At 35.8% G+C, this 125,971-nt stretch overlaps 1 protein-coding gene and 1 long non-coding RNA gene across 4 annotated transcripts; both read left to right on the top strand.

Moving 5' to 3' along the window:
- Positions 1 to 5,171: 5,171 nt before the first annotated feature.
- LOC120423262 (uncharacterized) lies at positions 5,172 to 94,014 on the top strand. Of its 3 annotated transcripts, none has more exons than XM_052707804.1 (9): positions 5,172 to 5,406; positions 10,302 to 10,722; positions 32,302 to 32,468; positions 57,632 to 57,866; positions 63,573 to 63,784; positions 82,487 to 82,664; positions 82,727 to 83,049; positions 88,688 to 88,973; positions 93,596 to 94,014. In XM_052707804.1, the coding sequence occupies exons 2-9, from the start codon at positions 10,366 to 10,368 to the stop codon at positions 93,845 to 93,847; spliced, it is 2,010 nt and encodes a 669-aa protein (XP_052563764.1). In that variant the 5' UTR covers positions 5,172 to 5,406; positions 10,302 to 10,365; the 3' UTR covers positions 93,848 to 94,014. The 3 variants fall into 3 exon arrangements, with proteins under 3 accessions (XP_052563764.1, XP_052563763.1, XP_052563762.1); XM_052707803.1 differs by having other exon boundaries at positions 5,173 to 5,406; positions 10,278 to 10,722; XM_052707802.1 differs by having other exon boundaries at positions 5,173 to 5,406; positions 10,244 to 10,722.
- LOC120423254 (uncharacterized) lies at positions 41,846 to 43,731 on the top strand. Its single transcript, XR_005606212.2, has 2 exons — positions 41,846 to 42,014; positions 42,484 to 43,731. It is a non-coding gene; the product is annotated as an uncharacterized LOC120423254 (long non-coding RNA).
- Positions 94,015 to 125,971: the final 31,957 nt, after the last annotated feature.

Here is a 125,971-nt window from a genome sequence, read left to right as displayed (position 1 = left end):
GGGCTGATTCCCCGGAGAACAGCTTTCTTATCTTGTTTCTTTCTGCCAAGTTGTGCCGATTCTCTCGTTGTGTTCCATTTCGGAAGCTGCTCGTACAACCTTTTTCGAAAAGTTATTGCTTCATGTAACTGCCATTAACTGTTGCGTTCTGTTTCCCTTTTATGTTCTGCTGAACTCTCCTCATTCCCTGTTCAGCTGATGGCAAGTTTTCGCGAACCATGATGTTATGACAGAACGTGACAGTTTCGACACGAGTGAACAAAGCTTCCTCACATGAGACGATCATACACGTGAAGTGGACGACGACGACGACGACGAGTGATGATCGTAAACTTGAGCTACCTTAATGCCTTCGAGAGGGGGACTACTTTATCGCGAGGTTCTCGACATCAATAACATCGCAGGTAATAATTGAATGTTGGAAGACGATAATAGGATATAGGACTGGGATTGAAGTGCGGTTCTGAGTTCTTGGGATCAGATTTCTTGGACTCGAGAAGTGATCGTATACCTTTATGTTTTGTTATGATGTTGATGGGCCCCGGAGGCCAGAAGAGGAGCGCGTGCCGGTCACATCAACAACAACGGATGAACCCCCTGCTGGCGAATTGGCGGTGACGTCCGTTGGAGTTGGAGCGCAGGGGTTCGTCACCTGGTGGGTTTTGGCGTTGATGTTTCTTGTTTAGCTAATCGAGTTTTATTAAAACCTTCAAAATTCCTTATAGAATTTCTTTTCAATTTGACAACGAAATTTATGGCAAAACGTTTAATTATTAAGAATTTGTTTCGCCAAACTTATAAATATTTTTTAATGTAACTTTTTTATTTCTTTGTAGGTTATGATCAAAACTCTTCCGAAATAAAAGGGTTTCACTTTTAACCCCTTCCCGCCAAGAGAAAAATCGTGATTTTTTACGTTTTTCTATATTACTCGTATCTGGATCGACAAAATTGGATGCAATTTTGATGGTTGTAAGTTAAGAATCTATGACATTTCCCCGAAACCCATATTACCGAAGGGACATTTACCCGATTAGTCATATCCCTGAATAGTCATTTCCCTGAATGCCATTTCGCGCGCGCTCCTGGGCACCGGGCATTTCCGCTTGACCGGGTACGGGGAAATAGCATTTTATAAAAAAAAAAATGATGGCAATTTTTATCACATCAAACCACATATAATATTTCTTGAAAGGTTCGTATTGGCCTTGAATGATCAACTTTCTTTTTGGATTCACTCAGAACAGACCTAGCATTTTAGGGGGGAAAGAGTGTTGAAAGGTTTGGTACTATTCATTCATATACAATGAATATTGTTACAGACTTTTTGTTATATATTCTCAAACCAAATACTTTTTACTTATAGACATGATAATAATAATGCAATAGAAGTTTTGTTATTTTTTATGATTCAGAAAACATACCGTGCGATTTTCGTAGTACAGAACCCCGTTCACACTGATCATTTTATTCACATTGCTAGTTTTGGATTTTGCGAAAAGTATAATCAACAAAAACTTTGTACCAGCCTGAACCTATTTGTTCGATTTTTGGGTTCATGAACACACAACAACTCGATTATCCGAAGGCCTCGGAAAAATTTCACTTCGGATAATCGAACTTCGGATAATCGAAACTTCGGATAATCGAGGCTTCGGATAATCGAGTCTGGACTGTAATTGGGTCCTAAAATTAAGCTGATATTCGTGTTCACAATGATAAAGCTTATTTTTAAAGTACAATGACCCTTTGAACGACCGCAAAGAATTTAACATGGATTTTCAATTCATTTTTTAAAAATTCACTTCCCGGCCCTTCTTGGCAGAAAAGCTCCTACTTGACAGCTCGTTCCAAGGGGACCATAGTTGATCCATCGAAAAAATGTTGTCTTGTTAATAACTTTTTTTTTTGCATAAATAAAAAAACGTCATCAGAAATGGTTTTTAATCGTGTTTCCTACCGTTGTTCAAAAAAAATGACAAAGGGCTTTACTACCCAATTTACAACATTTAATCAACAGAATACCCGAAAAAGCTGTTTGTTCGGTAAATTGAGAGAGAAAATAACTGTTAGTCATGGAAAAAGGCTTTAGCGAAAATAAAGATTAGGGAATAGGGACCATTCATAAACCACGTGGACACTTAAGGGGAGGGGGGGGGGGTATGGCGATTGTCCATGCTCCATTCAAAAAAGATTTTTTTTGTATGGACAATTGTCCACGGGGGGGGGGGGGGGGGGGTTGGAGATTACCAGTGTCAACGTGGTTTATGAATGGTCCCATATGAAAATTCGGGAAAATTTAAATTTAAATAAACGGCAATTAGCGTAAGTGTCACATCGGGGAAATGGCATTCGGGGATAAAGCCGATTAGGATTAGGAAATGATATTCGGGGAAATGGCATTCGGGGATGTGGCTGATTAGGGGAAGTGATATTCGGGGATGTGGCCAATTAGGGGAAATGATTTTCGGGGAAATGGCATTTGGGGAAATGAGCTAGACCCGTAAGTTAACATTCTACATAAACTAATGGAAGTTGAACCAAGTTGAAAAAATGAATGGTTGCGGAGAAAGTTTATTTTGAAGACAAATAGTGGTGCTCTGAAGTAACCATGGCCGAGCTCCCGTGGTGTAGTGGTACGGGTTTCGCTTTGTAAGCGGAAGGTCGATGGCTTGAAACCCATCTGGCGAGGCAAAAGGGGTAGGTGGCGGTCGAGAGGGGATATCGGCTGCTGCGGGAATTGACTTTGTCAAGTCCCAAGCCTCTCCAAAACCCATCCCATCCAATCTCTCGGACGATCTGTTGGCGACTGAGTCTGAGCGTTGAAGAACTCTGTAACAATACGCAGAGAAGAGCTTCAAATGCTACTTTCGACTCGGTCACATGCTCTCAGGCAAAATTCGAGCTGAAGATTGGGCTATATGATCGGTAACGCTCTCTAGATGGGTCAAAAATAAACGAGAATTCCCCTCAATCTCGCTCATCTCCACGTCCTCGGATCGGTCTCTCGTGCTCGTGTGGCATGGCATTTGGGGGATTGGTCTGGGGAATGAGAGGGGGCAACTGCTCGAATAATTTGTCAAATACTGTCTCGCTCAAACAATAGCGCTACGGAAGACGATCGTTCGGCAGGCTGTGTATAGCAGCAAAACAGAAAACCTGAGAACAGATCATACTACAATAGATACGCAAGTGTCGCAGTGGTCCGTGTCTGTTCACAGTAAAAAAAAAAAAAAAAAACCATGGTTGTTAGAGGGTTAAATTTGATTTTAAAAATCTGTTATTATTTTTTGGAAAAATAGTGATTTTTAGAAAAAAATCGAAATTTTATACAAAAATATGTTTGACCTTTTGCATTCAAATGTTGAGACAATTGCTTGTTATTTCAATTTTTATTTTTTTTTTGGCCCTCCTCCCCGCCTTGATAACCACCAAAGTCGAGAGACATAAACTTCAAAATATATTTGCAACAGCCTAATTTGTTTATGCAAAATTGAATTTGCAATCGAAAAGTAATCTACAGATTTTTGATAAAGGGCTCCGTTTTCAAGATATAGCCAGCGAAAGTTTGATTTTAGCTAAATATTTGCAGTTTTCGATTCGTGAAATTTTCCGATCTTTACGAAAACAAAATTTTGAATCAAAACTATCATTCAAAAGGGCCAAACATTCAATATTACGACATTTTGAAATGTTAGTCTGGATTATATTTTTTGAAAATATTTAATTTTCCTGTTCAATCCTATCAATAATTTTCTCCTCTCGTTATAGACAAGAGGAGAAAATTATAGTATTTTTGTTTTGAGCTTTGCATGGGAAAACTAATAATGCAAAATTTGACGTAAGCTTATTTAAAAAAAATAAATTTAAACATATCGAAAAAAAAATCAAAATTCTATAAAAACACTCATAAGTGTTCGTGTATAATCGACAATGTTTTGAAAATAAGCTCAATATTAAGCTGTAACTTATGATGGTTCGGAATGAATACATTTTTTAATTGGTAAAACAAAAAAAATGAACAACATGTTATGCATGAAAATCTAAATTGCCATGAAAGTTCTTGCCTATATTTTGGTCAAGGAATTGTTTAATTAAATGGATGTGATTTTTGAGGTGAAAATGTTTACATTCAAAAATTGATAATTTGATGTTAAACCTTATTGGTAATCGACTTACTTACTTTACTTTTACTGCTCGTACAACCTCCGGGTCATGAGCTGTCTCCAGATGCGCTGCCACTGGACTCGATCCTGGGCTGCTACTCTCCAATTCCGCTGCGGAACTCCCACACTTTCCAGATCTTCCTCCACTTGGTTCAACCACCGTGCTCGTTGCGCCCCCCTCCGCCGCGTTTTGGTAATCGAATATTTTGTGATATTTAGAAATGTTGCACAATTTGAAGTTTCATTCAACTTATTTTTTTTTTTGTAAAAAAATCCTCTTTATTCCTTTTCAACCTTAAAAAAGACTTTTATTTTCTTTATTGAAAATTACATTGCAATTGAACAACATGCTTTTTTGAACTTTCAGCTTTAAACTTTAGTTTCGCTGTCTGTATTTTTTGAGGAAGATGTTTTAATTTATTGAAAAAAAAAAAAAAAAATAGTATAATTAATAACAACATATTAAGAAATGTATTCGTTTACATTTCCATTTTTGTCTAATAGGCTACCTTGAGGCATTTGAAAAAAAATATTTGGGAATAGAATATTGAACATTATGATTTCAAAAATAGTTTCAAATAAAAAAATAGATTAAAAGAGCCCAAATATACTTCTAAAATTTCTCTTGAAACGCATTTAAGCCGACAATTTGCCATGTAAAAGATATGTAATTGATTAAAAGAAAGTTCAATAAAGCAAATTTTATTAAAAAGGAGGAATATGTATTTAGAATGGAGGTGAGTAAGCAGAGGCCATCAGAATTGAAGTATCTTTATAAAAATTTGGAATTAGTGGTACACATGACCATTAGTTAAAAAACAACAAAACATAAATCCCAAACCATAAGAACCCCTGCCCCCAGCAAAAAGGAAGAAGATCCCAACCTAACCATATCACAGACCGAGAGGGAACTTGACTCTCGATCGCGGCCTCGCGTTGGGGGGGAGCGCAGGAACGAACTTGAAGGCTCCTCCGATCATCATCGTCATCGCTCAGTGATGATTGTCATTAGCACTGCTGCTGGACGGTGGTCAGTGGCCACTTCAACCTGATCTTCTCGAATGATGATGCGCCGGCCCGGTCGCGGAGAGGGAGCGATGATGTTTTAGTCCGTTTCGGTCGGCGCTGGCGAGTGGAAGCAAAACAATATTCTCGGCGGGATCGCGTTCTTTGGAGGAAAGTTGGAATCTCCGTTCGGGTCGGGTGCAGCATAAGCGGATTATCAGCCCTGTGGATTGTGGTCAGTGATTACAAGGAGTTCGAGTGTGTGTGTGGGGGGTATTTACATAAGCGTAATCAAATTTAATTTCGGTGGATCAAGTGATAGAAGTTGGCCTGGATTTGAATTAGAACAGAGAGCTTAGAATAGAGAATAGAGTTGATTTTTTTTAATGTGAGTGAGTGGATAACAAGAAGACTGAGAAATAGGAAGGTTCGTTAACTCATGTGTTAAGTGGACTTTGCGGCGATCACCTGCTGGGCAGACAGTGGATTGAGTGGTTTGAATTCATGGATTCAACAAGTTACGAGGAATTTGATGTGAGAATCTTTCTTTGGGGTGACGTTAAGTTAGTTGGATTTTTTGTTATAATGTGCAGATGAATTTTTAATAGAATGAAGACATAAAATTTCGAAATTAGAACAGCTGAAATAAAATAAATATATAAATAAATAAAAATATACATTTGATTATGATTATATGTAGCAGTAGGGTGCCCAGTATATGGGACTTTTATTCGAGCTGAATATTGTTCCTTGAGCTAATTTAGGACTCTGGACCAAATATGAGCAAAATCGGTCATCATTTACTCATTGATACTCGATGGTGATGTTTGTATGGGGAAAATCGAAAAAAATGTATGAAAAACTCAATTTTCTTACGGTTTTGTCTGCAATGTACGCTACTTCCAACCAAATATTCCCAAAAGTGAGATTCATAATGGAAATTTAATGCTCTACAACTTTGTAGAAAATACCAAAGCTGTGAAACTCGATCCTAAAAAGTTATTAGTGAATTAAAAAAGTCATTTTTGTTTGAAAAACATTTTTTTCACCAACTTTAAACTCGGGTATCAATGAGTTAAAAACCGTTCTCCGATTGTGGAGCATTTTTTCTAGGCACCCAAATGTTGTAGTCATGCTGAACCTGATAGAGCAATGTTCAAAGCACGAGTTGCAGTTTTCTATATTTGTGGAAAAGTTGATGAAACTGTTACAAAATCGATTTTTTTAATACTCTCGAATTGTTACAGTGTTTTTGCCTTCCTCACCTTACTGAGGAAAGGCTATAAAATCACTCGAAAAAAGAAATTCTTAATTTGACCTCCTAGACCCACCTTCATGTATACATATCGACACAGGATCAAATTTTGAGCAAATGTCTGTGTGTGTGGTGGGATGTTGATCAACAAAATTTGCACTGAGTTATCTCGACACTGGCTGACCCGATTTGGACCGTTTTGATCTCATTTGATCCGTCTTGGGGTCCCATAAGTCGCTATTGAAAATGATAAAGTTTAGTTAAGTCGACGGTAACATTTCAAAAGGCATCATGTACATTTTGACACTTTCTGGGTTATTGCATATTCTGAAAGCACTCCTAATAAGCTACCTCTCCACCAAAAATGAGCAAAAGTTACTTCAGTAAAGTCGGTTTAATCATGATTTTAAATAAAGTAACATAAACAAAATCTCTGCAATCAGCAGTCCCTGTTTATACAGCCCTGTCAACCTGTCAAACAAAAGACTACATGAACCTCGTGACAAAAAAAAAGCATCATGAAAAAAGCGCCATGTACATTCTGCGAAGAAAAACGAATCATAACAAAGCGTCCCCCTCAATGACAGCAGGGTGATATAGACGTTGGTGATTTCAAAAGAAGTTATGTTTGTTTTTCTCAAATAAAATTACGGAAATGATGTTTTATTGAATTTGGATGATCAAGTATCAATAAAAGCAACGTTTTTTATCGTTTGTTATCATTAGAACATCTTATTTTGCTTTTATATTAAAATGGGAATTGAAAATGGATGCTCAACATTCAAATGCGTTTTTCTCAAAAAGGATGGTGAGTACATGATGCTTTTTGAAATGTTGGCATCGAAGTACTTCAAAAGTTATGCAAGAAAAAACGATTTTAACATAAGTCCAGAAGATTGTAAAAAGGATTTTTGTAAGAAACCTCGTCATGTTATTAGAGCGTCCAATTTCCCGGGGTTACAAAATTCCCGGGAAACGGGAAATTTTTTACAAATTTCCCGGGAAATCCCGGGAATTCCCGGGAAATTTGAAATTTAACGAAAATTATTCTAATCCTGTTTCTGATTAATCTTTTGCAATGAAATTGTATAGAAAAGCAACTTTAATGGTCAAAATGAGTGTGCAACTTTGAGAAAACACAAGAAATTTCTTATTTTTAAATTTTCAAATCGTCTCAAATGAAAGAAAATATTGTTATTATTTTTGTTGAGAAGAATTTTTTTAAACCAAAGTGTTTTGACAGTGAAAATCTATGCTCCACAACTGTAAAATTGCTTTTAAATTTGTCTTAGTGACCACAAAGTTAAAATTAAAAAACCAAAAAATTCAACTTTTGATTAAATAAATAATCATTGAATTTACCTTAAAAATCTAATTTCTAGCGCTTTTTAACTTGAAACACTATTTTTTAACTTGAAAATTTGATACGAAGTTGTTTTTTAATGGTTTTTCATGTTTTTTTATATGATTTTAGTTATATGGTATTCAGCCTAATAAATCAATTAGATTAAAATAACTTTGAGTATTTAAAAGCGGTTGAAATTCAATAATATTTTTTCATATATAACCCTCTTACGCCCTTGGTAGATCACGTGCTTCATACATTTATAACTTCAATATGTAATTTCTCGAATACTTAGTTCAAGGTAAAAAAAAAGTCAAAGAAATCTCTATGTTGATCTTGGCCGGAAGATGTAAATATCTTATTTTCAAATGATATTACAAAAATAACATTAAAAAAGGTTGTCATAAATAATATAATTTAAATTCATTCCATAACAGCATGAGTTTTGTTGTCCAACATATAAGCGAATTAATATTCCTAGTGGTGAATGCTTCAGAAATAAATATTATCTGAATTAAATCTTGGCATGAAATTAAAAGACAAACTGATTAGTTCAATATGAACAGCAGATGGAAATAAATAAAATCAAATCAGGTTCTCCAATTATTATTTTTTGTAAAATTTCAAAACATTGTTGCCAAAAATGTAGGGAAATGTATACTTCTGCTTGTATTTCGGGAATTCCCGGGAAATTTACAAATTTCCCGGGAAACGGGAAATATTTTTTTTCGGGAAATCCCGGGAATTCCCGGGAATTTTTTTCCCGGGACGGGAAATTGGATGCTCTACATGTTATACATTTTTAGAAAGGTATTCGAAAGACCTTTTCGACGAATTCAATAGATTGCAGATCTGACAACTCTATCAAAAGTTATAAGCACTTAAGTGTTATTTATGAACTTTTTAGAGGCCGGATCTCAGATATTACCTAGCATTACACTCAAAATGTGAAGAAGGCACCAACCACCTAATGGTGGATTTAGTAACGTTTTTTTTTTTACAGAAAGCTGGTTCAAACTGAAGAGTGGATTTTTTTAATTCCCGGCCATATTTTTCAGTAGCGTCAGAAATAAAATGTTTTCTTATTTGAGAATAGTAGTGTTGACTGAACATATTTTTAGAGCGATTCCACGAACAGGACGTTGTTTAGACCTCACCGTTCTGCCTGAAATTTTCTGGGGTTGTTTGGACTTATAAAACTAGCATCTGGGCCAAATATGATCCTTCAAAAATCTTAAAATGTCTTAAGGGCCAATTTCGATAAAAAACCAAAAATTCAACAAGGCTCCTGAAGAGCAAAAAATGCAGCAAATTGATGGGTGAAGCATCTCCATTGACCAAATCTATCAGCATTTATTTTAAAAAATTGAAACTCAAATGAAAAAAAAAAACCGATACCTACTTTAATATAAATCGTTGTTTTAGCTACTTTAAAAAAAGTTTCATCGTAGAAATTCATGTAGGTCAGCTTTGTGAGTAAAGCCATACAAAATTATACAGTTCTTGTGCGAACAAAATATTTCAAATCTGTGGAAGTCAAATCAAGCACATTCAGAGAGCAATGCGGCTTAGCTCAGATCGATGATGAGTAGGATGGATTCTAGCCAACATGAGCTTTACCTTCTGAATCGGCTCGAAAAATCAGGTGGAAAAAAATATTTTTCTCAGAAAACTTCAAAATTTCAATGGAAATTCAAGTGCAATCAGCGTAAAGCATGTTTGGGTTTATACAAAAGTCCTTTGAATTTCAGAAAATTTTCGATATGCAGTACCGCATAAAGTTTTCTTTTGCTATTATTTTTGTTTTCGTCAAATCTGTTGAAATCTAAAATTTATTTTCACAAAACCGCAATTTTGCATGCAAATAATTGGATAGTTTCCTGATCATGTTTGTATTTTTTTTCAATTAAGGTAAAGCCATCAATCATTATTAAAGAAAAATGATCACCACTCTAAAATGCTCTGTACTAAGATCAATTATACGAATTGTAGCATCAAGATGAATCAGCATATGGCGCCTTGAATGTATTGAAGTATTTTGTGATCTCAAAAGTTAAATAATTTTGTGAAGCAATCATTCACACTCAAAAACTGGCTCAATCGCAGTCATTAAACGATCGTTTTCATTCTTGCTTAAATCTCAGCTTAGACATGGTTTTGTTTAGCAATGCCTCTGAAAAAAAGCCATTCCGTGATTGACAAAAAAGTAAACTTTACTTTCGTACCACAAAACCACTGCAACTGTCCACCCACTGTGGTCCAGTATCGTCCAGAAAACGTGGAATGAATTTCGTCCATTGCACCATTGCACCACCGTTTTGTCCCAGTTTTTTGCAGCCACTCCAAGTCTTTCGTCCTTCTAGGATAAAAGAATCTATTTTAGACCTATTTTCGTCAAAATTGAAGGTTGTTGTCACTGACCCTTTTAATTAAAAAAATGGGATTGCATTTTTTTTCATGGATCAAGAATAGGACACAGTTAGTGACTTCGCTAAACTCTCGGCAGCTCCTCTCTTCTACGATAACAAAGTTAAAAATCAACAAACGAAGAAATAAAGAACGAGTGCTTGTGCGCCATCGAGAATTCAAATGAGATGCAAATTCAACCAGTGATAATGCGATTATTAGTGATTTTAAGTGTGGCCACCGTCATTGTCGGGACGACGGTGCACGCCGGGACAGTGGCCAGTCCCACGGTGGTGTCGTACGCCGGGGATGTTGCTGGTGGGGGTGTCGTGGAAGTGGCCAACAGTGGCGGTGCAGTGCTAGTGCTGAAACGGCCAGCGACGGGAGCCAGGAACGGCACGAACCAAGTGCTGCTGCCGAGGCCAAGGTCCATCCAGAGCGGCGTTGGAATGTTGACGAGAGCGGATTCCAGCGAGAAGAACGTGTACCGGACGAAGGTGTCAAAGCTGAAGATCATCCTGCTGGCGGATATGCTTAACGATATTGTGAGTATTGACTTGGTGGAGAATGGTGGCTTACGGTTAAGCAACAATTAATCTTGAGTTTTTTTTAATGGTATTATGTGAGTTTCCAGCAGTTTTTGTTTTTTCTTAATGTTCTTTGTCAAAATGGTCATGTTTGTAACATAACTACCTGCGACATTTTTACGTTTTTCTTAGAGCAATCTAGGTTATTTCTGAATTGTTTTCAAATAAAAGGCTTTTTTCATTTTTCTTGAGTTCAGACAATTATTTTTAGAATCTTTTGTTCACGTCACGTTGTTTTTTGTTTTCCTTAATTTTAGATACATTCATATGCATTAATCTTAAGTTTAAAAAAATGCATAGCCAAGGCAAAGTTAAAAGTTATTTCATTATTTGAAAATTTGAAGAAAATTGATTGTTAAAATTGTTCAACTTCCATGGATTGATTTTTCTAGTAGGCATCATCTAATCATCAAATATATACAATATCTCAATTGTTAATCAAAATCAGAAAAGTGTCAAATATTTTCCAATTGACCAATCAATCGAGAAGGACATTTGTATCACAAATTGCTACATATTTGCCTGACCGGATGCTTTTGCCACCACACTTGGCACACACCTGCTGGCAGCCAAAATGCACTTTGTTTATTATTCCAATCCCAATCAATCCGTCGTCAAACAGAGCTCGGGATTCCCAGGTGCGGCAATCGGTTCGATAAATAAAACAATATCTCACTATTCGCATAAACGTACACATCCTGTGTCAGTTGACAAAAGTGCTGTCCCCCTTCGACAAATTGAATTAACAAAGCGTAAAATGTTTGCACTAAATAACGCAAAATCCGTTCCACTGCGCTAAAACGCGGGAAAAGTTTAGCTTCCAATGCATTCGTGCGAGCGCAGCGCCGGAAAAAGTGATATTGTGTCCAATCAAAAATGCTCGCCAAATCGCCAAATATCGCCCCTGGAAAGTCGAAAAAAAAAAATGCTTTGCTTGATGGGGAAGGTAGCAAAAAATAACTCCCAAGTGAGATTAGAAAAATGGTATTATGTCCTCTGTTGAACCTTCCCGCTGTTTAGAAAACTGCTTTTTCAGACATCGAGATATGATTTTAAGCGATTTTTCATTAACATTTCTGATTACATTTAAAATATAAACGAATTACTACTAGTCCAATAATGGGAAACAAATCCTAATCGTTATGCAAAATGTGCTGGCTCCAAACAAATTCGAATGGAGAATAGAAAATTTATAGAATTTTTAACCAGGTCCACTGGGGAGGGATAAACGTGCCAAAAAGGGGCCTTTCGACGTCCTGCCATTCGCATTTCGATACGTTTCGTGTGGGCCTTGAGGGACTGTGGACCTTTGTTCAGGTAGGATACATTTTTCAAATTATCAAAAACGAATCCAGTGTGTGTGTGTGATTGGAGCTGAAATTTGGTGTTCAATTATCTCTTGATGAAAAAAAATTATTTGTCCTCCTAGATTTCAGCCATAATTTTTTAACATTTTTAATGTGGTTGAAACTTTTTGGGTGCATTTCGTATGCCAAAGAAGCCAGTTTGAATCATCTCTATCCTTTAAAGGTTTTTTTTTCGAATTGGTTTCTCGGCAAAGTTGTAGCTATACCTGCTGATGTTTGAACATTCGTGCTAAAACTCAATCCACCTCAACGAATCATCTTAGCGGTTAACTTTACGCAGCTGGCCTGGCCGTTTAGAAAAGAAGGATGTTGGAAGTCATCGCCCAGGCATTCTTCAGGATGCTTCCTAATGGATGGCTGGATTTAGATTATAAAAGAAAAAAGGTCTGAAAATAACTTTATATTCATTATTTTATCCCCTTTCAAATAATAGGGTTGATCTTGATTTTTTTGGCTGATCAGAACACCTTAAGAAGCAAGTCAAACATCGATTTTTTTTTGTTGAACAATTGCTGTACAAGCCTTTTTATACGTCAATTATTGAACAAGTGTTATAAAATGTGGTCAATTGTTCACATTTTGATCAAAAAACTATTGACAAACCACATGTACCGTAAAACGGGGTGACTTTGATAGCCGGGGTGACTTTGATAGGTTTGCTACTTTTCCGCAAAATGAAGAGTACAATCAAAATACTTACGGAATTGTTTAGAATCATACTGACCGTGGTAGAGAAGTGTTCAAAGTACCTCAAAAAGAACATTTTATAAAATTTTGAAAAGTTTAAAAAGTTAGTTAACTATAGTTAAGAAAATGTTGATGAAAGTCATTATTTTAAACTTCTCAAAGTGTCATGATTTTCTCAATGAACATGGTTTTGAATCGGGAAACGAAATTCATTTTCGGATTCTTTGGACAATTTTCCACTAGGAGAACGGTAAATAAGTTTGTAATTAATAAATAATATGTGTTTTTGAAACAAAATTTAAAAAAATCTCAAAATTTATAGGCAATTTCAGTTGAACAAATTTCATGTAAAATGTGAAAACTTGTGATTCGTGCTTCGAATTCAGTATAAAATACAATATAAATCAATAATTTTATAAACAAAACCAGTTTTAACAAATTTCACGCCATATTCCGTCTTTTTAACAATTTTACCTAAAATTTATATGTATTTTGTTAAAAAGTTTATAAACTTAGTTAACTACATATAAATATATATTTTTTTTTCTTAAAAACTATATCAGCTACATTAGTGATGGTACATTAACGTACAAATAAAGTTTTAACATCTTAAATGTGATTTTAACAAGAAAAACTATGACTATCAAAGTCACCCCGGAAATTAAACTAAGAATTTTTAACGTAACTATTTTTCTTAACACTATTGAAAAAACTTTTTTTACAAAATAGTGCATAGACTTTGTGTGGCCTACCCCAGTACATGTTTTAAAAATAATAATCTTGAGAAAAACCTTACCAGTTGGAAAATATTGCAAAAACAAATTGAAATCCTATCAAAGTCATCCCGTTTTACGGTATGCTAAATCTAGCAACGAATTACGAATAGTTTATTTTGGAGTTTATTCTGACTTAAATGAAACTTGTTTGTAGAACTTTCTAAAAAAAGGATTTTTTGTCTCCTAAAATTAAATAAATAAATGAAAACAGTGTTTTTTAGGAAATCATTTTTAGTGACAAAATGTGATTCTGAAAATCGCCAATTTTATTTCCTTGCATCAATTTATCTAGGTGAAGTCTTCATCAATATCTAAGACTTTGTCGGAGACACCAAATCAATAAAAAAAAAATTACATACAACTTTTGTTTGGAGGGCTGCCAAATTTGTATGGAAAACAAACTGATGACGCAAAATGGCTTCTTCGGGCACATGGAATGCACCCAACTAGTTTTAGCCTGGATGAAAAAAATAAAACTTGAAAAGCATGTTAATTTTGGGGAGAATTGCTCAACAACAATTTGATGTTTTTTGTTGTTTTTGCCTTTTATAATATTGAACTTGAAACCATAATTCTTTTTTCCTGACATTCATAATTTAAAAAAATATAACTGTTTTACTTGGAACATAATATTCGAATAATTGTTAACATTTTTTATAAAAAAATACAAGACATAGCCAGAAAACTACAATTATTATTTTGTTCAATCGCACTTCCATTCCATGACACGATAACGCCAATTATGGCACTTGTTGGAGAGCACGTGCAGATCTCTGTTATGGTATCATAAAAAAAAGGAAATCCCATATCATCACATACATCTGATACAGTTAAATTAGGGGTCAATGACAACACCTGACGCGTGCTGCGGATCTCTCTCTTCGTTCGTCGTTGAACAGTCGTTGCGTTGCCGTTTCTGGTTCCGTTGACTTGCGCGCTCGCCATCATTCTTGCTCGCGCGACAAGCGACCAAAACGGTCAACGATTAGCAGCAGCAGCAGTCAGATGAAATGAGAAACAAGAGAAGAAATCAGAATCGGAGGAATACCAGGTGGACAAACTTGTCCCGCAACACACAGCGACCGTGGTGAGTCCAAGATGGATCGGTTGGACTGCGCGGTTTGTTCTAGTTTCCTTCGGGGTGGTGCGCGGGGAGGATCAGTTTTGGAGAGCACGTACAAGGTTGATAGTCGAGCAGGTCCGAACGAGTGGAGGGTAGAATTACCGTAAACCACAAAAGTTGAACTCGAACAAACTCGATGGAACGCAATCTTGCCACAGCGGTGGGCTTCAAGGGGTTACGTAACATAACTTATGCTTTTTCTAAATTAATTTTGAATCAATGTGCCTCCCAAACAGCAATGCTTTAGGAGAGATGCAGGTCGCTATTATTTTCAGCTTGATGCAATTTAAAAAAAACAACGCCCGCTTTTGAAAAAAACGTAGTGAACTTACCCGTAGGCGTGCCTTCCGATCAAAGATGATATAACATGAGCTTCTTTTTGCAATTTGATTTCAATAATTTCAAAAATCTGGTTTGTTTCAATTACATTTTCCTTTCAAACATCACATAAATTGAAGGCTGGTGATTTGTTTGTTAATATTTAAAAAGGACACACTCCCGTTAAAATAAAAACAAACCGAAAGTACGTAACCCCTTACAAACAGACCAACCGCGTACAGTGGGACAAACCTGAAAAATAGATACGACTGCCGAGCACGCGGCCAGATCCGTACCTTAGGACAAAGTTTTATTTCGTTTTAAAACTAAGTTATCGCTGCTGGTGACGGGTTTAATTTTCACTTCTGGTTTTGGCTCTATTCCAACACACTTGGAGTTGTATCCGGAGTTGAACTTCTGCTTTCCGGTCGATGCAAGGTGTATGTGGTGAAACTTGCAATTTAAAAGTTGACAAGTGATGAGCAAATTGAAAGCAACGTGAATGGATTGAACGTGGTCGAAAAAATACACAATAAAAATACAAGATTTCATTGAATGTCTAAGAATGCTCGACAGTGTTGGCTCATGTGGGTTCGGTTGATTAAGCATGCAAGGTGGTTTGGCGATCCAAATAGCGTGCCGAAAATTTCAAAGTAGCGCACATAAATAAAGATTTCCGTTAGCCGATACACGTTGGAATGTTCTAAATGGACTGATTCTCAATGACCAAAAAATGTTGCAAACTGATCAGGCATGACATGAAAGGAAGCTTAATGGTGGGATCGATTTTTTATCCAGCTTGTTATTGGATTCGTACTAAATTTGGGTCAACAGCGTAAATCTTGTGCGTGTTTGCATGGAATGGTCATTCATAATAGGTTTTCATAAAAATTCTTTATTTTTTCGTAAACCGTTTAGCAGAAACATACCCTTTCTCGGTTTATTTCTATTATCAGCTTTTCTAAACGTTGGTCATGAATTACAGCTTCTATAAAGTGTGTTGACTATTTCAAAGTTACAAACAACTCAAATAAATGTGAGCAAGCAACTCTCTGTTGTTGATGTATCTGAAAATGTTGTTTGAATAGCGAAAACTGAAAAAGGGATAAGAATAGTTCGAAAAGCTTAGTGTGACGAAAATAGGTATATTTTCTCTGCCTTTGTATTTTGTCAATCTGTACCTGAGCAGTTCTCTCAGATTTCGGTCACCCGATTTTTTTTTGTTATTTTTAATCCGACTGAAACTTTTTTGGTGCCTTCGGTATGCCCAAAGAAGCCATTTCGCATCATTAGTTTTTCCTTATAATTTTCCATACAAATTTGGCAGCTAGCCATACAAAAATGATGTATGAAAATTTAAAAATCTGTATCTTTTGAAGGAATTTTTTGATCGATTTGGTGTCTTCGGCAAAGGTGTAGGTATTGACATGGGTTACACTGAAAAAAAATGATACACGGTAAAACAAAAAAATTGTGATTTCTTATTCAAGTTTTTGTCACTAAAACTTGATTTGCAAAAAAAACACTATTTTATTTTTTTTTAATTTTTGATATGTTTTAGAGTACATCAAATGCCAACTTTTCAGAAATTTCCAGATTGTGCAAAAAATCTTTGGGGACCATTCATAAACCACGTGGACACTTTTTTTGGGAATCTCGTACCCCCCCCTTCGTGGACAATTCTCCATACGAAAAAAATCTTTTTTGTATGGAGCGTGGACAATCACCATAACCCCCCCCCCCCAAAAGTGTCCACGTGGTTTATGGATGGTCCCTTGAGCGAGTTATGAATTTTTGAATGAATTCTAATTTTTCAAAAAATCGAATATTGGTCGCAAAAATTTTTCAACTTCATTTTTCGATGTAAAATCGAATTTGCAATCAAAAAGTACTTATGTGAATTTTGATAAAGTGCACCGTTTTCAAGTTAAATCCATGTTTAGGTAACTTTTTGAAAATAGTCGTATTTTTTCATTTTTTTTAAATAAGTGCCCATGTTTGCCCACTTTAAAAAAAATATTTTTGAAAGTCTGAGAAAATTCTCTATATTTCGCTTTATTGAACATTGTTGACCCATAGTTGCTGAGACATTGCCATGCAAAGGTTAAAAAAACAGGAAAATTTATGTTTTCTAAGTCTCACCCAAACAACCCACCATTTTCGAATGTCGATATCTCAGCAACTATAGGTCCGATTTACAATGTTAAAACATGAAACATTCGTGAAATTTTGTGATATTTTCGAAAAAAAAATTTAAAAATTTAAAATCAAGACTACCATTTCAAACGTGCCAAACATTCAATATTTCGCCCTTTGAAAATGTTAGTCTCGGTTTAAAAATTTTGAAAATATTTTTTTTGAAAAAAGTCGGAAAATTTCACAAATGTTTCATATTTAATCATTGTAAATCGGACCTATAGTTGCTGAGATATCGACATTCGAAAATGGTGGGTTGTTTGGGTGAAACTTAGAAAACATAAATTTTCCTGTTTTTTAATCTTTGCATGGCAATATCTCAGCAACAAAAGGTCGTATCAACAAAGTTCAAATGTGCCAAATATAGAGAATTTTCTCAGCTTTTCAAAAACATTTCTTTTAAAAGTGGGCAAACATGTGCACTTATTTTAAAAAATGAAAAACTGCGAATATTTTCAAAAAAGCCACCTAAAAATGGATTTAACTTGAAAACGGTGCACTTTATCAAAATTTCAAAGAAGAACTTTTTGATTGCAAATTTAATTTTACATCAAAAATAAAAGTTGAAAAATTTTTGCGATCAATTTATCGATTTTTTGAAAAAAATCAGTATAGATTCAAAAAATCATTACTCGCTCAAAATTTTTTGCACAACCTGGAAATTTCTGAAAAGTTGGCATTTGATGTCCTCTTAACCATATCAAAAAATAAAAAAAAATTAAAAATAGTGTTTTTTTGCAAATCAAGTTTTAGTGACAAAAAGTTAAATAAAAATCACCAAATTTTTTTTACCGTGTATCATTTTGTTTTCAGTGTAGTCCATATCCATACCTACAAATTTGCCAAAGACACCAAATCGATCAAAAAATTCCTTCAAAAAATACAGATTTTTTAATGTTCATACATCATTTTTGTATGGACAGCTGCCAAATTTGTATGGAAAATTATATGGACAAACTTATGATGTAAAATGGCTTCTTTGGACATACCGAAGGCACCAAAAAAGTTTCAGTCAGATTAAAAAATACAAAAATTAAAATTTAAGAAAACAGACCGATATCGTAGAGAATTGCTCACCTTAAAAATGGATTTTCCGATCGATTTTGTGTGTTTTTGGCAAAGTTGTAGTTATGATTCTTAATTTGGTTAGGATATTTAAGAAAAAAATACACCAGGAAATATTTTATTTCGTTTTTTAACTAACTTTATTTCCGTTATTTGAAATAAATTCTTAAAAACATATTTTAACATTTTTGATTTTGTTACGATGCATTACTTGGAATCTAATCATGAGCAAAAAAAAATAATAAATTCATATTTTCAACATTTCATCACCATCATTTTGGGCGCCATCTTGTATTTAAAACTTCTAAATCATTTTAGAGTTGTTTAGGTTTCATACTCAAGTTAAACCATCAAAAATAAGATTTTTCGAAACCTTCCGATAGTCGAAACTTGACTTTATTTGTTTTAGAGGACTAAAAAGAGATATTTTGCTCTAGAGTGTATGTTGGTTAAAAATCTTGTATAGGAATTTTGAATGAAATAAATATTTTTTAATTTTAAGATTTTATTAAAAATTGCATAAAGTACACCTTTTCAAGTTTAGGCTTTTTTTGGGTAAAATTTTTGGAAAAAAGTTTTTTTCTTTTTGATAAAGTAAATACAACTGCAAAATATATTTTCAGAAAGCTGAGAAAATGTACTGCAATTTTCGTTCAATGTTTAAAAAGGAACCTTGGTGAAATTTTCTGCGCCTTTTATTAAAAATAATGTTGACTTCAAATCAAGCCCTACTTTTTAAAATGTTCATTATGAGTGTATTAGCGATTTCTAAGAGAATTATGCTTTAGATTAATTCTCTGTTGTAGGACTGTGAGCATGAGCATGAGCATGAGCATGGTTGACTGCCAATGAGCTGCTACTCCGTTATTGACAGATCAGCTGAAGTTAAACAATGAATCAAAAATGATCAGTGGGAGCCAACCTTCCGTTCACTGTTTAACCTCTGAAGATCCCTACTTTATTAGTCAATACCGGCGCCCTCCCAAGAAGCCTGCAGTTCAACGAAAGGGAGGAATGTTAGTCCGATAGTTGAAGTTGCAGACTCATCAAGCACACAGTTTTTCGCTATATACTTGTTGATACCGCTTGAGACCGTTGAATCCACAGCATCTCCTTCAAGCATCACATGATTATTATTTTTTTGGGTTAGTAGGATAAGGTATTGGCTTTTCGATGCCTCCCGAGCTACGATGCTATGGGGAGGACTTTCATAACAGACCCGTCGGCGAGCCTTCCGAGCAACGATGCTATGGGAAGGTCTTTTTGGTTAACACACAAAGTCACTCACACACAATTATTTCACTCCACTATTAATTAATCCAAAATGTCAGTGCGTCTTTCGATCATTATATAGAAATGGCTTTTTCACCATAAAAAATAAAACCTTATTCAAAAAATTATACACAATTTACCCGGCGCCGTGCCTTCCGATCAACGATGATATAGGAAGGGCTTTGAAAATCACAAAAAAAATAATTAAGATCACCAAAAAAAAATCACAGAAAACACCAATTACTTAACGAAAATTACGCTCAAGACACAATAATTCAGTAAGTCATGCTATTATTCGATTACCACAATCACTCACCCCATACGAACAGCGACACAAAAGCACACACAAAAATTAACCTGCATAATCACGACTTCGCGTCCCTACTTCCAGCACACTAATCAATTCTCTGTTGTAGGACTGTTCTTTAAAAATCGATTTTTAAGTGTATTTTTTTCACTTAAAGTTGATGTCCCATCAAGCGTATTTTTCAGTTTTTTATATGTAAAGGAACTAAAAAAAGTTTAGGATAGTGCAAAATCTGGAACCAAAGCAATATTTTTTCAAAAAATATTTGATTTTTGAAAAAAAATCTGCAATAGTGTTATGGTCAATTCCAAATTTAATTTTTAGATGCTAATTCAAATTTCAACCAAAAATGACCTCACATTTATTTTTTGGTAAGGTGCACCGTTTTAATGTTTGAAACATTTTAAGGTGATTATTTTTTCTAAAATTGTACAGTTTAGTGCTATTTATAAATAATCCATGATGAAAAAGCAACTCTGAAACATTTTTTTTCGAAACGTTGAGGAAATTTCCTACAGCTTTTTTTGGTTTATTTTGTTGATAGATTGTTGAGGTTCAGCCTGAAAAATAATTGGGGAAAAAAGGAGTTTGTCTCAGTGTTATCTAATTTTCTCTCATTTTTCTACTAGCGATATCTCGAAATTAATTGGTTCGTTGGCCATTCATTACTTTTGTCAAATTTTCTGTTAATTAAAATTGAATTGAATAAAATCATAAGTATTACTTAAAATGGTTTAACTTAAAAATGGATACAATAAAAAAAAAGTCAACTTTATCTAGATTTCTAAAATGTTTCTCTTTTCAAATATTAGCATACTTCGTCAACATGAACTCATTGATACCTAAGGATTGTATTAAAAAGTATGTCAATTGGTAAACGTTGACCAATTCTGCTGAATTTGACGCGTTGTGAAGACATTCATTTATTTAAATCCTGATAAACACATATCTTTACATTATCTTACTGTTAAATATGCCCTCAGTTAAAATGTCGCTCTCTCCGTCTGTTTTGTTGGCTTTTTGGCTTCTGCCCAATTCAATTCCCAAAAAGTGCACACTTTTCAAAAAAGCACATAATTAGCGCCTGGACCAGCTCGCGTTCCTTTCCTTTCGGAGGCCCTCCTCATGCCATATGTGTGGTGTTCTTTCCTCTTGTTTTTGTTTGATGATTGATGAACTCGATAAACGGCCAACGTACCGTAACAACCTCCAGGAGGTCCCCCCTCCGAAACTTGTCGATTTTTTTGTTTTTGGGCTGGCGATGTTATTTTTGCAGGTTCTCTCGCATGCGGTTGATGACGATCATCGGGGGCCTGATGATGGGCGCTCAAAGGTAGGCACTCGAGTTGCGAAAACAGGTTGCCCGCGCGGAATCGTAAAAATCTGACCCTCCCGGGTCTACTCTCCCTCGTGGGTAATAACACTTGCCAACTGGTTTTTTGTTGAAATCTTTTTTGAGGAAGTGGAAGATTCCTTTCGCGGGGATGCTGCCGGGCCGGGCAACTGCCTCTGATCTGATCATTAGTAGTGTATTTAGTCATGTTTAGATGGGCTTTTACGATTTCGGGTTTTGTGTTTGCGGCGATACTGTTAGTTTTGAAGGTTAAATTGGGCGAAACTGCTGTTTTTGGTTGGGTTTAATTGAGTCCCAGTTTTGTGTATGTTCTTGGCCCGTTTTTTGGGACCACCGCTGTGATGTAACATAACTGTGGTTTAATGTTTCAGATTAGGCAATTAAGTTAAGAAGTTTACTAAGTTAGATCTGCGAATCGGATCATCAATTTTAGTAGGCTTTTATAATTAGAACTACGATTTGGATTCAGTGGAAAAATCAATACCAAATGTGCAACAATCAATAACGACGCCTTCCTTGTCAAAATGTAGATCGTACATTTACCGGTAGGAACGTTTGCAACGTTTTAATTCTGATGAAAACTTGTTCAACCTTTTAAATGGAGCAAGCATGAATGTTTCGTAAGCTGCTGTCCATGATTCCATGTGTCCACTTGGTCAACGTCCAATCTGTCCACGGTGCGATCCACTGCAATTGATGAAGGGTGTGTTGTTCCATCGGGCACAACCGTCGTCGTCACTCATTCCGCAGAACATCCAACATCCATTCCGGGGAAGGACAGATGGCCGGCACCCGAATGCCGCGCGCGCGAGAATTGTAAATTATTTATTCATGAGTTTGTTTTAGCTGTTTGGCATAATGAATCTGACGTTCTGATTCCGGCGGCGGCGGTCCGGATGGTTTTAAATCTCCCTTTGCTTCGGGAGAGGTGACCACGGAATGAAACGGGGTTGGTGTTTGCTCCTTGTGCCCGGGGTTTTGTAATCAATTAGCCACGCCAAATCGTGCGGAAAGTGGGGATCCGACAGTCCTCATGTATCGAGAGGATGATTTAAAGCTGTCGTGTTGTGTCATAATAATATGGGGGTTCGCATCAAACCACGCCGGCCGGCCAGCCGGCCTTATGCTAATCGGAATTTACATCCCAATTGACGGGTCTAATGCGGCCGATGTGACGCGTTATTGATTTATATCGAGTGAGAATATTAGGTGTGGATGTAGAACCAACCACCAACGGCAAACTCATCAGCATTAGAGAGTCTGCTGGACTGCTGGGTTGTGTTTCAGGAATTGATTAGGAGAGATTTGATCGGCCAATTGGCACGCAATCATAACCTCATTTACATCTGTAACGAACCATCAGTCAATGCGTGATTGAGTGCAAACTTGGGCGCCTTTGACAAACTGATCGACTTTAATTGGAATTGGACATGTGTTAATTTTAGAACATAATTCGCAATTCATGCATATCGTTTGCATTGATTTATTATTTGTTTATTGTTGTGTTGTAGTATAATAATGTTCCGATTATCACAATTTTTTTAAATATTTTTGCAAAAATATTCAATAATTCTACGCTTAAGTAATCAAGATTTTAATGGCATTTCGCTAAAATTATTCATTTAGAATTTTATCGGAAATTTCTCTATTAGATCATAGTCCAGGGCACGAACGAGCTTCTACAATAAGATTAACATTGATCGCATGTTGCAATCAGATCATCATATTAGACTGTTTTACTTTTTGACCTTCTTACTAAAGAGGATTACAGTGAAAGTGATTTTCCTTGTTAAAATGAGTTCGCCTGAATAATAATAAGTTTGTTGATCCTACGGGATTGCAATTGCCTTATAGATGAGTTTTTATGCAAAACGTAAAATTGCAATTTTTAAATTGGGTGTAATCCACAAACCATATTTACAGCAGCTCTGAACCCTGTCTTGAGGCCACAACTCACTGATTGATGGATCCCTGGACACACATGCCTCAAACCTCCACCAATCCAACTCACAAAACATCGAGGTACATCGCAATTGTCGAGGACGTTCCGGTGACGCCGTTTGGCAGATTGTCGTCCCCGCTTCCCCAAACCAGTTGACCGGTTGTCCACGTCCGGTTATTGTTTGCTGACCGTTAAACAAAACATGTGGCCATCGTTTACCGCCCCGGTGGTGGCATCCTCCGGATTGGTCCGACGCACCGTATGGAAATTGTGTGTGTGGCGTCCCGTTTGTGGACATATTTTGGCCAACGACAAACCTAAATAGAACTGTGAACACGGAACGCAGCGATTGGAGAAAAAAAAAGGTTTTTCCAAAACGCCTCGCTTACTGAGGACCGACCGTAAGCCGGACTCCAAGCGGACCAGGACCCGAGGTACGGAATCGTCTGGCGAGGGAATTTCAACGGATAAGCAAACAACAAACAAACACAAAATCCCGAGTTGATTGCAGTCAAGCGATGCGACGATGACCACCGGACGGCGCTCTGCCGTGCTGTCCTCGCGAAGAGTTACCAGGGCTGGGCAGGGTGGCTGCTCGATTTTTCAAAATGTTTTTTGAGGGTGCTATGTTCAAGCAAAACAATGTTAATGCATTAACACTACGAAAAAATCGTGTAATTTTCTGTCTTTTCGATGCACATAACTGGAGCGTCAAATAAGACATAAAATTACATCTGATTTTGAAATTACATGAACCAAATCGTCAACCTAGATGGTCGTGTAAAATTACAACAACCCAATTCATTGGAAATTATTCCTATTGGAATCTTATTGGAATTTCGTTTTATTTGATTTTTGGATTAATTGGGAAGAGAAAAATCACAACATTCATGTCTAAATATATGATTTTTATTTGCACATTATAGTTTTAAAAGAACATATTTTGTAGCACTAGTTTTTTGGCCGCGTCGGGACCGGATAATTAACCTAGCACTTTCACTTGCAATCCCTTGATTGACCAACCTGCCTTAATCGATGCGTGGGTCCTTTTACGCATTTGAGACTTTTTTTTAAACCGGGCCACGAAGCACTCTGTCTTGCCATCAGGATCGAGGACCGCGTCCCGGATGGCTTCGTCGGTTGGTGTACCAAAAGTGGTCTTCATCGCGAAATGCCGCCACTGGACCAACTGATTATCGCAAACCTCCACGACACTATCAACCGTGGTCGTCCGTTTCCAGCAGCTTGGCAAACTCCGTCTCCTGCGAGTTTTTTGTGTGGCCATCTTCAATCACGGACCGAATCCAGGAAGAAAATTGTTTCCGTCCGGAAGAGGTAATGTTTCTGGCTGAAAGGAAGCATTCAGATTTTAAATTGCTGCCCAGATTTTAACAAAAAATCTTTACACCTACCTTGATTATTGATTCACTAAGCTATTTCAGCTGAATAAGTTTCGAAAGCTGAGAAATTCTCAATAATTTCTACCGGGACAACTAATCCGCGACAATTTTTCGAGTGATTCATCATGGCTGACGTTTGCTGCACTGTGAAGTGAAAAGCATCAAATCATAGTATAATTGGGTTAATTTTGACGTAGGATTAAATCATCGCACATAATATTACACGAAAAAAGACGCTCTAATCATGTGCATCATATTTAATTTAATGTTCAGTTTAAAATGATGTAATGTTAAATTGTATAAGATTATTTTTTTTGGATTAGGTTGTAAAGGTGGATTTGGCCATTCTGCGTCAAACCAAACATAATATTACATTTGATTTAAAGTTACATGACTAGTTTCTACGTTAGGTTTTGGATTCTGTTGGATGTAATATTCATATTTTTTTAGTGTGTGGGCCAAAGACAAAGTGTAAGCAAACTCTTTCTTGGGGTTCCTTGGGTTTCGCTATTGAAAGACGCAACTTTTGGTACCGTCATCAGGAGGTGACATTGGTTCGGGGGGCGAGATTGGGTCATACAAATTTCTGCTAATTTGTATGACCTAATTTCACCCCCCAGACCCAATGTCATCCCTGATGAAGATACATTAAAAAGTATATGTAATCGCTAAAATATTATATTCATCGGAGGTTTAGTAAAAACAATGTTGTTTTTTTCTCATTTTTTAAAATTCCCCGTAATGCGCGTGATATTTTCAGAAAAAAAGGCTTTTTGGTCCAGACACCGTTGAAAACGCCATTTCAAGTTTTCATGCGAGTTTTTTAAATGATAGGCTTGATTTTGATACTTGAAACCTTTTTTCTTGAAAGGCTAATTTATCACCTTTCATTTGCGTCCAAGTAAAATTGATTAAAATGGAGCGGAGTGATGATTTTTGAAAACGTTACTTAATCCACCCTTCGGTGGTTGGTGCCTTCCTCACATTTAAAGGGTGCTATCCAAAATAGACACAAAAAGGCAGTGTTTTTCAGTGTTATATCAATTTGCCTCATTATTCATGCCACTAGATTGGGTAGCCAGATCTTCATATTGCAGGGCGATCCGGACAACGTTTTCATCAAAATATCTTAGATCCGGCCTCCAAAAAGTGCATAAATTACACTTAAGTGCTTTTAACTTTTGATAGGACTGTCAGATCTTCAATGTCTTGGACGCGTTGAATAGGTCTTTTGATTACCTATCCAATGATAGGTCGCATGAGAGATCCGAACAACGTTTTCATCAAAATATATGAGATCCGGCCTAGGAAAAGTACATAAGTAACACTAAACGTATTTTCCATCGAAAAAAAAACACTAAAATAGTTTTAAAAATTCTCCCATTTTCCGTTACTCGACTGTAAAAAACAGAGTAAATCAATGTTCTACAAAGTTGTAGAACAGACAATTGCAAAAAATTTAATACATAGACATAAGGGGTTTGCTGATAAACATCACGAGTTATCGCGATTTTACGAAAAAAAGTTTTGAAAAAGTTACTTTTTGCGTTTCTCTTTGTTTCGTCGTCCGTGTCTGTCACGGTTGACCATGAACGGCCATGATCAACGACGGCCAACATTTAGACAAAAAAACACAAAATTTTAAAATGATTTTTTTTGTTTAAATGAAAAAATGACTCTTCTGGGTCAATGTAGATTTGAAATTTTTTACAGTCGAGTAACGGAAATTGGGAGAATTTTAAAAACTTTTTTAGTGTTTTTTCGATGAAAAATACGTTTTTTTCGGAATTCTGAGTACGCCATCAAATCGGGCGTATAATTTTACATAAAAGTCCCTTTGACTCCAAATTTCTATCTCTTCACCGTTTCAGGCTGCAAATTATTGAAAAACACCTCTTTTTTCACATGTTCAAAAATGGATGGGGTCGTACTGCCCCTCCGTCACGAGATATCAACAAACGGACCTCGGATTCGTGATCAGGGACAAAAGTTACCGAATAGGACAAAGTTTCACGCAAATCGAAGAGGGGTCGGGGCAACTGTTGTGTGAGTTGGCTGAGAATTTCCCCTATAAATGGCTTTGACTTGAAAACGGTGTACTTTATCAAAATTTCACATAAGTACTGTTTGATTGCAAATTTGATTTTACATCGAAAAATGAAGTTGAAAAATTTTAGCGACCAATACCTTCAAAAGATACAGATTTTTGAATTTTCATACATCATTTTTCTATGGACAGCTGCCATTTTTGTATGGAACATTATATGGACCAGGGCTGTGGAGTCGGGTCATATTTCAAGCGACTCCGACTCTGACTCTGACTCCGGCTTTCTGAATTATGCCAACTCCGACTCCGACTCTGGCTCCGGCTTTCCACAAATGGAGCACTCGCAGTCGAGCAGTTTTTGACAGTTCGCTACATAAGAAATACATTGTAGAAAAAAGCAAAAACTGCTCTAATGGAAGTGCTCCATTGTTGACTCCGACTCCAACTCTGACTCTGGCCTACCAACTCTAGCGACTCCAACTCCAGCTTTCCAAAATTTGTTGACTCCGGCTCCGACTCCGACTCCGACATCTTATCTGTATTTTAAATATTAAAAAACGCATTTTCAGCACAACAATTTTTCTAAGTAAAATTGAATTTTGTTGTTTGAAAAATTGTAACATTTTATTTTTAACTATCTAAGAACAATTCTACGTTAACAGGTTTACGATGTTATTTAAATCGTTTTTGTTACTAAGAAATTACGAGAGGTGTACTGTTTTTTGACCCATATTCACCCCCACTGACGGAATTTAAATAGTTTTAATGCCATACCAGGGAGATTTTGGATGACGATTTTTTGATTTGGATTAAACTTTGTGAACTTTTTTATGATCAATGAAGACATTTTGAACTTCTCAGAAAAAATAGCTACACTCAAACAATTTACGATATTTCAAATTCGACTTAAACATCGACAAAAAAATTGCTCAAGATAACTATTTTCGAACATGCTCCGCTTCGGATACGTTTTAGATTGTTGGTCAATTAATTTGGCAGTGTTGCCATTTAAAAAAACATAATTTTCGAAAACTGTGGAAAATGTCGAAAAAGGTCGATTTTTTAGTAGCGATACCACAACAACAATCTGTCCGATTTTCGATTGCATACTATCGTTAAGTTGTTCGATCTTTCACATAACAATATTATAAAAAAAAAAACTATTTTCATTTGACAACTTTGATGATTCCAATAGTGAGATGCCACCCTGAAAATCCGACCATGTGCCAATATAAGACCGCTGCTGGTCGGTAACACTGACTGACTGGCCAGCGGCAGCGGCCGAATCGATGACCAAAAAGCGAAAACCCTGTCCACTGTTGATTTATTGTGAATAAAATATAGCGTGGAAAAATAAAATTGGATGAGAATAAAAATGTTAATAAAAGCTCGTGTTCCGGATAGTGCATGGTCCCCGGTGTGTGAATATGTGTGCCTTCGATACGGCATGTCAGTCGGAGTTTAGCCCAGATTCTGGCGGCATGCTCCGGCCAAACGGTGTTCTAATCTATTTTACATGGACATGGCGTGGTTCGGGCTAAAAACTAAATAAAATGCTGCTGCTCGATGAGCGTTGTTCCGGTGACAAATGGAATTGGAGGGTTGATAACATGGATGGGGAGAGAGCTGAAATTCGATGAACCGGTATAGTTCGGTGAACGCCATCAAAAGATGTCGAAGTTTTGGCAGTGTTTTGTCAATTGGATATTTTATGCAGGGATTTTGAATTTCACATAAAATGCAAAAATATGCAGGAATCAATTTAACAGTTTTTGTTTTATTATCTGCTTGAATAAAATAAAATGAAATACATTTTGAGACACATTTCTTAACTGCCTTCACTATACAAACTAAAATTTAATAAGGTTATGTCGATAAGTTATGCGAACTAATAAGACAAAGACGCTTAATGCAAGCTCGTTTGCAACAATCTTTCATAAATAATCATATTGAAATTGAATCACAAATGGAAATCCGTATGGGAAGACGACTTTTTATTTGTCGCTAAATGGACGTTATTTTTTATTGACTTTTAAACAAGCAGGCATCAGTCAATCAATCGATGCTTAATCGGTGCTACCCGCCGGCAGAGGAGACATAATCGCTGTATAGAATTACAACTATTGCAATCAGGAACTGGAGTCTTGTCGAGGGAGAGCGTTTTACAATCTGTGGGTTTAATATAAAAACAGCATTTTGTAACACAATGTAGATAGATTTTATGCACAGTGAAAAACTTTTATTGAAAAATAAAAGGATACGCAACATTTAATTAAAAAATATTTTCCTTGGTGTTCTTCCCCACTGGATTGAACCATCGACCAGGATTTGTTCCATCGTAACACCCCCGAGGGGAAAATTTTCTGCTGACAGCTCGGCAAATCGAAAAAGGGAAAAATGACCTCTCCGCTTGAAACAATTATCCCTTGTGCAGAGAGCGGATTGCATTTTACTATCATCATTATTTATAACAACCGCATTGACTACTGGGGGCTCCTCCTCAGTAATACGGACTGCATTTTCCGGAGCGTCCTCTCCCCCCTGCTCGGGGGCATATTCTACATCGCGATGACAGCGAGAGTGTTTCAATCAGCTTCCTGTCATGCACGTCGGTCGGGGTTCGATGGTCAACCCCGATTTGGGGTCTCGTTGTGGTTGCGGGTGCGCGTGCATCGTTCCTCGTTCAATTCGCAGTAATTCCATGTTTTTACTCATGTTATTCTTTGCAAAACAAAATTTTGTTTTAATAATTAATTTCACTCTCAAATAAATTATTTGATTTTCATAAATTAATTTCGGTTTTTACATTAATCTACAGTCATCCCTCATACACTCAACTCCCGGTGGTTGCTCACTTTTACGTTTTTCACTTTTTTAGTTTGTACCCCGTTGGTTGGTCAAAGTCAAACTAAAAAGTGACGAACTGTCACTTTTTACAATCAAACGTTTGGTATTCTGTGTGAACGCCGTGTAAAAGGGGTGTCAAACTAAAAAGTGACCCCGTTCGTTTGACAACAGTTGGTGTCAAACCATCGGGGTTTGAGTGTATTCGGAACAGTTTACAGATCGGCCAATGTCCAAAAAACATAGCAAATCGATAATTGAACTTAATGATTCGCTTTACCTTCATCTGAAAGCTTTTCTTGCTGTATCGAACAACTGCAAATTTTTACTTTTATATGAAGTTTTTGACGGAAAAATTTGACCCTTGAAATCCACAATCTCGGAACACTTTTTTCTTACGGATGTAAACAAACTTTGGTTCTCTCCATGAGTACATATTTTTTACAAAATAATGACTTCACGCACTGAAACCAACGAAATTCAAGCTAAGATTTGATTTATGAATAGTCCAATATGTTTTTTTTTGTGTGAAAACAGATGTTCTACAATGGAGCACCCGCAGTCGAGCAGTTTTTGACAGTTCGCTCCATAAGAAATATATTGTAGAAAAAAGCAAAAACTGCTCGAATGGAAGTGCTCCATTGTGGGAGGCACAATAACAATAACAATGAAAAAGTCTTGAAATGCAATTTTTTGTTTTAAAGTACTACTTTTACTAGTGAAATAGCAAAAGAATGTCCAAATAAAGGTCCGAAATACAGAAGGGTTGAAAGAAAAGATGGCATGCTGTTGACAAATTATCACAAAAGTGTTCCGAATTTGTTGGTGTTCCGAATATGTGAGATGACTGTAATCATAAGCAAAAAAAGTCTTTTTATTTCTACATTTTTTTAAATATCGATTACTTTCTAAGACTTTAAAAATCCTCTAAAAAAACGAGCAGTTCTTCAAAATATAAAAAGCAAATTTTGACAGAAGTTCTATTATTTCATGTTCGAAACTTTAAACAAATTAAGTTTAAGAAAAAAAAAAGAAATTTTTTATTCGTTTAAACTTATAGAACTGTTTGAAGAGTTATATTTATTATTCTTGTTTGAACAGATAATTGAAAAATAGTTTTATTTTTATTTTTGTTAGTTAGGTTTACACATTTTATGTTATGATTTTTTCCTTCAGCTCTGATCGAGTTCGATAGGGAGTTGAATTTAAAATAAGTAAATTTTTATTTTTTGGTACAGTAATTTTTTTTTCATTCAGTAAAAGGTATAAATAATAACAAAACAAAAACTTAAAATAATATTTGATATGGCCGTTATAATAGCTTAAAAATATACAGCAATTCCCCACGAAAATAGCATGATTCGAAAAAAAAGTTCTACGATCGGGTTCAAATTTTTTCTGGGGGTTTCTTGGCCGAAATAATTAGACCAGTATTTTTTGTTTGGCCATTAGGGTGACCTACGCCGTGTTAGGGTGGTCCGAAAAATGGAAATTTTCGTCATTTTTCGCAAAAACCACTTTTTTCAAAAAATCATCTCTCCGCGCCATTTCATCCTATTTTAGCTGCAAATGAAAGGTGATTAGTTTGGCTATTTGGGAAAAATAGTAAAAAGTTTCAAAAATCTAGCTTAACATTTGAAAAGGTCGTATAAAAACTTAAAATGCTGTTTTGAAGGTTTCGGGAACAAAGGGTCTATGTCTGAAAATATTTTTATCGGATTCCTCGGAAAATTTCACATCACATATTAAAAAATGGTGAAGTTATGTTTTCAATACTCTAAGATACGTTGGAACGGTAACTTCAACTCAATGGTTCTCGGGCATAACTCAACCAATCAAGATGATTCTTCTTTCCAGTTAGGATGTCTAGATGATTCTAGAACCTTGCAGAACTTAATTTGATCAAATCTGTAATTTTTGCGATCAAAAACATCGTTCCAACTTTTTTTCACGTGTAAAAAAATTCGCCAAAAATTCCGCGGAGGCAGTCGTTTTAAAAAGGTGGAACGATGTTTTCGGTCGCAAAAATTACAGATTTGTTCAAATCAAGTTCTGCAAAATTTTAGGACCATCTAGACTTTCTTACAAATCACTGGAAACAAGAATCGTCCCGATTGGTTGAGTAATGCCCGAGAATCAGCGAATTGAAGTTACCGTTCCACCTTTTTTGGGAGGCTTGGGCGTCCGTGTAAGTTGGACATGCGTTGGGCGTTCCAGTGATAATGTAATGTACAGAATAAAAGAATTATTCTTTTCAACAATTTCAAGGATCAAAAATTGATAGTGAAGTGATATTTTCATGATATAAATTGTTAAGAGTTATGGTTAGGTTGAAATGGGTTTAATAACTGTTAAGAAAGCAGAAGAAAGTGATTTTTAATAATCATCAATCACCATTTTCACTTAGAATTTCCAGTCCAGACAACACACCACGAGAAATTGAAATGTAAAATAAATTGTCTGGTCTATTATCGAGCCTCAACCCAGTAACCCTCGGAGCATCAGAGGAAGGAGGGATGTGTTCGGAGGGCACGTAGTCCTACAGAGAATGTTCTATGAAATCAATGTTATTGAACAGCGTATAGAAGAAGCAAAAACAAGCTCTAAATGAACACAAATAATGATCAGCTCTTTGCGACGCGAGTACACGAGGAATACATAATTGATTGCTGATGATTTTTTTTCCTTGTTTTTATTTCCATGTCCACCCGATAATCATCCGGCGTCGATGAACGGTTTCTGCTGTGCGACCCTCTCCATTCATGGACAATGTGGCCGCGCGCTCGCGACATCACGATCCAAAAACGCCTCGCGAACGATTCCAATCTGGTCGTGACAGCCACCGCAGATGGAATTAATCACCTGTCTGGCGAACTCGTCGAGCCTCAACGTTACCACCAAGCACTGTGCCTGCGAGCGATACTCCTGCAAAGATCTGCTGAGCTCATCCTCGTCGTCGTCGTCGTCATCGGCGTCTTCGTCACCTTTCAACTCCGTTAATCAGAGGTAACGTATAAACATAAACATAACCGGAGGTAGATATATGATTTCAAGTTTGCTTGAGAAGTACTGAACTGTATAGCTTGTAAAAGTAAATGTTTATGGTAGTGATTTGTACAAACATTGGGCTGGAATTCATTATGAACTATCCCAGCAATCAAAGGAAACTTCCTCATGTCGATCGATTGTAGCTCCGACTCCTCTTTGATTTGCGTGAAACTTTGTCCTAAGAGGTAACTTTTGTTCCTGATCACGAATCCGAGGTCCGTTCTTTGATATCTCGTGACGGAGGGGCGGTACGACCCCTTTCATTTTTGACATGCGAACGACGAGGTGTTTTTTCAATAATTTGCAGCCTGTAACTGTGATGAAATAGAAATGTGATGTCAAAAGGACATTTATGTAAAATTGAACGCCCGATTTGATGGCGTACTCAGAATTTCGAAAAAGCGTATTTTTCATCGAAAAAAAAACACTGAAAAAGTTTTAAAAACTCTGCCATTTTCCGTTACTCAACTGTAAAAAAAAATTGGAACATGTAATTTTAAGGGAAATTTAATGTACTTTTTGAATCTACATTGACCCAGAAGGATATTTTTTTCATTTGAAACATTTTTTTTTTAATTTTACAATTTCATTTTTATTTTCTAACTTTGCGAGGTTATTTTTTAGAGTGTAACAATGTTCTACAAAGCTGTAGAGCGGACAATTACATATTTTTTTTTATACAAACATAAGGGGTTTGCTTATAAACGTCACGATTTATTGCGATTTCACGAAAATTTTTTTTGAAGGTTTTGACAGACACGGACGACGAAACAAAGAGAAACGCAAAAAGTAACTTTTTCAAACTTTTTTTTTCGTAAAATCGCGATAACTAGTGATGTTTATAAGCAAACCCTTAATGTTTATGTATCATTTTTTTGTAATTGCCTGCTCTACAACTTTGTACAACATTGTTATACTCTAAAAAATTACCCTGCAAAGTTAGAAAAAAACACGAAATTTAAAAATGAAATTTTTTGTTCTAAATGAAAAAATGACCCTTCTGGGTTAGTGTAGATTCGAAAAGAACATTAAATTTCCCTTAAAAAGACATGTTCTAAAAAAATTTACAGTTGAGTAACAGAAAATGGCAGAGTTTTTAAAACTTTTTAGTGTTTTTTCGATGACAAAATACGTTTTTTTCGAAATTCTGAGTACGCTATCAAATCGGGCGTCTAATTTTACATAAAAATCCCTTTGACACCTAATTTCTATCCCATCACCGTTTTAGACTGCAAATTATTGAAAAACACCTCTTTTTTCGCTTGTTCAAAAATGGAAGGGGTTCTACCGCCCTTCCGTCACGAGATATCAAAAAACGGACCTCGGATTCGTGATCAGGGACAAAAGTTACCCCTTAGGACAAAGTTTCACGCAAATTGAAGAGGGGTCGGGGCAACTGCTGTGTGAGTTGGCGGAGAATTACCCAAATCGAATTTGCAATCGAAAAGTACTGAACAATTTTTTTTATTAAGTGCACCTTTTTCAAAATACAGCCTTGAACAGTTTTATTTTGTCCGAAAAATTCCTGATCTGATTTTCAATGTTAAAATATGAAAGATTAGTGAAATATTTCGATCTTTCTGAAAACAATGTTTTAAATATTTTTGAATCAAGAAATTTCAACACTCGAGAATGGCTTTCGGGATGGGCGTATGGTATTTAAGTATTTTTTGTTTTTAGTAATTTTAATATTGCTGTATCTCGAAGCCGTGTGTCAAAGTGTGGTCAAAGACAAAACTTGTAGAAAATGAGATGGGTTTAAAAAAACACTGAAAGAAAAAAACACGCCGCTTCTATGAGATTTTGTGAATTATCAGTTGAAAAGTCCACGATTTTTTTTCCTTCAAATTTTTTGTAAAAATGGATGTTACAAAAATACTCACGAAAAATTAAGGTTTGAGCAACATTCCTAGAAAAATACAAACATCATTTACAAAATCTGTTTTTTGAAAAAATGGTCTATGCATCAAAATTTTCAAAGGCCATTGGAAACAATTTGACCAATATCCCAATCCTTGTGAAGATACAGCGGCTTTAAAAATAAAAATGTTCGAAAATCTGTGATTTTGGTTATTTTTCGGTGATTTTTATCAATTTCTATTTGTGAGATTTGAGTTTTCAGTCTCGTTAATATTTTTACCGGAAAAATCATCCAATTTCACATAAGTTTGCCTTGACAGCATTTCAACTCGAGCTATGAATTTTGCCTTCCTTACTGAGGTAAGGCTATAATCCTGCTCTAAAAATGAACTTTGTATAAAAACGTCTTAGACCCACCTTCATGTATACATATCGACTCAGAATCGAAAACTGAACAAATTTATGTGTGTATGTGTGTGTATGTATGTATGTGACCAAAAACTAGCTCATGTTTCTCGGCCAGGGATGCCAGGTTGCCAGATAAATCTGGCATTGCCAGTTTTTTTGAGTGACAATTTGTAAAATTTAATTTTTTATTTCTTCCTGGCTTTGTTAAATTGATGTATGATGTTTATTTTGTGAAGCTACAATGTATAAAAAGTGAAAATACACAATTTTTGAACACAATGTTGCTCTCTACTTTGAGAAAAGTGGCTTGCCAGGTTTTTTCCAGTTTTTTTGCCAGATTTTTTTCTGTTCAGACCTGGTAACCCTGTTCTCGGCACTGGCTGAACCGATTTGACCCGAACCTGTTGCATTCGACTTGATTTAGGGTCCCATAGATCGAGTTTTATACAGATTGAAGTTTCGATAAGTAGTTCAAAAGTTATGTATAAAAATGTGTTTTCACATATATCCGGTTCTCACTTAAATGTATGTAAACTATGTCCGGATCCACCATCCGACCCATCGTTGGTTAGGTTATCAAAAGACCTTTCCAGCGAGTTCAAAACATTGAAGATCTGGCTACCCTGTCTCGAGGTATGGCCACTTAAGTGATATTTATATACATTTTTATTCCGGATCTAAACAATAGATGATTTTTTTTTACAATTCCATCATATCAGCCATTGTTGGTAATAAGTGAGGAAGGCTCCAATCACATAGGTGGATTAAGTTAGTTTTTATCTTAAAAGTATATTGCTCATAATTGAAAACAGGATATTTTTTCAGTGTGGTCAGTTGGATGGTAGGAACCTAAATAGTAAATCAGCTTACATTAACATAAAATTATCAAATATACTAAAATCAGCAATATTGTAAAACAGTAAGAACAAAAACTTGTAGCGTAATCTAACCGAGTCAAAATAATTAACACTCATCTTCTTCCTAATCCCAGCTGCTGATAATTCCAACATCAACATTCCATCTCTTCGCTACGATTTGCATCCACAGACAGATCACAGAAACTAATATCATGATTCATTACGTCGCTAATAGACCCCAGCTAGCCAGGAAAAGCCAGGGAGCAATTCTCTACGAAATCGGTCTTTTTTCTTCAATTTTAATTTTTGTATTTTTTAATCCGGCTGAAACTTTTTTGGTGCCTTCGGTATGCCCAAAGAAGCCATTTTGCATCATTAGTTTGTCCATATAATTTTCCATACAAATTCGGCAGCTGTCCATACAAAAATGATGTATGAAAATTCAAAAATCTGTATCTTTTGAAGGAATTTTTTGATCGATTTGGTGTCTTCGGCAAAGTTGTAGGTATGGATACGGACTACACTGGAAAAAATAATACACGGTAAAAAAAAATTTGGTGATTTTTTTATTTAACTTTTTATCACTAAAACTTGATTTACAAAAAACACTATTTTTAATTTTTTTTATTTTTTGATATGTTTTAGAAGACATAAAATGCCAACTTTTCAGAAATTTCCAGGTTGTGCAAAAAATCACTGACCGAGTTATGAATTTTTTAATCAATACTGATTTTTTCAAAAAATCGAAATTTTGGTCGTAAAAATTTTTCAACTTCATTTTTCGATGTAAAATCAAATTTGCAATCAAAAAGTACTTTACTAAAATTTTGATAAAGTGCACCGTTTTCAAGTTATAGCCATATTTAAGTGACTTTTTTGAAAATAGTCGCAGTTTTTCATTTTTTTAAATTAGTGCACATGTTTGCCCAGTTTTGAAAAAAATATTTTTGAAAAGCTGAGAAAATTCTCTATATTTAGCTTATTCGGACTATGTTGATACGACCTTTAGTTGCTGAGATATTGCAATGCAAAGGTTTAAAAACAGGAAAATTGATGTTTTCTAAGTTTCACCCAAACAACCCACCATTTTCTATCGTCAATATCTCAGCAACTAATGGTCCGATTTTCAATGTTAATATATGAAACATTTGTGAAATTTTCCGATCTCTTCGAAAAAAATATTTTTGAAATTTTCAAATCAAGACAAACATTTTAAAAGGGCGTAATATTGAATGTTTGGCCTTTGTGAAATGTTAGTCTTGATTTGAAAATTCCAAAAATATTTTTTTCGAAGAGATCGGAAAATTTCACAAATGTTTCATATATTAACATTGAAAATCGGACCATTAGTTGCTGAGATATTGACGATAGAAAATGGTGGGTTGTTTGGGTGAAACTTAGAAAACATCAATTTTCCTGTTTTTAAACCTTTGCATTGCAATATCTCAGCAACTAAAGGTCGTATCAACATAGTCCGAATAAGCAAAATATAGAGAATTTTCTCAGCTTTTCAAAAATATTTTTTTCAAAACTGGGCAAACATGTGCACTAATTTAAAAAAATGAAAAACTGCGACTATTTTCAAAAAAGTCACTTAAATATGGCTATAACTTGAAAACGGTGCACTTTATCAAAATTTTAGTAAAGTACTTTTTGATTGCAAATTTGATTTTACATCGAAAAATGAAGTTGAAAAATTTTTACGACCAAAATTTCGATTTTTTGAAAAAATCAGTATTGATTAAAAAATTCATAACTCGGTCAGTGATTTTTTGCACAACCTGGAAATTTCTGAAAAGTTGGCATTTTATGCCTTCTAAAACATATCAAAAAATAAAAAAAATTAAAAATAGTGTTTTTTTGTAAATCAAGTTTTAGTGATAAAAAGTTAAATAAAAAAATCACCAAATTTTTTTTACCGTGTATTATTTTTTTCCAGTGTAGTCCGTATCCATACCTACAACTTTGCCGAAGACACCAAATCGATCAAAAAATTCCTTCAAAAGATACAGATTTTTGAATTTTCATACATCATTTTTGTATGGACAGCTGCCGAATTTGTATGGAAAATTATATGGACAAACTAATGATGCAAAATGGCTTCTTTGGGCATACCGAAGGCACCAAAAAAGTTTCAGTCGGATTAAAAAATACAAAAAAAATCGAATGACCGAAATCCTAGAGAACTGCTCAGGGTTTAGAACCCGTTAAGCATCGCTCTCCACACCCGGAAGGGCCATTGCACAGGCGGCAGCGGCGGCAACTGCGGCGGGAATCCAATAAACCGTGTCGCATCCGTGCCATTACATAAATTACATCACACCGGCTTTGAATCGGATGTAGGTGCGTGTGCACATCAATGCACCTGCTTTTGTGTTTTATGCTCAATGGCGGGGGATTGAAACCCGCCAACGGAAGTTTGCGTTCGCGGCTTTTGTGGATGGGAAAATTCATCACATAAATCGAATTGCATGCAATTTCTGCACAACAAAACACCGACGACGACGACGACGAGAAGCTCTGCGGTGGAAAAGCTCTTTCCCTCATTTTCCATATAGAGTGCGTGTGTGCGAGTGTGTGTTTCATCGCTTTCCCTCTCTATTGGTTTGCACAAAGAGCCCCGAGGTGGATCATCGTGTGCGTGTGTGTAGTACACTACGTTCATCCACTATGTTATACTCGGGAAGTGCATTTCGGCCTAATGAAAAGAGCGGCTTTCCAGAGAGAGTCGAGCGATGTGCCACGGCTCAATGGAACTGATTTATTATTTATGAATTAATTAAATTGATATTTTTCTAGTGTCCATGCCGAGCCGAGCAGAGAATGAATCGAAAGCAATTTTCAGCCCCGGTATACAGAATGGAGTCCCGGCTTTGGGATAGATTGAAGTGGTGAGGTGTGAACTAAGGTTTTTGATGCAACATTTGACCTTTTTCTATTGCCATTTGGTAATTATGCAATAAATCAATCCTTGACTTCCAAATTATCTAGAAAATATTTTGTTTTTAAAAGACTTTTTAAAATGGCGCTGCCCTAACTGTGACGACCGGAAGTGGGCCTCGTGAACCGGAAAACTGTGCCTCCCCCCCTTCACACTCAGAGTAGCAAAGCAATGAGCTTTTATTCGAATAGTTTGATTCGCATGCGTGTGTGCGTGCGTACGTGTTTGCTCGGGATCAATCTAGTTTCGAAACACGGAAGCTCTTTCAGCAATTACCTCAGAGCTTTCGTCGGCCCAATTGTAGCACTTCAAATAGGCAAGCACTCTGGCACTGTTGACTGGTGTTTGTGGATTTTCCGGAAGGAAGCAAATGCGAACGACTCAATCACACACACTTTCCAAAGTTCAGTAAAGTTCATCAACTGATTGAAAAATACTGTCGAGCTGGCTCGACTGTGGAGAGTGAATAGTTAAAAATGCTGATTTAAAATTCATGAGGCTTTAGAGCTTGAAAAATTCATCCCATTTTGATGGAAACTAAATTTATGATTACTTTTGACAGTCATGCATCATTTAGCTCGGCTCAGCTATGCACTTATCACACCTGTCTCCTGGCGTGATCATCAGACAAAGAGAGTATGTTCAACTGCTCCGCAGAACATGACCAAGTTTATTAGCCGGTACGTTCAACGTTGTACGCGGAAATTGTTCGTACATGTCCTATCCTGTTCTAGAAGACTGGTGACGACGTTGATATGGTGATGATTCTGACGCCGTGACTGGGATTTGATTTGGTTTCGAAGCGTCTATCTACAGTAGATGGCAAAGTTTCTTTCATAAAAGCAGAAAGTATAATTTCTTTCAAAGGAAAAAAAAATGAAACATGTGGGTAATTCTCCGCGAATTCCTGAAATGGATTTTATTTTTTTTTATTTGGCTCAAACTTTGTGGGGGCCTGCCCTATGACCAAATAAGCCATTTTGTGTCATTGGTTAGCCCATACAAGCCTCCATACCATTTTGGCAGCTGATTTTCTGATCAATGGTGTCTACAGCAAAGTTGAAGGTATTGATGAGGACTGTTCAGAAAAAGGTACAAGAAAAAAAAATTGCCGATTTTTGAATCAATTTTTTTTTTCACAAATACTCAATTTATCAAAATAGGTATTTTTTTGTTTTTTTAGGATATTTTTTAAGGGGTTACATACATGTAAAAAATCACAAAATGTCATGTTACAAAAAATGTATTAAGCCCACTAAAAAGATGATTTTAAATCACTCCTGAAAGTTTCATGAAGATATTGTGCATGGTGTCGATTTCTGGAAAAGTCAGGGAAAACCTGGAATTGTCAGGGAATTTTATTTGACCTGGAAAAGTCAGGGAAAGTCAGGGAATTTTATGCTGGGTCAGGGAATTTCGATGATCTTAAAAATATTACTACAAAATTTCATTTCTATTTAAAAAATCGCCTTTGATGATGTATTTGAAAAAAAAAAAATGCTTAAGAAAAGGGTCACGATGAAAAGCGCGTAACTTGTTTGCAATGTTTAGGTTTAAAAATTAAATAATTTGGATTTGATTTGGATTTCCGTTCAACTGAAAAATACAAATTACTAGCGCACACAGGGTAGGACAATATGAGGCAGTTGCTTTACCATCCTCAGAGATTTGTTCTAAAATTGGTTGTTTGCTTAGCATGCTTAGGGACCATAGAGAAAATCATACATTTTGTCAGAAAAATTGAATGATTTAAAAAAATCCAAAGTTAAAAAATTCGAACATTTGAAAATAAAAAAAAATCTAAAATTCTAAAGCATAAAGATTCTAAATTTTTAAAATTTTGAAGTTCTGATATTTTGGAATTGTTGATTTCTTAATTTTTTAAATTCTTATTCTAAAATTCTAACAAAAATTGTAAGGCTAGAAAATTTTCCAAAATTTCACTTTAGTATTCGTTATCTAAATTCTTATTTTTCTCAAAATTAAACTGGACTATGATTTAAAAATGATCCAAAGTAGTCTAAATTTGTGTAATCTAAAATGTAAGCAAAATAGTGATGGTGAAATGGAATTAAAAATTAAAGAATTAAATTCAAGAATTAAAGAAATAAAACAAAAATTTATGGAAAAAACAGGGTATTTACGGACTACACTCAACTTATTTTTAAACATACTGACTCTGAATATTTAATTTCTTTAAAGTTTTGAGTAATGTTTTTTATCCTTATTTATTGTTCTTTTATACTGGATACATTCAATTTTAATCTTGTGAATCTTAATCATATTTCAAACTTTTCCTGAAGATACAGACATTTGGATGTAACAAAAATTATTATTGGGCATGTTCCAGTGGGTGTACTGTGCTTCTTTCCCAAATATGAGCTTGATTGGATGTAACAGAAGCTTCTCCGCCTTTGAATTTTAGATGGGATTCAACCAGAAGAAATATTTTTTTTAAATTTGAACATTCTTGAAGAAAAATAAAAAAATCAAAACATTCAAAAATTACAGCTCCAACTTTCAAAATTGGATTATTCAGAAATTAGGAAAAAATAGTATTAAAAACCCAAAATAAATAAATTCATATTAAAAAAGAAATTAAAAGATCAAAATCAAAAATTAAAAAAATCTGGAAACAAAAATCAAAGATATTAATATAAAATAAAAATAAAATAAGAACAATCAAGAGAACAAAAAAATATTATTTTAAAATTCTTAAATTCTTAAATTCTTAAATTCTTAAATTCTTAAATTTTAGAGTACTTTTTCAAAAGGTCCTATGCGCCAAAAGTAAACAAACTGAGTTATACAATGCATGACGTTCTGCATATCCGAAACTACACTATCCTCAAACCCGATTTCTTCTAAGTATTTAATTTTTAAAATTATTAGCGAAATGCAAAATAACCTATGAGCATTCTCTTAAATTTTCATACAAAATAATTTACGTCGTTTTACCTCTCAGTGTCCTATGTGCATTCAGTAAAATGATGCACGTACGACAATAACAAATCGACCTATGTACAATTTTAAATATATTTCAATCATTATGCACATACGCTAATATAATAACGACGTATGTACGCATTTTATTGAATAATTAGAAAGTAATGATAGATTTTTTTATATCCATATATCTTTTTAAAAATAATGTTTGCCTAGGTTCCGGTTAACGTGTAGACGTCAGCTGTAAGAGAGTATGAAATGTTTCAATGCCTGACACAGCAAAAGAGAAGAGCAAAATTTAACCAATGCTCTCTCTCCCCGAATCTGGCGGATACGACTCCCAGCATGACATACCAAAACAACTCATAAAACAGCATAAAATATGTTTTTTGTTTTGGTTGATAGGATCCCGGACAGATCATTGTTGTGGACTGTCTGAGTTTTTAAAGAAAAGTGTCGGAGGGCGAAGGATTGCGGCAACAAAAAAATACGGTAAGTAGGGTGGAAAATTACCGTGATTCCCAAAGATGATTCCAGGACCATGGGATCGGCTCCGAAAGGCGTCCCTGTGCAAGAGGGCGAATATTTGTTTGGCCTTTCGGGTTGGGTTTGCCGGTACCGTGGCCATTATTTGGCTTTCCGGATGGGTTTTCTTGGTTCCGTGGCTATCTGGAAGGTGTCCCTGTCCAAAAGGGAGGATGCTTTTTGGCCGCCCGGATAGATTTTGTCTGTTCCGTGGCCATCCGGATGGCCAAAAAGCATCATCCCTCTTGCACAGAGAAGCCATCCGGATGGCCACGGAACCGACCAAAAAACATCCGGAAGGCCAGAAAACATCCCACCTTTTGGCCAGGGACGACTTCGGATGGCCACGGTACCGGTTAACACATTTCAGGAGGGAAATGTTATGCTGTTAAATTTAATAAACCTTAACCTTAAACTACTTTTTCATCACCCGCAGCACTGCTTTACGGTACCTGGTCCCCCGACAACGACCAACCAAGCGGCGGCGGACGTGGTACGGAGGACGCTTCTAGAAACCTTAAAAAAGAGCGCGCCATCCGCTTCGTGGTCATGGTCTGTCAGAGAACCTCAAGACGAACGTCGAGTACATTAAGATTGCCGGAACCCGGGCGGATCGGCTATCAACAACTTCGCCAACGGCAAACTCATAATTACGCACGCAGATGCAGGTCGTCTGGGCCGCTTGGGACAACGTGTCCGAGAATCCAAAAATGCACGAGCTGCTGAGACTAGTGTTTCTGAGGCCACCGGAGTGGGCGGAAACATAGAAGTTGCGGCGGTTAAGGGGTTACATACATGTAGAAAATCACAAAATGTCATATTACAGATTTTTTTTTGAATCCACTAAAAGATGATTAGGAATATTTTTTTCTGTGTATATTTCGGCAGTGATACAACCAAATGTCTTCAAATATGTTTTGATAATAGATGAAAATGTGTATTTTAATGCCCTGATAACAGTTTTTTAATAAAATTAAGTGTGTGCTCACACCAACCTCTGACTTTTTTTTTTATCGATTTACATGTATGTAACAAAGGCTCTGCAGAAGCGCTCCGATCACGACGTGTTGTTCCTGACTACGCAGGGTATCGTCCAGCTGGAGCAGCGTCACCGTAACGGAATACGCGGTCGCATGGCGGCCGTGCACGATCTGTCAGTACTACGCCGTGGTTTTTCAGTTCCAGCATGGACACTACGACAAGTGCGTCGCGGCTTCGTCGTCGTGATGATCATTTCTCACAGCCAGCCATAAACGAACTGGTTTTACGGAGGAATTGGCTGCTAATCTGAGCGAACTTACCTCGCTGAAGAATCGCTTGTGACTCTTCGCGCTCGACAGGTCCTAATAGCTGCTCATCAGCCAGCTTAAGAACTACGTCACAACCAGATAAAGTCCATCTGTCTGTCTAAGAGCACGAAAACCTGCAGTGGTTGATCTTTTCGGATGTTTCCATCTTGGATATTCCGCACGACTACCTTTCGACCTTTCTACGACTACTCGTTTCTACCTTTCTTATCGTGCAGTCTGCAATGCAATGCTGGATTACGTCCATTGGGCGTACTCGTCCTATGATTTGACCTGCCTGCAGCATCTGGAGCTGTCCGGCAAAGTCCCGCTGATGAACTGCCAACAGCACGTTACGAGTGTTTTTCTTCTGTGCCTCTGTTTTTTTGTGACCCGATGTTTTCCGTTTTTCCAGACTCCTCCCAAACGGTATCAAGTCGGCAACCTAACCGACTCGTTCATGGCCCTGGCAGTTTAGCGGCGTTCGATTCATACGAGCACTTTACCCAGTACTCGGATGAGATCCTGGACTTGCTCGGGGACATGACTTCGAGCCGCGCGATTCGGACCGCCGCATAAGCATCTCGATCAACGCAATTGATTCCAGTTTTGTGCGACTTGCGCTCTTCAAGTCCCAAGCTGACCTCACCCCTCGGCCAAGCAACAGCCGTTGAACCCGTTCGGAGATCCAACCCCTGAGATCGGAATAATTCTTTGGCGAAGAGCAAGGTTCTCAGGGCCGCTCCTGAATCAATATCTTGCATCCTTCGTTAGGCCGTAGGCGTCATCCATAAAGTACGTCACGCTCTAGGGGGGGGGGGGGTGGAGAGTTGTCGAAAGTGTGACAAGGGAGAGGGGGGGGGGGGTACGTGAGACTGTGACGTGATAATCGGACATGGTAATAATCCGTGACGTGGTAATCACTTTGGCATGACAGTTGTGCGCATGCAGTGCTGCTGGGGGGCTATCGGAACACTTGTTTATAAGTGTTAAATAATATGTTTACACTACTTGGGCCAAAAACTTTCAAAAACGAAAGATTAAAAAATGTATTATGTGCGCTCACAGCTCGATAGGCGGATAAGACAATTTACCATGTCAAATTATCCTATGCGCCAAAGTAAACAATATTGATTGTTTACATTGGCGCATTGGTTAATTTGGCATCGTAAATTATCCTACCCGCCACCCATCTGACAGAATGCTCATTGGTAAATAACGGCTTCTTTCTCCTCTCACGCGCTGGAGGCATTGAAACATTTCATGCTCTTCATCAGCTGATGCCTACACGTTGCGAGAGGGTTGGAAATATATTATTATTACAAAAAAATTGTTTTTGTTTAAATCGAGATTTAAATTTTATTTGATAAAGTTTTATGTGCAATGCCACATGAATATAGTCCAATGCCAATGTCTTATGTGCAAAAATTGTTCTATGAAACGTGTCCTATGTGCACTCACAGGTTGTATGAACCAAATTGCGTCAGAACTAAGCGTAATCTTGTCTTTTATATAATCCCGAGATGTACACTTGAAAAGCATTACTCTAGACCCATTTGGGCGTTTTCAGAATCGAAAAATACCCAAACGTGTTTGAATGGGATTTAAAAATGTGCACCAAAACTTTATCATCAAATTTCTCAGATTGAGGTTTTTGCACATAGGACCTTTTGAAAAAGTACTCTAGAATTCTTAAATTCTTAAATTCTTAAATTCTCAAATTCTTAAATTCTTAAATTCTTAAATTCTTAAATTCTTAAATTCTTAAATTCTTAAATTCTTAAATTCTTAAATTCTTAAATTCTTAAATTCTTAAATTCTTAAATTCTTAAATTCTTAAATTCTTAAATTCTTAAATTCTTAAATTCTTAAATTCTTAAATTCTTAAATTCTTAAATTCTTAAATTCTTAAATTCTTAAATTCTTAAATTTTTAAATTCTTAAATTCTTAAATTCTTAAATTCTTAAATTCTTAAATTCTTCAATTCTTCAATTCTTAAATTATTAAATTCTTAAATTCTTAAATTCTTAAATTCTTAAATTCTTAAATTCTTAAATTCTTAAATTCTTCAATTCTTCAATTCTTAAATTCTTAAATTCTTAAATTCTTAAATTCTTAAATTCTTAAATTCTTAAATTCTTAAATTCTTAAATTCTTAAATTCTTAAATTCTTAAATTCTTAAATTCTTAAATTCTTAAATTCTTAAATTCTTAAATTCTTAAATTCTTAAATTCTTAAATTTTTAAATTCTTAAATTCTTAAATTCTTAAATTCTTAAATTCTTAAATTCTTAAATTCTTAAATTCTTCAATTCTTCAATTCTTAAATTATTAAATTCTTAAATTCTTAAATTCTTAAATTCTTAAATTCTTAAATTCTTAAATTCTTAAATTCTTCAATTCTTAAATTCTTAAATTCTTAAATTCTTAAATTCTTAAATTCTTAAATTCTTAAATTCTTAAATTCTTAAATTCTTAAATTCTTAAATTCTTAAATTCTTAAATTCTTAAATTCTTAAATTCTTAAATTCTTAAATTCTTAAATTCTTAAATTCTTAAATTCTTAAATTCTTAAATTCTTAAATTCTTAAATTCTTAAATTCTTAAATTCTTAAATTCTTAAATTCTTAAATTCTTAAATTCTTAAATTCTTAAATTCTTAAATTCTTAAATTCTTAAATTCTTAAATTCTTAAATTCTTAAATTCTTAAATTCTTAAATTCTTAAATTCCTAAATTCTTAAATTCTTAAATTCTTAAATTCTTAAATTCTTAAATTCTTAAATTCTTAAATTCTTAAATTCTTAAATTCTTAAATTCTTAAATTCTTAAATTCTTAAATTCTTAAATTCTTAAATTCTCAAGTTCTTAAATTCTTAAATTCTTAAATTCTTAAATTCTTAAATTCTTAAATTCTTAAATTCTTAAATTCTTAAATTCTTAAATTCTTAAATTCTTAAATTCTTAAATTCTTAAATTCTTAAATTCTTAAATTCTTAAATTCTTAAATTCTTAAATTCTTAAATTCTTAAATTCTTAAATTCTTAAATTCTTAAATTCTTAAATTCTTAAATTCTTAAATTCTTAAATTCTTAAATTCTTAAATTCTTAAATTCTTAAATTCTTAAATTTTTAAATTCTTAAATTCTTAAATTCTTAAATTCTTAAATTCTTAAATTCTTAAATTCTTAAATTCTTAAATTCTTAAATTCTTAAATTCTTAAATTCTTAAATTCTTAAATTCTTAAATTCTTAAATTATTAAATTCTTAAATTCTTAAATTCTTAAATTCTTAAATTCTTAAATTCTTAAATTCTTAAATTCTTAAATTCTTAAATTCTTAAATTCTTAAATTCTTAAATTCTTAAATTCTTAAATTCTTAAATTCTTAAATTCTTAAATTCTTAAATTCTTAAATTCTTAAATTCTTAAATTCTTAAATTCTTAAATTCTTAAATTCTTAAATTCTTAAATTCTTAAATTCTTAAATTCCTAAACACTAGCGTGCCCAGGTCCTCAAGGAAGGTGGGGCAAAAATATTAGAGTTTTGAAAATTTCGTCGTTTATGGACACCCCCTGCCCAATTTTAGAACAAATTTCCGAGGATGGTGGGGCAACTGCCCCATGTTGCCCCACCCTGGGCACGCTAGTGATAAGCACTTAAGTGTTATTTACGCACTTTTTACATTTTGGATAGCACCCTTTAAATGTGAGGAAGGCGCCAACCACCTAAGGGTGGATTAAGTAACGTTTTTTTTAAAAGGTCCAATAAACCAAATTTCCAGTTTTTGCTTTTTGGGTGTTTTTGAAACCGCCTTGAGTCAGGGGTATTAAAAAACACCCAGAAAGCAAAAACTGAAAATTTGGTTTATTGGACCTTTTCAAAAAAATGAAACTTTCATCAGTGAGAAAGGCAAAAATTTTTAGCATGAAATTTCGATTTTTTACATTTTTTCAAAAATGCATAACTCGGCGGCAAATTTTTTGACCATCTTCTTTATGGCTCAAAAGTTGCGGATTTTGGTCCCCAAAATATTAAGGGGCTACATACGCGTAAATCGATAAAAAAAAGTCAGAGTTTGGTGTGAGCACATTTATTTCAAATCTGTTTTCAGGGCATTAAAGTATAGATTTCTGGAGTTTTTTTGAAAAGGTCCAATAAACCAAATTTCCAGTTTTTGCTTTTTGGGTGTTTTTGAAACCGCCTTGAGTCAGGGGTATTAAAAAACACCCAAAAAGCAAAATCTGAAAATTTGGTTTATTAGACCTTTTCAAAAAAAAAAAACTCCAGATTTTCATCTATCATCAAAACAAATTTGAAGACGTTTGGTTGTATCATTGCCGAGATATATCTACTTTAAGTAAGCTGTTTCTGAAAACGGGTGCCACGATATCTTAAATTTTGGTGAAGACTCGTCAAACCGGTCTTGTGGGCATGACCAAAGCAGATTTTCGAAAAACTTATTTTAAAAAAAGATAAAAAATTTTGTGTTTTTTCATATAAAAATTCTCAGTTTTTGATTTTTGTATTTTTTAAAAAGCATTATTTCTAAATCGGGCTTCGTCAAGCACACGGTATGTCTTGAGAGTCTTCACCCCAAATTTTAGCTAAGTTGGTCCATCCTATCTCGAGATATCGTGACACCCGTAAATCAACTCGGTGTTTCGAGAAAAAAACGCTCAGAAACTTTGACAGTCCGCTTTGCGGCGCACGGCAAAATATTGGGCTTAAAATCGTTTCTAACTTAGTCTAGTCACACACATGGTGTCGATCCAAATCCCAAAATAAAATTCCCTGACTTTTCCCTGACCTCTCCAGACCACCAATTTTTTTTATTTTCTATTTTTTACTAACATATTGTTTGGAGCGTTTTTATGGTTTCATGCATTTTCCTTTTTGAATATTGCAAATTTAAGATATTGAAAAAAATCAACGACTTTTTTATTTTGATTTTTTAACCATGAATTCTGCAAAAACTTAAAAACTTTTTTTTATTTTGTCAATCATTTTTTTCTAATCGAACATCCAAAATGAGCAACCATAAAATTTATAAAAAAAAACTAAAGGTTTTGGAGACAAAAACTAAAAAAAAGGTAATTTTGTAGAACCTTAAGAAAGATTAAAACAACACTGTAAAAATAAGAAAATGTACAATTAAATGAAATTTTTTCAAGTAAATGTTTACGGTTTTAAAGAAGATCTAGGTCTTTTTCAACAAGGATTGTATTTAAAGTAAACGGTTTTCTGGAAAACATCTTCTTGAAAAATAAAAAAAAATGCAGTAAAATTAAAAAAAAAAATGTTTCTACCTTGAGAAGAACCTATAGACGATCATTCACACGATCAATACATTTTATAAAAATAAAAACAAAATGCAACCTGCTCGAGCTTTTCAAAAAGTCATTATTTATCAAACTCTGATTTTTGGGTGTTTGGGAATAGATTCCAAATTTAAGCTCGATCTGGCCACGGAAATTCTCCTTGTAACCCCTTGAATGTTGTTTGGGGAAAATATGTAAAATGTAGTTGTACAATCCCTATGAAATCTCGGATGCTGGAAACAACTCTTCCGAAGAGACCATATTTTATAAATTCTTGAACTCTCAAATTCCTTTATTCAGAATTGTTAAGGAGAAATAAAAAAAATCCGCGCCATCCCAAAACCCAATCCGCGCAAAATCCGCAACATTTAAGAAAAATAATTTTGCGACAAACAGACAAAAGAGTTTCATAATAAATTCAATTTTGTAATCTCAGAACGCAGAATCTTAAAACGCTGAAAATGTATTTTTGCTAAGATTAGGTAAACTAGAGGAAAAAGCCAAAACAAACATTTTGTTAAAAAAAATCAAAAATTACAACATTTTGAAATTTAGATCTAAAAACTCAATGAAATCTTAATAAAAATATAATAAAATTTTAAAATTGTAATAAATTCTCGATCTTGAGGTTTTAAATTTAAGATACAGTTCATACTCGATGATCTTACCAAAGCGTAGCTTAGAAAAATCGAAGCAAATTTTCCTACATCTTCTTCTTAAAATTTTAGAAGAATTTAAGAATTTAAGAATTTAAGAATTTAAGAATTTAAGAATTTAAGAATTTAAGAATTTAAGAATTTAAGAATTTAAGAATTTAAGAATTTAAGAATTTAAGAATTTAAGAATTTAAGAATTTAAGTATTTAAGAATTTAAGAATTTAAGAATTTAAGAATTTAAGAATTTAAGAATTTAAGAATTTAAGAATTTAAGAATTTAAGAATTTAAGAATTTAAGAATTTAAGAATTTAAGAATTTAAGAATTTAAGAATTTAAGAATTTAAGAATTTAAGAATTTAAGAATTTAAGAATTTAAGAATTTAAGAATTTAAGAATTTAGGAACACTAGCGTGCCCAGGGTGGGGCAACATGGGGCAGTTGCCCCACCATCCTCGGAAATTTGTTCTAAAATTGGGCAGGGGGTGTCCATAAACGACGAAATTTTCAAAACTCTAATATTTTTGCCCCACCTTCCTTGAGGACCTGGGCACGCTAGTGGTGCTTATAACTTTTGATAGGGTTGTCAGTGTCTTTGACCCAAATAATTAGACCCCTTTTTTTGTTTGGTGATTAGGGTGATTCTATTCGAAATAGGGTGGTCCAAAAAATGAAATTTTCGTCAATTTAAGCAAAAACCACATTTTTCAAAAAATCATATCTTCGGAACAGCTTAATCAATTTTAGAGCGCCACGTTTCAAAAGAAAGGTTATTAGTTGGGCTTTTAGGGAAAATATGTGGAGGTTCGAAGAAGCTAGCTGAATACTTGAAAAGGTCCTATGAAAATTGCATTTGCTAATTTGAAGGACTCGGGATCAAGGAGCTCATATCTGAAAATATTTTTCCCTGATTCCTTGCAATATTTCACATAACATATCCAAGAATTGCGAGTATCCATTAATACGATTCGGAGATATGATTTTTTGACGATGGACTGGCTGTTTGACGTGGAATGGCTGTATATGAAGGTGGGTCTAATTGTATAATTTACTTTTTATAAAACATCGAAAAAGTATCACCGCACTATTCTTACTTAAACTTGTATTTAAAAAAAATCAATTAAATCATTGACACTGATTTTAGTACGACCATGACTGTTAAGCTTAAGATGCTAATATTAAATTTTGCGATCATCGAACGCAAGAGATTTTCCAGGGTCAGATCCTAGGTTAAGCCCTGAGAGACAACACCAACGTGAAAGGGCTTATCCGTTTAAAATCCTTTTCGACAAGGTACATCTCTCTCCCAGTGCGTACACGTGTGCGTGCGTGTATTTGTCCGACTGAAGTTTTTCTCTGATGTCTGATGCATAAATGAATGATTTAGCTACCACACTCTCTTCCTGACCGAGGCCAAATGGTGCGTCCTATCTCCGGATCAGCCCAGGTGAGTGAACACATCAACGGGCCCAGGCTGGTGTGCTCGGAAAAGCAAATCACGTTCCTGGCTTCTATCCATCAGGTGGGGGTAGTAGCTACCTGTGGACCACCTACTCGTTCGGTTCGGAAGGAGGGGTTTTTAAAGTGATTTATGGTAATGCTAATATAGTCAGACTCGAGACTTGGTTCAAACGCATCAGGCACGCACAGACAGTTACGCATCACCGGCAACTAGCATACATTCAAAGGGATGGGGATGATCATAGAGAAAAATCGAAAGGGAAATCATCAGTCAGTGCCGGGTCAGGTGGAAATCTATCACCGAACGAGAGTGGGGCTTTTGAGTGAATTATAGCCCGGATTAGGACCCGTTCTCCGGTGGTGAAGGATTCGTTGACTTTGCTGCAATGTGTGCGATTCAAACGAATGCTGCATTCGACAAACCACGAGCACGGTGTGATTTCAGCATTCAGAATAAATCATCAAAATAATAATTAAAAAAACAGAGTACAACATTGTAAGACTTAAAAAAAAATCAGCAAAAAACCCACCGTGCAACAAACACAAACTTGCTTTTGGAGCAACCGTAAGGCTAAGTAGATTTCAGTGACACAGAAGATGTGAAAATCATCCATGAATGTATGCAACTGCAGAAAGTTTCCACCTTGATGGTGACGGTAGCAGCTCTTACAAGGAATGGATTAAGTACATGCATGCTCTATTAGACATCCAGGAGCAGACATCAGAGGACTTACTACTTGCCAGGTGTACCACATTAGCACCATAAAGCTGCATGTCCCCATTAGCATCGTGTTTGAGCAAATCTATGTGCATTCACAAATTAATGGAACTGAAGTAATTGCTGCTAAATCCGGCGTAAGCCAGTATCATTGATTCCGTTTGAAGGAGGAGGAAGAGAGCTAGGTCATTACCCCTATTTGTTTAGCTGGAAATATTTATGGCTGATTTGTGAAGATTAATGAGATTATTTCGTTTTGAAGTTTTTATTATATCTTTGTTGTACCCTCTTGTACCTGAGTAGTTCTTCACCAACTCACACAGCAGTTGTCCCGACCCCTCTTCGATTTGCGTGAAACTTTGTCCTATGGGGTTACTTTAGTCCCTGATCACGATTCCGGGTCCGTTTTTTGATATCTCGTGACGGAGGGGCGGTACGACCCCTTCCATTTTTGAACATGCGAAAAAAGAGGTGTTTTTCAATAATTTGCAGCCTCCGAGCACAACGGTACAGCGCACGCCTCCGTTAACCAGCAGCACCCTGATTGGCTTCGACACGTCCATGAAAGCCGATACTCGCGGTATCCCAAACCATCTTCTGCGGGGAGTAGTACCGTCGATCTTCGCATCAAAGTACAACCATGTTCCTCCAAACAACAGATTCTTCACCGATGGCTCCAAGCTCGACGGCTGTACGGGCTTCGGTGTTTATCATGAATCTTATCAGCTGTTCTTTAAGCTGAAGGACCCGAGTTCGGTTTACGTCGCAGAGTTAGCCGCGGTTTACTGCGCACTGCGAATCATCGAGACCATGCCACCTGACCACTATTTCATCTTCACCGATAGCTTTAGCTCTGTTGAGGCTATCCGGTCTCTGAAGCCGACCAGGGAGTCTGCGTTTTTCCTCACGGAAATACGCAAGACTTTAAACAACCTGGCGGCTCAGTCCTTCAGCATCACGGTGGTGTGGGTCCGCGCTCATTGCTCGATTCCGGGTAATGAGAAAGCGGACTTGCTCGCCAAGAAGGGTGCTGAGAGTGGAGACATTTTTGAAAGGCCAATTAGCCTACAAGAATGCTACGGTTTGCCGAGGCAGCGTGCGCTCCTGGATTGGCAAAAACAATGGGACGACGACACCAAGGGACGTTGGATGTATTCCATACGACCTAAGGTGCAAAGAAAAGCCTGGTTCAAGGGAATGGACTTGACGCGTGGATTCATCAGAACGATGTCCCGCCTTATGTCGAACCATTACTCGTCCAAGGCTCATCTTTACCGTATCAACATGAGTGATACGAACTTATGCGACTGTGGGCAGGGTTATCAGGACATCGACAATCTCGTATGGGCGTGTCCAGATCACCAGGCTCACAGAATTAAGTTGAAAGATACCCTCAGGGCCCGAGGAAGACCACCAGAAATCCCGATGCGAGACGCGCTATTTCAACTAGACCTTGATGTTCTCTATCCTATCTATCAGTTCCTCTCAGATTCCAAAATATCTATTTAGTTTTCTTCCAGTTAGTTTTCCTTCAGTTAGTTTTCCTTCAGTTAGAATAACTCGCCTTCACACAAAGCCGTCGTTTCTGGTTTGCACCGGATGCAAAGCAAGATCGCCCCAGCAGCTGGACACCGAGTTGCGGCTGAGGACAAAAAGCAAAGGCCAGCAGAGCCAACCAAGACCCCTACACAATCCCCCTTCCCATCCCATGCCTTGTCTTTAACATCAATCCCTTCCCTACTAACCCCGAGTAGGCCGCGGGTAATCGGCTCCCCTCCCACTAACATTTACACACAAGATCCTCTGTAATTATTAAGTTTTTTTGTAATTACAAAAGCCGACTCGGTCCTAACCAGGTCCCAGTACCGAAAAGGACCTAATAAAAATAATTTTATGAAAAAAAAAAAAAAAAAAATTTGCAGCCTGAAACGGCGATGAGATAGAAATTTGGTGTCAAAGGGATTTTTATGTAAAATTAGACGCCCGATTTGATGGCGTACTCAGAATTCCGAAAAAACGCATTTTTCATCGAAAAAAAAACACTAAAAAAGTTTTAAAAATTCTCTCATTTTCCGTTACTCGACTTTAAAAATTTTCGGGACATGTCATTTTATGGGAAATTTTATGTGCTTTTCAAATCTACATTGACCCAGAAGGATCATTTTTTCATTTAGAATAAAATTTTTCATTTTAAAATTTCGTGTTTGTTTTTTACTTTGCAGGGTTATTTTTTAGAGTGTAACAATGTTCTACAAAGTTGTAGAGCAGACAATTACAAAAATTTTGATATATAGACATAAGGGGTTTGCTTATAAACATCACGAGTTATCGCGATTTTACAAAAAAAAGTTTTGAAAAAGCTGGTCGTCATCGATCATGGCCGTTCATGGTCACCTGCGACAGACACGGACGACGAAACAAATAGAAACATTTTCAAAACTTTTTTTCGTAAAATCGCGATAACTCGTGATATTTAGAAGCGAACCCCTTATGTCTATATATCAAAATTTTTGTAATTGTCTGCTCTACAACTTTGTACAACATTGTTACACTCTAAAAAATAACCCTGCAAAGTTAGAAAAAACACGAAATTTTAAAATGAAAAAATTTGTTCTAAATGAAAAAATGACCCTTCTGGGTCAATGTAGATTCGAAAAGAACATTAAATTTCCCATAAAATGACATGTGCCAAATTTTTTTACAGACAAGTAACGGAATATGGGAAAATTTTTAAAACTTTTTCAGTGTTTTTTTCGATGAAAAATACGTTTTTTCGGAATTCTGAGTACGCCATCAAATTGGGCGTCTAATTTTACATAAAAGTCCCTTTGACACCAAATTTCTATCTCATCACCGTTTCAGGCTGCAAATTATTGAAAAACACCTCTTTTTTCGCATGTTCAAAAATGGAAGGGGTCGTACCGCCCCTCCGTCACGAGATATCAAAAAACGGACCTCAGAATCGTGATCAGGGACAAAAGTTACCCCTTAGGACAAAGTTTCACGCAAATCAAAAAGGGGTCGGGGCAACTTTTCCCGATTTCGTGTGAGTTGATAGAGAATTTCCCACATATTAAAAAACTCTAAAGGTGTTTTTTCAATAATTTGCAGCCTGAAAAGGTGATGAGATAGAAATTTGGTGTCAAAAAGACTTTTATGTAAAATTGGACGCCCAACGCGATGGCGTACTCGTAATTCCGAAAAAATGTGTTTTCATTGAAAAAAACACAAAAAAAGCTTTGAAAACTCTGCCCTTTTCCTTACTCAACTGTAAAAAAAAATTGGGGCACGTCATCTTAAGGGAAATTTAATGTACTTTTCGAATCTAGATAAACCCAGAAGGTTTTTTTTTTTCATTTAGAATCAATTTTTTTATAAATAAAAAATGTCGTGTTTTTTCTAACTTTGCAGGATTATTTTTTGAAGTGTAACAATGTTCTACAAAGTTGTACACATTTCTGAGGATGGTGGGGCAGTTGTCCCATGTTGCCCCACCCTATTCACGCTAGTGAACAGACAATTACAAAAAAAATATATATATATATATAAACTTAAGGGGTTTGCTCATAAACATCACGAGCTATCGCGATTTTACGAAAAAAAGTTTTGGAAAAGTTTGTCGTCGTCGATCGTGGCCGTTATTGTAACCCGCGATAGACACGGACGACGAAACAAAGAGAAACGCAAAAAGTAACTTTTTCAAAACTCTTTTTTCGTAAAATCGCGATAACTCGTGATGATTACAAGGAACGGAATCAACCCTGCAATGTTAGAAAAAAACACGAAATTTTTAAATGAGAAATTTTGTTCCAAATGAAAAAATACCCTTCATGATTAATGTAGATTCGAACAGTACATTAAATTTCCTTTAAAATGACATGTTCCAAAAATTTTTACAGTCGAGTTACGGAAAATTGCATTGTTTTTTTTTTAACTTTTCTTGTGTTTTTTTCGATGAAATATATTTTTTCAGAATTACGAGTACGCCATCAAATTAGGCGTCCAATTTTACATAAATGTCTCTTTGACATCAAAGTTCTATCTTATCACCGTTTCAGGCTGCAAATTATTTTAAAACACCTCTTTTTTCGCATGTTCAAAAATAAAAAAGCCTGCCCCTCCGTCACAAGATATTAAAAAAATAGACCTCGGATTCGTGATCAGGAACAAAAATTACCCCTTAGGACATAGTTTTACACTAATCGAAGAGGGGTCGTGGCTCATTTCCCAATTTCGTGTGAGTTGGTAGAAAATTACCCACCTACCTTTTCCCTTGTTTATTTTGAAATAACTTTTATGCTTTAAAAGGTTTACTAATTATGTACTCATGGAGAGATCCAAAGTTTGTTTACATCCGTAAGAAAAAAGTGTTCGGAATTTGTGAATTTCAAGGGTCAAATTTTTTCTTCAAAAACTTGATATAAAAGTTAAAATTTGTAGTTTTCCGATTCAGCATTCGAAAGATCGCAAGAAAAGCCTTCAAATGAAGGTAAAGGCGAATCATTTAGTTCAATTATCGATTTGCTATGATTTTTTGAGGCCGATCTGTAAACTGTTCCGAATATGAGGGATGACTGTACTATTTAACAAAACCCGCAGTGATGGAATTTAGCTGGAGACGTCAGCTATTGTTGAACACTTCGAGTTTTGTGAAAAAGTTAAAATTAGCCTGAGAATAAGCAAAACAGTTCAAACTGCCAAAATGCTTATCCGCAATTTCCTCGTGTTGCTCCAGATATGTTCAACAATTTTCAATTGAAATATGATGCATTGCTACCAAAGTTCACTCTTACGACCTTTCGTTAAGTTCTAAGAAAAATGAAACCTTTCAAAGAACGCTAGGGAAGGACAACTTCACGGCGATTGGTAATGACATTACGAGGCGCTAATGGTGACAGGTTAAAGACTCTCGGTGTGCATGTCAGAATCACATTCATCGTGAACGCGCGCGCGGGTCTTTGTTCCCCTCAACATCATATCGACGCTGTCGTACTATCTTGTCGCATGTCGCTTTTTGACGTTCCGAGAAAAATGTGTTTTAATGTTTTAACTTGAATAAACAAAAACGAGAGCACGCAATGTAAACAATAACAAACACGTTTTGTTTGGTTGAAAATTCAGTGAATTGTCCTGAAGTATTGTTGAACTTGGTTGCGGAGTCCCGAGTCATAATTACAAATCTGGAGTTTTTTTTAAAAGGTCCAATAAACCAAATTTTTAGTTTTTGCTTTTTGGCTGTTTCAAAAACACCCAAAAATCAAAAACTGGAAGTTTGGTTTATTGGACCTTTTAAAAAAAAAATGCTCCAGAAATGTTTACGGTAGTCGAGCTTGTACTTGTGTCTAACGCGTTCTGACCTGAAATTTCGTTGCCCTTTGTCGCACTTACATTAATTTTCAGGATGTGTCAAGATAGCACGACAAGATTGAAAATTCTTTCATATGAAAAGTGACAACAATGCTCGGCGTTTTTTCGTTTTCTATTGAATATCTCAGGATTGAAATTGAATTGTGGGGATCTGTGAAGGTCAAAAGGTGAGGCGTTGTGAGCTGCACAAAATGGCATTCTTAACTCAATTTGGCCCAAAATCGACGTGCGGCAAGTTAGCACGACAGCGACGATATTTTCTTCGTTCCTTCAACCTTGCCTGATGCAATTGCTTTTCAGCCCTCTGGTTGATAGTTGATTGTATTATGTTACACGTTGATTCGTTCTTCTTCTTCGCCTCCACGGTGGAATCCAATACTCGCGCCACCAATTATACAATCTCGTGCTACGACGTCCACCACTGCGGTTAAATGCCAGCCCCTTATTAGTGTGATGATTATTTTAAATGATATACGCCTAGAAGATTAACCCTACTATTAACTTAGTTATGTCCTTCGAGCATGAATCGGTACACAGCAAAAAATGCATAAATAAGCTTTTCCTTTTTCATTGATTTTGGGATTATTTTAGAACATTAAAAGTTATAAATTCTGTAACATTATTCAGACAGGTTGAACCACTTTTCAGTCTTCGACAAAGTTGTTTCCTGGAACAAGAACTGTAAGCTTATTAGTTTGGCTAACAAATCTTTTGAAATTGCATTATAGTCCATTAAAGTACTCTAAATATTTTTTCTCTTCCATATCATCCACAGAAAAATCCACACCTCGTGCGGTGACTACTGCTGTCGGAAGAAGAAATTCAACCGCTCGATCGACCCCAGCATCCAGAACGCAGTTGCCGCAGCGGTTCGTCATAATTCGTTCGCGCCTCCGGCATCCCGCGTCCAGGTGACGGACCCTCGACCGACCTTGGCGTCATCGTCGTCGCACATTCCCAAGCTGGCATCACGCTGGCGACGAACCTGCGAAGGTGGCACCATAGTGGACGTACGTATCAACCGAAGCAATTCTTGTGCGCGGGGAAAAATCTAATGAATTCTGCCGGACTGCTGATGGTCATCACCGGGGCTATGAAAATATTTGCAAAACGGTTTGTGTAGGTTGGCTCGGGACGTCAGTGCAGGACCGCGTTCTCAAAAAACAATAAAATACTTGAAATGCTTTTCATTAGACACGAGCATATTTGAGCTGACAGCGAGTTGATGGCTCATGGTACACGGAAATCTGATGTTATCTAGCGTAGAATGTTGATGAAGCTAATGTGGTTTTATAGTTGCTTGATTATTGGACGCTCTTCCCTTGTAAATAAAAATAGTAACTTTTTTTTTTCAAAGATTTTTTTTGGTAATTTGAAATAAACGTTAGTACAATTTGTTATCACCAAAACTTCAAAATATATTGCGATAAATTATATAATTCTTAAGAATTTTACAATTCGTATTATATTTTTTATTAGGATGATTTTTTGTCCATTCATTCCTTATGACAAAATAAACCATTTTTCAAAATTATGTTTTTTCATACTATTTAGCTGGCTGGGCATACAACATGGGCATTTCGCCGTCGTCGTGCGTCGCTTTTTGACGTTCCGAGAAAAACGTGTTTTAACGTTTGACCTTGAATAAGCAAAAACGGAAGCACGCAATGTAAACAATAACAAACACGTTTTGTTTGGTTGACCATTCTGTGCATTTTCCCGAAGTTTGGTTGAAGTTTGATGACGAGGTTCCGAGTTATAATTACAATTGTTTGCGGTAGTCGAGCTCGTACCTGTGCCAAACTCGTTCTGACCTGAAATCCCTTTGGCCAATTGTCGCACTTACATCAATTTTCAGGGAGTGACAAGATTGAAACTTCTTCCATATGAAAAGTGACAAAAATGCACGGAGTTTTTTCGGTTTGTATTAAATATCTCAGGGTTGAATCCGAATTTGGGGGATCTGTGGAGGTCAAAAGGTGAGGCATTGTGAGCTGCACAAAATGGCGTTCTTAACTCAATTTGGTTGCAAGTATCTTAAGAAGCAATTTTGTTATAGGTTCGGTGTCTTCGGCAAAGTTGTAGGTTTGGTTAAGAAATTTAAAAATGGTAGGGTAGAGTAGTCATCAATGAGACACGGGGAACAATGATAAAATGGCTCTCACAAGACGTAGTTTCAACCAATCAGGCTCATATTTGGGGGAAAGGTGTGTCTACTAGATACACGTCTGCCATAATAGTGGCTTTGGTTATGGACGCTCCCTTGCAAAGTTATACATACATGTTTGATTCTGGGGTGTAAAAGTAAATTATAACTAAAAATTACATTTTCGCTCATAGACTGCCATTAACACAAAAACTAATATTTCTCCAAATTTCTTTCGTCATTTCACGGGACATTAGTTGGGCTACAATGTCCTTTCATTAGGTTTGGCCAAAATTTAAAATATACCCAGAATCCAGGGCTGTCTCATTGTTCCCCACTCATTTTAGCCCATGGGTAACAATGAGACACTTTGATTTTTCTTCATTAAACTTTTCAAAATCTATGGAAATCTTTCAAAACATGAATTGGAAGTGAATTTTGGCATATTTAGTGAGTTTGAACTTCATTTAACCAAAAATATAAAGTTATTTGGTAAAATATAAGGATTTTACAAAATTTAAATACTTTTTAGTATAACTGTTGTTATTTGAAGTTTCAGGTTGGCAAAATTGCTTTAGAATGTTCAAGGCAAGTCACCTGCAATGGAACAATACAAAATATGATGTTTTACTAGAAAAGTATTGATTTTCGTAGAGTGTCTCATTGTTCCCCACCTGTCTCATTGTTCCTGCCAAGTGCGTCTACAATGAGACAGTTGAATAACTCTGGGTGTAGAGGTCGGATCGATCTCATATTTTGGTCAATGTTAGAACACATTAAAAGAAAGAAAATGCAACAAAAAGCTCTTTAAAACATGCTAATGAAAAAAATACAAAAACCGTTGAAGTTTAAAAACCAAAAGTGTCTCATTGATGACTACCCTACCCTACTCGGTTTCTTTTTCCAATTTTTCTGTTTTATTTTTTATTACTTAAATTTAAATTCCCATTTTAGACTCTCATTTTTAAAATATTTACTAAGGGAACTAAAAAGGACATCTTTTGTTTTAGAGCAAGGGTGCCCAATGTTTTTGGAAGGCGGGACATGTTTGAACTTCACATGAGCTTGCAAGCCTTATGTGAATAATTGTTTATTTCTAAAAATTACGTTATTCCAATCTTTTAAAAAATCTATCAGTTGGAGTTTATTGAATATTATGGACATTGTCGACATTTAAAAATTAGAGAACAAAAAATAAAGGTTTCAAACAGCTTGATCAAATGGTTCAATTGTTTCAAATTTATTTAAATTGACTAAACCTGAAAATGACAAAAATGATTATTCATGCACTTTTCATTGCATTTTTCATGTTTCAACAAACATTGACGTTTTATAAAATCTTTGTAAGAATTTTATATAGAACGCTCTGATTAAGGAGAATCGTCATTTAACAAATATAACGACAATAAAATAAATATCTTTTGAACAGAACTTTTTCAGATTTTTTTTTATGGGAAAAAGTATTTTTAAGAACACAAACTTTAAAAAAGGCGTTTTTTAATTTATAAATAAAGAGAACTAAAATATTCTTTTGAAAGCAACAATTGTTCTACCAATTTCAATAAATTTCGGTCTGCCTGATTGAGATATTGAGACACTTAGGTTCGTAAATCAAATGTCATGAGTTCAAATCCCGAGGTGGAAGGTTTTTATGTGCAAAAAAAGTTTGAGGCCCAGCCAATGGTGCGTAATGACTTTTTAATTCATATGGATTCTGTATTTTTTCTATCTTTGCAGTTTTCTACTCTAGTAAAATTTGAACGTTTCATAACCCAAAAACTAAAAAGGTTTGCAAAAAAAAGCTTAACATTAACCTTTATTTTAAAGAATTAAAAAATAACTTAAAAGATGGGCCATTTTACACAATCAATTGAAATAGGTCAGCGGGCCAAAAAAAACACTAAATTTAAAATTTCATGCCAAATATTTTAAATTATTGAACAAAATACATTATGGTTATAACAGTTATGCTTGCGATTAAGATTGTGAAAATTTCAAGGAATATATGAAATATTTCTTTTACTGAAATATGTATCACACCTTTTTCGACCTGCTGTCTTAAAAACTTAAATTGGTAATAAGGTACCGCTTTTGAATATTTTTTTTACTTAATTACGCATAAAATTAAGGCTCTTTAGAAACTGAGCAGTTCTCTAGGATTTCGGTCATTCGATTTTTTTTTGTATTTTTTAATCCGGCTGAAACTTTTTTGGTGCCTTCGGTACACCTTAAGAATTTCTATATTTCGCCCTTTTAAAATGTTAGTCTTGGTTTAAAAATTTTCAAAATATTGTTTTCGGAAAGATCGGAAAATTTCACAAATGTTTCATATATTAATATTGAAAATCGGACCATTAGTTGCTGAGATATCGACATTGAAAAATGGTGGGCTGTTTGTGTGAGACTTAAAAAACATCAATTTTCCTGTTTTTAAACCTTAGCATTGCAATATCTCAGCAACTAAAGGTCGTATCAACAAAGTCCGATAAAGCAAAATATAGAGAATTTTCTCAGCTTTTCATGTGCACTAATTTAAAAAAATGAAAAACTGCGACTATTTTGAAAAAAGTTACATAAAAATGGCTATAACTTGAAAACGGTGCACTTTATCAAAATTTTACTAAAGTACTTTTTGATTGCAAATTCAATTTTACATCAAAAAATGAAGTTGAAAAATTTTTGCGACCAATATTTCGATTTTTTGAAAAAAATAGTATTGATTAAAAAATTTATACTCGGTCAATGATTTTTTGCACAACCTGGAAATTTCTGAAAAGTTAGCTTTTTATGTCTTCTAAAACATATCAAAAAATAAAACAAAAATTAAAAATAGTGTTTTTTTTGCAAATCAAGTTTTAGTTATAAAAAGTTAAATAAAAAAATCACCAAATTTTTTTTACCGTGTACCATTTTTTTTCCAGTATAGTCCAAATCCATACGTACAACTTTGCCGAAGACACCAAATCGATCAAAAAATTTCTTCAAAAGATACAGTTTTTTGAATTTTCATACATCATTTTTGTATGGACAGCTGCCAAATTTGTATGGAAAATTATATGGACAAACTAATGATGCAAAATGGCTTCATTGGGCATACCAAAGGCACCAAAAAAGTTTCAGCCGGATTAAAAAATAAAAAAAATTAAAATTGAAGAAAAAAGACCGATTTCGTAGAGAATTGCTCAACTATAAACGTCTAACTGCTGATATGCCAGCATTAGGTGCCAGATGGAATTATATACTGTTTCTCTAAGGGTTAAATCCTGCATTAAAAATGAACTTTTCTCAAATAACTTTTAAGATATGCTTTGGCCTTAATCTTTATTTTTTATCGTTTATTGTTTTTATTAAAAAAGTTAAGCTTATTTGTCACAGAGTTTTATTCAATTTTAATTTAAGAAGATAGGTACTGTAAACCGGGGTGAGATTGATAGCCAGGGTGACACTGATAGGTTGAAGATATTTTTTTTTGCAAAATTAAAAAAAACATGAATTGAAAACAGGCGGAATGGAATAGATTCATACTGATCATGGTAGAGATGTGTTCAAATTACCCTAGGATTAAAATTTCAACAAATTTAAAATAAATAAATAAATTTAGTCGACTTTAATTATTATAGATGTAAGTGATCTCAAATTTTCATGTTTTTTCGCATTGAAAGTGAGTTTTAATCGGAAATCGATCTGCATTATCGGATTCTTTGGATATTTTTAAACTAAAAGAGACTAACAAAAAAAAAGCACCCGCTTTTTGACAGCTCGCCATTTCTTGTTTGTGTGCCTGAATTTGTTTGCAGAAACGTCAGTCTGCATACATTTTGCTTTGTTTGCGAGTTTGCCGCTAACAAGTTTGCGCGTTTGGCAATCCGTCAAACACAAAAAAGTGCCAGTTTGTTTGATTAATAGGCATTTTTAAAGATACAATTTTCTAAGTTACTTTAAAAAATTTTGAAATTGGGTTTGGTGACAACAAAAATTGATATTTTATGACAAATTCAACTTCTAATGATTGTAGATTAAACTTGGATTTTTTTATTACTTAATCTATTATTTTGAAAAATGTAATTAAAAGTTAATAAACATAGTTAAACAAACATGTAACTGTCATTTTATCAAATAAAATATGTAACCTTACGGTATAACTGTAACTGTAAAAGTGTAAAGCCGCTCACCCAAATTGACATCAAAGTGAAACAATTTTCACATCTCGTATCAAACCATTAAAAAAACAACACTCAAAATGACACTGCCAGTGGAATCGCACACAGACACAGTCATTTTCAATTGTGGTGCGATTTTCCATGAGGGGTGCGGAGGTGGGAGGGGGTTCCCTTTTTTCGTTTGATGCTGCCTGATGATGCCCTCCGGCGAGCCAAAAGTCAGGATATGAACGTCCTCATCAGGAACCGAATTCCAACGCCATGATTTCCCCTACACCGTTGGCAGCTCTGGTTGTATAGTCTTGTTGGCAGTCAGGACGTCATCATCAGCCCAGGGGGAGGGGGGCAGAGACACGTGGAATGCTAATTTATATTCGTTCTTTCTGCTGTTTCTTTTTCATTTCGTCTAGCAAATTGCAATTTCAAGCGTACGGGACAGCAACGGCAGTGGACAACGGAGCGGAACCCACAGCCAACACCAGAACCTCCGGCAGTCCGGCGGTGGTCACTTCCAGCTTCCGTGGCTGTATCGGGTGATTTTAATTGAAAAGGAGCTCACAATTTGCGCCGGCACGTTAATCCACCCGAGCGTGCTGCTCACCACTGCAGTCTGCGTGATAAAGTAAGTGTTGGAGGTTTCTCGTACACGACTCTAGTCCGGTAGTTTGTAGTTCGGGAACGGGAGGGCCTCCCATCAGGCTGAGTTGTTGTTATTGGATTGCGTACCTGTACCAGTTGGGAAGATGACCAGAAGCGTTTAGAGAGTTGCAGAGACTTTTAATTTGGCTTGGGTTGTTACCAGGTAACATTTTTCCTTCTCTCGTTGAGGAGATGTACAGGTTGCAGGAATGCAAAGTATTGAAGGGTCTGTCTGCAAACGCTATATCTTTGCGATAAGTGTCGTGAGAGGTACTGTAACGAAAATTGAAATTTTCCTTGACTTGAAATTGGAGGTTTGGTGCTATTTTATGGATTCAATTGAGCATGAGCATGAGCATGAGAGACCACCCATGGTTGTCCTTCTCCGTTGCTGAACAGGACCGTAATATCCTATAAATACAACCGACCATACGCTTGAACGATCTTATGGTGTTTCCCTTATCAACAGCATGTATGAATGCGCTGAAAAGATAAAACATCAAGATCATTAAAACTAGATCTGAAGCAAATAGGTAACAGTCATTGGCCACCAACGGCGCCCGCCATGTCAGTTTGTAGATCTCGGGGGATTGGGACGGGAATGTTAGTAAGCATAGGTTGCTTTTATGGATTCAATTTAAAAAAAAATCTAAGTAGTAATTTGGAAAATGAAATATTTTTCGGATTTTGAAATACTTTTTAAATGATATGGACTGTTGAAAGCTTTAAGACTTATTTTAAGTTTATTGATTAATTTTTTTTGTCAAGTGTAGCTTTTTAAATTATTAAATTAACTGATTTGATATTCTTCAAACATGCTGAAAAGGTGTTTTCTTATATTTTTTTCACCATTTTCTTTTCAAATCAGTTCCAAGCCGTGTAACTTCACTAGCAGCACAAACATTCCGCAATCATTACCACCACAATGCGGGAAAATGTAGAACAAACAGCATTTTTTTTCGTTGTTCCTTCAACACGCTGCCATACGAAAATTTGTCTTTCCTCTCTGCGCAGTTATAATTAAAAAAGTTTGAATTGCGTTGTTGAGCAGTACTCTAAAATAGGACCCACTGAGAACTGCCGACCAGAGTGCTAGTGGTTAGGATAAAAAAAAACCCCTCCGCAAGTCAAACCAAACCGAGAAAAAACAATTCCAAACCGAAATTCGCTCTCTCTCAAACACTTTTGACTTTCCGCCTGGAGCAACCCACCCTCCCCTATCCTACAGGGGGTGAGAGCTGCCCGGGAAACAAAAAGCGATTCGTTCCTCTAAAATTATATTTACTTTCTCTCAACCTGTGAATCGTACTGCTAAATTGCATACGAAATTGTTTTCCTCCGCTCTCTCTCTCTCTCTCAGTTGTCCACCATCACCCCTCCCTCCTTTAGCGACTGAGTTTTATCCCAGTCCCCGCCCCCCCTCACACAAGGTCGCGGCTTTTGCTGGTGTTGCTCCTCGAGGGCTAGTGAGAAAATCGCGGAACCAAGAGCCAGTTTGCTTCCACTGGATTACGGAATGGGCACGGAGGCACTGTGGAAAATTTATAAATAATCTGTGCAGGAATAATTAAGCATAGTTCAAAATCAATACACAGAGATTCTCTTATATATTAGTCATAAGATTCAATATTCTTAGGTTTTGTTTTAATTCCCCTATTGAAATTTTTTTCAAAAGTTCATGGTAAAAAAATATCATTTTTTTCAAATTTTTTGATAAGGCTATAACAAACAAGATATTAAAAAATATAAGACAAAAAATTAACGGTTTACAATTAACAAAACAAAACAGATTCGCGTACAAGTATAGTCATTCCACATAATATTCGGAACACCCACAAAATAGGAGCACTTTGATGGTAATTTGTCGATAGGATGTCAAGTACACCTTTTTTTCGATACTTTCTTTACATACTGCATTTCAAGAGTATTTCATCAAGAGCAGAAAACCACAGCATAGGTGGATGAAATCATGATTTTTCAAAACTAATGCATAAGAAGCGATTACAAAATTGTTGAAAAATTGTTAACTTCCTTGGATGTAAAAAAAGATTGAAAGGAAAAAGGGTTAAAGTGGGGAAAAATATGAAACGGACAAATGTTGTTCGAAAAGAGTTCTTAAATGGGACAAAGTCTTAATGCAAACATTTAAATAATACTTCATATGTACTTTTGTATCTTTTTGTCTGTTCCAAATGAGCAATTAATTTAAAAGTTGTCTTAGATAAAGCTCTGATGCAATCAAAGAATATTCAAATAATTCTATCATAAAATATTATTCTTGTTTAAGTGATATACGTGCAGAATTTTCCATTCGTTCAATTAACATTTCTTGGATAGTTTTAGAAAACTCCAGGATATTTTAAAATTCTTAAATAAATAATTTTTTTTTATTTTATGTTTTTTTTGTGACATTTTTTTTATTCTTTTAAACATGAACAGTTCTTTCAACAGCTTTTTGAAAAAAAAAAATAGTTATTAAATTTATATTTTTATTCTTTTTGATAAGTTTATTTTTGATTGCTTTTTCCATTCAGAAAAAAAATAGAAAAAAAACTTTAAGTAGTTTTAAAGTTTTTATTGAAAATTTCAGCATATTTATAAATTCATTCTAAGTGAATTTTACGATTTATTCGAATATTAGCAGTTCTTTTAGAACTTCCAGGGGAAAAGTTTAAGATTGGATATTTATCTTAGAATATTATATTTCTCAGTATTATTTTTTTCCTGTTCCTGGATAAACTTTGTGTGATTAATATAAATTACTTTTAAAGGCAGCTGAGAACATGTTTTCAGGGCTGCGGAGCCGGGTCATATTTCAAGCGACACAAACTCCGACTCCGACTCCGGCTTTCTGGGATTAGCCGACTCCGACTCCGACTCCGGCTCCGGCTTTCAGATTCAACCGACTCCGACTCCGACTCCGGCTCCGCCCCACCAACTCTAGCCGACTCCGACTTCGAAATTGTTATTTTTTAGTGATCATTAAAAGAAAGCTGGCCTTAATGATTGATTTAACATATCAATTCAATTTGTTCACTTTTAAGTTGACCTTTATAAGAAGCACAGTGACTATCATAGTCACCTTGTATTTTTAAATAACAATTTAAAACGAAACTATTTTTTAAACCTGAAATTTAAAGACGTACATGGACATCACGCCAAGGCTGAAGAAGTTTATTATTACAAATCAATGTATCTAAAAAAATCTTCGTGGAAGGACACTTAAGGGGTCCTTTTCAAATATCCGTGACCTAGAAAAAATTTTAGCCTCGTAATTTTGGGTTTTTTTGAATTTTTATTTTTTTTTATATATTTAAAAGGAGGCACGCGATAATTCTTGCATCTTCACCTAAAACGAAGCTTTATGAATGGTCGTGCGCCTCCATGAAAATATATGAAAAAACTTAGGATGGGATAAAAAACAAAAACCACAGGATAAATATTTTATAGGTCACGGATATTTTTTTTATCTTGAAATTCTGTCCTATCCTGAAATCTTGAGATTTGTTCAACGATAATTTGCAACAATATCAAAATAGTTTGCCTGAGGATGAACATTCTCAGATTTTAGTAGAGAAATAGTAAAAATTAAGATAATCGATATATTTAATATATTTAACATATTCAATGATGATTTCAAAATTAGTTGCAACTTTTTTTATATTCGATGTCAGTTTGAAATATTTTAAGCGCGACACTTTTATTTTTTTGTACAAAGTTATAAATAAAATGCGCATGTTGAGTTCCAAGTAATAGATTGTTAGAATCGTTAGAAGAGTTATCCAGTCAGTGATTTTTTTAAATAGTGATTATTATTTATATTTTTTATGTACCTCGTTACTTTTTTCCTGAACATTGGTTTACTTAAGACCACCAAGACATTAGCTATCGCGGTATAAGATGACTATGTGTGTACTTTTTTCAGAAAGAACTAGATTTAATTTGGTCAAATTTGAGTTTAAAGGGTACATAAATATTGGCAAAAGGATGCAGTCAAAAATCAATTTAACATTTCTGACTACAAAACCAATATTTTTTTTTGAGTTATGATGATACGGCATACTTGGGTAAGAGCTGATTAACAGGTTATCATTTAGTGATCTCTAAAAAAAATAAAAATGGCAACGCAGCGCATGCAACTTGAAAAAAAATATAAGAAGTTTTGTAAATTAATTTGGTTTAAAGCAAATACTTAAAAATAAACATAATTTTTGTTGAATTTATGCTAACTCCGACTCCGACTCCAACTCCGGGTAATCAGACATTTTCGGCTCCGACTCCGACTCCGACTCCAGCTAATAAAATTTAGCCGACTCCAACTCCAACTGTTCGAGTTTTTACGACTCCGACTCAGACTCCACAGCCCTGCATGTTTTAACTTGAATATTTTTTCCAAAGGTTTTATATTTTTTTCAAAATTAATTTATTTCTGTATCAGTAATATTTCGGATCTTTCTAAACAATACATTCTTGTTAAAGTAATGTTTTCGTGAGCCTTTCGCTTCATTTTCACAAAAAAAATATTAGAAAGATTCTGAATGGATCTTTTTTGGAAATTTTTGTATACGTTCTAAGTGATTTATTCTTGTTCGATGGTAATAATCAACTTGATTTTTAGGCCAATTTTGCATAAGAATGACCTTTTGGACTATTGATGTTGCTCATGTACTGCTTATATGAGGGGATTTTTCGAAAATAAAAAACAAATCATATTTTTTTCGAAAAACTTGTTTGTAAAATTTTATTAACTCGTGAAAAATCCATACAAACATGATTATATATGTTTTTTTTTGGTTTTGTTCTCTCTACAACTTTGTAAAACGTTGTTACATTCTTAAATATATCTTGCAAAGTTACAAAAACACGTATTTTAAAATGAAGTATTCTGGGTTATTTCAGATTTGAAAAGAATATAAAATGATACATAAAATGGCATGTCTCAAGATTTTTGACAGTTGAGTTACAGGAAATGGCCACGATTTAAAAACTATTTTTATTTATTTTTTCGAGAGCAATTCTCTGAGATTTCGGTCATTTGATTTTTTTTGTATTTTTTGATCCGGCTGAAACTTTTTTGGTGCCTTCGGTATGTTAACTGGCAGCCCTGTGAGCAAGATGTTAGCATTTTCAGTGACGGGTATATTTTTGACAGTTGGTTTTTTGTTTATGTCGCGGCATCTGATGTTTGTGTTCATTGCTTGTTTACGCTTCAATCACTCCAGTCGCAAATAAATTGCTCTTCAGTTTCAAGCTACAAAACCCTGTTTTTTCTGCTGTACCTGCTGTGGTGGCAATACGGTATGCCAAAGAAGCCATTTTGCATCATTAGTTCGTTCATATAATTTTCCATGCAAATTTGGTAGCTGTCCATACAAAAATGATATGTGGAATCTCAAAAATTTGTATCTTTTGAAGGAATTTTTTGATCGATTTGGTGTCTTCGGCAAAGTTGTAGGTATGAATATGGACTACATTGAAAAAAATGATACACGGTTGAAAAAAATTGGTGATTTTTTATTTAAATTTTTGTCACTAAAACTTGATGTGCAAAAAAATACTATTTTTTTTAATTTTTGATATATTTTAGAAGACATCAAATGCCAACTTTTCAGAAATTTCCAGAATGGGCAAAAAATCTTAGACCGAGTTATGATTTTTTGAATCAATACTACAGATTTTTTCAAAAAATCGAAAAATTGGTCACAAAAGTTTTTCAACTTCATTTTTCGATGTAAAATCGAATTTGCAATTAAAAAGTACTCTAGTGAATTTTTGATAAAGTGCACCGTTTTCAAGTTATAGCTATTTTTAGGTAGCTTTTTTGAAAATAGTCGCAGTTTTTCATTTTGTTAAATTAGTGCTTATGTTTGTCCACCTTTGGAATAAATATTTTTGAATAGCTGAGAAAATTCTCTACATTTTGCTTTATTGATCTTTGTTGATACGACCCTTAGTTGCTGAGATATTGTCATGCAAAGGTTAAAACAGGAAAATTGATGTTTTCTTAATTTCACCCAAACAACCATCATTTTCTAATGTCGATATCTCAGCAACAATGGTCCGATTTACAATGTTAAAATATGAAACATCCGTGAAATTTTCCGTTCTTTTCGAAAACAATATTTTCAAAATTTTTAAATCAAGACTTACATTTCAAAAGGGCATAATATTGAGTTTTTGGCCCGTTTGAAATGTTTGTTTTGATTTTAAATATTGTTTTCGAAAAGATCGAAAAAAATAATAAAAAAAGGAAGTTCAATTTGGGGAATTTTATTTAAAGTTTAAAAGTAAAAATATGTATTTCTTTGGAAATGTTTGATCTAATATAAAAATCATGGATAAATGTCAAAGATAAAAATAAAATTTAATGAAACCCCTTTTTACTATCAGTGCCTTCCCTTCCGAAAATTGTTCCGGCGGAAAAGCGCTTTCGAGTACGCGGGAAAATTCTGGCTGGCTGGCTAGCTCGCTTGGCTTTGCTTTTCATTATTTTCGCTCCCTAAATTGGCTCGGGGGCTCAAGTGCTGTGCATACACACTCTCTCTATTTCCTCGCGAGCACCTAACTCACGGGGCCAAGATCCCCCATGGATATTATGTGGGTGGGTGGGGGGAGGATTTTTATGCTCGTTGGTTTGGCCAACAGGTTTATAATGAATCTTTTTTCAACACCCCCTTGGAGCTTAGTTCGCGGAGGATTATTTTGAAATTATTATAGTTTAGGGTTTTTTTACGATGAGCAAACATTTGAAGCAGTCTCTTCTGAGATATGTAAAAGGTATGCAATGTTGAAGAAATTTTAATTATTTGTAAATATACTAAAACCTGCAAGAAGAAGAGTAAATTGCTTAAAAAGTCAAGTACAAATTTAAGGACTCACGTTTCACCATGTCCAAGCTGGACAAAGGACCAGCAAGAAACAACCCCCTTCAGCAGAGCAGATCGCAAATAATTAAAACACAAAGTGAACTTGTTGACGAGAGAGTCCGGGCAGGACGAAAAGTGCTCGAGGAAGTTAAATTTTAATTTTGATTCCCCCACGTTGGAAAGTGGCGACCAGTCGCAACAGCGAACAAACACAAAACCTTGAAGAAGTGCAGTGGCGTGCGGGTTGAAACGTCAAGGGGTCCCCTCTCAAAGTCAAGGGCTCTTGGCATTCGATTCAAGAGTGGAATGTGTCTGGTCATTGGTCATTTGTGACATTGAAACAACAACCAACGCCCATGTTCAAGTGGTCAGCAATATTGCAACAATGCTGCCGGAGCGGAACTCTTCGTTTTGTACAAATTTCCTGGCTGTGTCTGGTACAGAGGTTCAGAATACGGTCCAAATGTGCCACGTGTGCAATGTCAGAGGGATACTGTGGGGTTCGGGAGGCTCTTGTTTCACGGTTACAGGCAGTGTTGCCAGAAAAGTTTTTTTTATGAAAAAAATGAAAATATTTAGGCTATTCAGGTGGGGCCAGGCAATGCCCAATAACCTCGGAATCTCTGTGATTCTGAAATGGGTCATTGGAAGCAGCGTGAAGGCTGTTACAAATTAATACCTGGGACTGAGCTAAGCCGTATCGGCGTAAGCCAAGTCTGATTAAGACTATACTTTTCCATAATTTCGCTGCCGGCCAGTGAGAAAAGAACCGCCAACAATGCGACTTCGTCACTGTCACAAACAATGGAACCTTGGTCACGTTTTGGCTGCACAAGCTAAACGCTGAACATTGGTAGATGTCCTCTTTTGACCACCACAATCCACCCTACGAGAACTTCCGGCCAACACCCCGAAAAATGCGCACCGGATGACGGTTTGCCTGACTATGTCCGTTGTTGTTCGTGGTGCACGATGACACTTTCCAAAGGTCAGAAGTTGCGTGCTATTTTGCGGTTTTTTTCATAAATGCACGTATAATAGGGTTGGGTTAAAACAAGCCCTGCAGGGTTATCCCTTTGTTGGGAGGTAGGACTCGGTGCGGAAAATTTATCCAACCAACCTTCCCAGTAGCTCTGGAAAACGTTACCAACCGGAAAGTAATAATGACTTTTTCCTCTACCGTTTTGTTTCTCTGGAACTCACTTGGATCCCCCACTATTTGCCTCTAATGACAGTATCCCCGAAGAGGATCTCACTTTTCTTCCATAACAATCTCTTTCCCATTAACACCTTTTTCGAGTCTATGTGTGGGGAAAGGACACCCCCGAAAAGAGCAATTCTCTGCCAAAACCGGAAATGGATTTTATTTGTATTTTTTGATTTGGCTCAAACTTTGTGGGGGCCTTCCCTATGACCAAATAAGCTTTTTTGTGTCATTGGTTCACCCATACAAGTCTCCATACAATTTTGGCAGCTGTCCATACAAAAATGGTATGTAAATATTCAAACAGCTGTAACTTACTAGTGAATTTTCTGATCAATTTGGTGTCTTCGGCAAAGTTGTAGGTATTGTTGAGGACTTTTGAGAAAAAAAATAGGTACACGGAAATTTTTTTTTGCAGATTTTTTAATCAACTTTTTTTTACTAAAACTCTAAAAAAGTATTTTGAAACATTTTTAAACATATTTAAAACAAGACTAGCATTTTAAATGGGCGTAATATTCAATGTTTGGCCCTTTCAAAATATTAGTCTTGATTTTAAAATTTTCAAAATTTTTTTTCGAAAAGATCGAAAAATTTCATGTTCATGTGTCCCGCCCGTGTGGATCAATCGGACCGCGCACTGGACTCACAATCCAGAGGTCGCCGGTTCGAATCCCGCGGCGGGCGCTCTAAAATTCTTTGTGTAAATATGGGTATTCGGCGCCGTCGCTCCGTGCCATACTTTCATACACTTAGGAGCCCAGGGCGGCGAAGTCCTTGTAGATAAAAAGGAAGACACTAGTGGTTGGTACTAGCAATGGTGGCCGACAGCTATAAAGTCAACTTCGTTTTTTTTCGAAAAATTTCACGAATGTTTCATGTATTAACATTGAAAATCGAACCATTGGTTGCTGAGATATCGTCATTAGAAAATGGTGGGTTGTTTTGGTGAGACTTAAAAAAAACAATTTTCGTGTTTTTTTCTTAAAGCGGCTCTATCTCAGCAACCCGAGGTCCAATCTTCAATGTCTCTTAGACAATTTTATAGCAAATTTTCCTAAAAAAATATTTTTAGAAATGGTCACTCATGGTCACTATTTTTGAAAATTGAAAAACTGCAAAAATTTTGCTAAAATCAAACTTTTGGTGGCTATATCATGAAAACGGAGACCTTTATCAAAAAATCTGTAAAGTACTTTTCGATCGCAAATTCAATTTTGCATTAAAAAATAATGTCAAACTTGTTTTTTGCATCAAACTTCGATTTTTTTTCCAAAAATCACTATTTTTTAAAAATTCATAACTCGGCGGCAGATTTTTTGACCATGTTTCTCTATATCTCAAAAGTTGCGGATTTTTGTCCCCTAAAACATATCAAAAAATCTCGAAAATCAAAAAATGCGTATTTTGGGAAATTTAGTTTTAGTAAAAATAAAGTTGATTAAAAAATCTGCAAAAAAAATCCGTGTACCTATTTTTTTCCTCAAAAGTCCTCAACAATACCTACAACTTTGCCCAAGACACCACATTGATCAAAAAGTTCACTCAAAAGTTACAGCTGTTTGAATATTTACATTCCATTTTTGTATGGACAGCTGCCAAAATTGTATGGAGACTTGTATGGGTGAACCAATAACACAAAATAGCTTATTTGGTCATAGTGAAGGCCCCCACAAAGTTTGAGCCAAATAAAAAAAATACAAAATATAAAAATGGTCGAAATCGGCCGATTACGTAGAGAGTTGCTCAAAAGTCCCATTTATTCCGAAATTTAAATTAATGCCTTTTCACACACACACACACCAGAACAACTAGTGAAGCAAGACTCTGTTAGTACGACACTCTCCAATCGCTTCACCCATTTCATCAAACACTATACTATCACTTTTCATACTTTCATACTAATAGATTTGCACTGCAGTGCAGGAAAGTCCCGGTACCTGGAAGCACTTTGACCGCACGCAATTGCTAACGAGAGTTTTACCCGTTCTGGTGCAGGTGTGTGAGCAGGATATTTTCCGGGGGGCTTTGCACACCATTCCAGTGAAGTGTTCCTATCTAGTGAACGGAAGTTTGGTTGGTTATTGGGCAAACGCACTCGCTCTCTTTGGTTTGGGAAGCATACGTTACAATAACGGAAGTTTATTGTTTCGGTTAAAAGTTATTCCTGAGTAGTAAATCTGTCAGAAATATAAATAAATGCGATTATTTTGAGCATTATTTTCGTTGAGAAGCGCTGGTGGAGTTCAAATTATCTTTGCGGTTATGACTTTCAATGGTTATCAAAAAATTTGCAAGTTAAATTTTGCTCTTTATCATGCTTAGACTAAATGGGTTTTTACAGTTAGGCAAATTGGTCCAAAAAATCTGGGCTTTATTTGTTTTTTTAAGATGCTTTAAATGAAATCAATCTAAAAGGTAATGTTCTGTATTTATAATCATATTAGCATGATGTGCAGAACTGCATATCGATGCCTCTGTGCTCTGATGTTCTAACTGACTTTTGGGCCAAAATGAGTTAATGATGACATCTTCTAGCTAATTAAATTCCCTACAAAACGCTTCTAAGAGATCTGAAAATTCGTTTCCTACGCGGAGATATCGCCCTGCAACCATTTGTACTAACTGACATTTTCGAACGCATCATGGATGTGCTCTCTTATTTTTCATCATGGCTTGACCTTTTGAAAACACCCAAATCCATAAAAATACGATTATACTATAATATTATGGTGAATTGCCAGGTGTCTTTACTAGTTTAAGTAATATTACGGAGCACTATTTTGGAAGGCAATTAGCACAAGTGTGCACATTTGGATACGTGAAGAAGTTGTAAGTTAGACGAATGTGTCAAATAATTATTTAGTGGCAGAGTTTTATTTTAATTGGATGATCCCTGAGTTAAGCTAAGTGTGGCATTGGTAGGTGAATGTTATTGTTACGTAGTTTTTGGATTGGATGACCTCTGCAGTTGTGCTAAGTGTGCACAACGACTTAAAAAATGTTTTAATTGCGATGTATTACGGTGTAACGAATGTCACGATGCAACGTATGTTGTGGTATAACAATGTTACGGTGTAACCATACTACGGTGTAACGAATGTTACGGTGTAACGAATGTTAAGGTGTAACAAATGTTACGGTATAACGAATGTTACGGTGTAACGAATGTTACGGTGTAACGAATTTTACGGTGAATCGTATGTTGCGGTGTAACGAATGTTACGGTGTAACGAATGTTACGATGTAACGAATGATGCGGTTCTAACGAATGTTATGGTGTAATCATACTACGGTGTAACGAATGTTACGGTGAAATGAATGTGATGGTGTAACGAATTTTACGGTATATCAAATGTAACGGTGTAACTAATGATGCAATGTAAAGAATGTAACGGTGTAACTAATGATGCGATGTAAAGAATGTTACAGTGTAACGAATGTTACGGTGTAACGAATGTTACGGTGTAACGAATGTTACGGTGTATCGAATGTTACGGTGCAACGAATTTTACGATGTAACGGATGATGCGGTGTAACGAATGTTATGGTGTAATCATACTACGGTGTAATGAATGTTACGGTGAAATGAATGTTACGGTGAACGAATGATGCGGTGTAAAGAATGTTACGGTGTAACCATACTACAGTTTAACGAATGTTACGATGTAACGAATGTTACGGTGTAACGAATGTTACGGTGTATCGAATGTTACGGTGTAACGAATTTTATGGAGTATCGAATGTTACTGTGTAACCATACTACGGTGTAAGGAATGTTACGGTGTAACGAATGTCTCGGTGTAACGAATGTTACGGTGCAACGAATGTTACGGTGTAACGAATGTTACGGTTTAACGAATGTTGCGGTGTAACGAATGTTGCAGTGACACGAATTTTACGGTGTAACGAATGTCACGGTGTAACGAATGGTTCATGGTTCACTGAACCGGGATTGAACCACAAAGGAAGGTTTAAGCCAAAACCAATAGGTGAACCTAGCCTAATCGGTTAATTTGGGAACTCTTGTTGTGCACACTTAGTACAATTGCAGGGGTCGTCCAAACAAAAAAACTACGTAACAACAACATTCACTAACCAATGGCACACTTAACCTAACCCAAATATCCAACTCAAACACCCTTCAAGAAGTTGTGCACATTTAGCACAACTGCAGGGATCGTCCAATCCTAAAAAAAACACGTAACAACATCATTCACGTAGTTGTGTATACTTAGCACAACTGTAAGGGTCATCCATGTTCAAAGACTAAGTATTGATTTTTTTGGAGCACTTTTGTTCTATTCGATACAAACTAAGAATTCATTGCAAGAGACACACTTGCTCTAACTGCAATCTACCATAACAGTTCTATGGTTTGTGTCCTGGATATCTTGCATTTCTGAAAAGTTCGTATGCCATGATGGAAATAAAATAAATTGGCTCAAAGTTTTACAAAATCATTTTCTTCTGTTTGTAAGCGTAGAACTATTCGGTTTTCGTCATAGTTGGTCTTATTGAAGCTATTTCATGGATTATCCAACTTATATTTATGAAACCTCACACTTCACTGAGTTTTTCTTCATAAAATTCAAGTTTTAACGGTAGTTGCTCTCAAAAACTACAATTTTCACAATAAATTTAATGATAAACAAGTCTATTAAAAAAGTATTGTTGAGAAAAATGTTCCTAAACTAACAACAATTCAAAGTTAATACGCAAAAAACATTGAAACAACAAAGACCTACTATTTTTACAATAAAATGACTCTGCGCACTGTTGTACCAAGTGCCACGTTGGAAATATACACGACTCTACCATCGAAGAAGCATTTTAGCTCAACTGCAAAATTCGCCCAATGCACGTTTGTGCTAACTCATACAAATCACTGTTCAAGACACACTTGGCTAATTGCAAGCATGATTTTTTTTTTGTAATTTCTCTACCAAATTTTTTTTAGCATTTCAAAAGTTTTCATATTTTTTTTATCTTTAAGTTATGTCAGGAGCATACTTCAAAATTATTAGGACAATTGTTTGTCGAATAGTTTCCCAGAAACAGTTATTCAAAGTTAAAATTTTCTCGTAACCACCAAAATGTCAGTTAGTATAAGAGAGCACACAAGCATCGATGTGTAGGGCACAACAACTTGTTGAAGGAATTTTGTCAAAATATTGAAAGCGACGCAAAATGCATATCTTTGAAGGAAAAATCATGACAATGATGGAAGTCTTCACGTTAACAAGTAACTTTGTTGGGTGACTTGTTTGAACCTTTCTTTTTATTTTAAGGTGTGAGATTGGCTGAATTTTCAAATGATTGGCATTTAAGGTAGAATTCAGGTTCCAACAAGCATATATATATATATATATATATATATAAAACAATTTCAATGGTTCAATCACGTTCAATGCTTTATCCAATTGTGACCAAGCGTAGACGAAAAACTCTCCTAGACATTGCGACGCCACCGTGCCTTGCTACTTAATCGGACACAAATTTATCCTAGTAACAACTACATAGAACCCGTAATCACTTAATGGGATTGGAGAAAGTGAAAGCTTCATCTGCTCCAACACATTCTGGAAGCAAAAAGCTGTGTACAAGGGCTTAGTCATACCACTGTATTTATTCACAAATCCAAACAAACAATAAATACCAGCAGCAGCAAAACTGGTAACGGAGATAGCTGCACCAGAAATACAAAAGATGTTTATTTCCATTTGTATTTACAATGTTTCGCTGAAAGGAAAATTTATTTCCACCATTTTTCATACAACCAGTCATTTTTTTTGCCTAGCAGCTGACTGACATTTCCAAAAACTACAGGGTAAGGCTTTGTCGGGTTCCGTCAAGTGGGGTAGCTTTGAGTTCTATTTTTGAATTTATGATTTTTTTATTATTAAACATATTTTTACAAAGGTTTACAAAAATGATATCAAATTAACACCTTTTGACAGTTCGTTTTGCAAAGGCAACATTAGCGATAACGCGTTCACAAAGCCAACAAGAAAAGGATAAGCAAAGAGTCATACAAATGAGATGGCGATGGCGGGACGGGAGTAAAAGTAAAAGTCTGTCAGAGCCCTGGTGGATAATGTATTCTGCGGCACAATACAAGAAGCAGTCAAGGACTGGGAAAAGCTGGCTATGAAAAATCGAGACCTAACTGCGAATCTGCTTATTTTCCCCCGAGGGCTTAGGATTATGCGCGGGAAAAAGGGAAACACACAAATGAAAGATGCTTTCAGAAATGATTGATTAAAAGTAATATACTCCTTCATTCTTGCGCGAGATCTCTTCGGGGTTGAAATCCACCCCGAGAAGGGAACCTCAAAGATCTGTTTGAAGAGGCAGAGTGACGCGACGACTCATTTGAGGGGTAACCATCTGGAATGAACTTGCAGCATTTCATTAGGATGACGGTGGAGCTATGCAAATGTACTTGGACTTGATGCAATATTTAGGGATCTGGGAGGGAAATTATTGTTTGATAAATTACCAGTACTTTTGAGGAATGACTGCTCACAAATTTTGTCTGCTTTACAAATTTATAATTTTTTGTAATTTAATTTGAAAACACTTTCCGAAAGCCATCATTTCCAAATTTGCCTCCATAAACATTTTAGAATAGATTGAAAATAAAGTGCACCCAAATACCGCTTCACCTCGTCAAAAATCAATTTCCTTTGTTGTTCACCAAAAGTCTTTTGGTCGTCATCGTCGTCGTTTCGCCAGTGGGAAAATTAAATCAACGAGAAAATCAGCAACCTTGTCAGTGAGATTGTTTTCTGGTCCTTTGGCCTTTTCTCTTACTGCCAATTTTACTGGCAAAGAACGAAAACCAGGGCTACTGTCTCGGAGAACAACGGAACAGTGCAACGGAGCCAAGTTCGCCGCCCTTCCGGCTCTTTATGATAAGAAAGCGAAAAGCAATTTCCAGCTTAATTTCTGTTAATTATTTAGCGGGAAACCAAATTACGGTTGCCGAAACCGACCGACCGAGTCAGAGTCTTCTCAAGGAAGTTTCCCTATTGATGGGAACCTTTCCGATGGGAGCTGAGAGAGTGGTTTTTCCGTTGTTGCTTGAAAACGCACAAACGAATGGCAAATATTTATTTTGGCAGCCCGCTTAGGCCCCACTAAATGCCCTAACGATAATAGGAAAAATAAACCTCTTTGGTTGGAGGGACTCGACGACCTCGTACAGTGCTGTCTGGCAACACTGGTCCAGTGCAGTGCTGCGTTGACGGGCCAATTTAATTGAGTGGTTTTGTTTGTTCAGAATTACTAAGGATTACTAAGGAAATATTCTAATGAATTGAAAGAAAATGCAACAAATTCTTAATTTAAAACATGAGTAGTTTGTCTCCGAAAAAAATAAAGGCCGTTTTTAATGTCGCCGGTGATTGAGCAATGGTTTAAAAAAAACGGTGAAATCGTTCGTAAACCTTTGGGACCATCCATAAACCACGAGGACACTTTTTCGAAATCTCAAACCCCCCTCCTTCTCGTGGACAATTGTCCATACATTTTTTTATGGAGCGTGGACAATCGCATACCTCCCCCCTCCTTCTCCTAAAGTGTCCACGTATTTTATGGATGGCCCTTTAGTAAGAAAAGACTTTTTATATTACATGCGAATGCGAATACTGATAGTAGTTTTCATCAAAAAGTATAATACAGTGTTGTACTACTACCACTGTGGGAATTTTGTTACGAGGGCGAGGGGGTTCAACACTCTTTTTTTTGCGTTACGTAATAAAAGAACACTCCCTAAGGTTTGTTCGAAAAATGGAATTTCACACATTAAGATGCATTGTTGCTCTATTTCTTTGGTAAAATTAAACATTTTTCGGACATTAAAGATGTATACATTTCAAGATTTAGTATGACAATAATATTAAAAATGACGTGTGGGCGATTCTCCATGAAAACCGGAAAAGGATTTTTTTGTTTTTTTTTAAACTGAACTGAAACTTTTCAGGGGGCTTCCCTGTGACCAAAGAAACTATTTTACATCATGGATCATTGAAGTCTCTGTATACTTTTTGTAGCAATTCGTACAAAAATGGAGAGGTCATTTTGCATCATTAGTTTTTCTCTTCAAGTCTCCAATTTTGGGTGCTGGTCATTAAAAATGAGTATGGGAATTTATGAAATCATGTTTCTTTAGAAAAGATTTCCTGATCGATCTGTTGTCTTTGACAAAGTTTTAGGTTATGGTCAGGACTTTTCATGGAAAAAAAATAATTTGCAATCGAAAAGAATTTACCATTTGTTCTATAAAATGGACCGTATAGCTATTTTAGATGTACATTTTCGATTTTTTTTGTTTTGTTTTGCTTGTGAAAAATTATTATTAACATAAAATCTCACCAGCAAAAACTATTTTTGAAAAGCTATAAGATAAAGCTTCACAAAGAATTCGAATCGTTGAAAATGCATTTTTCTAAGTGTTACCTTATAAGCCTGTAATTTTCAACTAACGATATCTGTGATACTATTGTTCCAATATTCGATGTCGAAATATGAAATTTTTGTTGAAAAATTGATCTGAACTATGAAATCTGAAAAATTAGCTATTTGTGAACCTTTTCAAAAGTAAAGCTTGATTATGAAAATTTGAAATTTTTTTTATTTGAAAGATCAAAAAATTTTACGAAGGGCTAATTTTGAAACATGTCATTTTAAGGAAAATTCAATGTACTTGTCGAATCTACATTGACTCAGAAGGGTCGTTTTTTCATTTAGGACATTTTTTTTATTTTGAAATTTCGTGTTTTTTTCTAACTTTGCAGGGTAATTTTTTAGAGTGTAACAATGTTCTACAAAGTTGTAGTGCAGACAATTACAAAAATGTTGATGTGTAAACATAAGAGGTTTACTTATAAAAATCACGAGTTATCGCGATTTTACGAAAAAAAGTTATGAAAAAGTTACTTTTTGCTTTCTCTTTGTTTCGTCGTCCGTGTCTGTCGTGGGTGACCATGACAGGCGACGACCAACTTTTTCAAAAAATTAAAAAAATACGTTTTTTTTGGGAACTAAGCTACAGTGGACTTTCTGGCTGTCGTTCTTCTCGATTTTAATATTGCTCCAGCTGTCAATGAATTAGATTACTTTGATTGTTCGTTCTATAATGTGATAACTCCCGCTCTCGACGGTCCCTTCAATATCGACAATGAGAGAGTCCACTGTATTTGTGATAAAAGTGAAATAAAATACAGTGAACTCTCTCTGTGTCGATTTAGAAGGGCCTCAACGGTCCAAATTATAGAACGATAAAATCAAAGCATGTTTTTAAAGGGACTTAAAAAAATTACGGAAATTGAGAAGATCGACAGTCAGAAGGTCAACTGTAATCGTTTTTTTCCGTGTGCTTATTTTTTTTTTTGAAAAGTCCTTATTATTACCTTCAACTTGGCCGATTTAATCAGAAAATCCCTTCTCAAGATACAGAATTTTATACATTTACATAACGATTTTGTATGACCAGCCCCCAAAATTACTTTTTTTTTACATACCGTCATCAGGGGTGACATTGGATCTGGGGTGTGGGATTGGGTCCTACAAAAATGTTGAAATTTGTTTGACCCAATCTCACCCCCAGACCCAATGTCACCCCTGATGACGGTAGATATAATTTAAATACAAAGAAAAAGATCAATCTTCAATGTTTCTAAGACGAATTATAGGACATTTTTACAGCTATTAGAAAAAAAATATTTTCTAGAAATGGGCACTATTTTAAAAAATCTAAAGTTTTTATTATGTCCAAAAATCGAGCTTAGATTGGCTATAACTATAATGCTTAAGTGATGTTCTTTTCAAACATTTGTGAATTACCTTTCGATTTCAAATTCAATGTTATATTAAAAATTATGCATTTTTTTTATTCGGAGCATATTTTTTTTTCTGAAAATCTTTATTTCTGTTAAAATTATAATTTTGTGGCAAAATTTTGGTTCGTAATTCTCTGTGTCTTTTTGATCATATCCTAGACCTTTTACCTTTCCAAAAACTGTCCAACTCCAAGCGAAACTTATTTGGGGATACCGTGGAGATTTTTCCCTTAAAAAATTGAAGCATCACCACTTCCCGTCCTTTACTTGTCCCTGGTGCGCGGTGGAGATGGAAGTGGTCGGCAATGGACTGCTGTCATGGTGGTGAGAATCTGGTTTAGGTTGAATTGGTTCAATTCCCAATTATAAACTCCTCTGCAACTTGTGCTTAGACAATCATTACATCACATGGCGAAATCCAGTCTGCAATCCGGTAAAATCACCGTCACCTAGTGAATTGCTCATATTGGTCTTTGGAGTTCACACACACTATCAATCGTTTGTTTTGATAGTGTGCGTGAGTGCCGTGTAAAAAGTGACAGTTCGTCACTATTTAGTTTGAGTTTGACCAACCATCGGGGTACAAACTAAAAAAGTGTCAAACGGAAAAGTGACCAACCACCGGGGGTTGAGTGTAATTTTAAATTAAGTCAAACTCTACAATTTCCATCTCCGGTGCTAATTAAATTTCTTCAATTCTTCTTCCTGTTCGGGTTCATGGTTCTTTGTCTCGAACTGTTCTAATACTCTTTATCTTTTGTCATCATCAGCAAAAATCCAGACGAGTTAATTGTGCGACGCCAGCCAACCGAATCCAGCGGCCGAAGAACGTCTCCGGACCAGCCAGCCGTGGAAGCGGAAACGGAAACCGAACTGGCACGTGCCGTCCAGCGGATCCTCATCCCGGACCAGTTCGCAACGACCTTCGAGCGGCTCGAGAACAATGTTGTAGGTATAGAAGAGAATTTGGATAATTTTATGGAAAGTATAATTCTTATTAATTTATTTAGGCTCTCCTGGTACTCCAGCCAATCAAAGTCAAGCAGCATCCACAGGAATCCTTCCCCAGCTCAATCGATGAGGGTGGCTCAATATTCAAACAGGTATTTGGATCGAGAACACCTGGGATCATCACCAAGTCCGGACTGGTAAACGTGGGCCAACTTTCCTACCCATTTGAGGAAACTTCTTCGCTGCAAGAAGAAGACAAACAGAAGCACCGGGAACCGTCTTATATTTGCCTATCGTCAATTATAAATCATGCCTCTGCTCCAGTGGAGTCCAGTGTTTGCCAAATCTTCTCCTGGCGGAAACCAGTGCGCAAGAGTGTAGCGTAAGTATTGGCAATTGTGGTTCGCTCGTTTAAATGTTTTTTTTTTCAGTTTTATTGAGATTTCCTTAGGAATATTTTCAAACAGAAATGAGAAAAATGAATCAAAAGTCAGCTCTAAATAGTATTCAAAATTCCAAGAATTATTTTCAATTCCAACTTCCTTACGCAATTAAAATGGTGTGAGGCCGTAATTTACACAGCAATTGCAAGTTTGTTCCAACTCCATTCCACAAATTAATAAGTTCAACAAATGAGCACCTAACTTAATTGCCAGCACTCAAAAGTGCACACATTGCCTCCTCAGAGTGCTTCTTATCGCCGTTCTCGTCTTCTAATTAAATATATTCCCCACCACTATAGTTTCTCCATTTGTCTCCACCCTCCACTCAAGAACATTTGAGGGGGAGCAAAAAACTTTTCCCCATAGTCAGGTAAAATTATGCAAACACTACCGGAAGCGATCATAAGCTTTTCCACACTTACACACGCTCACACACTCGTTGTTATCCCGGGGAAGATTTCCGTTCCGGCTCAAATTAGAGTGAGCGAGCGAAAGTTTGGTCGAAAAGTTGGAACAATTTCGGAATTGAAATAAAAATGCAAATTCACCTTATTCCCAGCAGCGCCTGCCATCATTATCGTTAGGCACTGGAAAAAGGTAAAACTTTTTGGCCAAAAATCAACGGACAAGAGCAAACAGAAAGTTAAAATGGAAAGTTTCCGCCAAAGTTAAACACTCGCGGTACAGCGGCTACCGGGGGTGATGGGATGGTATTTGAGTTGAACAGGATTGCCTCTAGGAAGTGCATTTGTTGTGGATTGGTTTGATGAGGGCTAAGTCGTGTGTGACACAATGTAAGGAGAATTTCAATTGAAAATACTCTTAGATAATTTTTCAGATTTTAGATTTAAGTGTCAATTTTGGTGTGTATGTGTGCTTCCAATCCAGACTTGGCTTATGATGCTTATTTCAATGCTGGGTATTTGGTGGTGTTAGCCCTCGCGCTGCTTCCAATGACCCACTTCAAACTGCAAAGAACCCTGCGGCCAAATTACGGGGTCAACGGACATTGTGCTTATTTAAATATAGACCATGAACCAGTCAGTGGGCTCCGGTGAGAAATATGGCTGAATTTTCTTCATTTTGAAATTTTGTTGGTACAGTCAAGACTCGATTATCCAAAGTTTAAATTATCCGTAGTTCATGGAATAATCTTGTTTTTAATTGTTTTTTTAATCCAAGTTCAGTGACTTCAAATAAGTCATCTCATAAGGCTGTATCCGAGCAACCAGCATTCCGATCAACAAAATCCAAAAAAGAAAATGTTGGGAAATTGATACAGCTTTTCAACAGATTTTCGAAAATAAAGATGCCTATTTTGTAAGACCAATCGGCAAAATTCTTTGGTACCTTGAATAGAATAACTATTGATGCAAAATTGCTTCTTTCGACAAAGGAATAGCATCGATGAAGATTCATACAAATAAAAAAAAGAAACAAATTAAAATATCTAATTAGAAAAAGTTGGTCGTCGTCGATCATGGCCGTTCATCGTCACCCGCAACAGACACGGACGACGAAACAAAGAGAAACACAAAATAGTAGTTTATGCAACAAGTTGCAAAAAGAGGATTTTTTCAGCACGAGGTGCACCGAGTTGGATAAATACGAAGAGTGCTGAAAAAATCAAGTTTTACAACGAGTTCCATACAACATTTTTTGCATTTCTGAAAAACACCCATTGAGTGAAATTTTATGTCAAATTTTCATGTATTTTGTCAATAAATCGTTTAAATCAAAAAAATGTTGAAAAGTGTTACTTTTCGAAACAAGTGCTGAAAAGTTGAACTTTTCAGCACCCATTTCAGTGCTGAAAAGTAGAACTTTTCAGCATTTATTTTGAAAAGTGTTGCTATTCGATTCTGTTATTTTTGGTACAGAAAAGTAGGCTATTTCGTCGTTCAAGAATGACAGGAAAAGTAAGTAGTTTCACGACGGAATTGCAAAAAGTATTTTTTCCAAACTTTTTTTTCGTAAAATCGCGATAATTCGTGATGTTTATAAGCAAACCCCTTATGTCTATATATTACTTTTTTGTAATTCTCTACTCTACAACTTTGTACAACATTGTTACACTCTAAAAAATAACCCTGAAAAGTTAGAAAAAACACGAAATTTTAAAATGAAAAATTTTGTTCTAAATGAAAAAATTACCCTGCTGAGTCAATGTAGATTCGAAAAGATCATAAAATTTCCCATTAAATGACATGTTTCAAAAAATTTTACAGTCGAGTAAAGGAAAATTGGAAAGTTTTTAAAACTTTTTAAGTGTTTTTTTCGATGAAAAATACGTTTTTTTCGGAATTCTAAGCACGCCATCAAATCGGGCGTTTAATTTTACATAAAATTCCTTTGACACCAAATTTCTATCTCATCACCGTTTTAGGCTGCAAATTATTGAAAAACACCTCTTTTTTCGCGTGTTCAAAAATGGAAGGGGTCGAACCACCCCTCCGTCACGAGATATCAAAAAACGGAACCTGTGACTAAGGTTACCCCTTAGAACAAAGTTTCACGCAAATCGAAGAGGGGTCGGGGCAACTTTTCCCGATTTCGTGTGAGTTGGTAGAGAACTACCTAAAAAAATTACGCAATATTTTAGAGAATTCATATTTTATGAGGAAAATGATCAATTTGAAGACCTTTTAAAAATGTATGCTTGATTTGAAAACTTTGATTTCTTTAAAGATAGCAAAATTTTACAAAGGTTTTTTTTGACAATAAAAAATCGAACCAGTCGTCAGTTGAATATTACAGGCTAATTAGGTGACACTTAGAAAAACTCATTTTCATCAATTCGAATTCACCTTTGTAAAAACTTTGTCAGAATTTATGCGTGTTTCACGGTTATGTGAAAGAGACAGAAACGTTGAATTTCGAACACATTAATCGGAATTTTTAAGCTTTAAAAACACAGAAAAACAGAAGCTAGCCTGAAAATTTGAACTTATCTGGTTAAGGCTTAGTTGCTCCAGTTTTGGTCTGAAGTAAGAATGGAATTTAAATCATAAATTCATTCATTTTCATTTTTATCTTTTCTTGTAGAAAATTTTCCTCAACCCACTAAAATTTTCTCGTCTTAGAGATTTCTTATAGGTTTTGATCCCGGAAACAACTTTATAGAACATCACAAAGCGCTAGAATTTGATTCCGAAAAGCTACAGAATGTTTTTCGGCAAAATTTCATGACAAAAATCAAGCATAAATTTTGAAAAGGTCTTCAAATCAATAATGTGCCTCATAAAATATGAATGCTCTTAAAATTGAATAGACCAAATTTTAATTTTTTATTGTTGCAAAGATCAGAAAATTTCTCAAAAATACTTTTTTTTATATTGGAAATCGAACGCTAAGAACATCTCATTTTCATCGATTCGAATTCTTTGTGAAGATAATTGCTCAGTTTTCAAAGTCTCAGAGAGCAAATTGTTGAAAATTTTCTTAGCTTTTCAAAAAATATGTTGATTGGCTTTCATAAGAAAAGCATTAAAAAACTAACTCAAAAGGAGGCACCATCATGCACTGTGGCTCAAAAAATTGTTTTTTTGAGTGTTACTAAACATATCCAACAATTTTTAAAATAAAAAAAATATTTGGGGAAGGCAAATTTAAATGTTTAAAAAAAAAGAATTTGGGTTATTTTTTAGAGTGTAACTTTTATTTATGGAATAGTCCAAATCAAAATCTTCAACTTTACCGAAGACGTCAAATCGATCGGGAAATCCCTTCTGAAGATACAAATTTTCATATATTTACGTACCCATTTTGTATGATGCGAAATTGTTTCTTTCGACATAAGTTTTATCCAAATCAGACAATACAAAACAAGTTTGTTTGCAAAATCGTAGAGAACTTCTCAGCTATTTTATTAACTTTTTTTTGGTTTTTCGTAATTTCTACAAAATTTTCGTAATTCTCAAAAATTATTCTTAATGCTACAAATCACGAAACCTGATTGAAAAAACTAACTCAATCCACCTATGTGGTTGGGGCCTTCCTCACTTATTACCAACAATGACTGTACACAAATTTCATCTATTTTTTAGATCCAGAATAAAAAAGTACATCAATATCACTTAAGTGGCTATATATTGAGACAGGGTTGCCAGATCGTCAATGTTTTGGACTCGTTGGAAAGGTCTTTTGAAAACCTAACCAACGGTGGGTTGGATGGTGGATCCGGACATAGTTTACATGCATTTAAGTGAGATCCGGATATATGTGAAAACACATTTTTATACATAACTTTTGAACTACTTATCGAAACTTCAATCTGTATAAAACTCGATCTATGGGACCTTGGTTTCAAAACTAGTTTTTCGTAAAATCGCGATAACTCGTGATGTTTATTAGCAAACCCCTTATGTCTGTGTATCAAAATTTTTGTAATTATCTGCTCTACAACTTTTTAGAACATCGTTACACTCTAAAAAATAACCCTGCAAAGTTAGAAAAAACACGAAATTTTAAAATGAAAATTTTTGTTCTAAATAAAAAAATGACCCTTATTGGTCAATGTGGATTCGAAAAGTACATTAAATTATCCATAAAATGACATGTTCCAAAATTTTTAACAGTCGAGAAACGGAAAATGGGAAAATTTTTAAAACTTTTTTAGTGTTTTTTCGATGAAAAATACGTTTTTTGGAATTCTGAGTGCACATAAACATAATAAGAAGATTGAAACTATGTTGGATAAACAAAACTCTTCATTCTTACGAAACAAGTTTCTGTTTCGCTCGCTCAAAAGTTGCAGGATAAATTCATGCTTGGTACTATTTGTTTTTCGTAAAATGTTCAAAACCAAAAATAAACAAATAATTGGTTTAGGAAGCAAAAGTGTTTATTATGAAAATTAAAACTGTATGCATACTTAACTTTAGTTAATTATTGCTATGATTATTTAAAATTGAAAATCAATAAGTGTTTTTCGAAAATATTTTTTTTGTGATTACCAAACAACTTAAACTATGCCACATTGAAATTGGAAATAAAGTGGAACATTTTTAAATATAAATTTAATGGCAAAATAGATGTGATTAGATTCTACATTGATTCAGGCTTTTAAAACCAACTTTTGCAAACTTTCAAAGATTTATAAACTCCACATTTGACGCAAGTGAAGTATTTACTGCAAAAAAAACGAAGTATTAACACCTCAAAACCACCTCCGGAAGCTCATGGCAAATTAAACGTACTTTCAGAATATGTAATAATATTAGGTTGTATGATTGAACAACATATATTTGAACTAGATCAAGAACTTTGATTAAAATAGTGCAAATTGGACCTGCTACAAACCAATTGTTTCAATTGCCAAGCTTATAGTGTTACACTAATTATTCTTATAACCTCATTTCCTCAAAGCAAACAATCCCACCATTATACCCTCTAAATTCATTTGCCACTCCAAACACCACTCCTCGTCCATTTCCTCCCCAGCAGCCTCTGTCGCTATATTTGCTCGCAAAAGTGAAAATTAAATAGTTTTAGCGAAAGAGCATTATTTATTCAATTATCACATTTATCTTTCTCGGGGCCTTCCACCAACCAACCATCGCAACCGCCGGAATCCAGCTCCAACAGTAGCACCAGCCTGGTCGGCCAGCGGCCACGAGGACAACGGAGGCAACAACGGCCACGACGGCGGGAACGACGCCAGCAGCAGAACCAGAACCAGATTCGAACCGGGGACGATGGCACTAATTACATAACGGCAAATATTAGCATTTTTCCGGCCACCAGCCTCGACGGTTTCGACGACGATTCCGGCCAGCAGTGTCGACGGGAACATCGGGACTATCTGCAGCACCAGGGCAATCTGTGTGCCGGACCGGCGGACAAAAGTCGAACCCTGGACGTGGTAAGGAAATGTGTTGAAGGATTTTCGCTCTAATGAACTATTCTCTGGGATTTCGAAAAGTCCATGTTTTTGTTTTTTTTTTGAAAAAAGAGAAAAATAATTCTAAATGGCAACACTGCTAAGACATCCTGAACATTTAAATTTTGTTTATAAAAATAATTAAACAATGCATTTTCCAGAGATTTCTCAAATGAAAACGATGGAAAAGCTTTTTGGGCAAATCGTGGCAAGGATTTTCGGGTTTCTGAGTTTGGTTCGGATTCGGTTGGCTTTCAATGGCCGCCAGGATTTTCCGGCTTTTTGGTGGAGTGCTCGCGCTGATTGTTTGTCTTGGCATTTTCGAAATTTGTTTTAGCTAATTTCGGTTAATAAGCTGGATGGCTAGTGAATTGGGGTTGAATGGGAGGAATTGTGGGATGAAGTAGTGTTAAGTGAATTGTGAATCTTTGTTTTATTAGTTTGCATATTTTTCAATTACTTAGCTCAAACTTTAGTATCATATTAGTTACCGTCAGCTGGGGTGAATCGGGACACATGGGGCGAATTTGGGATAGCTTTTTAAACCATGTTGGAGCATAATACCTTGTTGTTACTGGTTAGTTTCGGTTAGAACAGACTCAGACCAACAAAGTGTGAACATCAATTTCCGAATTTAAACCATGAACTACTGTCCCTATTGAGACAGAAGTCCTGATTCGCTCCAGATGACAGTAGTTTTAATCTCTTTGATAGCAAATTCTTTTATTGAAAAAGTAGTCAAAACCTACCATTAAACACCAGATCAAAATATTGAATTTTTAATTTATGAATGAATAAATCTTTGTAGAATGCAATGAGGTAAGGCTCCATCCATAAACCACGTGGACACTTTTTTTGGAAAATGTTTTTTTATCTTGTGAATTTTTTTTTCTAATTGTCCTTATTATTTCTCAACTTTGCTGAAAACACCTTATCGACCACAAAACCTCTTCCAGAGGTATAGATTTTGAAACATTTGAATATCATTTTTGTAAGTACTGCTGCCAAAATTGTATCGATTCTTACAATTTTTTCAACACAGGGAGGTCATCAAAAAGTTCCGGCTTTTTCAAAAATTGTTAACAAATTCCATGCCAGGTTTTCGTTGAGAATGGTTATTTATTTTTCTTGCGTGTTTTGTGATTTTTTTTTATAGATTGTCATTCTCACCAAGGGTTGTGCATGTTTATGAAGAAAAAAGGGATGTGCATGTTTTTCATTAGATTTAACCCAGGTTTTTTTTAACGTAGTCTTTTTGATATGTTTTACTTGATATTGAATTGATAAGAAATTTGACAAATATTTGAAAAAAAAATTAACTCATTGAACACTCTGCTGTCTAATTTTTTTCTTGGATTTTTTTCCCTTGTTCAGGAGGTCATTTTTATCAACTTAGTTCTGCGAAAAACTTTACTTTTAATTAATTTAAAGTTTTTATGATGCATTTATCTTGTGATTTTTTGTGTTTTAATCCAGGTTTTAAGCGAAGATGGCGTTCGAATGGTGAACGTCCCAAATGTCAAAATCGTGCAGTAGCACCAACATTAGAAAATAAAATGTGGATGTCATAAATGGCACACTTTTTTCGTAATGTTGGCACCACTGCGTGATTTTGACATTTCGGGCGTCCATCATTCGAACGCCATTTTCGCTTAAAAATCTGGATAGTGGTTTTGAGTCTGTTCTACAATCCGCAATCATTATTTTCAGCGTATTTGCTGGTTTTTTGTACTTTTCCTGTAACTTTTTGGATATATTTTTTGGGTTTTTAAAATATTTTTTTTTCAATTTAAACCATTAAATTACGTAACTTGGAATGTAGGAACAACTATTGCATTTTGCAATAAAAATAGGAGGTTTAAAAACACGACAGTCGTTGACAGATTTTTTTAAATGCTTTGACAAAGTCAAGTGAAACAAGTAAAATAATTATACTCAAGATTTTCTGTAAATTTAGGAGTTCTTTTTCAATGCTTATTGAAGGATGAGAATTGGGGTTTGATTGATTTTTGGCGATTTTTTAGATTGAAGAAAACAACACTTGTTTTTTACATTTATTCAAATCATTTGTTTTTCGTTTCAATTTCAACTTCAATTCGGTTAAATTAGTGAATGATCATGTTACAATTAGTTCATTTTCAGTAAATAACAGAGTTTTGGAGTTTCTTTCAGCTGAGTGTTAAATCTCAATCCATTCTTCTTGAGTATACTCATGAATATTATTGAAAATATTGTTTGAAAAAGTATAAAAATAGCTCCAAATAAACATTTAAATTCACAAATTCAAACTGGATGTAATTTTCATGAATTCCGCGGTTTTGTATGATAAAAATGGATTTTTGACTATCACGACAATTATTTTATATAATATAGTTATGTATGTAGGTCTCGTGGCGCAGGGGTAGCGGCTTCGGCTGCCGATCCCGATGATGCTATGAGACGCGGGTTCGATTCCCGCCTTATCCACTGAGCTTCTATCGGATGGTGAAGTAAAACGTCGGTCCCGGTTTCTCCTGTCTCGTCAGAGGCGCTGGAGCAGAAATCCCACGTTAGAGGAAGGCCATGCCCCGGGGGGCGTAGTGCCAATAGTTTCGTTTTTAGTTATAGAAAAGCAATTTTAATACGACTGTCATTTTTTATTATAATGTAGTTAAATACCAGTTTGACAATATTCCTTACTGTGATATTACACAGTATTAATAGTATGAAATCTTTTCAAAATATTCCGAAAACGAACATTTAGTAATGTTTCAATCATTTTGATTTACTTGTTCCATTCGAAATACTGAAACTAGTTAATATACTTCAAATTGTGAATGTTTTGTTGTGAGTGCATAATTGACAAAGGGAGCGCGTGGTCGTAAAAAATATTCAGAGTGAAAAGTGATTTCTTTTGTGATTTTCAAAGCCCTTCCTATATCATCGTTGATCGGAAGGCACGGCGTCGGGTGGATTGTGTTTAAATTTTTCGAATAAGGTTTTATTTTTTGCGGTGAAAAAGCCATTTCTATATAATGAACGAAAGACGCACTGACAATTTGGATCGTTGAGTTAATAGTGGAGCAAAATAACTGTGTGTGAGTGATTTTGCCGATCCCGATGATGCTATGAGACGCGGGTTCGATTCCCGCCTTATCCACTGAGCTTCTATCGGATGGTGAAGTAAAACGTCGGTCCCGGTTTCTCCTGTCTCGTCAGAGGCGCTGGAGCAGAAATCCCACGTTAGAGGAAGGCCATGCCCCGGGGGGCGTAGTGCCAATAGTTTCGTTTTTTCGAGTGATTTTGTGTGTTAACCAGAAAGACCTTCCCATAGCATCGTTGCTCGGAAGGCTCGCCGACGGGCCTGTTATGAAAGTCCTCCCCATAGCGTCGTAGCTCGGGAGGCATCGAAAAGCCAATACCTTATCCTACTAACCAAAAAAAATATTAATCACGTGATGCTTGAAGGAGATGCAGTGGATTCAACGGTCTCAAGCGTTATCAACAAGTATATAGCGAAAAACTATGTGCTTGATGAGTCTGCAACTTCAACTATCGGACTAACATTCCTCCCTTTTGTTGAACTGCAGGCTTCTTGGGAGGGCGCCGGTATTGACATTAAAGTAGGGATCTTCAGAGGTTAAACAGTGAACGGATGGTTGGCTCCCACTGATCATTTTTGATTCATTGTTTAACTTCAGCTGATCTGTCAATAACGGAGTAGCAGCTCATTGGCAGTCAACCATGCTCATGCTCATGCTCATGCTCATCACGACAATTATTTTATATAGTTATAGAAAAGCAATTTTAATACGACTGTCATTTTTTATTATAATGTAGTTAAATACCAGTTTGACAATATTCCTTACTGTGATATTACACAGTATTAATAGCATGAAATCTTTTCAAAATATTCCTAAAACGAACATTTAGTAATGTTTCAATCATTTTGATTATCTTGTTCCATTCGAAATACTGAAACTAGTTAATAAACTTCAAATTGTGAATGTTTTTTTTTGTGAAAATTCTCAGTTTGTCATGAAGTATGAAATTCACACAGTCAAAATATCAATTTATTAACATCATAAACTTTGCATAAACTTTGAAAAATATTTGCACCGCTCTAACAAATCTAACTAAACAGCAAATCATCGAAAACAAAATAACAAACTGGAAAAGAAAGGGGATTAAAAGACATTTACCATCCGAATCTGGTTTAACGATTTTTATCATAATCGAACAGAAAACAATCAGTATTTGAAATATAGTGCCAGAGATTTTATTCTACAAGATTAATAGAGTCTTGCGCTACACAGTAAATGAATATTAGAAATTCTTGCCAAAAGAAGTGTTTTGCCGAATTTTATTTGCAACATATTAATTGATAATATTGGTTTTGTTGCTAAATTGAAATCTTGATTGCCAGGATCAAACCTGATTTTTTACTGGAATTGCTTTGCTACACATTTTCTGATTATATTTATGACAGTATTTAGATGTTTTCTGACTATCATCTTTATGAAGCAAATTTACAACATTTCGTTCTAAAACGATAATTGCCTAAAAGGTTCCAAATAAAACTTCACATAATCACACATCAACCCTATTCTATTCCTCTTGAACAGGATCTCAGCGGCTCCCCCCTCCTCTGCACGAGCACCTCCCCATCCTCTGGCGTGACCCGGGTCGAGCTGCGTGGCATCCTGACCTGGTCGACCGACATCAACCGGGCGCCCCATCTGTTCACCAACATCACGACCTACCGGGGCTGGATCGAGTCCGAGCTGGACAAGCTGGACCTGCAGCTGGAACTGACCAAGAACGGCGTGGCAGGACGACGGCGGCGGCGGCAATCTGAAACGGGGCGGCGTAATTAGATTTAGAGAGGGTCTTTTTCTAGAAAATCAATCGAGGGGCTGGAGGTAGAATTTTGCGAGAGATTGAGCATAAATCGAGTGATACGTGATAAGTGGATTTTCACGGCAATAAAATTGCTTTTTATTAGTTTTTAAATATTTCATGAGCATCGTGTTTTATTGCTACTTTTAAGGTTGAATCCGTTAACCCTCTTCAGTCAATCCCATTTAAATGTATAAAACAGTCTCCACAAATTCATGTCATAAAATTTAAATTTTCAAAGATGCATTTACTTTTGTTTGGATTCTATTTTATATCGTGCCTTATTGAACGATGAGGGTTAATCCAGATGGAAAGCAAACTGTTTGAAAGTTGGTTAAATTCAATTAGACGATTACACTCCTGTGCTGCGCCCTGGGTAGGACTCCGAAGGATCGCGATGTTGATGCCGAGGTCGTTTGTCGACATTTTCAATGAAGCGGGAGTACGTGTCGCTGTGGTTTTGAACTCGGAGCAGCTGTCAGAGTTCGCATCAGACAGTACTAGAAATTGCTGGGATGATAGGTTAATCAGAGCTGCATCGTGAACGTGTAGAAGGTGGAGTTCTTTGTCGAGGAATATTTTCAAAGCTGTTTTCTTTTGCATTGAGTAATGCTCATGGCGAATCAAGGGAGACGATTTTCTTTCACGAAGACGTGATTTCGTTCAAAATAAGATGCACAGGGTTAAAAATGGTTTAACCAGCAAATAAATAAGCTATGTTTTAACTGATGAAAGTAATATTCTATTAAATGTGTTTTTGTGGTTAAAAAAGCTTTAGGAAAGTCAAAAAACTATCAAATATCTTAATAGATATGCTGGAAGAGCTTTGGGTTTAAATATTTATGATTTGAACAGGGGTGGTAAATTTAGGAAAAGATAAAAATCTAACAGGTCAAAGTTTCATGAGCTGACTCAACTGAAATTTCTCCTACAAACTATTCCAAAGCAGTAAATTTTGCCTTCAATGGAAATTCCTACCCAGTGACAGATTTTCTCCCGAAAATTCTTCTCGTCGAACTTCGCGTAAAGGGATTTTCTCGTAAGATATGCTCAACCACTGTGTAATGAATTTTGCCGCACGTCAACACACGAGCTCACATTCTCCTCGAACACAATGGCGAACATGAATGATGCATTTTCCAACGGAAGGGAAAATGCCAATGAAACACAGACTGGGGGAGAATGTCTTTGTCTCATCAGGCTGATTTTCGCATGGCGCTCGACGATGATGACGCTATAGTCCTCTCCAACAAACAACTATGTGCTGCCGTTGTCTTCAGTGTACTAAAAGCGAATTAATAGTAAAATTCTTGCCTTAGTGCTTAGACGCCTTAGAACCTTCCAACCGCGCCTTGTCTCGCGTCTGTTTAATATTGGAAATTTTCCACATTTTCCGAAAGTCGGCAGTCGTGTGTGGTGAGCCTTTAGAGAAGCTTTTTAATTTATGCACCATTGATGGTTTATGAATGTGAGGGTTAAATGGTTTGAAATATTCATTATTTGACTTATTTTGAATGCAATCTTCAAAGAACCTAACATTCTCAATACTTAAACTTCACTTTTCTTAACATTTTTAATTGTGTTCATCCTTAAACATTCCTAAAGTAAGTTTGTACATTTTTTTGAGTGTTACTAACTTTTCTGTATTGTTTATTGGCATTGGTGACGATGTAGAAATTTGCATAATTTACTGCTTCGTTGCCATGATACTTCGTCAAACTCGGAAAAAGTTTCACCGGCTGTGAAAAGAAGAATCTGTTTCACGGTGGAGTGCGTGTGAATGTGGTAAAGTTTTCCTCCCACAAAAGCGAGCGAGTCCTCTTCTAAAGCGAATACCAACACGTGCGCTTGTTCGCTGTTAAACGTGGCTTAGGCTACTCTCTTCACTTTGTGGCAAGGTAGTAGTTGTGCCAGACAGTGAGTGCGAAACAATCACGTTAATTTATCGTCTTTATTGTTTTATAATTTTTCATTTTCGTCCCCATCGTCAGCCTCCGATGGTGTCGTGTCGGCTGGTTTGAACACTGAACAGTCTGGGTGGAAAATCTCGGTAGATAACGCGCGCTAGGGCATTGTTTCATGATGTTGGAAATTGAGTTGTTGAACGGGAACAGTTGGAAAAGGTAGGTTCAAATTGATCATTAATAATTTTTTGTTTATTTTTAAAGTGAATCAAAATTTCAGACATTCGGCTTACGTGCTTGTTCTTGTTCTTGTTCTTGTTCTTGTTCTTGTTCTTGTTTTTGTTCTTGTTCTTGTTCTTGTTCTTGTTCTTGTTCTTGTTCTTGTTCTTGTTCTTGTTCTTGTTTTGTTCTTGTTCTTGTTCTTGTTCTTGTTCTTGTTCTTGTTCTTGTTCTTGTTCTTGTTCTTGTTCTTGTTCTTGTTCTTGTTCTTGTTCTTGTTCTTGTTCTTGTTCTTGTTCTTGTTCTTGTTCTTGTTCTTGTTCTTGTTCTTGTTCTTGTTCTTGTTCTTGTTCTTGTTCTTGTTCTTGTTCTTGTTCTTGTTCTTGTTCTTGTTCTTGTTCTTGTTCTTGTTCTTGTTCTTGTTCTTGTTCTTGTTCTTGTTCTTGTTCTTGTTCTTGTTCTTGTTCTTGTTCTTGTTCTTGTTCTTGTTCTTGTTCTTGTTCTTGTTCTTGTTCTTGTTCTTGTTCTTGTTCTTGTTCTTGTTCTTGTTCTTGTTCTTGTTCTTGTTCTTGTTCTTGTTCTTGTTCTTGTTCTTGTTCTTGTTCTTGTTCTTGTTCTTGTTCTTGTTCTTGTTCTTGTTCTTGTTCTTGTTCTTGTTCTTGTTCTTGTTCTTGTTCTTGTTCTTGTTCTTGTTCTTGTTCTTGTTCTTGTTCTTGTTCTTGTTCTTGTTCTTGTTCTTGTTCTTGTTCTTGTTCTTGTTCTTGTTCTTGTTCTTGTTCTTGTTCTTGTTCTTGTTCTTGTTCTTGTTCTTGTTCTTGTTCTTGTTCTTGTTCTTGTTCTTGTTCTTGTTCTTGTTCTTGTTCTTGTTCTTGTTCTTGTTCTTGTTCTTGTTCTTGTTCTTGTTCTTGTTCTTGTTCTTGTTCTTGTTCTTGTTCTTGTTCTTGTTCTTGTTCTTGTTCTTGTTCTTGTTCTTGTTCTTGTTCTTGTTCTTGTTCTTGTTCTTGTTCTTGTTCTTGTTCTTGTTCTTGTTCTTGTTCTTGTTCTTGTTCTTGTTCTTGTTCTTGTTCTTGTTCTTGTTCTTGTTCTTGTTCTTGTTCTTGTTCTTGTTCTTGTTCTTGTTCTTGTTCTTGTTCTTGTTCTTGTTCTTGTTCTTGTTCTTGTTCTTGTTCTTGTTCTTGTTCTTGTTCTTGTTCTTGTTCTTGTTCTTGTTCTTGTTCTTGTTCTTGTTCTTGTTCTTGTTCTTGTTCTTGTTCTTGTTCTTGTTCTTGTTCTTGTTCTTGTTCTTGTTCTTGTTCTTGCTCTTGTTCTTTTTCATGTTCTTTTTTTTAGTTTTTAGTTTCTGGACCACTGTGCAACGGGATTTCACGTACATACTTCGGTATTGACCTATTGGTGTGTGCTTTCAAAGCTTCTAACAGCTCGAAGGCTTTCCAAACTCTAAAAATACCTTATCGAAAATTGAAGCCAACTCGTGCATTGTCTGCCTCTGAACAAAGTCATACCATCCTCACACCCTCACAAGCCTCCAATTGTTTTATGTAGCAGAGACCTACCTCCAGTAAAGTGAACTTTACCCTGTCCAACCTACCTCACGACACTCTTCCAAGAAGTCAACCCCGGCAGAATAACAATAGACAACGGTGCCTCTTTCGGCTCGACCAACCGCCGATAAGTGTTCGTTCGTCGTGCAAAGGAATAAGACAACGTCATCATCAACCTTCGTTGGGAGGGTGGGAGGCAGAGCAGTCTTCTCTTCAGAAACAATAGAAATTAAATATTGAAAATGCCTGCCGAAGACATATTGTCGTCGTCGGAAACGGAAAAACTCGTTAAATTTTTCACAGTTTTCCACCGCCTCCAAGCGACAATGACTAACTGGTGAAAGAGTTTGCAGCAAAAAAAAAATGTTAAAAGAAAATAATACAACACGATGCAAGCGAAATCCTTGGGGAACGAACCGGTGAAGAAGCCGCCACCTCTCCGTACAATATCTATGCAAATTTATTAATTAAAATTCTAATTAACTTCATAAATAATTATACCACCACTTCATCAAAGTTGTAATTAAATTAAATGTATTTTGCGTTCAGTTCTGCTCGATCTTGCCATGCCTGCCAGCATTTTCCACATAGCTGGGGTCTCCTCTTGGAAAGAGTTTTCACCAGAAGAATCGGTGCAGAGCCAGTTAGCTAGCTAGCTCAGCAGCACCCATACCTGTGTGGTGAAGAGTGTGTGTGTGCGTTTTTTGGTTTTGAGTTTCCGGCATGCAGTTATTGTTGTGTGAATAGGGGAGTTTGATGATTGTTGAGAACATCTGAATAAAAGAACAACAGAACAACAGAACAACAGAACAACAGAACAACAGAACAACAGAACAACAGAACAACAAAACAACAGAACAACAGAACAACAGAACAACAGAACAACAGAACAACAGAACAACAGAACAACAGAACAACAGAACAACAGAACAACAGAACAACAGAACAACAGAACAACAGAACAACAGAACAACAGAACAAGAGAACAACAGAACAACAGAACAACAGAACAACAGAAAAACAGAACAACAGAACAACAGAACAACAGAACAACAGAACAACAGAACAACAGAACAACAGAACAACAGAACAACAGAACAACAGAACAACAGAACAACAGAACAACAGAACAACATAACAACAGAACAACAGAACAACAGAACAACAGAACAACAGAACAACAGAACAACAGAACAACAGAACAACAGAACAACAGAACAACAGAACAACAGAACAACAGAACAACAGAACAACAGAACAACAGAACAACAGAACAACAGAACAACAGAACAACAGAACAACAGAACAACAGAACAACAGAACAACAGAACAACAGAACAACAGAACAACAGAACAACAGAACAACAGAACAACAGAACAACAGAACAACAGAACAACAGAACAACAGAACAACAGAACAACAGAACAACAGAACAACAGAACAACAGAACAACAGAACAACAGAACAACAGAACAAGAGAACAAGAGAACAAGAGAACAAGAGAACAACAGAACAACAGAACAACAGAACAACAGAAAAACAGAAAAACAGAACAACAGAACAACAGAACAACAGAACAACAGAACAACAGAACAACAGAAAAACAGAACAACAGAACAACAGAACAACAGAACAACAGAAGAAACGAAAACAGATCAGAACAATATATGTTAGTTTGTCGTTGTTGTGTCGTTCTGTTATTCTGTTTTTCAGTTGTTCTAGTATTCTAGTGTTCTGTTTTTCTAATAAACTGTTTTTTGTTGTTATGTGATGCTCTGAATTGGCCACCTTCCCCTAAATCACAACCCGGAAACGCACCGACGTCGTTTTTCCTTCCAGCCATCGGCAACCAACTTAGCGAAGTTGGTTAACTGTTCTCTGACGAAGAAGAGCCCGAAAACCGGGAAGAATGTCCGTTTCTAACCGGGCAGGAGGAAAAATCCTTATCTCCTGGAGCAAAACAAGACAAGAGGGGCAAAAAACATCACAACACGGCAAAGTGAAGATGCTAGCGTTGGCCAAGTTTCGTCGTCCATTGTTGTTCCTGTTGGGAGTTTTCCTTGAGAAGCAGGAAGCTTCCACCTCCGTGGCGGTTGTTCTCGGTGATAAAGGTAGAGGTGAAAGTTTTAACAGGTTTTTTGTTCTGCCGCCATTGAGGCGTTAATTAAATTAAGCTCGGATTATCAGGGCTCGGTACAGGTGAGGAAGCCAAACGCATAATCGGGTGGTGAGGAGATTGTGGTCTAGGAAATTGGCTGAGGAGGTCGTTTTTGGAGTAGAAATTTGGGGAAGATGTGATTATGGTGGAGGGAGCTTAAATTGTTCAAGTTTATGGTTAATTTGTCTGTTAATTGGGATAAGAAAGTAAATTATGAAGTTTAAAATGATTGATTTAAATTAAGTTTCAGTTGATTGTTAAACATTATTGTTCGGGATCTTTTCAATTGACTCAATTTGTGGAATTGGATTAGTTCCATTGTGGAATGTCAGATATCAGATAAAATTAGTCTTGTTTCTTGTTTCTTGTTTCTTGTTTCTTGTTTCTTGTTTCTTGTTTCTTGTTTCTTGTTTCTTGTTTCTTGTTTCTTGTTTCTTGTTTCTTGTTTCTTGTTTCTTGTTTCTTGTTTCTTGTTTCTTGTTTCTTGTTTCTTGTTTCTTGTTTCTTGTTTCTTGTTTCTTGTTTCTTGTTTCTTGTTTCTTGTTTCTTGTTTCTTGTTTCTTGTTTCTTGTTTCTTGTTTCTTATTTCTTGTTTCTTGTTTCTTGTTTCTTGTTTCTTGTTTCTTGTTTCTTGTTTCTTGTTTCTTGTTTCTTGTTTCTTGTTTCTTGTTTCTTGTTTCTTGTTTCTTGTTTCTTGTTTCTTGTTTCTTGTTTCTTGTTTTTTTGTTACAAATCTGTTCAGAAAAATAAATATCAAATTTTCAGCAAGCATTTCTCCCTCTCCAATCGATTAGTCTTTCATTTCCACCAAAACAAACATCTCTTTGTCTGTGCTCAATAGACTGTGCCACATCTTTGTCACCCCAAAATAACATCACAACTCGTTCTGGAAGCCATCTTCCGGGGTCACTTTTCGGGGTTCGACTTTTCCAGACTTTTCCTGCACACCGGAAGTGCTTGTTCGCAATCTGTTGCCGAAAATTTTCGTCTGCTGCTGCTCGTTAGCAACGAAAACTGCTCACTTTCTTTGTGGTGGCGCTGCTGCTGCTGTTTGTAGCGCCCAAAAGTTCCATCATTGCGAAAGTTTAACAATAAATATAAACAGAACAATTTTCTCTTTAACCCCTTCCCAGTGAGTGCGACTTATTTTTCTCGTGTGTGTCCCTTCGCCGCTCCACTCACCAAACATCTGCTCGAACTCTTGAAGATGAGCCTTTGCGTGGTTTCTTCGGTGAGGAAAATTTTCGGGAGTAACTTGTGTTCGAGCTTTTGCGGTGCAGAGATCGAAAAAGCCACAATTCATTTTATTATTCTTCGGCAGACTTGTTTGCTCTCACTTGTATGTGTGAGTGTGTCTAACATGTACTGCTCAAGCACACAAAGTTTAACAATGTTAAAATTTTACTCGTGTGATGGAATAATCCTGGATAATTCAGGAATCAAGGGGTAAAGTGGATGATATAACTTTTTAGAATATTTCAAATCTTAATTTTGAAATTAAACTGTTAGTTAGAGCAAATCGATAAGTTAAAAAGATGGTATGTTAACAGATTGCCAAAATTATGTTTGTTTGGGCAAAGTGCGATTATTTGAAAAGCATCCTGATCACTTTCGATTTTAATGGAATATTTTATTGATGGAATAATATAATGGGATAGAGAAAGTAACAAAATAACACCTGAATCAACTAATAAAAGTTACTGTTGAAATAGTAGTTCATGCAACAAGTTGCAAAAAGAGGATTTTTTCAGCACGAGTCGTACATTTATCCAACGAGGTTCACCGAGTTGGATAAATACGAAGAGTGCTGAAAAAATCAAGTTTTGCAACGAGTTTCATACAACATTTTTTGCAATTCCAAAAACACACACTGAGTGAAATTTTGAGTCAAATTTTCATGTATTTTGTCAATAAATCGTTTAATTTAAAAAAATGTTGAAAAGTGTAGCTTTTCGAAACAAGTGCTGAAAAGTTCAACTTTTCAGCACCCCTTTGAGTGCTGAAAAGTAGAACTTTTCAGCATTTATTTTGAAAAGTGTTGCTATTCGATTCTGTTATTTTTGGTACAGAAAAGTAGGCTATTTCGTCGTTCAAGAATGACAGGAAAAGTAAATAGTTTCACGACGGAATTGCAAAACAATATTTTTCATCATTCTGATTTTTAGAAAAAAAAACTAACTTAATCCACCTATGTGGTTGATGCCTTCCTCACTTTTTACCAACAATGGGTAATTTAAGTGGTTTGAACAAATATTTCAGCTATTTTTTTAGATCCAGAAAAATAAGTACACAGATATAACTAAAGCGGTTATAACTCGAGACAGGGTTGCCAGATCTTTAATGTTTTGGACTCGTTGATAAGGATTCTCAATTACCTAACCAACGATGGGTCGCGTGATGGATCCGGACATCGTTTGCATACATTTAATTGAGATCCGGCTTCAAAAAAGTACATAAATATCACTTAAGTGGTCATAACTCGAGACAGGGTTGCCAGATCTACAATGTTGTGGACTCGTTGGAAAGGTCTCTCGATTACCTAACCAACGATGGGTCGGATGATGGATTCGGACATCGTTTACATGCAAATAAATGAGATCCGGATATATGTGAAAACACATTTTTATACATAACTTTTGAACTAGTTATCGAAACTTCAAACAATTCAATAGCGATGTATCGGACCCTATACCAAGTCGATTGCAACTGGTTTGGTCAAAATCGGTTCAGCCTGTGCTGAGAAAACTCAGTGAGAATTTTGGTCACATACATACAAACACACACACATACACACACACATACACACATACACACACACATACATACATACACACACACATACACACACACACAGACATTTGTTCAGTTTTCGATTCCGAGTCGATATGCATACATGGAGGTGGATCTTCGAGCTTTTCATAAAAAGTTCATTTTTAGAGCAGGATTATAGCCTTACCTCAGTGAGGAAGGCAAAACGAAATTGAAAAATGAAAAATTTTGTTTTAAATGAAAAAATTACTTTTTTGGGTCAATGTAGATTCGAAAAGTACATTAAATTTCCCTTAAAACGACATGTTCCAAAAAAATTTACAGCCGAGTAACGGAAAATGCCAGAGTTTTAAAACTTGTTTAGTGTTTTTCGATGAAAAATACGTTTTCCGGAATTCTGAGTACGCCATCAAACCGGGCGTCTAATTTTACATGAAAGTCTCTTTGACACCAAATTTCTAACTCATCACCGTTTCAGGCTGCAAATTATTGAAAACACCTCTTTTTCGCATGTTCAAAAATTGAGGGGGTCGTACCGCCCCTCCGTCACATGGTATCAAAAAACGGACCTTGGATTCGTGATCAGGGACAAAAGTTACCCCTTAGGACAAAGTATCTCGCAAATCGAAGAGGGGTCGGGGAAACTTTTTCCGATTTTGTGTGAGTTGGTAGGCAATTAGGAAAATTCAAAAAAAAAAAAAAAATAAGTGCAATCAATTTTAAATGCGCTTAGAACCACATTTTGCATGTTTGGGTCCATTCAAAAATCTTTTTATTTTAGAATGATGTCGATGTACAGTACCGTTAAAAGTTTTTGTTTTCGTCGACTTTTTTCATTCAAATGGGGAGACTAAGACTGGTTTAAATTTGCTTTTTTTATTGTTTTTTTGCTTTTTTGTGGAGTGATTGTCTTTAACATGCATCTTATTTTCAATTTATAAAAAACGTTACTTAATCCACCTTTAGGTGGTTGGTGCCTTCCTCACATTCATAAAGTCAATACATTCAGTAAAAATAGCAACATTCCCCCTTGACATGTTGAACAAATCAACTTTATTAATCATTTCATTTGATAGGGTTCGCAGACCTTCAATATTTCTGGCTTATTGGCAAGGTCTGATAAAAAACCTATTCAACGATAGTTCGCATGGAAGATTCAGACAATATTTCTATCAAAATAGCTGAGATCCGGCCTCCAAAAAGTAAATAAATAACACTTAAGTGCATATAACTTTTGATAGGGTTGTCAGATCATCAATGTTTTGGGCACATTAGAGAGGTCTTTTTGATACCTTTTTGAAAATGTATAACATGATAGGTTTTCTTGCAAAAATTACCCTTTTTACAATCTTCCGGACATACGCCAAAATCGTTTTAAGCATAACTTTTGAAGTACTTAACTAAAGTTGCTGATTTTAAATAGATACCTATGGGACTCCAAGACGAATCGAATGAGACTAATACGGTCAAAATCCGTTCATCCAGTCCGGAGATAATCGAGTGACATTTTTTTTGTCTACCACCTACACACATCCACACAGAAATTTGCTCAGAACATGATTTTGAGTCGATATGTATACGTGAAGGTGGGTCTACGAGGTCAAATTAATAAGTTCATTTTTCGAGTGATTTTATAGACTTCCCTCAGTTTTTTGAATATTTGAATAGTTTTTTTTAATAGACAGTTGCCAAAATTTTATGAAAAACTTTTATGGATGAACTAATTATGCAAAGTGTCTTCTTTGATCATAGGAAAGGTATACGCAAGAATTGATCCAAATAAAAAAATGTCTAAATTAAATTTGCACATTTTTTTTTATCAATGATTGAAGTGTCATGTATTATAGAGGCTTATTTCAACTATTCTTAGAGTAAAATAGTCCAATAATCCGAAAATGCAGTCTGTTTTCCTATTTAAATTCATTTTTATTGAGAACAACATGACACTTTGGGAGTATTTAAACAATGATATTATACAATGTTTCTCAAACTAAAATTAACTAACTTTTAAGACTTTTCAAAATTGGTTGAAAACTCTTTCTTGGTGCACCTGAACACTTCTCTATCATGGTTAGTATGGTTCCATACCATTCCGTTTGATTTTAGTTCGTAATTTTCATTGATTTCCTAAACAATCTTAAAAATATCAAAGTCATCCCGTTTTACGTTGTTTAAAAAATGGAACTCTAATCGACTAGGGATTAAAAAGAACCAATTTCGCTAAGTTTTTTGAGAATTGTTTGAGCCACAGAATATTATAATTAAAACGATAAAGTCAGTTTAACCCCACATTTCTCAAGACAATGAATAAATTTTACACAACGCAACCGAATAACTCTACAAATTTTTATACGGCATCTGTTTGAGATGTTTTTTGGCTGCGAAAGTTTGAGTTTGTAGGTACTCTGCAAATGACTCCATTTCGAGACTTTTGCTCGGATTCCAAAAAGTTTCACCCTCCTCGTAATGGTTATTTATCAGTATGGCAATTTTTCGGACAACATTCGGTAATAGAACAAAGTGATGGATAGTTGTACTCAAAAAACGGAGACCAGGAATTTTCACTCCGATTAGTTTGGAAAACCCCCAAAAGCCACAACCATGCGGACTCCATCATCATCATGGATATCACCCGACCGCAACCATGGAGAAGCTCAAGTGTTCCAATTACGAGCTTTCAACACACCGAACTCACAAACACAAACCCTAGAAAAAGTTCAAACAATGCGATTAGCAAAAGTCAGTTTCAGTTACACAACTACACTGTTGGTGGGGTAGGAGGGACGGAATGCTCAAACAACAAGAAAGGACTTGCGGTTTGGCCAATTTATAAAATTGGAGACGGTCATCACCGAGGACAACAAACAAGCAGGACGAGCACTGGAGAGACAATGGCCGGATCATCGAAAACCGCAAACCAACGGATTCCTCCCCTTGTTCGGGTGGGGTTGTGTTAGTTTTTGCACTCCTTTGGTAATGGCAGTAGTATAAAGAGAGTGTTTTCAGTATTCGGTGTCTTTCAAAAGGATTGTTTTGCTACGGTTTGGCGGCAGGAGAGACAGAGAGTGGGGCATTAAAATTTCAGAACAAACTTTCAACAAGCCTGTGGCTTGCAGACAGGTGGTTAAGTAGCTTTGATTTTGTTGTAGCTGTTTGGAATGCTTTCTCGGGAAAACTTTCGGAATGTGAAAATGAGTTCTTAATTGGTGTAACTGAATTTTCGGGAGGCTAGATAACGCAAAAAATCTCTATTAAAACAAATTTCATGTTGTTGGTTTTTCCTCGGATTAATAAACAGATTAAGAACAAGAACAAAACATTCCCAACAGAGCGCAATCTAATCTTGTCGTGCAGTTTATACCACTTATGAGCCCTGTTCTCTCAAATTACGTAGTACACCTTGTAAAACCATTTAAACAGCCATCCACAGGGCAATCCTTTTGAAGTGAATAGCTGCCTCTCCCCTTTGCCAGGTATCCCAGGTTTATTCCAGCAAAACTCCCCCTCAACGCTAGCCCAATCATGTTTTGACTCTTCCAGTCAGAGTCAGTGCCAAGAAAACCCGTGCGAGCGAACATTTGCATATCTTGTGCATCTCAGTGTTATACCGCGCGGGAGCCATAAGCGAAATAACGTTGTAAAATTTAAATGGAAAATGCACACAAACCTACTCCACGTCCGTCCACCCACCACCCGCTTTAACGCCTGAACTTATGCAAACCGGCAGCTTTTTAACCATCAAAAGCTTAAACTGTGCGCGCGAGCTAGCGCACAGGGATGCAACTTTAGGGTTAGGGGACTTCACTTTGGTTTATGTCTTGAGACTGTTCAAGAAACATGATGGTGGGTGTCTTAGCTAAGGACTTATTTGAAGTCAGATTATTTTAGCTTGTCAACTCAAACAGCAGTTTCCTCGAGCCCTAATTTTGGTAATTGATAACGCATCCGAAGTCCACTTTTTATCTCTCGTGACGGAGGGGCGGTTTGACCCCTTCCATTTTAAACATTCGAAAAAAAAAAACAGTTATTCAGTTATTTGCAGCCTAAAATGATATTGATTTGGAAATTGGGAAAAAACGTTGTTCAACTGTAAAAAATTGGGACATGACATTTTATGGGGAATTTGATGAAGGTACTTTTCGAATCTGAAACAACCCAGAAGGGTGATTCTCTGATGATACAAAGTGTTATGCTAACAGGCTATCGTTTCCAATAAATTACAATATGGGTCATTCCATCTGAAGCGGAACAGCACTTGAAAATTACCATCTCCGATTCTGCTCAAATTTGGCAGAGCTGTTGAGACTATCAAAACATGCAAAAATCCCGAATTTCATCCAAATCGGACCATCCCCTCCATTTTTGTACCCTCCCAAAAAATCGACTTTTTGGCGATTTTTGAGCAAAACCCCTATCTTCAAACGACGATAACTCAGGAACCACAAATCTTAGAGGGTCGGTCTTAGACTCAATTTTGAAGGAAATTGGACGTAGAATCCATTTCTGTGATCAAAATTTAGATTAAAATATGTTTTCTACCTGTATTGCGCAATTGAAAACTTTAAATGGCCGTATCTCAAAACAGCCCTATTTATTTTTTGAATTCACCATCGTATTCCCCGTCCGATTTTACATAAGAATCACTTATCGACAGAAAGGAATATGTTTCGTTCCAGAGATATCGAATTTTAAAGTTTTGAGTATTTGAGATTAGCTACACTCGCCGCCTCTGCTAGAAGCACTCAGGCGCGCTGATGAATAATTACTACCTGGTGTTCTGTAAGATGAATCATTTTTATAATTTTATACGATTTTGAGATAATCAATACCTTGAACAACCTATTTTTTGTTTAAGGAATATTTATTGGGTAATTTTCACTGCACTGTTTTTCCTGATCACAGAGTCATTGAACCATATTAAGTAAAATTTGAACTTTGAATATTTATTTGCAAATGCTACAGAGTTTTAACAATACAATTTTCAAAGAAATATCATTTTTCTATTATTTTTATATTTTTCCTGATTCCTCATTTCTTCCCATTTTATCAAATTATTTCTTTTATTTGAAGTGAGAACAAATGTAGAGCTGGCTGTGGTAGATGAAATAACTCTGTGCGGTAGCAAAATATTGCCATTCAGCAATAACTTCAAAAAATCTGCCTTACGGTTTGAAAGGTTGATCATATTAAACCGATTTTTATATTGTGAGCCAGTTTCATCTGAATAATTCACAGCAGCTTTATCGTCTTTCAAGATTTCTAAATGATTGACAAACAAAAAAAAAAGAATATTGTTCGGACGGTGTCGAAATCAACACAACTGAATTTGATCTTAATCAGTTAATAAATCAGATTAATCTTTGTGATTTACTTACATTTTTCAGTTTTATACTTTCCGGAAATCCTCTTGCTTAATCATGCTTCACGAGAGTTTTAATCATGTTAATTCATAATTTTTAACACTATAATGTATCGTACACTTTTTTTTAAGTGTTTCTTACAAGATCAATTGCAATTTCCTGCTAGCTCTGCAGGAAATTCCATTCTTGGGCTATCGATTGGGCTAGCACACAAATTCACTGTACTTTTTTTTTAAATTTAAGATTATACAGCAGTTTCCTACAGTGGTGTACATTCAATATTTGCCTATTTTGTTAATGATTATTTGGGATGAAATCTTATTTCAATAAAAGCAGGTAACAGTTATTGATCAGCGCGCCCGAGTGCATCTAGCAGAGGCGGCGAGTGTAGCAGATGTAGGTAATCTCAAATACTCAAAACTTTAAAATTCGATATCTCTGGAACGAAACATATTCCTTTCTGTCGATAAGTGATTCTTATGTAAAATCGGACGGGGAATACGATGGCGAGGTCAAATTCAAAAAATAAATAGGGCTGTTTTGAGATACGGCCATTTAAAGTTTTCGATTGCGGAATACAGGTAGAAAACATATTTTAATCTAAATTTTGATCACAGCAATGGATTCTACGTCCAATTTCCTTCAAAATTGAGTCTAAGACCAACCCTCTAAGATGTGTGGTTCCTGAGTTATCGTCGTTTGAAGATAGTGGTTTTGCTCAAAAATCGCCAAAAAGTCGATTTTTTGGGAGGGTACAAAAATGGAGGGGGTGGTCCGATTTGGATGAAATTCGGGATTTTTGCATGTTTTGATAGTCTCATCAGCTCTGCCAAATTTGAGCAGAATCGGAGATGGTAATTTTCAAATTTGCATTTTTTCTTGCACACTTCAGGTGGAATGACCCATATAGAATATTTTTTTACTTTTAAAATTTAGTGATTTTTGAATCTATGCAGGTTTAATTCTAGTAAATCAGTATTGTACAAAATTGCATAACAGATAATTTTAATAATAACGATGCATAAACGGCACATAAGGGGTTTGCTCGCAACCATCATTTCTGTAGTTTTTTTTTAAATGTCCAAATTTTCAGTTTTTGCTTTTTGGGTGTTTTTGAAACTGCCTTGAGTCAGGGATATTAAAAAACACCTTAAAAGCCAAATCTGAAAATTTGGTTTATTGGACCTTTTCAAAAAAATCTCCAGATCTGAAAGTTGTAAATATTGAAAATTATCTTGAAACCAGAAATTCCTCATATCAAATTTAACACTTTTGTAACATAAGTCGGGACTTAAACTTATCAATATTTTTTAGAGATCAGCAGATTCCACTTATGATTAAATTTCAAAAAATGTGTCTTCAAATCTGAAATTCAGAGTTATTTTTAAATTGAGCGTTGTGTTGAGGTACCTTTTGATTAAATGTTCAATTTCAAATAAAAAGTAAGTAAATTATTTCTCAGACAGATTGAAATTCTTTAAATATTATTTCATACCTTTCCCAAGTAACAAGCAAAATGCTTCTACTTCTTAGCAGGTTTTATAAAAGATTTAAAATTTGCTACTCGGTGTTGTGATGATATTGAACAAAACTTTAAAGATTTACGATAGAAATCTCTTAAAAGTATCTTCAAGAGCACTTTAGAAGCATGACACATAGTTTTATGCCACTCTTCGTTGTTTGACTTGAAGTTATCCCAGAGAGGTTATTTTCAAGACCATTTTACATTGCCAAAACTGCCTTAAAACTGAACTAAAACTTCTCCGTTTAATGAAAGCATAATTCAAGAGTCTTTGAACTTGATCTGTCAAATCACTGAATATTCGTACAGTCAGTCAGTTTAGTGACCTCTCCGACACGCAAAATCGGCACGACGCATCCGAACCAGAATTAGGCGTTTCGAGAATGGAGAAAAATGTCCCGCGGAGTGCTAGTGTTTTTATTGGTTTCGTGTTGATTACTGTGACTAAAAATGTTCGTTATTTCAACGTTTTTTTTCCCCTGTGATTTTTTTTCGACATGTGCTGGCCGAAGAAGCCCACCCGGTTGAGGATCTGGATGCCGGTGCGTGCCGCAAGCTCCTGTCCGGCGCCCAGGGCAAACTTTCGTCGGCCTCTACTGATGTGGAACGCGCCGAGGCTGAATTGCCGTTAAAGTGGCCAAGGCTCTCGTCAAGGCTGTCGAATAAGGTGCGAGCAAAACACCAACCTGCCGGTGAATCCGTGTCCAGTACCTGTCCTTACATTTAGATTCAAGTGCGAGATCAGTGTTTTCTTCAAAAGTCGCGGCCGTTCAATGAATAAATAAAAAGATTTGAAAAATAATTAACGCCATTGTTTTAATCCAACGACAAAAAAGCATTTCCAAAAATCTTTTTCGGATCTACCTCCTGCAAACAAATATGTGCATGCGCTACGGTCGCAATACTACGCGTTTTACTCTGCGATAAAACCGCATTAAAGCTTACTGCAGTCTACATGTTCTTACTTAATCTTGAACAAGAGCTTCTCAAGAAACATAGCTCTAATAACTGTTTTGAGTAAGAGAGAATAGATTTGATGAGATCAGCCATATTAACATGAAAAAATAACGCCCAAAAACGGAAGCCATGTTGATTTTTCTGCTTATGTAGAATTAATTGTTCCATTAAAAATTACAAATCATAGTAATTTTGAAAGATTCATACCATCGATGCATATTTTTTCGAGGCATCTAAGAAAATTGATCAGTGAAATTTTTATGGCAAGAATTTTACGATAAAAATGGCTGCGTAAAGTCACAGTTATATTTATTTGGTTATTATAATATAATTATGCGGTGTAAGCTTAAGTTCATCGGCCATTTGTGAATTAATTTCGAAAAGATTAAATGGATTTCACGAAATAAAATTCAGAACTGGTTTTTCTTCGACAAATCTTTTTTATCATCAACGAGAGCAAATAAGTTTAAGTTCACTTTATTACAGTCTTGAAGATCTCTTCTATGTTGTTATAAATTTTTGAAGCTTGAGAATAAGTTTTAGAATAGCAATAAAGAGCATTTGCAGAGTATTGTAAAAATCAACGTCAAAGTTGCTTAGTTTTAAATTACTCCGCATAAACGCTCTTGATAACCTCCTAAAATAGTCCACTTTGCTCTTAACTTAGGTTTAACGCTGATTTATTGTTGTTCTGGAGAAAGTTTGGCTTTTTGATATTTTTTGGCTAAGATAACTTGAATCTGTCTTTAAGAAAGTAAAAAAACTTAAATTGTTACTTGGGTTTGGTAACTAAAATAAAGCCATTGAAAAAAATAAAACTTACAAAAAAAATTTCTAAATGCATGCGTTCATTTTTTAATCGACGATATTAAGGCAAATTATGTTCCAATTTTCAATGTAAAATCAACACTGTAGTGCTATCTTGTCACATGTCACTTTTTGACATACCGCGTTTTAATGTTTATCCTTGAATGAACATAAAATAGAGCACGCAAAATAAATTTTCCCACAGTTTGGTTGAATTTGGTTATACGGTGTTTAGTATATTTTAAAAATCTAACTTTTGAAGGATATTTTCGGGTTTTTTTTTGTATTGTACAAAGTTGTTGGGCTTGCCAATCCAAGCAACTTTGTCGATGACACCAACATTTTATCTCGCAATCTACGCTTTTTACGACCAAATTTAATATTAATATAACCCGAAAATCCATTTTTTGCAATTCCGTCGTGAAACTATTTACTTTTCCTGTCATTCTTGAACGACGAAATAGCCTACTTTTCTGTACCAAAAATAACAGAATTAAATAGCAACACTTTTCAAAATAAATGCTGAAAAGTTCTACTATTCAGCACTCAAATGGGTGCTGAAAAGTTGAACTTTTTAGCACTTGTATTGAAAAGTAACACTTTTCAACATTTTTTTGATTTAAACGATTTATTGACAAAACACATGAAAATTTGACATAAAATTTCACTCAGTGTGTTTTTTGGAATTGCAAAAAATGTTGTATGGAACTCGTTGCAAAACTTGATTTTTTCAGCACTCTTTATATTTATCCAACTCGGTGAACCTCGTTGGATAAATGTACGACTCGTGCTGAAAAAATCCTCTTTTTGCAACTTGTTGCATAAACTACTATTCTGCTTGTGGAGCAGGGGTTAATTTTTTCTGGGCACCCTAATGCGCAGAGGTTCTGATTGCAAAATTTATGTAAAATTATCATAATAACAAAAATCGATTTTTGTCATTTTTGATGACCTCTGAGGGGTGGCCTGACCAAATTTTTTAAAATCGGAGGAATAAATTTTGGAAAATAATTTCGCAACGATTTTGCATCAGTTTTGTTTTATTCAAATGTAACATAACGCCTTTACATCAATTTTTCAGAATATATGTTACCATGTTTCAATTACAAAAAAAAACCTTAAAATTTCAATGAAAACTTAAGTCAACTCAACTAAACTGTTGAAAACCTGATTTTTTTAGTTTTTTATTATTTTGAAATGACAAAAATGTTCAAACAATAATTGATATTTAAAATATTTTCCATTTAAAGATGTTTTTTATATGGCTTTTAAATTAAAACTAGGTTTTTTTCATAAGCTTGTTTTTTTTGCATATTGGAAGTTTATGCGAACATAAAGTAAAACATTTACTTTTGCCTTCCTCACTGAGGTAAGGCTATAATCCTGCTCGAAAAGTGAACTTTTGAAAAACAGTTCGTAGACCTATATTCATGTATACCTATCGACTCAGAATCGAAAACTGAACAAATGTCTGTGTGTGAGTGTGTATGTGTGTGCGTATTCCCCTTGGTGCTCAAAATTCTTGCCAAGTTTTCTCGGCACTGGCTGATCCGATTTGAGTCAAATAAGTTGCATTCGATCCGGTTTGGTGCCCCATACTGCGCTATTGAATTGTTTGAAGATCCGATAAGTAGTTCAAAAGTTACGTATAAAAATGTGTCAGAGTTGCGAATCGCTTATCACTTATCTATATGAAAACTTTGTCCGGATCCATCATTCGACCCATCGTTGGTTAGGTAATCAAAAGACCTTTCCAATGAGTCCAAAACATTGAAGATCTGGCAACTCTGTTTCGAGATATGAACGCTTAAGTGATATTTATGCGCTTTTTTGAAGCCGGATCTCACTTAAAAGCATGTAAACTTTGTCGTCCTTATACAACACAATTAAATGAAGCCTTCTATAAAAAAACAAATTAGGCGAAATGGTTAGGGTTGACCTAAGAAATCGATGGACAAATTTTCATTCTAATAAAAAAAATACAAATTGCAAAATCTCGAAAAAAAAATGCAAAATGCTTATGAATTACTATTAAGTAATCGTTTCACAATATATTCTAAATAGTTTAAATAGAATTTTCATCCTTCCCAATGAGATTTTTAAGGGAAAATTCCTTAAATTTGTATCAATTTTAGACCTCTACCCTATGCGTAGGTCGAAACCATCCACGGCAGAGCGAGCGAGAGCAAGCAACATAATATGGGCCGGAATGTGCATGCCCGGGAAGCTCCGAACGACTTGTGTTGGCTATTTCCGTTTACAAAATCCGGCGATCCTTCCTGGGAAAGGGGGATGTCTGGGGTGTACAACATATTGTGAGTGTGTGCGCGCCCTTGCAATTGCACCCTGGTCTTGCGAGTCAACGAGAGGTTGGGCTGCGGGTGGAGTTCGCTGGAATTACTTGCCTGACTTATCTGGAAAGCAATATTTTCACGGAAGTGTTCTCTTGATAGTTTTCGCTTAAAAGTTTCATTAAGAATTTAAATAGAATCTGTTGCTAGCAACAACTAATTATATGGCGTGTGATGGTTTCGTTTCGTGCAGCAGCAGCAGTCAAAGGGATTTCCCGGGGAACGTTTGAAGATGCATGCATTCTGTAATACTGAAGGAGCGAAGTTCAATTTCATCAACTGCAATTGCTGCGATGCACTTCGTCGTGACATAGAAGGATGGTAAGCGGCGCTCACTTTCACAAAATTAACTTCGGGAAGAACTGCACTGCACTGATGAGTAGATGTAATTTGCCTCCCCCACCTCCCAGCGAGCTGGGAATCAAAGAGAATAGTGACAACTTGATGCTGGATGTGAGGCAGCACTAAACTAGTACTAAACTGGCGCAGTTTCTCATTTCCGTTGCTCATCAAACAGAATTGAGGATGTAATGAAGCGCTTTGGTTGGATCTAGGGAAGTTAAGATTGGGAGTCCAGCTAGTAACATTTAAGTTTGTCAAGTAGCAAATGAATTGACCCGAGATTTAGTTGACTTTCGGGGAGTTGATATTAGAAATTTGTGCCATGCTTTGCAAGATTGTTAATTCGACGTCGTTTTGCTATCTTGCCGCACCCGCCATTTCGACGTTCCGAGAAAAACGCGTTTTAATGTTTGACCTTGAATAAACAAGACGAAAGCACGCAATGTAAACAATAACAAACATGTTTTGTTTGGCTGACCATTCTGTGCATTTTCCCGAAGTTTGGTTTAATTTGGATGACGGGGTTCCGAGTTATAATTACAATTGTTTGCGGTAGTCGAGCTCGTACCTGTGTCAAACGCGTTCTGACCTTAAATCCCTTCGGCCAATTGTCGCACTTACATTAATTTCCAGGCTGTGTCAAGATAGCACGACAAGATTGAAAATACTTTCATATATAAAGTGTCAAATATGGACGGAGTTTTTTCGGATTTCATTGAATATCTCAGGATTGAAATCGAATTTTGGGGATCTGTCAAGGTCAAAATGTGAGGCAATGTGAGCTGCACAAATTGGCTTTTTTAACTCAATTTGGCCAAAAATGCACGTATGACGAGTTAGTACGACGGCAACGAATTGATGATGTAATATTACTTCTCGTATAGGTAAATAATTTAAATGATAATTTAATTAATCTCTTGAACAAGACGAAATCTGACAATTCACTTCTTATACACAGATTATATTCAAAGCTTAACCAAACTTCTCAAGATGGCAGAGTACCATAATCTTCTTAATTCACCATTGAAAAACTTATCCGAGAAATCCAACATACTTTTCGCTCCAAAGCAGAGGCGCTCGATCGCCAGCCCACCCCAACATAATTTGCATAGAGAGCATTCGAAATAATTGTTTTAATCAAATTAACACAACTCGTTTTATCAATTCGAGCTTTCACCAGCTCCTCAATCCCCCATGAGAGCAGAAGAAGACTGACCACAAGCCCGCAAGCAGCAGCACGATAGGTTCTGGTCCAAATTCCTCGGCCAATTTCCTCCCACACCGTATATAAGCGCCCTTAATCTCGCCAGGATGTTCGCCCTGACAGAAGCTTCCCAGCACTAGTGGAAAAACCAACCCGAACGAGAATCCTTATACACATTTGCATTTAATTTCTCTTCTTCGGGGAGCTGCAGCCAAGTCGAGCTTTGTGGATCCATGTTTTTATTTGAGCCCCCGAGCTTTAGCTTCCGAAAATTTATGTTTCTTTGTTTCCCGGCCATTGCAATCGTTTTGCTGTTGGGTTGGGATGAGGTCACAAGGGGGGTTGGTCTTGAGCAGTTTAGCCAACTACAAAATGGGAAATAAGAGGGGCAACGAACGGGTTAAGCCCAAACGAAGTCTTCCTGATGGGTGCAGTTTGGGATGCAGCAGCAGAACTGGCAGGTTATGCTGGAGCTTTACTGATATTGGAAGAAATGCCCACCTCTGCTTTGTCCCGTCAACGGGGTTTGCACTGCCCTGGAAGCGATATTAGTGGAAAGGTAAACTTGCAATTTGGCGATGTCGTGCTATCTGGTCGCACGTCGTTATTTGACGTTCCGAAAAAAAACACGTTTTAATGTTTGACCTTGAATAAACAAAAACTAGAACACGCAATCTAAATTAAAGCAAGAATTGTTTGTCTGTCCATTCTGTGCGGTGTCATGAAGTTTGGTTGTCGGAGTCCCATGTTTAAAAATGTTTACGGTAGTCGGGCATGCACGTGTGTCAAACACGTTCTGACTAAACCCCTCTGGCCAGTTGCAGTTATTTTCAGGGTGTATCAAAATAGCACGATCAGATCGAAACTTCTTGCATAAGCAGAGTGCCAATAATACACGGAGATTTTCCGGTTTTTGTTGAAGATCTCAGGATTGAAATCGAATTTCGGAGATCCGGGAAGATCAAAAGGTATTGAAAGCTGCACAAAATGGCGTCCTCAACACACCGTCACGACGAGTTGGTGATGCCTCCAAGACTCTTTAAACAATTCTGCCAGAATGCTACAATTCTCTTAGAATGTTCTTGCTGGGCTAAATTTCCAAAATGTCGTTTAAATGACATCTACTATGCCGGAATTCCGCTAGTCAAGCTAGAATGACGGGTGAATTTCTTCACAAAACCGGTTTTTCAGAAACAAGCTTGATCAATAGGCAAAGCAAGTCAGTATTGTTCAAACCGTCGGTGCTGCAAGAGTCGCGCGTTCATTTCGGACGACAAAGTTAAAGAACACGTGGAGAATTGCATGGGGATGTTGATTAAAAATAACTCGAGGATAAAAAGAATCAGGGTGGTGTAAATGTGAATGCTTAATATTAGTATTATAATCAATTGTGAAATACTTTGACGAAAAAAAAGATGACGACGGAATTTGGTGAGAGCGTTCTTTATTTTATCTTCATGCAGATGGAGGGGAAATAGTACAGGGAAAGCTGATTTTTTTTTCTAAATTTATTCACCGCTGAAATCAGCACCAAAGTTTGATGTTATGTAGTTAGCTAAAGTCGCCTCAACTGCTCTTTGTTCGTGACAACTTTTTTCAGAAGTCCATTTTGAATAGCAACTATAAGTCATTTGACAACTGAGTTGATGCAAAGTTGAAGTACCTATTTGAGATTGGATTTAGAGTCGGTGCAGTCTAGTTTTTTTTGGAAACTCTCCTGGCTTGGTTCTTCATGATCAAACCTTCGTGATCAAATCTCCTTATCGGCATCAAGTACGTACGTAAGTTTATTTTTATTAAAATTAATTGCGGCTAGCCCAGAATAAATACTGGCGGGTATGAGGAAATTGAGGTCATAGATTTGGTGGTTTTGTTAAGTCAACAGGAGTGACATTGGGTCTAGAGGGTGAAATTGGGTCATACAAATTTCAGCATTTTTGTATGACCCAATCTCACCACCTCCCCACTTAAAGTCACCCATGATGACGGTACTAAATTTCATAGAGTGTCGTTATCAGGGGTGACATTGAGTCATTGAGTTTGGGAGGTGAGATTGGGAAAATGACGCGTAAATTTTATCAGATTTGTACATAAAAAATGTCCCTTAAATGGTAGGCATAGCAATGCCTTGATATATTCCAGGCAATGCCGGAATACGAGCTTCACCAGCTCCTGTGGCACCAAGCCGAAAACGTTACGCTTGTTCATCATTGCAAAGAACGGATGCGAGGAATGGATGTTCTTCCTGGATCAAGTTCCTTCGTACCGTCAGGTGATCTTCATTGCCCTGTCAGTTACGACAATGTAGTGCCCGAGGTAGAGCTTCGATTTGTCGAGCGCTCTCGGGATTAGGTTGTTTTGGGAAAGCAAAAATTTTGGGCACAAGCTTGTAACCTGAACTCATCCTGGATTTGATCAGGTTTGGTAATATAAGGTTGGCACCTGTATTATTAAAAGCCGTCGGAAGCAGGTGCGATTTGATAGCTTGACGGTTTGAAAAGAGTAATTAATGTTTGTTTTAATCTGCCATCTAGAACGAGGTCAAATTAAGCTTGGCTGCGAATGAAGCCCTGTGATACAGGATACAGCCAGCCCAAACTTCAAAACGGCTGCAGTAAGTGTCTGGATGAACTTATTCCTGCTCTAGAATAGAGATCGGCCCTATTCCCTTCATTTCTGCTCATCTACATCAAACAATGTTCCTTCGATCAGTCTGGCAACGGCCAACAATAGTTTCATAACCGGATTGGCCGAGCTTTTTATACAGAATACAAGAGATGGACGATTGAAAAACTTTGGCACTGCCGAACATTTCTTGCATGGCGGCCAATTATTTGTCGGTCGTCGCGAGAGAAACCTCTTCTATGATAAAAAAAAATTAAAAAAGTACCGGTCGGATAGAAAGAATGATATTAATAACAATAATGAGATTAATAACAAAATTTCGTAGAAATAGTGTGGTGAAAATAAAAAAAAGAGGAATTTGTGGAGTAAAAAAAGAAACAAACTAAAAGTGACACCAAGTGAAAATAAAGTGGTCAACAAGGAATAGTTATTGGTAGATTATTGAGTTTGCCCAACGCAAAAAGGATTGATACAAATAATAGTCTAGTTTATAAGTATTTACAATTTACAGCTATTTTGCTGATGCTGTAGCTCGTATCTTGTGATGGTCTAGTCAACAAGTTCTGATTGCAGCAACAATAGAAATAGACTATAGATAATAAATTTGGCTTAAAGCTCTATCTGCGATGTGAATCTTATATTTAGAATAATGTTACGCGTTACGAATCTTAATCTTACGTCCCAAGCAGAGATGATGTCTGCAACGCAACAGTTTTCTGTTGCGGTGAAGCAGCAACATGCTATATAAGCCTCTAGAGGATCACAGGGATCTGACACGAATGCAGTTTGCTGAAGTCCCCGCCAGAGGCGCTGTCACTACTGTTTATGTGTGGTTTTTGAAAAGGTCGTAGGCAATAAATTTATAAATGTTGTTCCCAAATTATGTTTTGTTAGTTTTTACCAGGGCTGCGGTCAAATTTCAAGCGACTCCGACTCCGGCTTTCTGAGTTAAGCCTGCTCCGACTCCGACTCCGGCTCCGGCTTTCCACAAATTGTTGACTCCGGCCTACCATTCTAGCCGACTCCGACTCCAGCTATCCAAAATTTGTTGACAATGTTCTACAAAGTTGTAGAGCAGTCAGTTACAAAAATTTTGATGTTTATACATAAGGAGTTTGCTTATTAACATCACGAGGTATCGCGATTTTACGAAAAAAAAAAGTTTTGAAAAATTTGGTCGTCGTTGATCATGTACGTTGATCGTCACCCGACACGGACAGACAGACACGGACGACGAAACAAAGAGATACGCAAAAAGTAACTTTTTCATAACTTGTTTTCGTAAAATCGCGATAACTCGTGATTTTTATAAGCAAACCCCTTATGTTTATATATCAAAAATTTTACACTCTTAAAAATAACCCTGCAAAGTTAGAAAAAATACGAAATTTTAAAATGATTTTTTTTTTCTAAATGAAAAAATGACCCTTCTGGGTCAATGTAGATTCGAAAAGTACATTAAATTTCCCTTAAAATGACATGTTCAAAAAAATTTTACAGTCAAGTAACGGAAAATGGCAGAGTTTTTGAAACTTTTTTCGAGTTTTTTCCGATGAAAAATACGTTTTTCTGGAATTCTGAGTACGCCATCGAATCTGGCGTCTAATTTTACATAAAAGTCCCTTTGACACCAAATTTCTACCTCATCACAGTTTCAGGCTGCAAATTATGGAAAACACCTCTTTTTTTGCATGTTCAAAATTTGAAGGGGTCGTACCATCCCTCCGTTACGAGGTATCAAAAAACGGACCTCGGATTCGTGATCAGGGACAAACGTTACCCCTTAGAACGAAGTTTCACTCAAATCGAAGAGGGGTCGGGGCAACTTTTTCCGATTTCCTGTGAGTTGGCAGAGAATTACCCATATTTTTTATCAGCTTGAAATGTTTTCAGCACGACACTTTGATTTGTTTTTTTTACATACAAAATGAGCATGTTGCGTTCCAAGAAGAAGATTGAAATAATAGTTGATAATGTTTTAAAAACATAATTATTTTTGTTAAATGAGCTTTCCAATCACAATAATAATGCTTCGAAAACATCATAGTATCTGATAAATATCTTGAATCAAAAAATACATTAAACACAAAAATGTCAACACAGTGCACGCAATTCAATAAATAAATTTAAAATATAAAAAAATGGGAATTAACCTGAATTATAACAAATACAGAACAATAAATAAGTTCGTAAATTATATTAAATATTTTGACAACTCCGTCTCCAGCTCCGACTCCGGGTCTATCAGAAATTTACGACTCCGGCTCCGACTTCGACTCCAGCTCATACAATTTTGCTGGCTCCAACTCCGACTCCAGCTATTAGAGTTACTCCGACTCCGACTCCAGGTCTTGAAAAGACCCGACTCCAGCGACTCCGACTCCACAGCTCTGGTGTTTACTATCTTTTGCATATATTTGCGATATAATTACAATTATTACGTGCATTTTTTCACATTTTGCAATTTTTATGCATAATATTTTCCTGATGAATTATAAAAATAAAAGTTACTCAAATTTGTTTACAATGCTTACTTTTTTTTGGTTTTTTGACGTTTGTCTGCTTTTTTACTAGGCTACGGCCCAGTTATCGAGCGCCCAGTTAAAAAGCAGCCTAGTTAAACAACACCCAGTTACCGAACAACTACTGTACTTGACGATTCAAGTAATACAATACAACACAACACAAAACTTAGCTTAACAACTGAATAGCTTCAGTTTCCTTAAAATAAAATGAAATTAGTATGATTTTTACTGACCGTTGGTTTAAAATGAATTGCGCTTTTAGAATACTTACTAAATTTCAGTCGCAAATGCTTGAAACTAGCTGCCACTGAACACCACAGTGCTGGTATACCAACATTATGTTAAATGCTGTTCCCCTAGTTGTCCCCTGAGATTAAATGTTAAAAAGAAAACAAAACTATTTTTTTTATTTTATTTTTGTGGTTCATGTCATACAACATTTTCAAAAGCCACGCGCCAAAAACTTGGTTCAATCTTGGTTCGATTTTCACTTCACTCGATTTTTATGTGGATGACAGTCGTGACGTAGCCGTGAGTGTACATCAGACTTTTATCAAAGACGAACCTTACCTTACGATTTTACGAAATGATTTGGGGCAATAGGATTGGGACCAAATTGGTAAGATATTGGCCACACCCAGGAGTGGCCAGTGCCCTGGAGAAGGTTCTACCGGGGATATTTATCGAACCATGCGATTTGGGACAATATGCGTTTCAAAATTCATGGTTTTTGATGCTGGTAATAAAAATGGCCATTTTGACAGTATTGACCACAGCCTAAGAGTGACCAGTGCTTTGAGGGATGGGTCTTTCCGGTGGATCGACTTTCATTTGCGCAAGATACACTGAAAACAATGTATAATTAGGAAATGGACTACGCCATTCGATCAAATGTCCAACTTTATTTTGAAATGAGTTTTGATGATGATTTCAATTTCGCACATTAGGGAAAAGTTGAGCAAGAAGACCATGTTGGGCAAGAGTAACAATTGCTCGTGTGACCATACGGACCATACGGCCTCGTTACATTTATTTGAACTAATTCACTGATTCTGTTTAAAGTTCATAAGAAGTTCAAACCTGAACCATGTTGCATTTATGGGGCCACATTTCCGAGCCTCTTGTGAGAATCAACCCAATCCTTGCCGGAGATTCTTTCCAGGAAATGAGAAAACGATACAGCCCTCCTTTGCGTGCTGTTTGCCTCTTGTTCTGAACGTTTAAACGTTTGCTTTTGCAAGAACATGCTACTATTAGGCTGCAACTGCTGCGCTCAGTAGATCCTCAGGGCATGTGATTGCATACACTAGGGCGCATTAAGAGCGGCATTATTGTGGCACTTGTACGTGCTTTTAAATGCTCTTTAGTCTTGGGGAATGGGGGGAGAGGATCTGAGTTGCAAATGCTGATTAAGGGCCGTAATTGATAAAATTCCAGAGGAGAGAAGTGAGCTTGAGCTTAAACTGATTCTATGATGATCAGATATTCAAATCAAATTGAAACGAGCAGAGTATCAATTCCGAGGAAAGTGTGGCAAAGTGGCCTCTTTGGGTTGGAAGGATGCCAAAAGTTCACCACGCGATAAGTGACCTCACCGAGGGTTGGCCACGAAGTTATCCAAATTGAATCGATTGGGTTTTCGCGTGAACCTTAACCCTCGATATCCTTTTATGTCATTATTAAAAATCTAATGAAATGCTAAAGAGTACAAAATATGAAAGAGAAAACAAACGATTATTTGAGGAACATAAATTTGACAGTAGAGGGTTAGCACGGATGATTTGCCCATTTTCCTAATGGAACGGCTAGGGCAATTTTCATTGACGGCGACTTTGCCGAATTCGATAATGGAACGTCCTCCGCGTCATCGTTTTAACTTTTGATTGATTACAAATTTATGAGTGGTTCCCCGCAAAAAAAAACAACTCAAACCGCGTTGCAGAGGGAAATAGATTTTAATGGCGGTCACTTGGAAGCAATTTGGAGTTTAAATTAATTTATTCGATGATGAATCGGCGTTGCGCAAGTTTTATTGGCTTTTTGGGAAGTTTTTTTTTTTAAGGGACGCGATTGATCGTTGTTTTGCTCAGGACTGCTGCTAATGAATTCTGCTCGCGAAATCTAATAAGTTTACGCTGAAAGGGACGGGACACACATCAAATGAGGGGACGAAAGGCAGTTTGTCGTTTTTTTCATTTGATTAAGATTAATTGCTGGAAGAAGGAACTGATGAGGAAGGGACGGTGCGGAGAGTGGGGGTTTGAGGACTGAGTTTTGCTAATGTGAAATGTAGATTCTGTTGAGTGTTGATTTTAAACCATCACGTCTGGATTGTAAACTTTACCAATGGGGAAAACAAGTTCGTTTATTTGAGGTATCTTTCACCTTCTTAGTCATTCGTTGTCCAAAAAGTTGATTGATGTTTGGCATTTTCTCAAATCTATTTATTGAAGGCTTTATTGATTTTCTTTGTTGAATCATAAAAACTAATTTCAATTTGAAAATATTGTTAATAGCTGTTTTTAATATGAAGTACCGATATTTATGTTTTTAGTGAGCAAGTGATATATGTTTTTTTACATGTGACCATGCTTTTTATAATCGACGGCTTATTAAAAAATAAAGAAAACAAAAAAAAACAAGATGTGTTATGTATTCGTATTTCCCACACGGAAATCATGTCGGCGGATCCGTTTACATTGTAAACGATATGTTCCAAAATTCGTTTACGAATGTAAACAGTTCGTCGTCCATTCACATTTGCAACACATTTGTATACAATTGTAAACGGATCTGCAAACATAACGCTATTTCGATTTGGTAACGCCTAGCCTGTCAAAAGCCTGCAGTACGCAGCCACCTCGAATATTCCGGTTTCAAATTGACTGTTTCAAAGCAAACAAAAAAGGGTTCGTAAATAGAAAGAAGTAGATTGATTCAAAACATCACATATTTTTTTTATTTTTTTTTATTTTTTTTATTTTATATGACAAAACGCTTTCACTGTGTTATTTCATTATAACTTTCAATAGTAGACCACTCAATTTCCACAAGTTAAAGTGGCTAATATTGCCGATGTTGTGCAGTACAATAAATCTCGACGTTTTCGCAGATTTTATCAATTACAGGCATCCCTCATATTCAGAACAGTTTACAGATCTGCAAATGTTCAACAAATCATAGAAAATTGATAATTGATCATAATGATTTGCTTTTACCTTTATGTGAAAGCTTTTCTTGCAATCTTTCGATTGATGTTTAGACCGGCTGTACATTTTTATGTTTTATATCCGAATATGAGGGATGACTTTGTTTTTCGTTTTTTTTATTTGAATGCAACTTTTTCCATACATTTCCTTTGTTAAAAGAAGGCAATAAAATAATGCAATAGTTCTTCCATATTTTTTCGGGCTGGTCATACAAAATCAGCATGTGAATATACGATAATCTTGATCTTGAATTTCCAGGAAAAAAGCACTGAAAAAATATTTCTGAATGTTTCTTATTTTCAAAAAATAAAAAAAAACGATAATCGAGTTTCTTGCTTATTTTGATGGTATCAACAGCCTACCAAATTTTAACTTGATCAAAACATTTTGAATTCAATTTTGCACTTTTTGGTGCTCGATTGAGGTTGCACAAATAAAGCAGAACTTCACAAAACAAATTCTGTACATAAAATACTACTTCAATGAAATGTGGCGAACCGCGACTACAGTCTTAGTAAGGACATTAGTTTTCAGAGTACTCAAAAGCTTAAAATTTAGTAACTTGTTTGTTTATGTATGTTTAATATAAATAAATTAAAAATATGATCTGATGAGTGAAAGCATAGTTGAAATAGCTGTCTTTATTCATCCTCAGATACCTGTACATTCGGCTCAAATATAATCCTGCTTTGTTTTGCCTGTAAATAAGGCTCATTTCTGTAGTCTGAGCTTTGATTATTTTCAACTGAAATTTGACCAATTTCATTCATCTGCTAATAACTATATGAAAACTATTTCATTACACTACTTTTCTCATGTTGATTTTATGCAAAATCGTCCATCCTTTCGAATGAAAATGGTTCCGTAATGATAAGTGCACGGAAAGGGGATCCATCGCCTAATCGCGTTCGCTAAAACTAGCGAAAAATGTCTCTAATTTCTCAACCTGCACAAAAATTACCTAGAATCGCTAATTTTTTCGCTGGTTTGGAAACCGATGAAATTCTACCAAACCAGTGAAAAAAAAACACTGGTTTGGTGAAAAATGTCGCTGTTTGGGGGATCAGTTTTGCTAGAATCAGAAAATTTTCTCGCTGGTTTGGAAAAAGCGGCAGGGCACCAAAATCAACCAGGAGATTATTGTACTGGTTTTGGGAAACAATTCGCTGGTCCAGCGGATTTCTTCACTGAACTGGTGTTCCTTCACGCTGGATCAGCGTTTTCTATCGCTGACGTCCCGGTTTTTTTTCCGCGGCGGCAGCTCGTACCAAAATCAACCAGGAGATTATTCTACTGGTTCCGGCAAAAAATCCGCTGGTTCAGCGAATGTTTCCACTGGACCAGTGTTTTTTTGCACTGGATCAGCGTTTTTTATCACCGACGTTTGTTTTTTTGTTTTGGCGGCAGAAGCCTATGCCAAAATAAACCAGGTTGTACTTACTTGCCACAGCACAAACTGTTCCGCGGCCATGGTCAAGTTCCTCGCCTACGATTCTTGCTGCCACCTGCGACAATTTGTGCACTCATCTATGCAGCAGTACAAATACATCTCCAGCTTCACTGCACCGTATTTTTCTGCTGCGAGAACTTTATGGAAACGTGCTTCTTTTCATTGAAAAGAACCCTCACCTGTTGAGTATGTATTTTAATGCTGAACACTTGATGCAGAACTTTTTCATGCTTTTTTGTTTTGAAAAAACCCCTAAAGCAATTCGATTGCCACAAATCGCTTCCGAACGTGAACAATAACAAACATTTATGACGGCTGTCGGAAGGATGTGTATCAAACCAGCGAAAACTTTCGCTGGAAAAGAAACCGTTTCGGAAATAACAAACCAGCGAAACCAAGTTGCTGGATTTGATTTCGCGCAGCCACCTTTTTCAGCGAAAAATTTCGCTGGTTTAGAGAAAAATTTCGCTGATATCAGCAAAACCAACCCAGCAAAATTCGGTCGCTGGTTTGGCGATCGATCCCCTTTCCGTGTGGTTGCAAACACGGTCAAAATTCAAAATTAAGAGTTAGTTCCCAAAAATCCTAAAAATTACCCTTCAAAAAATATTTTTTGAAATGTGAGAAGAAAACCCTCGCGATTACCTTTCCGACGGTATATAACTTTTTGATGATTGGTAATGTATTTTGGGAAATATCTTTTCTCCAAATTAGGGCATTTTTGCGAAAAAATCCATTGCTCAAAACAAGTTTTTATTTACAGTTGGCAAATGGCTGACATTTTTATTGGTTCGAAGGTTGTTTTTATGTTTTTTTTTTAAATAAGATTTTCGAAAATTTTCACTTAAAAAAAATTGCATCTGCAAATATTTTATTAAAATTTATTTTGCACTTGGATATTTTTTTTTTCCAAAAATAAATATGTTTTCAAAAAATCAGATTTTGCTTTATTCAAATTTATTTGTTTAAATTTTTATATGATTTAGATGATTGTTGCAACAAATTTAAAGTTGTAATCACTGAAAAGGTCAAGGTTACATTTTTCATTTTTTATATCTCGTGACGGCAACATGCTATTATAATGAAACAATAAATTGATGAAGCGCCTAAGCGTTTAAGAAAATTGAATGATATTATAGTTTTACTCTGATCAATTCC

Source organism: Culex pipiens, chromosome 2, assembly GCF_016801865.2.
Source record: "Culex pipiens pallens isolate TS chromosome 2, TS_CPP_V2, whole genome shotgun sequence".
Classification (NCBI taxonomy): domain Eukaryota; kingdom Metazoa; phylum Arthropoda; class Insecta; order Diptera; family Culicidae; genus Culex; species Culex pipiens.
The sequence above is the reverse complement of the archived record's forward strand: the minus strand, read 5'-3'. Positions and strand labels throughout refer to the sequence as shown.

Bases quoted from the DNA above. Each gene is read 5' to 3' on its own strand.
- LOC120423262 (XM_052707804.1), top strand. From the start codon at position 10,366: ATGCAAATTCAACCAGTGATAATGCGATTATTAGTGATTTTAAGTGTG. The intron at 32,469-57,631 runs GTAACGTATAAA...TATCATCCACAG, and splicing joins TTCAACTCCGTTAATCAGAG to AAAAATCCACACCTCGTGCG. The intron at 83,050-88,687 runs GTAAGTATTGGC...GCCGGAATCCAG, and splicing joins CCAGTGCGCAAGAGTGTAGC to CTCCAACAGTAGCACCAGCC.